This window comes from Centroberyx affinis, unplaced genomic scaffold (assembly GCF_046629955.1).
Source record: "Centroberyx affinis isolate AG114_WGS23_722 - 3 ecotype Tasmania unplaced genomic scaffold, CSIRO-AGI_Caff_v1 ptg000277l_1, whole genome shotgun sequence".
Taxonomy (NCBI): Eukaryota; Metazoa; Chordata; class Actinopteri; order Beryciformes; family Berycidae; genus Centroberyx; species Centroberyx affinis.
Genome location: NW_027278956.1, coordinates 481,776 through 625,170, shown reverse-complemented (window position 1 = coordinate 625,170; position 143,395 = coordinate 481,776). Strand labels below are relative to the sequence as shown.

Below are 143,395 nucleotides of genomic sequence, written 5' to 3'. Positions count from 1 at the left end.
TGCGAGTCTGGCTCCTGCTCTGCGGAAACAGAGGAAGGGGACCGGGGAGGCTTCTACAGGTATTCATAATGTTTCATTTCTGTCACTCTTTGTTCTCCCACCACCCTCCCTCCTCTCTCTCTCTCTCTCTCTCACTCCGCGGGGTGCGCGTTTCACCTGGGCTAGACAGGAAAGACACGCAACTCTGAGTCTCAGATCGCTCCCCGGGCACCTCTTAGCATTGTCTCCTGCAGAATCTGCAAATGACAGACGCTGCCTCCCATCACAGCAACCTGCTGCAGTCAGGGGGAAAAGCCTATCTCCCGGACCCAAGGTGGCTGCTCCGAATTGCAGATTTTAGCAGGGCAGATCATGCCCCCCTCCCCTCCCCCCTCCAGCCTAGAGATAGCCTCTTCTCTCAAGCCCTCTGATCTGGCTGCTGTGGCTTTACCTGCCATCCCCTGACACACACAGAAAACATGTACTGTACCCCTTCCTCCCCCCACTACACTGCAAAAAAACACATCCATCTTAACAAGTCAATCAGTCTCATATTCAACCTTCAAATCTTATTTTTCTTAAACCAAGAGAAAGAATCTGCCAATGATTGCTTCCAGTGCAGAAAATGATACTTGATTCTACAAAATTCTTGAAACAAGTTGATTTGCATTGGAAACAAGTGAAAGTATCTAACGCCACTGGCAGATTTTTTCACTTATTTTAAGAAAATGATGATTCTAGGACTCAGTAATAGACTAAATGAAATGATTTTTTGCAGTGTACCACCACCACCACTCGGCCTCTCCCCCCCCCAGTAACCCCTCTGCCTCCTGGAGCTTATCTCCCCACCGGCAGACACAGGGAATCACACCTCGCTCCGATAGCAGTGTCTCTCTCTCTCTCTTCTCTCTTCCCGGCTGTCTCAGTTCATCTTGGCCACTGTCATCGGTGCTCTGCTCTCTCTCTCTCTTTCCTTTTGGCCTCGGCTCTCACTCCCCCTCAGGCTGTCGCTATGAATCAACGCGTCCGGCCTTCATTAGAACTGATGCGCGCAGGTACACAGCGGCCGCACGCCTGGCTGCCAACCGCACGCTCGCGTTCCACTCGTATGCACACGTAAACATCTGCACCCGCAAACGACATGCAAAGGTATTTTAAGTATGTAAACCGCATATTCTACACCAATACATAATGCACACGTACATGCGTAACCAAGCGTGAAGATCGAAATTTATTAAAAAAAAGAAAATAAATGACAAGACCTTCCTCTGATTTTGCCGCCGAAATGCATGTGCATTTATTCCGTCTCTAATGGGATTTTAATTTTCCTTACATGTGACACCCTAATAGGCTTTTCTTGGCTTTTTTTATGCCATAGGATATAGTAACGGTGCAGATAATTACCAGTAGCAGCAGCAGGGTGCCTAGCTGTCAATTAAACGCGTTCATCAAATCTGGCCTAACTGTAACAGTTTCCGTACATTCGCGCTATTATACTCACGATACCAGCCAAGAAACGGAGAGCAAGGACAGAATGGTTTGTGTATCTGTACCTGTCATCGAGCCCTCGGTGTTTGTCACCCAAATAAGACCCTGACATCACAGCGTCAGTCGGCGCCGCAAATGCTGTTTGTCACACTCTCTGAAATGACAGATTACTGTCACTCAGCGGCACCTAAATCACCCCGATTTCTCCCCTCCTACTCTTTATCCAGCACCGCAAAAACCTACTCTCCAACACGCACAGATTGTTCAAAATGTTCCCATACGTACAGATGAGATGTATATATGTATACTGTAGGTTTTAACACTGGCATGTTGTATATCAGCTGAATAGCGGGGGGAATTAAAGATGGCAAGTGCAGTGAGCTGCTCATCGTACTTAAGGAACATCCTGTCAGAATGCATTAATGATGGGCTGGTGAGTGAAAAATTTAGCAGATTCCCCCCTTTGAAAGTCAAATGTAGTTTGGCATAAAATCTTAAAACAAACAGCAGAGCAGACAGGCGTGTTAGAGTTGCCAGCGCTACAGTAGACACACTGTAGTCACAGAAAGAGAGATGACTCGGGGAATACTGAAATTGAATATCGTCTTATCGCTCCAATTTGGGGTTTAATCTGACTGTGGCTTGTTTGATCAAGCGATAGAGAGGTTAAGCAAAGCTCGTGTGCATACATGTCGTCTGCTGCGTGTGATAAGAACACAGTTTACGACCACTGGCAGTAATTCTGCACTCTATATAATCCTGTTTGGACAATGGGACATTCGCAGTGAGTCAATTGGACCCTTGTTTGCAAAATTGACAGAGGGGGTTTGCTCACTTGAAATGAATCAGCGACTGTCTTATCACCAGCGAGTATTTTAAAGCGGTTTCAGCCACAAGCTGCACACCAATCTCTCCTAGCAGATGGTAGTATATTCACAATACTCCTATTTGTTCTTTAATATTCGCCCATTAGTTGTAATCAGGTGTCACCCCATGTGTTGTCATGACCTTTAACTGCCCATTTCGCAAAATGTGGCAAAAAAAAAAACCGACAACAACAACACTGAGTTCAGGGTCTTTGACATGATTGATGAAAGCCAAAAACATGCAATTACAGCTGAATAGTGAGTTAACCTGTTGACCTGCGCTTTCACACTGCACTCTCCACATCGTCTTAGCACTGACATTAAGTTAATTTCCACTGCATTGATGGTGGACTGAATATGAAGATGAATCACAGCCTGCAATACCAAAGATTAAATCATTTAAAAGGGTTTGATTCAGCGAGATGCAATCAGTCTGACATGTGGCAATGGACAAGAAAAATATCCACTTGAGTTACACTGTAATTTTTTACTATCAATGGATAAGAAGGGAATGATGATTGAAATGTGCGAAACAGGATCATTATAATTGAATTATTATTATTATCTGGAAGTCACAATGCTAACAAGCTAGAAAACTTCTGTTCAAGAGAGGAGTCATGTTAGCATTTTGAGAAGAAAAAATACATTTTCATGATTCTGCTGTTGTTTGACAATTGTGAAAAGGTAACAAAAAATTATTGATGCCATATACATTTCACATGACTTATTAGAGCACAGACAAAGCAGAAAATGATGATTTATTGTGTTACTCATAGAAATTGAATAGGGTTTCACACTTGTATCGCACTTTATAGGCAAATCACAGGGTAGAAAACGTTAACTGAAAAATACACCTTTTATTGTTGCTGTCATTTACACTCTATTTGTGTCCATGTCAGATTTTAACCTGTGTCTTATTTCTGGCTAAATAAACTGAAATTAAAAAAATTAACACCCTCAGAGATCCTTGCCTTTGATTTTCAGAAAAAAACAACACAAAATATAAAAACATGTTGGTTAGCAGGAAGATCAGTAATTCAACTAAAAAAACAGAAAGAAGATTATAAGCACCCAAGACGTAAACACCCCTTCAGCTACAATTAATTAAACAAACCAACTAATTTAACATTCCCTGTAACTGTTTACAATTATTTGACATTGCAAGGAGAAGTAGTGGACCGTTCCTCCTTATATCAGTGGTTTGCTTCTGAGCCAAACCAATATAATTTAATGTACTGTAACGGTTTGGAGTGTAAATGCAAACATTTCCAGCTATTAAACTGGTCCAAAATGGCCACCGAGCTGCACCAAGGGAGTGAGGCTGGTTTGTATTTCAACAAATCCAACGAGCTTACATTTGCAACAAAGTCCATGAGGAATTCAGGCAGCTAAAGGAGGTTTATAGGTTTGGGTGCAAATAGCCCTGTTGGGAGTTGGGACTGACACAACACTGCATGGGGTGTCAGTCCCGGGCCCCTCTATTAAAAACCTAGCATGTAGATGGAACAGAAAATTTCAGGCGTACCGGGCAAGGTTTACAAGTCAAATTTTGCCAAACAGACAAGCTTTCTGGATTCCTTGAACCTTTATCTGTTAAGCCGGTGGATCATATTGTGTGAAAGTATTTGCAATAAAGTATAAAATCTCACCTTTCTGTGGCTTGTCCTAGTTGTTTTCAAATGGATATCTATTATTAATTATGTTGTAATTATGTTAATTATGTTAATTATGTAAGATTGAAATCCACCAAGTTAGCAGCTTGTTCAATTCATTTTCCCATTAGCTAGCTTGCAGCCAATCTGTTTCTAGTACACAAAAATGATACATTGTCTGCATGAAATAAATATCTATGACATGGTTTGGTGTCACAAAAATGTAAACTTTGATGAAATTGCAAGGGAAGTTTGAGTTTTGTAGATGTTTCAAAATAATAGCGATCTCTGCTGAGCCTCTGCAGATCACGCAGAGCGGTTGCCACGGTAACGAGGGACTCGACTGCGTTGTCGACATCTCACTAAGCGTTACCTACCTGACTGACTGACTGACTGACTGCCTGCCTGACCCGAATTTGGCTTGTGATGCCCTCGGCTGGGCCGTGGGAAAAACAGCATTGTTGTACAATGCGTAGCGTCAAAATAATGGAGCTCTGACGGACATATTTTTGAAGACATGGTGGCTTATCAACAGAATTTCAGTGGATGTCACGAATTCTGACAGTCATATTTGACACAGTGATGATTTGTGGCTCCCAGCATACCTTGCAGCTTGGTCTTGGGGATCTTCCCACAGGGCTTGGTGGCTGTGACAGTGGTGGCACAGGTCGCGTCCATCAGCGCTCGCTTCAGCACGCCTGTCCTGTTCTTCTTGCCCGTCGCCAGATCGCACTCCCCCCAAGCCTGGAAGTCATACTTGCATTCCCCTAAAGCGAAAAAGATCCCAACGTGAACACACCGTAACAATTAATCAGCAGCTCAATTAGATGCTTTTGTTTAGCGCAGCTCTCCCCTAGTAGCACTGAAGGGCCGTAGCATGCGACTGAATACGACTGATCAAGCAGCAAATTACATAAAATGACACATTTCAGCTCGGATGAAGTTATTAAAACGGCCCACTGCAATCAGTCAGCGGAAAAAGCCCCCCGGAGCCTGTAGGGGAAAATAGTTGTGAGTCATCCACTTTGAATGGCTGTTTGATGAAAGGTTCTCATTTACGTGACTTTCATGTGTTTATTATCCATGGAGACTGTCAAAGATCAGTGGAGCAGGTAGAGAACAAGTTCTTCACTGCTAAACTCCCCTTTTCAGGTTGTGGATTCTTCATGACCGACATTAATGTGCACAGCTTTTACTAGCAGGCGCAGATGGCCCCTAACATGTTTTATCTCATGATCTCCTATATGCCGCAGCCCTCTAACAGATGATTCTAATCAAAACAGCTTTACGGCTGTCCACTCTGGAAATAATGGACAGATATAATCTTGGCGGAACGGTGGTGAAAATGTTTTCAGCGCCTCCTGAAATGAATTTCACATATTAAATTTAGCCCCCCCTTTACATTCGGCCCCAAAGGATGCAGGATCGCACTAGGAAAAGGCAGCAGTGGCTGGTGGAAGCTATAGAAATATGTTTGAACGAGTGTGTGCGTGAGTGTGTGTGTGTCTGTGTCTCTCATATCTCTCTCCATTATTTTGTTGCCACTCCAGCCCAGCTCCCTTGTGGCCGTGACACTCGTTACTCATTCGTTGGCTTCCTCTCACAAAAAAAAAAGAAAAAAAAAAAGCGTGGGACCCCTCCTGTCACCGCCTCCGAGATCCCGGGGTGCTCATCAGAGGAGGGGAGAGGGGAGAGACGGGTGAGGGAAGGAGGGATGGAGAGAGGAAGTGACAGGGCCATTGTTGCAGGAATCCTACAGGGACTTCCTAAACATCCAACGCTGCAACCATGTGCCTCCATACCTATAATTTGTCTCTGAGAGGGCTTTCATGCTGCCTGCTGGGAATTTGGCAGGCGGCCCACGCTCTCTTTGGCGATGTCACACACAAGTAAGCAAAAAAAACCCAACAATGCTATCATGGTTGTACACGTGCGCGCAGAGACTCATCAGCGACCCTGCAGCCAAATAAATACTCCAAAAATCCTGCCTGTCTTCTGATTAAGATTTCTGAATGACTGAAATAGGTAAAAAAAAAAAAAAAAAAAAAAACAGGGCCTCTATTTATCAAGGCTCTCATATCTATCCATATCTCTGATACCACACTAGGATCAGTGAGGAGGTCCTATCGTAAAGGGGAAATAAGTACGTTTTTTTTACTGCACAAACATGACCATAATATACTGTATCTGCAGGGGGGAGATAGAGTTGTTGATCGATATCAATGACTCAACAATTACTTTGCCAGGTGCTGAGATTCCTGGCTTTTAAAACTCTCTTACTTTTGGAACAGAAACTCCTCAGCCATAGACATTCAACCAGCCCAAAAAGCAAACACCAAAGCAGTATTATCATTACAGTATTTAGCATGGTGATAGGCTATATCACCTCTTCAGAGGATGTTTCTGCTGGATCTCTGCTCTAATTAGCTATAGCTCACTCGTGAAAACTGTTTGTGTGAATTACAGGCCACCGTAGCTCAAGGGGATGTGAAGGGTGAGTGGGGTGGGAGACTTATATAGGAGGAAACAACTTCTGTCAATTCCGACTCTAGATATACTGTATATGGAAGTAATAAATAACTTAATACCTGTTTAAAAGGCAGAATTTATAAATTCCAGCCCATTCAGCCCATTAGTTCTGTGTTTTTTGCCCAGCAAGGTCTACATCTGACCACTGTTCCCTCACCTCCGAACTTCTTCTTCCAGTTGCAGGGTATCTTGCAGCGCTGGGTCTTGATGGTCTGCTTGCAGTCGGTGCCGGTGCGCGTTCCCTCCCTGGTGCCCAGCCCACAGTCCCCTTCATTGGCCACACACACACTCCACTGCCACTCTCCGCAGTCCGACTTGCGCTCCTTCTTCCCTGTAGTGTCAAACACACACCGATATTGTAACCTGGTCAAATCTGTCGCCACAAGTAAAGTTAGGGCAAAGACAGAGCTGTGATTCATTTATTAAAAGTCAACACTGCAAAAAGTATCCATCTCAGCATGTTTTTCAATCAAATATTGAGTGATGTATTCTTCTGTGTCAACAGAGTTTCAAGGATTTTCTTGAATTAAATGCCATCTTCTTTACACTAGTGGAATGACCTGCCTTAGTTTGCCTTGTTTCAAGATATTGACACTTCTGGTGAATTCCCTGAAACAACTGGAAGTGCATATGAGACACATGGAATTATCTTTGAAGAAAAATATGATTTTAACTAAATATAAGACACAATTACTTGGTAAGATAGACATTTTTTGCAGTGTAATCCTGCCTGTCAATTTAGACAACTGGGGGTGTCAGCATGTAATTCCACTTAGTTGAGTTATAAATTATAAGAATCCCTTTTCCTAAACCGACAAACAAGTTGTGAAATGCTATGTCATTTGCTTGATACTAGTGGAGTGATCTGCTTTATTCTACCTCATTTCAAGATGACAATTCATATACCTTCACATGGTATGGTTATCCCGCTGAGTCAGTTTACAGTATGTGTAAGGACGCAGAGACTCACCTTGTTTCTCAGCCTTGCCTCCTTCGGCTGCCATCACTGTTAGCACCAGGAGCGCCATCACGGCCACCTGCGTCCACTGCTTTTGTCCATGCATTCTGAAGGAGAGAGAACACACTCTTTAAAGGAAAAAAAATATCCACCCCAGTTACTCTTACACTGTTAGATATCATCAATCTATGAAGTTCAGTGCATTCCAGGAGTTATTTTCTGATGAAATGTTGCAATTTACTTTTTTTGGTGAACCCACTTTTCCACAACCTGCCTTATCTTCTACTTCAGTTAGTGATTTCTTAGATTTCCAAGAAAGCCCTTTGAACCCCCAGAGGACGTGCCTGAACTTGCATTCAGCTGTGGGTTTCATCATGTGTAGGTGGAGAGAGCAATACGATAGCAGTAGCGATAGCAATAACAGGGCGAGAGTTTTTCTAGTTGAGGAAAAGCAAGAGTTGCACCGCTTACTCAAAACACATGTCTTGCACCTGCATTGCATACTACTGTGCTACTGTGGGTGCAGAAACTGGTGTTTCTGCCTCTTCTATGATGGATTTCTCCTGTATTTTTGTTGAACATTGGTGCAAAATGGCTAGAAAGAAGCGCTTGTGACACCAAAACCTGATGTTTACAGTTAGCCGGAAAATGTTCTGCTATTAAGCTCCATTGTGTGCTGGAAATATCTTGATGTCACATTGTCTACGTTTGGCCAGTTATCCAGGGAAATAAGAGAAATACACCACCAAACAACAAAATGGACCCAGAAATGCAAGGTACATCACCAATAGCTGTTTTCTAGCAGTGTTAGTGTTTTAAGTTGGATTTTTCCTTTTAAGAACAAGATTATACACTACAGATGTTACCAACCTTGAAGTCACATTTTTTTGAAGTGCAGCAAATGATGGCTACATTATAGTTTCCTTGTTGGTAAGAAATTAATTGGAACCAAAACTCTGTTCACTTTTCAGCTGCCAGAGGGTGCAAGCAATGGTCAGCTTGCAGCTTGTAGTTTGAGAGAGCTGAGTTTTGTGTCACAAAATGTTTTCTCCGCTCCAACATTTGCTAAACAACAAAATGCGCCGGTTGTTTGACAAATGAACTGCTTACTATTAACTTCCAGCAAATCGAACTTGTTTTGCACATTCTGCATCAAAAGCCTTCGTTTCCTTCATTGTTTGCTTCTGCATCTGGCTCTGGAGTGCGGAGCCTGTCACTATCACCGGCTTCACCGCACTCTGTAACTCTGGTGGGATTATTGCGCCAACTCAACCTCCACTTCTTTGCCTTCTCTTTCTCTGAGTAAAATCCTACAACGCACGCTACACTCTGAGGGGAGAGACAGCGTGAGACTCAAGCAATTACCAAGTGTCTTGATGCCAAAAATGCTCCTCTGTGCTCAAATTACTGAAGAAGGTAGAGCCTGGCAGGGAAATAATTTCCGTTTGTCGTTTTTAATTAATCATGAGCTGGCTCCGAGCCCCCATCCCATCGTGCAGTGAACTTGCATTCCTAAGTTTTCACTTCGCTTTACTTGAAACTTCAGTCTCAATCCATGTATGATATATGGAACGGTGAAAAGCTATTAAATTTAAAAGTGGTATTCAAACCTTATACTTCATTATAAAATGTTATCGTGTGTTTTATCTATGATTTAATTCCTTCCGGCACTCATTAGGAAGCCCATAATGAGCCTTATGCCAGCGACAGCACTCTGGCTGCCAGTAAAAGTCATATGAATCCTTCAGAAGATTGATTTCTTATTTCTCTGACTGCGGCAGAGCACAGACGAACCCTGTTTTGATTAAATACTTCAGACTCCATCCCACCAATTTTTATGTTGACTCACTTTAGAGAGATTCCAAACTATTCATCTCCCTAATCCGGAAAAAAAAGAAGAAGAAAGTCTTTGAATCCCAACTGTAAGAAGCGCACACAATGAGTTCTGAGCGAGGGGAGAGTTTCAGAGAGAAAACTCAGTGAAAGTCTCGATAAAGATCATTTTCTAAGAGAGGGCATTGTGGCCTTTTGAAAAGATAAGTAAGCCTTTTCCTCAGTGATTCATACGGAGAAGAGTGGACTCTCGGCATGGCAGAGGATGGAGTTGGTGACTTTGAATGAGAACTCTATACAGACGGGTTAAAGAACGAAATAAGTCTAGGAATTAAACTCCATTAACTGTTTCCTCTGTCCTGCAAGACTACAGGTTTCCCCTCTGGGGGCCAATAAATTAAATGGAAGTCTCTCACAACCAAGTGGCTCCTATTTCTGGAGCATGACAGCACTTGTAATGGATGACTGGACGGATTGGAGCATTTGACTATCATTTGGTCGGCATGTGTGCTGCCACTGTAACGCTTTGATAAGAAGCACTGCATGGGACTTCCACTTGTGCTTTCCCCATTAATGCTCTCTCTCTCTCTCTCTCTCTCTCTCTCTCTCTCCCTCTCTCTCTCTCTCTTTCTCACACACACCTACACCGACTGAGAAATAGAGCACAATGAAAATAACCAACCACCTTTTTTTTCCACCCTCCAAATCCCTGCCCCAGGCAACCGGACCATGACTCAGTCACTAATTCTCATGACTCAAACACCCCCCTTTAGTTTGACTAAAGCGGTGGGATTTTTCCATCAGCCACTATCAGAGAGCGTCAGCCAGGAGTGTCGTTGGGTGAGTCATCCCCCGATGTAGCCCACAAAGATGTGGGATTCCACCCTGCAGCGGAGGATCGCCCCGTTCGTTTGAAGGGAACGCTGTCGGATTTCGTAGAATCCTCAGAAATGCGTTTTTCCGGTGTTCTAGGAACGTTTGCCATGCGTTGAGCGAGTCAAGAGAGAAAGCTTGGCCATGGCCCGAACCTGGATGTCACAGTCATGTACAGCTCCACGAAGAATGAAATTAGAAAAGCTGTCATAGCACTCAAGATGATTTTTCTGGGTACGGCAAGGTGTGGGAACTTGCCATGCCTCGCCTAAGTGAGTTTGAATTTGATCTTGCATTTTTTATGACTATAATGGAGAGCAAAGATCAAGCGAAAATTGCCAGCTATCTTTTTGAGGCCATATCTAACAGAGTTCACACCAGGGGAGCGTTCAGGACCCGGTGTTCCCTCTGAGCTTGACCTACATCTATTAATTTATGACACTGATCAAATAATAATATCTTGTCAGTCATCAGCCATTGTTCCACTTGTCCTCAGAAATGTAGTCTTTCTAAGTGGGATATTAGATATTGCAGAGATATTGCCACACCTCAGGGTTTAGTGAAGCGCCCCTGGAATATAGGAATTTGTTTTCTGGCCTGGAGGTCGTTGTAATACTATAATATGAAGCTCATTTGGATATAAAGTTTCAGACAATCCTAGAGTTTGTGAATCTTAGACATGAGGTCTTTGGCTATGTGGTTTCTGGTTTAGAGAGAGAGTGCTGGACTTTCATAACGACTAATTGGACGGGGAGACTCTAGCTGTGTTCCCCCTTGAGCTATGCGAGCGGTTGCGAGCCTCACACCGAGACACGGGACGCATCCGGTGGTCAATGTGGCCCATGAGCCGGTGAGAATTAGTCCTATCAAACCCTCCATTTGCCCCATTGATCCAGGCGGGTTCCCGGCGAGGTGAGCGGAGCAGGAAAGCCGATACTGGGCCGCAAATCGATGGACCTTCGGTGACCCTGTGCGCGCTCCGGCAAATACGCACAAGACGCTTCTACACCCGACGCGAAACGCTCTCCGCCTCCCTTCGCTCTCTCATTAGGACTGACGTAATCCCTGCCGAGTACATAAAGGAGAGTCTATTTATACTATCAGATCCCTCGCTCGCGTTTGGTTCTAAGGCGGGAGGCGCTGGAGTCGACTGTGCTGGAATAAAGGAGAGAGCAGTTTAATGAATCAATTATAAGGCCCTAGAAAAGGAGAATCACTTTGGGTTATTAGCTATCTTGGCTGAGTGAAAAAGATTTCCACCATTATCCTTCTGTGAAGAATGGGTTTGGGTTCCTTTAATTTAAGCCATTAGCCCCTCAAAATCCAATTCTTCTCTTAATCGGAGAAGTTATCTAAATACATATGGGGAGCATGTAATTAAGCGACAGCCTCTCTTTGGTGTGTTAATGATGAAAACAAATATTATGCTAGGACGTGTGTGCTTTTACTGTCGGTTAGCCGCGTATGAATAATACATGTTTTTTAATATCTCTTTACCCCTAGAGGTAGCAAATCAAAAAGTGTAACCATCAGGCAACTCTTCCCCAACTCTCTCTGACTGCATCTCGCAAGACTTGGAGTTGTGCCAAATAAGAGATTATCATTGAAGCATAACTCTTTGCTCCAGCTAGAATTTTTCATTTTCTTTCATTCTTTTATTAGGATTTACTTTTAGCCCAAATGTGCCACTCTTCCAAGAATCCTATTATACATTAAAGTCACACTTTAATCAATGCAAAATGAAATACACTGATAGAAACGTACATATGTACATACACAATTTCAGTAGGTACTTCATGGACAAAGTCAACATTATACAGAAATTGTGTAATATGAAATTTAGACCCACTGACCTTTCTAAAGTCACCTTTGGATAAGCACTAAGTAGCTTTAGGATGCTTAATGCTCAATAAGAGAAAGTTCCCTTACCACACACACATGTTTGAATCTTGGGATAACGTTTTTTAAAACCTCAACCTCACTGGTGCAGATTAGTGTCTCCTCTTTACCAGTTTGAACCTGTTGCTTTGTAATCTTGGTTACTTTTCTGTTGTCTACTATAGACACAGATTAAGTGTGCTTCCGTCAATTATATTTCTAACAATTGAATAACAGATTGTAAGGGGAGATATGTTTCGCCTATAATAATTAGTTTTATTCTAAATCCTACTTAAGAGCTTTGGACACATCTAATCATAATTGAATCTTCCCTTCAAACCAGGAATCAGACGCCGGTTATTCAAAACTGCAAAATGAAGAATAACTCCTACACCGCTATAATACACTGATTATATGATTTGTAAAGCGGTCAGAACCTAAGTCAACCTATCATGAAATGTGAAGACACTCATATCTAATCCTAAATATCTAATGCTGAACATCATGACACGACACAGGCTGGAAACATTCAAACTAACACTGGTATGTAGTGAGGATTGTGGGATTTACACACTATTACTTACTTTAAAGCTCTCACTGATCATTGTATCTATTCATTGGTACAGTTTTATCTATAAGTGCATGCTGGCTCTGCTACTTTACGTTCTTAAATCTCTGAAAAACTTGGTGCAAAACTATTGTTTCTGATTTCTGGAATTGTTTTCTGCTATCTGTCCCTGAGGTCAGAACTAAATCAGGCAGAAGTGCCTTCATGTACTCCGCTCCATGGGAATCACTGCACAATGATTTAAAGCTGAAAGAGGTGGCGGGTTCAAACTGTTAATGAAGGATCTTGTGGCAGATTAAATAAGGAGCTTGTTTAGTCAAGACTGAAATAGGTTTTGGCCCCATGAGCCTGCTGGTATTGGACTATTGTATTTTGTATTTTGTACAAAAGATTTCACTTTGCTCCCTCGTTTATGTGATTTTGATTGCATTTTGATATCGTTCATTGTTTTACCTTGCTCTTTCTTTTCTATTTTGACTGTATTCTGACTACTGATGTGGTTGTAAATTGTTGGTCTGCAACTTTTTTTTTTTTATTCTAAAGCCCAATTTGACTCTCTAAATGTTAAATAAAGGTTAAATAAACAAAGAGAAAACAGCAACGTCTTTCCTTGGATGATCATTTTTGGCCGGTTATTTCGACTATTTTTTAAGGGAAGAAAACATATTGACTGTGTTGTTTGCTGTTTGTTTACCTTGAGGTACATAAAGAGAATAGAGCTGTGTGTCCTTGGGAAAAGTCAGCCAAAGAAATCCACTTCTGAGTGGCTTTGCCATCGCAGTGTTTGAGTTGTGATTCAGAGTGGGGGAGAATGCCTCACCTAGACACACGGCATATTGAAAGGATTTATTTAAGAGTTTCTCCGTCTGCGCGCTCCTTCGGCTGAGCTTTGGAGAGATTCCCGCAGAGATGAAATGAAAAGTGTATTGACTACAGAGCGGAGAGAAAGGCCTTTCAAAGCGACAGGCGGCATGTAAAGTGAAGCATATAGCCCCACAATACGCTCACAAAGACCGCCGGATTACAAACGATAAAAAATGTAAACAGTCCTGAAAAGGGCTTCGCCGGAACGAAATAGATAAATACATGGCAAATGACAGAAAATAGAAAGCTGAAGGAAACATCGCCTCAACGCACCAATGCACGGGGGGCGATAACGGCCGCCACCTTGAAGAAGAGTCATTTCTCCTGGGGGGCCGCGGGACGCCTTGATCGAGGAACGCCATCATTTTTCATGTGTTTAGGTGCAGATGATTAGAGGAAAATGCCACAGATTTTCTGACTTGAGTTTTGTAAAGGTCAGACAGTGGGGGAGAGAGTGTGTGGAGAGGGTCCCCGCTATCTCTCAGAACAGCCTGGAGGAGCCCCCAGGGAAGCCCGCTCCGCCACGAAAACAGCATGTGTGGTAGTCTTCTCGGAGCTCGGGCGCTGAATGACGGGCTTGTTTAATGATAAAAACACAATAATAAGGATGACAAACAATGGCTCGGCGAGTGCATCGGAGCTGAAACAGCCGAAATTGAAGACATCAAACTATGCGTGAATGCCTCCATTACTTCCGACGCATTATACCCAGCTTCCAAACACCCACTCACTCGCTTATCCTCCCTCTCATCTCCTCTGTGCCCCGTTTCTTTTTTATTTGGCACCCATACGAGGACGTTACATTTAACCCTGGCATTATGGGGCCACTACTGTCATTGGTAAGCGAAACTTGTATAGTTATACTTATAGTAATTGCCTTCCTGGAAAGTGCCAGACCACAAACAAAGACCATATTTGAATAAATTTTGTGTATTTGCAGACTCTTGTTTGTTTTTTCTCTTTCCTTTGCAAATGCTCCCCCTCTCTCTCTCTTTCCCTCTCTCTCTCTCTCTCTCTCTCTCACCGTCTTTCACTCTCGCTCTATTCAGCTTCCTATGATTTCGCCCCTGTGTTTTCACATGGAAAAAGGCCACACGCAGAGAGCCAGGGGGCCACACAAGTGGATTAAACCTCGTCCTGCACTAAACAGTTCTTTTCAGTGGAAGCAGGGTTATGAAACGCCCATATAAAAGAAATCGTGTTTGTGGCACTGGCTCATAGGGTAAAATCCCATCATAAACATTGGGAAAAGTGTTAAAATTGGAGTTGCTGTGAATAAATACAATGAAGTTTGATGAAAGAAGACCATTGTCTGCTTTACAAAGCCATTTTGGAAGCCTCCTCTCCTGCCTCACTAAATCAGTGGGCTCGTCTTCATTTGCATACTGAAGTGTACCACTGTTGTCATGTTGAAACCTTGTAAGTCCAGTTTTGGAGATTTTCATGTTTTCATTTCAGTTGAAGGATTACATGGTTTTCTGTGGGTTGGGAGAATTCTACAGGCCTTGGTCTTATGAAACCCTTTTAAACCCTCATTGGATAAAGTCATAAATGCAAGGTGGTCAAGGTATTTACATATATATCCATACCACAGTTTCTCATATCATGTGTCAGAAACTAAAAGGGGTCACAGGTAGGCCAACACCATGAGAGAATACTGAAAAAATCTACACAATGTGAATATTTTTAGTCAACGGGGTTTTATCATCTGAGATTGTGCCGATATGGATGTACTGTATCCATTTTGCTATTTTCATGCCCGCCTCTAATCTCCATTCCTCGGTGAAGTGGCTGAAAAGCTCCAGCTGAATCACCTGTGTAAAGCCCCCGGAGGCTGCAGGGGAACGTCTTGTCACAACCTTATCCTTGTCCTTTTGCCTTTCTCTCCGTTCGGGTGCCTTTTGATTGCTAGAAATAGCATGCTTTCTTGTTCCCCTCAGATCCTGGCTGTCTGGCTGCTGGACTCGTGCAGCCTGATCCCCCCTGGCAGCCGCTGACAGCCCAGAAACAAGCGCTCCCCGCCCCTCCAGCGCCACACTGTTAGCATCAACAGTCTCCACCCTCCCTCCTCTCACACACTTTCTCCTGTCTGCTCTCCAGAGGCGCCAATTTAGAGGTGTCTGTCTAATTGAATAGACCACATATATATCTATATACTGTATGTCTGTGTGTGTTTTTTCCTCTCAAAAACCCCACTGAAAGCATCTTGAGACACTTGTTCATTAAAGTATGGCAGGTGAGAAAGCCTTTGCTTGCAGCGTGGGCAGTTTTGTCTGCCTTTTGATTAAGCCATGCTCTCTCCTCTCTCTTTTTCCCACTCTCTCTGCCTCGCTCCCACTATCTGTCCCTTCCTCCACTTCTTACTAAAGTGAATTTAGCCGAGCGATAGCCAGAGAATTTGTATTTTTCGTGCACTTGAGCTCTACCGCGCACGTCTCTGTGGCTTTTGTTTGTAAACGGACGGTGGAATTTCATTTCTAGGAGCATTGACAGCTTATTAAAGAGTACGGAAATCACAGTCTTCGCATAAGTGAGAATGTGCTTAATGTGCTGGGGATTGAGGTAAAAAAAAAAATGCAGTCTCAGCTATGCATGCCAATCATGACTAACCCATGAATAATACAGGAATTCTGACTCGTATGAATCACATTTCACATAATGATGCTCAGCATAATCTGCAAGGTCATTTTCAAAGTTCTGTTTGTCTGATTTAACTGCGGGAATGTCTCATTGTCTATTTCATATAACATTTCTGCAAGGCTATATATTGTAGGCTAAATATTAATGCCAATCAATGCTGTTCTTCACATGAAATCAGAAGCTCTCCGAGTCCCAAAGGTTCATATTCAATCAAGGTCAAGAAGCTATTGACATAACTGCCACTCACTCCTGAATGTAAAGATTTCTGTAACTTTTATTCTTATTCCCTTTTGAGTTTGAATACACCTTCACCTCAGCAGGTCAGGTGGCCCTCTGCATGGGTTCAAACAGCCTTAAGGTGAGAGTTTAAGTTTTGGTCATGGTTACATAAGGAAAACTTTCACTGAAGATTCACTCAAAGTAGAAAAGTCGGTTCACATGAGAAGTGAACTGAACCCAGGTCATTGGAGTTGAAATGAAGAGTAGACATCCATCCACCACCCTGAACTCCACAGCCTTAACTTTCCACTGTGCTATTTCACTGTCAGACTACCACCTGCTTCTCCTTCATATAATCCAATTCATGGTGGGAAAACACATTTCTCTCTCATTTCTCTTATGAATGCTCATTTAAAGCTGCAATAAGCGAAATGTTCTGACCACTAGAGGGCGACAGAAACCGCAACACATTTGTAAATAAGACACAGCAAAGCCACTGCACTATGGAGGCCTACGAAGGACATACATTGCAAAGCACCGTGCATAAGGCTAATAGCTAAGCTAACCGTAGGTATGGAGAAGCGTCGCACAATGACAAGTGAAGAGGTAGGTAGCAAGTTTACTAGTTTAAAAAGTTTACTCACTTCATTGATTCTGCCATTATGAGAGTTTTTTTTCAGGAATGGGAGGTGGATAGCACCGCTTTTAAACAGCGAGGGAGGAGACAAGCTAGTTTTAAAAAAATGAAAAGCTACTGAATGGAGCAGGAGGAACTTTGTTCCGGAACGGAATTTGACAACAAGCTTTAGAAAACAGGTGAAAACAGCATGTGTTGATAGTGGTTTATATCATTATGTCTCAATGAAATCTCCACATAGCACACATTAGTTTCAGGATTGGTTATAAGGTCTGATATCGCTTATTGCAGGTTTAAAAAAAAAAAAAAAAATCATGAGACCAAGACCAAAGACAAGGTACATTACAACACAGAGCCTCACATTCAGTGCAAAACTTGTCATCGTACACCACACACCAAAGCTATTGCTCACTCTCTAGATGTAATCTAACCATTCTAGTCACACATAACCTACATCCACCACCTACATATACACCAACATTTCCCCACAGAGGCTTCCCACCCACTTCCCCCACAGCAGGCGTCACATGGCGAGGTTGAGAGGAGTTACAGGCTGCAGCTGCTGGTGGAGAGATAAAGCCTCCAGTTACCTGTAATCCCACACCGGGTTCTCACACACAGCATTACGGTCGTAGCAACCCCTCCAACACCTGAGCAGGACCACAGCTGCATACCAAGCTGAGACAATACAGTATGTATCACAGCAACATACATAACATGCCAACACTATCATGCTAACTACCCAGTAACAGCAAATGTAAAAGCTTTCATGAACTGGCTGTAGGTTGAATCACTACTGAGTTACAGTTAGCAATAGAGAGCAGCAAAACAGAAATGTATTTATATGAAAATGTCACAGATTACTACTTTAATATACACACACACGCATGGGGGAGTTTTGTTTATTTCACCCACTGAGCTTATAATACCCAGTTTAGGGTAATAATTTGCATATGTTCTTATTCAGAAGTAAGACAGTGTTACACAAATTATACATGAGTGTTTGGTGCCAAATGAAAGCACAGGCTTGAAATGTGCGCTCACCACTTGTGAATAACACTCAGAAGATGAAGACTGGAAACATGTACATATACTGTATATGTATCACTATTGGTGCAATTCAGCCCATCACTCAGTTTCAATGCATACAGGGGGAAAAAAACATCCTCCATTAAGTAGATCACATGGTTTGGAGATCTATGTAAACGATGAAGGACGGCCACCATTCATAGCTGACATCACCAATAGAACACAAAGGAGCTTCAAGGTCAGTGGTTGGAAATTTACAAGTGGCGGGAAGTCATGAATAGCGTTTATGTGCTGCACTCAGTGGCATTATGGAGAATAGACATGACATAACATATGCCATTTGGTGGATGCTTTTATCCAAAACACAAGTACGTACATTCTAGCTTCTACTAGACAGGCCGATTAGGTAAATGTATTATGTCTTTATAGTACAATGTTGAATGTACATATGATTGAGGACACGACTTGCCTTGCAAGGTGTAAAATATGTGAGGAAAGGTTATTTTAATAACTTCATGCATCCCTCAGAGAAAGCTGCACATTGATGTTCATCTCCCTTCATGTTTTATTCTGTTTTTATCGAGCCTAGGTTGTTGACTGTAGCAAATTCAACTATAGAATCATCTACTTTTACACATTTGATTTCCTTTGGTATGACTTTAAACTCTGTGTGCTATCGTCTAGAGTATTGTAATGTATGTGAGTTGAGGTATGGAACGGGGAGAGAGAGAGAGAGAGAGAAAGTGAACAGCGAGTGGAGACTGTGTTGTCAAAGGATTCATTCATATTCATCTGTCTTTTCTCACATACTGTGGGTGCAGACCCAGTAGATCTCGGGGATCTTGGGGAAAAGTCGTAGTGACAATGGTGGCAACATCAACTTGCAAAGCGTGCTACCACGTGACATGTTCAATATGAGAAGTTGTGATAGTCTGCCGTCACACAAAACAATTACTGAAAAAGTGTGGGTGGATCCTGTTTATTCACTTGTGCGAAGCAAATAGTCTTGGACAGTTCTGACAGCTCTTGCCAGCATTTTACAGTAAGCAGATGCAAAAAAATGTAATGCCATGTTTGCAGTATCAGTGTCATCGTAGTTACATGAATGTAACTGGAGAATAAACATATATTTACCTGTCACATTTCATACAGTGTTTGCTCATATACTATGCATCAGACGTTTGCCGTTATGCTTTTGTGTATGCTTCTTTATGCTCACATGCACAATATAGGTGTTATGTGCACAGGTCATAGTCTGTGCTGTTGAATAACAAAGATACACTGAGGTTTTCGTTATTGTGCTGAAGCGTCAGCACTACTGGTTGGCTTGTAGCCTTGTAGCTATACTGTGGCAGTATCCGGGCAGGGAACAAAGCTTGGCTGCAGATTATGAAAGGCTCACAAAGGCAAACAGTAGTAAATTTCCCTCCAGGCCGAGGCTCACCTCAGATCACACGGCGGCAGAGAGAAATAGCCACAGTTCAACATCTATGAGACAGATGTCACCAACCTCGACCGTATTTATACTCTCAGTCAAGTCCCCCGCAAGCGATGTGCGGAGGCCTAAAAAGCCTATTGATTTTAAAATAACAATAACAGTCCGTCTCCACAGCCCTTTCAGTCACAGCATTACCTCGATATCCGTCCAATTTCAGGGATGACTGCAACTGAGTGAGTTTCGGTCTTTTAATCACTAACCTGTGTGGTTTGGTACGAGGCAATCATCACTGGTCATTTTCAACTATTTTCTCCCAAGGACACCAGTTGATGACCCTTCAGTTTGCGCCCACACACTGGACGCAGGTGTGTGTTGAGAATTAATTAGCACACACATTCAAACCTCTTTTTGATTGCCACCTCGAAGTTGGAAAAGTGGGTTGATTGATATTCGCTGGTGCGCCGGTCCCAGGAGAGATGGGAGTTTTCAGGTGCAATGTTCAATAACACGATTTCTCCGTTGCGTTGGTCAGGGATTTGTTCTGTCTTGCAGTGTGTGTTTTTTTTCTCCTCAAACACACCTGACAGCCTGTCTGAGGCTGAGCGAACGCAGCCGAGGTGTTCTTGGTGTGTGACGCAACAAGCGCTCACCACTGGTCTGAAGTTTCTTACCCGGCACTCGTTCACAAAGTGTGTGGCGGAATTAGGAGAGTGTCAAAATGTCACGCTTCTCAATCTGCCAGGAGGGTGCAGCGAGACGGTTGTGGGTGTTCTCCAGATGATGTAAGGAATGTGAAAAATCTATTTACTATACACAAATGTATTATCATGTGATGTTTGCCTTTTGCTTCTGAAATTATTTGCAGCCTCTAGGCGCCTTCCATAAATTAATCACGTAAAATAGCCTGGAATGGGAAATTGCACAGAAAAAAATAACAAGGTTTAACAAGTTATTTCATCCAGTCTTGAGTCTTAAAATCGTATTTTTCTTAAATGAAGCAGAAAAAAAAATGTGGTGAGAAAATGTCACTTGTTGCCAATGCAAATTAACTTCTTCTAACAGTTTTCTTGAAGTGTAATTTTCTTGTCTTTATTTATTTATTGTGCCTTGGTTCAAGATATGGACTCTTTCTGAAATTAGTGAATATGCATTGGAAACAAGTGATATTATCTCACCCTACTGGTAGAATTTTTCACTTGTTCTAAGGAAATAGGATTTTAAGACCGAATATGAGACTAAATGACTTGTTTTGCAGAATAAAAATCATTTGGTGTTAGTGTTCATTATTCTGCAGGTTCACTGCAACAGCAGGTTGTGAACTGGCATCGCTTCAATTATAGGAGTCATAACCCAAAAATAAATCACTGGTCACTGCTGTGTGTCCATTACCAATGTGAAAGAGCATATTAACTTTGCCTTTTGGAATCTGACTCATATGTCTTGCCTTAGATGACTAAATCATTGCTTCATTTCTCTAATAGCTGTAGGTGGGCGTTTCAAATTAGATTTCAGCTCTAAATGATTATTAGAACTTTCTCATGAGTCCCAGTGCGATTCCCTCCATGAAGGGATAGAGGTGGGGGAAAAAAGGCAGTTTATATTTGATGACTCAACCATAGAAGATAAGCTCAGTTATTCAGTGTTTCTTTATAACATGCAGTGGAAATGATGATGGTGATACTGGTTTCTCTTTCTTGGCAGAGACCGGCTTTAACTGTCAGCAGAGGGCTCCCATGATCTACCCATAATGGCCCTGACCTCTCATTGCATTCTGCTGCAATAACCGCAGTTAATGGTACCCACCATCAACATCCTTTCACAGCAATATTGAACAGGGCTTCCTTTTATTTTTTCCCTAACCGCTCTGCTTTTCTACCTCGAACAATAACGGAGATAGTGTTTATCACGGCCTCGCCTTGTCGTCAAACATCATCACCGTGTGTCTTTGTTTCCCGCAGCCCGGCGAGCCATTGATTTCTTCCCAGCAATCCTGGTGCTTAGACAGGACTAAATGATATCCATGGGTCTCCCACTTCACTGTGACCTCTGAGTGAAGGTGTTTCTTCTCCCCTCTGTTCAAAGCCTCTGTATTGTAGCTGTAGTATTGAGCGGATGACCTCATCAACTACACACTGGCCTCTACTGGGTGAAATAAGTTACTGCCTGAGGAAAACAAATAGAGAAAGGATGGGGAGGGGGGAGATAGGATCATTTCAAAACACTTTTGTGGATAAAAGATGTCAGCCACATTAGGGGTTCATTTAAGAATATCTTCCATGCTGAAGAGTGGTTTTTGGAATATGCAGCAAGCACCGAAATGGGGCAAGATGAGTTTCTCGCTATTCCTCATGAAGCCGAGTCTTTTCTTGTCTTTTCATCTCTCCAAAACACACTTTTTCGGCAGGCTTTGAATTACCTGCGCTCATCTCTGCCTAAATTGTTCAAATATGTTAGAAGTTGATCAAACAGAAAGGCTTTGGGAGTGCGCGGCCCGACAGAGCTTCCCCCTGTGGGCTGTTGGGGATCAGACATGAAAACGGGGAGAGAACAAAGGCTTGTCGGGACTGTTAAAGACACTTGGACCACGGCGGCCCATCAAAATTCATTCAGAGAAACAGGCATGAAATACCCTCCGACTGCAAGCTCTTCTCCAACATGTCAAAAACTCCCCCGTAGCGCCTTTCAGAAACTACGGTGTCAAAACAAGGAGATACTTACATGTGAGACATGAATCCTTCACTTCACTGCTCTCTTCGCCTTTCCTCTGCCTTCCATCAGTAAACAAAGTCTCGACTCTGATGTAAATTAGGATGATCACTTCCAAGTTAGTTGTTCAGACATGCATCGGTTCAGATACAAATATTGGCTCTTTTTAATCATTTGCTGATGCAGAGAAAGTTATTTGTGCTTGCGTATCTTCTTGATTAGACAATGATTGATTATTGTAATTCTTGGTGTATTCTTGCCTCAGCCAGGAGACAGAAGCTAGACTGTTTTTTTTTTTTTGTCTCAGTCTCTCACAAAAATCAATTTTCACAAACTTCACAGCAACTCTTCCATGTTCTGTAGTTGTATTAGTTCCTAGAATTTGCTTCTTTTTTGTTTTATGCCCATTTGCAATAGTTTTCTTTTGAGGCCTGCTAATTAATATTTCTTATATTATATATAAGAAATATTATATATATATTATATTATTATTATATATTATATATAATATTGCTTCAAACTTCTTTGTTGTTTTTGAACTTAACTTGATTCACGTTTTGTCAAATATATTTGTAAAAATCTCTAAAAAATATATATATATTATACACAGAATGTACAAAATATTAGTAACACTTACTCTTCATGAAGTGCACTGATGAGGTGAATCCAGGTAAAAGCTATTATCCATTATTGATTTCCCTTATTAAATCTGTACCAATCACAAAGGAGGAGATGTAGATAAAGAGCAGAGCAGATGAGTTGGAGAAGGATTTTGAAGCTTTGAGACAACTGATATGTGGATTGTGCAACTCAATATCAGGAAGAGGTCCTGAATATTATGTACATTCAGCGTATGTTGTTGTTTTAATTACTATTAATAATACATGTATCTACTTGCTCCACGCTGAATGTGAAAGCAAAACAGTCGTTTCTTGAAGAACTCTTAAAAGACACAGAAGGACTGCTATTTTTAACTTGTTTACTCCAGTTTGCAATGATAGTGTCACTCAGCTCCCAATGAATCAAACGTTGGTCGTGACAGGCCAGATGCACTATATCCCGGGTCCCAGTGACAGTCTTATTTCCAGCCATCGAGGACGCAGGGGGAAGGTTATTTATTGAGAGTGGTGGACAGAAGGAGATTGGACGTTCCTGATCTGTCAAGGACGTGACTTTTGGTCAAAGCAAATCCTTCACTTTTATTGCATTGTCTTTGGGGCCATTTGGCGTGAGGAGATGGAATTGGGAGGCTAACGTGGCGCGGCGCCTCCATCTAGCACTGTCCTCCAAGTTTCCTGGACACAGAGGGAAAGTCTGGTCCTGGTAACCTGCAGAGTCAGAGTTTGGCCTCGATTTTTTTTCGAGTGTGAACTGCTGATCTGAGGCTAACATTAGCTTAGGAGAGAGCAACTGGCATCGCCGGCACGCCGTCTGGGTGTCTGTCACAACTTTGAAGCTCGTAATGCCGAGCAAATAACCGAGCTTTAAAACATCCCAGATACCAGCTGGCTGCAAGTTAATTGAGCACCTGTTTTCACAACAAACCCTCAAAAAAAAAAATCCTGCCTTAACAGCAAACTTAATGAACTTGTGAACAAACTTTTAATATGTGATGTCCTTGATAAGAGAAAAACAACAACAACAAAAAAAAAAAACGATAATATTAATTGGCATGTAATTGGCATCCAGTTCCCAGAAGGTAACCAAGTCGTTTGTGTGTGTGCATGCCGGGTGGTGCATGTATGTGTGTATAGGCCTGCGTGTGTGTGTGTGTGTGAGAGAGAGAGAGAGGGACAGAGAGTTTTAAGTGGAGAGCAGTCACCCAGGAGGCACGTGCAGCACCGCAGAGATCCGCCGCCTGCGGTCCTCTGACGTCAGCTGGAGCGGCTGATGGGAATTCAATACACAGCAACCGCACCGCCTAATTTATTCCACAATAAAACCGGGCCCCCACGCTTGTTTTGTCTGCAGTCACGTTTAGGGTTTGGGCCGGTGCCACGGGGACGACGCACTTCACTGAACTTCAGCGCAGTCGCTCTTTAGCTGAAGAGGTTTCGGTAAACCTGCGGTAATCTCTCGGAAATCGTCTGCCTGTTTCCGCAAGTTCTGCTTATTTGTTTGGGTGCATCCTCCAACTGTTGCTAAAAACAAACACACTATGACAGAATATCCTCTCCACAGCTAAAATTAACTTGACATACAGTAGGGCCAGCTCATTTACGGTGTTATCTGCTGCGGGAGAAAATAGGATTTAGGAATAGGAATCCGACATTTCAGGGAGGCATGTGCTCTAAAGGGTGTTAACTTCACTATAAAGTTAGCCACTGTAGATGATAGTCAGGAGGAAAAAATTTTCAAATTGTTACTCCTATCAAAGTATACTCCTTTCTCAAGCCAAACTCATTTGGTCTTGCTGCCAAGGAGCACAATGTACTGTTCGCTAAAGTCCGCTGGACTGATCTGTCCTTTTCACAATCAGCATCTGCAGTAAGCTATTTCCATCCGGCTGGAATACACAGCACACGGCATCTTCCGTGCCCGCTGCTGTCATTGTCATCTCCGCGAAAAACTGCATTTGCTCCGGTTTATTTACCAAAACCATGAATGCAGATACTCTGTGCGGCGCAATTTACAAATAAATAGGGGGAGCCCATTTTGCTGCGCTGTGGGAACCAATCATTCCCCTGGGAAATGAAAACACACGACTCGCCGCCGCTGTGCGGACACCGGCACCCCCTCCGTCGAATCGCGGCCTTTCTGTGTCGGCTATGAATATGTTTTTTCCTCACGCTGTTTGTGCTCGTTCCAGCTGTGGGGGGATGGGGTTGATGTAGGCAGGGGGGGGGGTGGTGCGGGCACAGCATTGGCACCCGGGGCATTAACTATGCCCTTTCAACTTGCCACTGAGCATTAGGCCGGCCAGAGGAGAGATCCAAGGCTTATGTACGAACCGTACAGAGCGCGGTGGCACCTCTGCTTCCGCTGACCACCTCTGTCACTTTCACGCGTGTCAACACACACTGCAGCGTCAGTGCGCCAAACTGACACCGCATGGCAAGTGGAACGCAGACGCTCGCTTCTTCGGAGGTGGTCGCCCGGACGTCCGAAAACATCGGCGTCAAAGCTGCTGAGGCGGTTTCCCCCCCCCCGCCCCCGTTTCTTGGCGTGCAAATGTTTGAGGTTTGTGTGACAGTTCCTTCTGGGAGTCAGATGAGAAACTGGCGAGGACGGAAGGCGGAAAGGAGTGTGAAGAGCGGCTTGTCTCATGGGTGCAACGCCGCCTCTCCAACCAGACAACGCATGACAGCAAGCTGAAGACACACACACACACACACACACACACCGCACATACAAACAGCCGCATTCCATCTCGTGTTCTCGTCTTCCTCGCTCTCCCCGGAGACTGCGCTGTTCTGTTCTGTTCTGTTCTGTTCTGTTCTGTACTGTACTGTACCGCGGCACTCCTGTAGTGAACAGCATGTGAAATGTTGCTCTGCCAGCCCCGCTAACATCTCTAAACTCCAGCGGAGACAGAGGGCAAGGCCGCGGCCCTGGCCTGGTGTTTGTGGTCAGATGGAATGTGAACTCCGGGTGAGAAAAAAGGGGGCGAAGTTATAATGAGGCATCCCCCCTCTGCTGGTTGTTTGTTTAGACAGACCGGCTGTCTCACAGAACAAGCTGTGGATGGAATACTAATGGATATGACTAATGACTCTCTCTTGCTTCACTCTCTCTCTCTCTCTCTCTCTGTTTCTCCCGATTCCTTCCCACTCGACTCTCTCCTCTCACTCCTCCTTCTCCTTCTGCGTTCTGCATCCTTGAACGCTGCATGTGGACAAAACTTTCACATCTCAACTCTGGGGTTCAAAAGACATGAGTCAGTTACAGCCGAAGGGATTGCTGCGACATGCACACATGTGAGAGACGATACACTATTTAAAAAGGAGAGGAAGAAAGTTTACCCCCTTTAGGCATTGTTGAACGCGCCCCCACCCTCACTCTTAGAGCTCAGTGATCCTGGTTTCTAATCACCTATTGGTGGGTGGACACAAAACAAGCTCTGCCTCTGTCTGTCTTTGCAGCCACAGAGTGGGCCTATCTAATCCTCTCTCCATCCATCTTAGGTGTTTAAGTTTCCAAATCACACTTTCTCCAGGATGCGGTCGCCCCGAGGGAGGAGCAGGAAGACATCCCAGAGCCTCCGAAACTCTCCACTGGGCCAGATTAAAACCTGCTGAGATTTATCCAAGGATTAGACGCCCCCTTTGGCATTAGCGGGCTTTATAAACTGTTTAAAAATAATTTTGGCATTAAGTGTTGAAGATGTGGAAAGATCCGGCCTAATAGTATGAGCCTCGTGCAAGAAGGAAAAGGCAGAAGTGGTGAATATTTCATTGATAGACAGATTCACAGTATTTCTATAGCTAAATATATAATTTCATTAAGTCAGTTGAATAGACGAATGTTACTGCCATTGCACATACAATTATTTTCCATATCTGTGATCACTGCACTTGAAAACCTGGTTGAACATGGAGCTGAACCATACAAAGGCTTACAATCACACAATTCTGCCACCCCCCTTGCAGCATTACCATTAGCAATCCAATTAGCGGTGAGATTAGAATACCGACACTAAGTGGTAGGGAGAGAGCCACAACGATGCTCACGATCAATTTAACTTTCCATTCAACATCAGTGGCCACATCACAGCAAATCCCTGTGTTTTCAAGTTCTGATGGGGTAAAAAAAAAAAGACCTGCTACCACAGTTCCCCGAATGTCTGCTGTTTTCCTCTGTTTTCCCCCCTTCTTCTTTTATAACCTACACAGTTTATGCCCTGCAAGAATCTAATTTTCTCTCGAGAAATGGTTATAATATTTGTTAATAACTCTACCGGTTGGATCGAATTCACTCTGAGCTACAAAGCAGCCGAAGAGTGGCGATAAATAAAACGAGATTGCATTGATTGAGCCAATAGATTACAGCATTTACTGTAGGTGGAGCTTTGGCAGCGCCTTGGCTGTATGTTATTTTATATCGCCCCCTCTGGGTTTACCCCCCAGGCCATTTAGCAAGGTTCTGCATTGGCAAGAAAGTTTTCCGAACCATTAATTAAGCTGCTTGTGTTCCTGCCGCACCTGTTATCATAAAGAGAAGCGTTTGTGGAAGAATGCGGTTGAATACTCAAAGTGAGGCTAGGTGTAGATGTGCGCGGATGTCTCCTGTGCTCTCATATTAAAAAAGATAAACACAACGTCGATAGCGTTGCTCCAGCACTCACAGTGGAGCTTACTGATATGCAGATGTCTCTAATGTGCTCTCCTTCTCCTCTCAATGGTAAACACAACCAGGATCACCTGGCTCATCGTCTTCCCACTCTGCACTTTGTCAGTTCAATTCAATTGAATTCAAGGTGCTTTATTGGTATGAGAGTTCACAAACAATATTGCCAAAGCATGTAACAAGAGATTAATCATCAATTAAATTATTACAATAACAAAAAAATAATTCCATCCCCTCCAATGTATTCTTGTGTGCGTGTGTGCGTGTGTGTTGCTGTGCCTCCACTGTCTACTGACTATCATTGTTTCTGTGTTTGTCACTTGTGTTTCTGAGGAAACATAAACCAGCAAAATATCACCTTAGCCAATTAAAAAACAGAACTTTTCACATACATTCATATATTATTCTTCACATTTCTCATTCAACTGTGTGTCCCTCTTCCCTTAAAGTGTGACAGCAATCTACAAATTTAGCAGCTAATGCTGCACACTGAGTTTTCTCCCCACACAGGTAGGGCAATTTGAGAGGATCAGGCAGATGGTTGAACTCTGGGTTAATTCTACCTATCCTCTCAAAATAAGTCTCTCTCACATCTTTGTATCTGTCACAGTGTAACAGGAAGTGACTTTCTGTCTCTGTCTCTACCTGACAGTAGAATAAACACAACCTGTTCTCCCTGGGTTGCCAGGTCTACCTGTGGCAGCCTGTTTCTACAGCCAGTTTGTGAGCACAGAGCCTGGACCTCGTTAGGGATTTCCTCAGTTTGCTGTTGGTCACAGTGGTCAGATATTCTGCCACTGTGTACTCTCTGTCTAGGGTCAGATAGAGTTCTAATTTGCTTTGTATTTTTGTCTTTTCCTTCCAATAGGTGATATATTTTTCTTTCTGTATTGAAATTATTTGGTTGGTCCAGAGAGACTGAGGATTGTCCTGAATCCATGGTGTTTGTGTCCGGAAGGAACTCTTCTTGTCCTTGTTCGACTCTTGGCACTGAAGAGCTTTATACTGATAGGAGTGGGGGTCGCTGGATCAGAGATGTTTGTAAAATGTGATGGCTCCTTTCTGAATGTTGATGATGATGATCGGATACTGGCCGAGTTCTGCCCTGCATGCGTTACTGACTGTGTTCCTCTGGACTCCCAGGATGATTTTACACAGCTCTGCATGCAGGACTTCCAGTGGGTGTTTTTCCCATTTTGAGAAATCTTGATTGACTAGAGGACCTCACACTTCACTACCATATAGCATAATTGGATGTATTACAGAATTTAGAATTTTGAGCCAGGTCCTAATTGGGATGTCAATTGGAATTTTTCTTTTGATGGCGTAGAAAGCTCTTCTTGCTTTCTCTTTCAGTTCATTCACAGCCAAGTTAAAACCCTCTACACCCCATAGCACCCAAGAGTGCCCGTTCTATATTTCACTATAGCACCCAAGAGCGCCCGTTATTTTTAGATCATTTAAAATGTACCAAAAACTGAAAATCAAGTTATCAGCTTTGTTTTATATATACTTCAAGTTGTCATCGATGAACCGGAACCGGAAAATTTATCTGGTGACACTGACACGTTTGATTTCCCCCGGGTTTAGTCGTCCTCCACTGGTAAATCTAAAAATGGCTTCGCCGGCTAAGCGTTACACTTTTAAAACCTTCTGGAAGCTGTCAGATTGTGCTGTGAGACAGAACCTGACCCGCCGTGTGTAGTGGAAAGTTCCGAAGACACTGTGAGTTGAAGTATTTTGATCGAAATCGCTTGTTCTTGTTCGATAAAACAAGACACAAGATCACCTTCACTAAACAGCGGGACCTACCTGGCTCTCACCGCCGCAGACGGACGCTGTTTTCCGGGAGGCAGTGCGCCGAAGAGTCGGTAGGAGGACTGGCCGGGTTGTGGTGACTTTTATCCATATTTGTTTGTCAACTATTACTGTCTGATCTTATTACTGTGTGGGTTGAGGCGCTGGAGGTTTTGTATGGATTTTGAAAGCTTATCGTTAGCCAAGATAGGAAGGATCTGTTTTGTTGTCATACTGTGAAAGTAAGAAGACACCCTGAATCGCCTTGCCATGTATTTGGTACCAAATTAAACGGAAAGTTGTGGGTTTTTTTTAAATGGAAACATTTGTGATTGTCATTTTTTTTTTTTTTTTTTGAGATATAGCTGTTTGTTTGGAATAAGCAAGAAAATGTTGATTTAAGTGAGAATTCCCAGTGAACTGCAGCAACATTCTAGAATTCTACTGGGGTCTAGAGGGTTAAAACGTCCTGTGGAATTGATAATCAAACCTAAATAGTTAGTTAGTTAGTAAATAATTTTTTGTGTGTTCAATATCTGTATTTCCTAGTGTAAATCTGTGCTTCTGAGAACTGGAACGTCTTTGGAACGTCAGGATTTTGGTCTTTTTCAAATTTACAGTCAATGCTCATATTTCATTGACCCTGGAGAACCTGCAGCCAGTTGCACCAGCTGAACTTAAGTTCAAACATAGGCTAGTTTGAACGTAAAGTCTCACTAAGTCCGAGTTTACGCATTACTAAAATTTTAACGGTTGCACCAACTGAAATAGTAGACTTAGGTTACAACTTAAAACTTACACCTACCTCCTACTAGGTGTAAAGTCCTCTGTAAAATAACAGTTGGCACGGCGCATCAATTTGACAGACATTTTTAACTTGCTGGAGGAGCAGGAGGGACAAATCCAGGGCGGTTTATGTCGGCAACGCGTCCTCTGTGACGGATCACATCCTTTTGAACAGTATGATGATTTTGATTTATACTCGTGCTTTCGTTTTCCCCGAGCAGAGATACGCACCAGTATCAGAGCCTAAATTAGGCTACGTTTTATAGGCTTCCCCAGTGGTGCGTTCAGACTTGGGTGTTAGCCAGTATTATAGACACTTGGGGTGATTATTTGTATTCATCTATGCAGAATACGTACTTTATACAGCGATTTCATTAAGTTTCACGTGTCTGTCATGCATATTTCAATAATCCGAACATTTCAGTCTCCCAGATGATGTAACAAGCTACATTCCCGATGTGAATATTGCTCCACTTCACTTGCTAAGGAGAGATGCTCCAGACATTCAGGTGGTATGGAGAGCGACAACACTGCGGGGGACAGGGGGAACCACTGACATATCTTGGACATGAGTTTAGATCACTGAACTGACAAATAACAAATCTACAACTTTCTTTAGCCATCAATAACGGTTACTGAGGGGGAAATGCCTAACTTTGCTCCGTTGAAAATAACGGTTAAACCGCTTGATGTCACTTGTTGTCTATATTAATTCTAGCCTAGTTGTAGGCTACTATCTAGGCTAGACTGGTATACGAGGCAAACTAACTTGAATCCTTACAGCCTACGTTGATAACGTACCTATTTGTTGATGTGTTTGTAGAGGTTTGCAAATTTCCAAGGTTTCTAATCTTTTTCTGTTGCTATCGCGTAGCCATGGTTAGATGATAGTCATTGATTTTAGCACTAGGTGCGGCCCAAAGAGGTTCTATCAAGGAGGTTCTATAGTAACATGTTCTATATTAACGGTGCGGCAGGGGAAAACGTCACTGTCTGCGACAATGTTTTGGTTAGTGGTCCGTTTACGCTCTACTAGTTAAGATGTACCTTAAGTCTCATGGTGCAACTAAACAAAGACACAACTTTAGTGTCAAACTAACTAGTTTCAACGTAACAATTAGTGTAGACTTTACACCCTAACTTACGATAGAGCTTACGGTCAGCTGGTGCAACTGGCTGCTGGAGTCCAGGCTCTGCTGTAAACCCTCTTTGGAGGGAGAAAGAAGAATGAGGTCATCTGCATACATCAGATATTTGACCTCTGACCCCAGGGGCTGAGGACTTTTGTAGTTGCTCTGCTAGTTCATTTATATAATGTTAAAAAGCGTTGGGCTCAAACTGCAGCCCTGTCTCAGTCCATGCCACTGTTTGAAATAGTTGGTTCTGTTACTTCCAATTTTAATTGCATATTTGTTATTCATGTACATTGTTTTAATTAAATCATTTATCTTACCTCCTATGCCAATTGTCAATAATTTGTAGAAAAGCCCCTCGTGCCAAATAGAGTCAAAGGCCTTCTTGAAATCTATAAAGCATGAATACATTTTGCTTTTGTTTTGGTGTACATGAGTGTTGATCAGAGTGGCAAGGGTGAAAATATGGTCAGTTGTGCGATGTTTGGGCATGAATCCAGTTTGGCTTTTATGAAGAACATTGTGTTCTGTGAGGAATTTCACAATTTCCTATAACACTATTGACACACAGCCCTCTGTAATTTTGAGGGTCAAATTTGTCTCCACTTTTGAATATAGGTGTAATCAATCCAATGTTCCAGTTCTCAGGGAAATATTAGAATAAAATTGAATAATTTGAGAATAGCCAATTAGAATTTTTCTGTGCTGTGCTTTAGCATTTCATTTAATATGCCATCGGGGCCACATGCTTTTTTGGTTTTCAGGTCCTTCAATTTTGTTTTCAATTCATCTATAGTAATGTGGAAATGTAACGGGCTTTGGTTATCTTTGATGATCAATTCCATTTGCTCTAATTTTTTCACAATTTGTGTGGTGTCTGAGTCATCACTTGGTGGTGTTGGTCCGAATAAGGTCTGGAAGTGTTTACTCCATACTTCTCCATCTTGAATAACCAGCTCCTCAGGCTCTGACTTACAGAGAGACTTCCACTGTTCCCTTGAGTTTGATTCTATGCTTTCTTCAATTATACTGAGTTTATCTTTTTGTTTCTAATTGTACTTTTGTATTGTTTTAGTGTCTCACAGTACTGAAGGCGTATCTTTTCATGTCTCTCTGTGTTTCTCGCACTCTCTCTCTGGTGACACAGTGCGTGAGAGAGGCAGGATCATCCCTCAGTTCATTAGAGGGATACAAACAGTACCCTCTCCCCTGTGGCTTGCTAACTGCAGCTAGTACACAGAAACTGGGGTGAGGGGGGGTAAAGGGGCACCCCGGGGACCCATATTCCCTGTCTGACTTTTTCTAAACATGCGCAACTCTGGACTCTCTGTCCAAAAACCCTGTGCGTTGTACACTGGAGGAAATATTGGAGCTGTTTGTGTGATAACCGCATACTGATGTGCCACAGGCCGATACGGATATGAAATAGAATCAAATGGACCCAATTAAATTAAACAGTCCTTTAGTCTTAGGTCACGCTGTATGTTTACTTCTTCAATATACCTTAGATCCTGCCCTTTGACCTTTGCCCTCTCTATCTACAGTCACCCACTGACAGGCCTGGGGACAGCGTGTGGGGTAAACAGCCTGGTGTGAGTGTGTGTGATCGAGTGGGAGACTAATGAGCTGATTGATTGCGGTGGAAAGCCTCGGGTTATCATTAGTTCTCTGATCAAACACCACCATCGAGCAAATAGGAGGGCAGCGAGGTACAAGCCTGGCCCTAGACTTTAATGTCACAATTAGGGGTTTATTTTTCCACTGGAAAACTACCTCCGTTCAAATCTAGGGGAGGAGATGAAGACGTTTTTTTTGTGTGTGTGCAAAGTTGGTGGAAGTTTGATTCCAATCAAAGAGCGATTGAGAGTATCACGGATGTACTTTCTCAGAGGCAACATGCTCACAAACCCCAGCCCATCTATTCCAGTCCCACCACAAAAGGCATTAGCAGCACCGTCAATGGGCTCCTTCACACAATGGGGACCAACCACACACAAGAGGAACATTCTCTCATCGCCGGCTTAGAGCTTTTCCAGACAGCCTTGATTGTCTGGTCTTGTCTGTAACGAGAGAGCCGCTTGCTTGACGTCTCTATGAGAACCCTCGCATTTCCACACATGACTGTTAACCCAACAGCCCCGGGAGCCGGCCCTCTCGCAGCGGCTCCTCATCACCGCAGCCTCTGAGTGGGCTGAATAAAACATAGAGCGGGCTCTCGGTGTCGAGCCTTCGCCTCTCTCAGGCTGTGATTGTGAGCGGGCGCCGAACCTGCTGAAGGACTGGGAGTTAAGGGTTGCATAATCAACTTTCCTGTTCTACGTTACTGCAAGTTCTCCAATATGACGGCTAAAACTGGAAGCAGTGGAAGAACATTCTTTGACAGGCCTCTCTCCTCCTGGCATCCCTCCCCTACTCTTTTCTTCCATCCCACTCTTTATCCTCTCCTCCCTTTCTTCGGAGGCCCTCTGGACCCCATCAAGGCTCACTCTGTTCATCCCACATGTGAGGGGTCAATGCGTACCCCACAAGAATAAACCAGCCACTCAATGTGAGGATCTTTGTGTATGTCCTCATCCCCCTACCCTCTCTCCCTCTCTCCCCTCTCTCTCTCTCCCCCCCTCTCTCTCTCACTCACTTGTGCCCTATAGACCAGAATTGGCTCCATTCAGAGTGCTTCCCTCCCCCCTGGAGCGGTCTTCTCAGGACCCTCATAGTGCAATTCTATGCCTTATTGCTCGGGCTCCTCCGCGGAGAGGAGTCTCGTGAAAGCATTTGCGAGGACACAGAGGGAAATGCACTGGCTTTGTGCGTCGTCTTGACATATAGGCGAGATCACGTGGTGAAGTGTGTGGGGCAAGTGTTTAACAAGAGAAAAGGGCAGAATGTGTAAAATGTCTGCTAAAGGAAGCCAAATGGCCATCTTGGAAGGAAAATGCCAGGAGCTGTTTAGAAACAGAGCAGTTTTATGAGTTGGGCCCTGCTGGCTGTCCTCCAGCTTAATCCACATTGTGCTCTGACTTCCTACGGACCAAAGCTGGTTTCTCAAGCTCATCTCCACCTCATGTTTAATCTCCCCAGCGCTTTCATTAGGAACACACCATGTGTTGATTCTAAAGAAATGAAGCGGACACCTAATTTCGAGCGAGAATGAGCTCGAGGAAGCTTTTGTCCACAGCAGGAATGTCCATAGCACAGAGAGGAACACTGTTTGGTCTGACTTGGGTTGCTATACCAGGGCTGAAGATAGCCATGGCAACGCAAGCATAAGGTCTGCTGGACCACATAGCGCTGATACAATACGGCTTCTCGGGGTTTGTCATTCCAGTCAGGCCTGACCCAAATTACGACATCCTGGGAAAAAACTGGCCCACTTTGACCAGCTACACATACACATCAACACAGAAATACTTAATCAGGCTCGCATACGTTTGGCTGATAGCGATAATAAAAGAAACATATGGATGTTTGAAGTCTAATTGCTGAAGAAACGGCCCTGTTAATGTTTTAGCACAACAGTCTACAGCCTATGGGTAGTGGATTATTGGAGCTTTACAATTGTTTACCCACGGCACACAGAAAACACAGCGTAAATATGAGCACAAGCCAGCTTTCCATCTGTGTTTATATTTTTTCAGCATTTCAAGCTTAATATTCTTTTATGTTTTCCTATGTTTATTAGGCTATCTCATATCGACAGCCTCCGGGAGAAATTCTGTTTAAAATTGGATAACCAACAAAGAAGAGGCGATTACGGCCAGTGTCTACAGAAGCCTTTCAGATTTACTATTTCATATTTCACTGAAACGGGAAACATCATAATAAAACAAATGCACAACAGTATTTTGATCACTAATAGTCCTTAAGGGGAACTTTAACTGAGTTTCTTGAGCAATTTTACTCCGTCTTTTTTTTTTTTATTGTGAGATTTAAAAACAATGGGAACACAAAGGGGCTTGCCAACTCAGAAACAGTTCAAGAAATCACATTAACACCCCCCCCACACACACACCACACACACTACACACAATACACACCAAAAGATTGCCTTCATACCATCTGTTACACCGAGTCTATCTGCCCAGAATACAGTTTGACTCAGACTTCACTCTTTTACAGGCTCCAAAACTTTTCGGTCCCTGTCCGCTTGCCTCGGTGCTGAAACCACCACTCCACCCTCGCCGTTACATCACCCTTTACCCCCCAAAAACCACACACTACTATGTGTGTACCCAGAAAAACATCCACTTACTTTACACTGGAGGTCTGGTAGTTGTATATCAGCGCTGAAAGTAGTTTCTCTAGTCTCTTTTCATCTGCACCTCTGCCCTGTTGCCCTGCCTCTCCAACACTATTTCTCTTTGTGTGTGTGTGTGTGTGTGTGTGTGTCTCTCTCTCTCTCTCTCTCTCTCTCTCTCCCTTCACTTGTCCCAGCACAGGGCTGAGCATACGATAGCTGTGTAGTGTTTTTTCTTTCTTTTTTTTTTGTTGCATGGGGTGGGGTGGGTTGGGGGGTGGGGGGCGTGTTGAATGCTTGGTTTCCTGACTCGTGATCAGGAGCTCATTACCCCAAGGTCACTCCAGGGACGGCCCGCCTGGCACTCACCGGAGACAACGAGAAGGAGGAGATGTGAGATGAGAGAGAGAGAGAAGAGAGGGGAGGAGAGGAGAGGAGAGGAGAGGAGAGGAGAGAGAGAGCACTTAAGAGCCAAAGTGCTTGGGAGATCCATAGGGACAAAGAGCTAAGAGAGAGAGAGAGACAAAGACAGAAACAGATACAGCTACAAATAAAAAGAGAGAGCAGACAGACAATGTGAGTGGCTGATCCGAATGCCAACAGAGAGTCGGATAGACAGAAGGACGGACAAATAAATGCTGCTGTAGGAGACTTGGATTAGCCCACAGAGTGAGCAAGCTGGGAGCAGCAGCCCAGTCAAAAGACAGAGAGTTAAATAAAATATCATGTTGATCCATGGAAAAGTGAGTCCAACTATGGCAATCAATACGCTATTGACAAATACTGGTTGGCTCAGTCTTTGTTATGAAAGTTTTTATACAGGCCAGCACTGTAAACCACATTTACTGTATGAACAGCATCTCTGCATAGAGCATTTACAGTATACAAGGTGTCTCCAAGTTTCATCAAGACTTAGCTGGATCTAAGACTTTTTAAGACCATTTTAAGTGAAATGTAAGACCAGTTTTGCCACTGAAGTGCACATGATAATGAAAAATAAAGTAATCCTATCAGAATATAGGTTTGAGTGACTGGGTTAATTTATCACCAGCACCAGTCAGAAACTGCAACATTTTTAAGACCTCCACAATTACATTTAAGGCTGTATTTAAGAGTAGTCAAGGACTTTTCAGGCATTGAAGTTAAATAATCAAATTCAAGGTATTATAAGACTTTTTTCATGAGCTACAGACACCCTATCTCAATGTCGTTCTGTATCTCTCTCTCTCACTCAGTTCTCTTGTTAGATCAATGCCAGTTCTCATTTGCGGCGAGGTATCCTCTTAGAGGCAGTGTGGTAATAAGTTGTTGGTATAATCAGGGTGTTTGGAGCGGCAGATGGCTGTAGATGACCTTATAGCACAGCTCCAGGTCCTCTGCCGCAGCTGGACAAGACCGGATTGACAGATTACACCACACACAATCAATAGCCCGCACCATTAGTACTGTCCACAAACCCCGTGTACAATACCGATGTCAGGCTGCCTCTGTAAACTCTCTCCACTCCACACACAGAGAAATGGCCTTATGTTTCATCTCATAAGCCTGTCTTCCCTGGCTTGGTTTATTGAGTGAGTCTCTGGCACTGATTCATTCTACAAAGGGAAAGGGCTTCATAGTGCCAAGTAGTGGCTCTTTGGCTTATAATTATCAGGAACATCCTTTTAGTGCTAGAGCCTATTGTTAAGGTGCTATTCAGACCCATTCAAAATGGGATTATAATGCACTATTTCAGAACTTTAATGGTAATTGATAGGCTGGAACACATTCAAGAGCTATTAGACAGTGTGGTGGAGACTCAGCATTATGAATTCAAGTAGAGTACAAAAAAGAAAAGCAGTCATCAGTGACCAGCTTGGTGCTAACGACTGATGCTTATACCCATTCTCCACCATACTGTGCAGCTTCTTTCAGTCTGATCTGAAAGAGGGTACCAGAGGGGTGGAGGGGAGCTAATGTTACCGAGTTTCGAGAAGCCTCCAGTCAATCGCACATATTAAAACCTGAAGTCCAAACAGGGAGAAGGGGCATGCACCCTCAACACCCTCTGCCTAGCAACCGAAAGCTGTTTTGAAAGACATCAAAGAGGCGCTAGGTGGGGAAAAATGTGGAAGTCGGCTAGCAATTACACCTCATATTCTGCCCAGACAGACAGCAGGATAACGTATTAGTATGGTGCTTTAAGACATCAACTTTGCGTCTCTGTTGTCAGTGTGTTTGTCATGTCTACACAAGCATATTTGCCTGTTGCTGTTGAGCGCTGACTGCAAAACATGCAGAATTAATCATGTGAGACAGCAAGCAAGGCTAGCAATGCTATCATTCTCTTCTAATCAGAAATGACAAACTACATATCTTGCAGTCAGTATTCAGCAGTGACGGCAAAGCAGCCTCGTGTTGACACTCCAAAGACACTGACAGAGCAACAAAATTTAAGAAATCAATGCATGGTTTAGATGCTCAGATGCAATGGTGTAAAAGCACAATATGTTTACCTGGCTTCTATGATCAGGGTGTGAAAGTGTGCCTGGCTTCCACTTTTACCCCCACCAAGAGATTTAGTGTTCATTCATGCGACCCAAACCTTTAGTAGTAGTAGTAGTAGTAGTAATAGCTGTGCATGTGACAGAGCCATTGCTGCAGTTCTGTTCAGCATCATGTTGCAGTGTCTGGGGTTTCACCTCCATGGACAGCATCACCCCTTGCGCTGGTCAATCATTAGTATGACTCATGCTCCCCAGTGATGGCGATACGCCATTCCACCGCTGCCTCCTCATATTCCCCTCATTAATAATACACTTCATCCATTTGCTCGCCCCCCCAGCCCTCCTCTAAGTGTGTGATATGCTTTAGCATGATCCACAAGGAGCTTCTCCAATGATACCATTTCCCTCACTTGATTAAATGAGATATGGCAAACAATGAAAAAATGATGAAAAAAGGCCATTGCTGTCTGAAAGTTAATTTTCTGTTGTGTTGAAAGCACAAAGGGGAGCTCCAGAAAACAATTTACACCGATATAAAGCAGCTGGAGTGGAAAAAATGTTCTTTATATTGAGTCCTCGTTATTTTTCATTAGTTTAAACCGGCTGCTGTCATCGTGAGCCTGCACAGAGCGTGGGATGATGTTGCTGTTCAGCCCCACTAACCCCATTCCTCGTGTATTTGGCCATCGGCAGGCCCTTAAGAGGATGGCAGTGACTGGGCCCCGTCTGCACCGGGAGTCTGATGAAACCAAACGAAATCAGCCTGTCGAAGTCAGTGGCATTTGTTACCGCGGCTCCACCACTCCATCCTTCCCTGACACAAGCACCACAAAGAAGCTGCTAAGATGAGAGCGACATGGAAACAGCAGAGCAGCCATTTTTCCCCCAACACCTTTTTTTTTAAGTATTCAATTTGTGCTGCACGTCTGGGATGGAATGGAGATTGAACTTATGGCTGAGTGAGAAGGAGGGAGAGAGGAGGGAGATAGAAAATAAGTGTCTCAGGGTTAGTCGACTGCTCCAATACATAAGATCATCTCAAATCACTCAAAAACATTTTGGATATAAGATAATAACAGACAGCAAAGGAGTGTCTTCCTCAGTCAAGGGCAGTTTTGAAGCAAGAGAGATGTACTTTCTTCAATGTTATACATGCATTACATTACCTTGGCAGACTGACAGTCAAATCACCACACACACACACACACACACACATGCATTGAGTATCTGTGGGGCCACGGCCGACATTCAAATCTGTCTACACCTACAGTATGTAATGAAACAGCTCAGTAACAGTCCCCTCTGATCCTGATCATTTATCACTGGACCTGCTCAGTACAGGTGACAGCCACTTTCTTAACTTCATATTTTCTTTGCGGGCTCATGTCACTCTATACACACACCGCCTCGCTCCCCAGGCCGGCAAGTGGAGAATCCCCCCACCGCAAAAACAAACACGTCAGTAAAAGTCCATGATCCAATCCTTTTGAAAGCAGAACCTATCTCCTGATGTTTATGGATCTCATCTATTCAGCGTGAAGTAATGAACGGAATCCCATTATGCCGATTTAATTTCACAAGAAGCTCGGTTTCATTAATAAAGCATGAGCTCTCGGTTGAATATTAATATTAATATTTATACGTCTGTGCCCTAGCTAATAAAAGTAAAGAGATTTTCGCTCGCCCAAGATCATCCTTAGCGTTCCCCGAGGAGAGAGGATGTGTTTTTTTTCTAATGGAACAGTTGTTCAGTGGCTAGCAACTTTAGGCAATACTTTTTATTTTTTCATTTTTATTGTAGATAAAGCAATATCACGACCAAAGGCTTACCTCTGATGCTACCATCTCCGCAGCTGCATTTGTTATTCTGGTCTTAATACAACGTTTAATCCCCATTTAAAATCCATTTGATAGCGATTACTCATCATGCACTTTTCACATCCGCAGAGCAAAGGTGAAAATGTATCGATTAAGGAAACAATCAGACTGAAAATGAATGAATGTTGAACTATTGGACTGCTGCATTTGTATGATAATGCAGCTCTAGCAGGTATTTGAATCTGGGCGCCCCACATTTGGAAATCAAATGCCTGCCAGTGAGCCCAAGGGATAAAAAACAAAAAAGTTTTAGAGTGGGGAAGCGTACTGCCAGTCGACCAAATGGAAATCCAATACAGCACAATGTAGATTCTGCTGTGTGCGAAGCCTCAGAACTTTCTCAGCTGAATTTCAATGTGATTCGAACCAAGGCTGTCACCTCATGTAAAACCAATGCACCCCCCCACTCCCCCATTCCCCTCCTACTGAACTGATTCCTGACTCCATATGGGCAGGGCAAACCTGACAGCTCCTGATGTTCCAACCTACAATCTCTCATCTCTCCAACATGTCAGAGAGAGGGAGAGGGAGAGGGAGAGAGAGAAGGGGGGGTGGGGGGAGGAGCGTCTGTTTCCAGCCCCTGCATTTTGGATGGAGAGGAACTTCATTTACGACTGACAATTAATCTGCGGGAGCCGAACACCCCGGCGTGGCCGTCAGAGCGTGACAGCGTTGGCGCAAAAAAAAACAACATCCCAACTCTCGTCCCGATTCGTCTCCCAGCCGACAGTCTGGCCCCGGTCGCACCCGTCGTTTATCCGCCTCCATATGCCCCCCCCACACCCCCCACCCCCAACCCCCCACCCCGAAAACTCATTAATCTCTAATGGCATAGTTCTGTGTTGCCAGTATGGCCTGTGTATGTTCTCATTAATGGCTTTTCAATCTTATGCGATACAGCAGAAGCATGTCTTGAAGCAGCAAGCGTATGTGATTCTTCTTGTAGTTATTTGATATCGGCGGTAGCAGATAATCAAGGTGGAGATCTGGTGTAGGAGGGATGATGACTGAAAAGGAGTGTGTGTGTGTGTGTGTGTGTGTGTGTGAGAGAGAGAGGGAGAGAGTCTAGTAAACCCAACCCATATGGTACTTCAACAAACACTAAAAATTATTAGACACCCAGGTCTGGTGTCTGTCTGTGTGTGTATGTGTGTGTGTGTGTGTGTGTGTGTGCTACAAGGGAAATAGAGATGGAGAGAGTGAGGGAACTACACATCAAGTTTAGGGGGGGCGAGGGATTCTTCAGCGCAGTATTGGGTCAGTGTTGATCAAATAAATCCCCCCGGGTGGAACCAAGAACAACCTTCAACTCTTGACGTGTTCCAGTGATGCTTGCGCTCCTGCAGACTCACTTTCTCAACTTCATAAGAGCGCATCACTGTTCCAACCGCAGCGGCTGAATTAATGGCTTTGGAACCTCCACATGTGGTGATCAAAATGCCAAAAAGGATGGTCCGGTAGTCTATCTGCCTGAAAAACATATTAAATATTTAAAACAAGAGGCACAGTCCCGCTTTGTTCTTCGCCTTTGTCGGCATTATGGATTCTCACTTTCCCCTTTGGCTATTTGCTCTGTGGTGAAATAAACATAGTTTTCCATATTTTAACTCCAACAAACACCGCGCATCCACGCCTTCCTGCTTCCGAGCAGAAAATAGATTTCTCTAGTGTTCAAAGTTCTCAAAGACAAGTCAAAACAATTCAATTTCTCCAAAAGAAGTGTACTCTTTACTGCATCGTACAGGCCCAAGCAATACAGCCAATTAGTGAGGGGATTGCTATGGAAGAAGCACAGAGGAACGTGAGAGCCAGCAGGAGGGCTGAAGACTCAAACAACTGACATGTCATCTGCCCGCTTCTGTAAAACGAACCTCATGTCAGCATCAAAAAAACACAGAGTTCTGTATTTCAGCCTGGAGTGTTCCGGTGTTCCTGGCACTCACCTTTAACAATAGGATTAGTAGCAAAAAAAAAAAAAAAGGAGGGAGGGAAAAGAGGATAAAAACTGACTGGGATCAGTGCTATCGCTGATGGAGCCTGAAGCCCTGAGGGAGCACTCCTCCTCTGCGTCTTTCTGTTTGATTTGTTCTCTGTCATCTAGTCTGCAGCCAGTGGGCTGAGGGCTGTTTGCTTGGCACTGCGCCGCCCTTTTATCTGTCAATTGAGAGAGAGAGAGAGAGAGAACGAGGGGGAAATGGTACCGCGACCGAACGCTGAACCCGCCTCCTCTTCCTCTTCCTCCTCAAAGGGAAGGCTCCGGGAAAGGGGAAAGAGGAAAGCGGCGGTGACCCCGAAGACTTCGGGAAGTTCAGTCGCTACAGTGGCGTCCTCCGACCGCAGCCTTATGCATCGACGCACTTTAGAAAGATGGCCTATCCGCCAGTACTTAAGTGAATTTAGATAGACATCGATATCCTCATAATAAAACACCTCTGTCTCACTCCAGCTGATCACTGGCTGTCAGTGTCTGGAAGGGCCTGCAGTCCCAATCGATTAGAAAATAAATTACCGCCGGCTGCCCGGAGCCCTCGCCACAGGGCTGAGCGAGGTTGAGCCTCAGCTGCAGTTCCGCCACAGTCAAAAATGATTGAGCAATACTTGCAATAATGAAGCAGGCGTACAAAATCTGGGCGCCGGAGAGCGTATGCAAAAGCGATGGATTTGTCTCGATTTTTTTCGACTCTCTCTTATGGGGATTTAGTGAGACAGCTAAGTGTTTGTGATTGGCACCGGGGGCCCGCGGCCTCATTTCTCCAGTCGCGGGCTCCTCTCCGAGTCGGCCGAGCGTGTAAACACACATCAGCTTAGCGGGCGCCCGGTCCTGCCCTTTGCAGGTGCTCGCTGTCAATCCGGGGAGGTGGTAAAGTAAATAAAAGTCCATCGCTCTGACAACACAAGCAGCTCGGACCATCTGGAGGGCGGATGTTATCACAGCCACTCGCACTGCAGCGCTCGCTCTCATCAGATGAAGCACATTAGTGGAATAAACGGCGAGGAAATGAAGCGAGCTGTCAAATCTTTTAATTAATCTTGAGCGTTTGCTCGATCGCCTACCTGCAGTGTCAGGCTTGCTGAGTCCACACAATTCGATTCCCTTGAGTCGGGCAACTTTAATCAATCTACTGTCTTTTCCAGATTGAGCGCGAGTGGCTTGTTTGTAAATGAGAGGCGTATTTAAGAACATATGACACTTGATGATGGGGAATCTAGGGAAGAACTGAGAGGAGAGTTAGAGCAGCTTGAAAGAAACATGAATGGCCTGGTGAAATTATAGACAAGGAAAAGTAGAGTCTGTTTAAATAGGGACTTAACTTTGATCACAATATTCTGAGCTCATTTTGATTAACATCCATTTTTAATGAAACCATATGCAGCCGCCTCAGTGGGAATGTGCTTCTGCAGTGAGCAATTTGCTACGGATGGAAATGGACATTCTGAGAGAGATAAAGTGTAAAGACTAGACTCTTAATTTATAGTGTATATTCTACACATTTCTATATTGTTATTTTATCCAAAAATAAGTCATCCTCTGAGTTAATTCCAGTACTGTGCACATACCTAACTAAAGAGTCCGTGCAATAAACCGCATTGCAGTGAGCCACGTTTAATGCCTGCTGATGAGTTTTCATCCATTATCAGGCAATACCATGCTGTATCCTCATCAGCAAGCAGCGGCGTCGTTAGGCCTGGGCGTCCGAGGCTACAGCCCTGAATGTTTTATGAATAGCCCCGGATCAAAAAAAAAAAAGTTTTTTGTTTTTTTTTACAAAAATAAGAATAATTTAAAAAAAATTGCCCCGGATCTATTCATCTGTCATTCCGATCATGCATTAAAGCCCTCGAAAATAATATGATATCGTTGATCAAAAACGCAAGTACGTTTTGGGTCCTCTGTGTGTCATTCAAGCAGCAGATCTACTTCACACTATTTGCACGCGTGCATTTTGTGTGAGCACGAGAGAGAGAAAGAGAGAGAGAGAGAGAGCACACCGGTTACAGGGCTTGTCATTGTTGGCATCTGGCGGTAGCTAGCTAGCTAATTCACTAAGGCAAGACTTGAAGGCTATGCTACGGATATAAGAAGCTTTTTCAAAAAGAAAAAGGCGAGGCTAGAGGAGGTGGAGGAAGATTTATCTCCTGTTGCTGTAGCAGCAGATGAGCTCAGGTTGGTGAAGAGGGCTCTTTAGCTAGCTAGCTAGTCTAGCTCAGTGGTTATCAAACGGTTTTTTTCACAAGGCACACGTTTACATATAATTATAGCTATGTAAATCATCATAAATAAGACCTGGCCAGCTCCCAAAGCACGCCAGTGTGCGACGGCACACAGTTTAAGAACCACTGGTCTAGCTAGCCTGCACTCACTGTGATATTGATGTGGAACATGGGCTAAGCATAGAAAGAAAGTGGGATGACCTTACTTTGCCTTTGTAGAATCCAATTAATAAGTCTTCAAGCCATAATTTGTTTCCCCTGAAGCATATGTATGAAGCATATATGAAGAGAACAGGAGGAGAGAGCAGAGGAGATGAGGAGTGCGACAGACAGATGAGACACCAAAGCTACTGGAGAGGTGAAGAAGAGGAGAGTATCAGATAGACAAGACACAGAGTTAACACAGCACAGTTCAAATTTGTCACAGTTCAAAAGGAGCCCTTGTCACACAATAGAAGCAGAAGCTATGAGACCAGGGTTGGTCAATTTTCAAAATTAAACAAAGCATTGGCAACATACAATCTAGCATATGACTGCTTCATCAACGTCAAGGCTCTTATTTTTTTCTTAGGGTTTTACTCCTGCTGCTGAAAATAAAAATAATAACGAAGTTGAATGAGAACTCAGATTGCACTCATTTTGTTTATTCTGATTTCATGTTGTGAAAGCCAGCCTACGCACCTGACCGGAACCTTTTGGTAGAGCAGTGTCTCACATCTTATATTCATTTTGCTCTGAAATAACTTGAAAATGGTGCAATTATCAGGTGAAAATCTAAAGATTTCTGGACTGGGCTAAGCCCCCAATGTTTTAAGATCCTAACAATGCCTCTGTCAGCAAGCATTGAACGTTGGAGCATTGCAATGCGGTCTGCTGCATGGTCTCCCTTTTTGTAATTAGATGAGTGGGTATATGTAAGTAGGACTACAAAACCAGCATATTGTATGGGCTCTGAAGCTCTCCTAAGACTCGGAATATTGAATATTGTAAGATAAGTCTTTAGATTAATACTGGCTTGGGTCAGGCGTATTTAAATATTGAATCATAGTATTATAAACGGAGCATTTTGAGCTGTGGCATTTGCATTCACAACTTACATTTTGCAGAATTCAGTCGCCCAAACAGCTGTGTGGATGCGTGTTTTCATTTGTGTTTTATGTGGGTCAATGTGAGCCAACCAGACACAGCAGCGCGCCAGCCACATTGATGTCTGTATTAGTGTCTTCTGGCATACAGATGAGGGTGCGTCTGGTGCAAGAGGAGCTCTGCGATTTCCACTAATGAGGTTGAGACAGAGCCCCGCTCTGAGCAGGTGAGGCCAGACTGCGTTGACCTTTAGCACCCCCGTAACCATCAGTCACCGGGGCCTGACAGATTGCAAACAACTGGCCGAAGCGGCGGCCGCATCTTGCATATCACTCACCGCGGTGCGGCTCTCCGTCGAATCTGTCAGAGTGGCAGAGAGGCCATCAGCAAGCAGACAGTCAATTCTGAGGCAGAGTTAATCTCACTCTCTCTCTGTCTGTCTCCTTCTCTCTAGGGATATACAGTATATGCACACATACATACATATATACTGTATGTGTTTGTATGTACAGTATGTACGTAGAGACATATTAGAATTAGGCAAACTTAGGTATATATACAATATCTATATCTTCTCTAATATACATATTGTTGCTGTCCAGTGAAAACCTTTTATCTCCAAAATGTACGAAGAAAAGCAGCCTTGTTTTCAGCTTGACCACCATGTACTTTTGAGTTTATCCAATGGGTTTTGAAAGAGTTTCATAAACCAGCAGAGGAGCATGTAATCCTTCAGTTGAAGTTAAAACACAAAATTGGACTTACGAGGTTTCCACAGGACAACAGTGTGCATTACATGTCTCCAGACACCGGCCTCTCTGTCTGTCTTGTTATGACAGTGTCGTCCTTGTTAATCCCCTGTAGGATACAGTCTCCTCTAGTCTTGTACCGAACTGGACTCCCACTCCACCAGTCTGGCAGCATCATGCTAATCAGTCTTTACAAGCCACATTATAAGCTGCTCCCTGATGCTGCATTGGAACATTCCCCTTGGCTATTGGATTAGCTTTTGAGACACCTCAACTTTTTTGGAGAGATTTCTGTAAAACTTGGGCTGTACATTTTACGGGCGATTTCTGAAGGTTGTAAAGTATACTATTTGGAAGCCGTGGCTTTGATCAATAACACTATTACCCATAACAGCATGGTTATGGTCACAAGTGCTGCCAAACACTCAATAAAGCATGACCTTCACCGAGGGCCCGGCGTGATCAGGGAGCGAACACCAACAAAACAATTATCCTGGCTCGTTTCCCCTACTGCTCACCCACCATACATCATTGTTTTATCAAAATCGAAGGGCCCGGCTGAATAGCGCTGCAGCTACCCAGGGCTCCTCTGCCCGCGGATCGATGGCTGATTACAGCACCTCCTGTGTTTTAAGCACCTCTCATCGCAGGGCAAGTCCAGTCCTGTACTGCAGCACAAGTCAATACAGACAGTAGCCACATTACAGGCCACATTATAGCCCTCGTATTAACGCTGCGGAGGCTTAAGTACGAGTTACCGCCTATTAAAATTATGTAAAACAAGCGCTGTTGTTTTATGAACTTCAGAGAAAATCCAAAGCTGCTCCTCTGTTGTTGGGCTGTGACATTTTGGGGAAGCAAACGAAAACGTACGAACAGAGGAACCTGCCTCCCTCAAACCCGTGGTGACAGTTATTCGATAGTTATGAAATTTTGAAAAGAATAAAGACGGACCCCAAACAAAGGCTTCAAAACATGACACCGCTCCGCCTCGCCCATGTCGAACCTGTGATTTTTTCGCGTTGAGAACTTCAGCCAGGCCTCAGGATAGTCTCATTATACAATTGCTATCACCAAATACACTCAGTCAGGGTTTCACTCGAGGAGTTTGCTGGGTCTCATCTTCTTGAAAGGAGCTGCAGTGATAATAAAGGAGGTCTCTTATCTGTTTCTCTGCTCCCTCCACATTCTTCCACTTTATGGACTAGTTTTCTCCACTTTTATGGGTGTATTAAAACATGTCAAGGCATAAAAATCATTAGGCCTTGTAGTCTGACATTTCAATGCAGCCGTCCCCGGAGTCATCTGGGGACACCGTCTTCTTCCAGTAGAAATGTCAGACTAATAAGGTACAAACAGCCACCATAATCCAATTCAGTGTACATCTTTAAGTGTTAAGGCGCAATCAATGTATTCAGCCCTCTGGTATCCAAGCAACGTGTGTGTGTGTGTGTGTGTGTGTGTGTGTGTGTGTGTGTGTGTCTCCTCCCAACCCTCTAAATCCTCCCCTCAAACCCCATACCTAAGGGAGTAGCAGGGAACCGGCTGCTTACTGGGAGGAATGGGTGCTCAGTTCCACCTTCAACAAACAAGATGTCGATGCTGATAAGCTCCCACACATTCAAATAACTCATTTTTAATAGGTCATAAACAGACAATGTGTCACTGCATCTCCACTTATAGTCATGGAAAAGGTTTATAATCGTGATGGAAGCCAGATCTGAGTCAAATAGTGTTTTTCATGATATTTCAGCTTCTGTTTTATCCTGCTTGGAATACCAGATGGGTGGGGTTTGCCATATAGGATGATACAGTGGAAACTTGTATATGATTGGCAGCTTATCTGACTCGTCTCCCATGTGACGGCACCAGCAGATAGCTACTGAGCTCTCACAGTAGCCGGGTGATTTCACCAGAGGGACAGAAAGGTTGCTGGGATAACGTGGAGCAATGCAAGGTGGGATGCGATGACAGAAGAGATGTGGGCGGTGGTGGCGGCGGTGGTGTTGTTGGTGGCAGCTGTGGCATTAATGGTGTTGGTGTGTGTGAGTGTGTGTGTGTGTGTGTGTGTGTGTTAGCGCTTGTGTATACTGTAGTAAGGACCTTTGCAGTGCTGCTGACTGCCCAGATTAAAGGATTACTGCATTTCGCGGCTGCTTTGACACCTTCCAGTCAGATGACGGCTCCGATGCCTTTTCCGCCAATGGGGATTTATAGAAATCAAATCCACCCCATGGCTAAGATAGAAAAAATATGAATATAATCTTACAGTATTACTGCTGTCACACCACCTACTGGCAGAGATCACACTGATGTGTGCAGCCTCTTTTAGGAATGTTAATTAAAGGCGCCAATATCCCCTACCAGGCTAAGCAGCGAGGGCAAATATTTGAACTAGTGGAGGTGCGCTTGATTTATCCTCCCAGACACACGGCCTCAAAAGTGGATGCCTCCGCACAAGATAAGATACACCAAGTCGTCCTCCTGTATCTTGCTCTGTATTCAACCACTGCTTTGTCCAGGTCACAGCTATCAGGTCATTTATCAAGCGAATTAAGAGCATCACACACTTCTTAATGTGCTGTCCTGTCTCTTTATCACCCCCGGTACACACACACACACACACACACACACACACACACACACACACACATAGAGGACTTGTAGGGGTCAATGGGGGATTGTGCAGCCCCATACCGCCATCCACTTCCTCTATATGCTTGACCACACAGCCAATGAGGGCAGGGTATCTGTCTCCCACAGCAGCTCTTAATGCTCCCGATCACGTGACGGAGGCCCTTTGGGTGTCATACGGCGGGAGCGAGCGCATCCATCTGAGCCCTAAAGAGACTCCTGGCCTCCCCTTCCGGAGATGAAATGCAGGGGAAGCTGTGGGCCAATTTATTCCTGGAGAGCAACACCGCGGACGGGCTTTTCGCTCCACTCCAGAAAGTGGATTTTGACGCACCAGATTGGGTTTGCCGTGACGCAGGTGATGAGCAGAATCAAATTTTGGTCGAAGCCCCGCACACTCTGCAGGCCTGGAGCTCCCGCTAATGTCATTCTGCCTCTTGATCTTCCATTTTGAGATCTACAGCTTCCCACCCCCACCCCCACCCCCGCAGCCTATCGTGTTATGCCACAGTGGATTTGACACATCGATGGTGACAAGCCTGACCCGTCTCCACCACAGGCCAGATGACCCACATGGAGACGGTCAATGCGTGACCCCGGTCCGACCACACTCACCACAAAGACCCGACTCGCCTCATCTGCAGCCGAGGCGTCTGATCTGAATCAGGCCTCGCAATGCAGGAAAAAAAAAGACAGAATTACGACGCCCGCAGAAGGGGAGCGACACCATTAATATCCCCGTTCGCCACTTCAGGATGACACGAAAAGCTGAGGAGGTAAAAGAAAAAAACACAAGCAACACGCAACTCAATTCCGCCGGAAAATGATTGCGAGCAATTCCCTGACACCGGGACTATTTCCTGACTCTCTATAGCGTTTTGGTAGCGTAGAGCGGTGCAAAAACCTAATAAAGATTTGGGTCATCACAGACAGCGGATTCATCCGGCTAAAACAAAATTGTCATCACTCTCCGTTGCTGAGCTAGAGTTTAAAGAGGAGGGGAAGCTGGGGGGGGAAATGGGTTAGCAGAGAGAGAGAGAGAGAGCAGCTGTGTTGTGGTGTATTGCGCTGTCCCTGTCAGGCCTGGCTTATTGAATTGATGTCACTCCTTTAAACTCCATTGGGGTGCGTGACTGGGGTTGGGTGACTGTGTGTGTATGTGCATGTGTGTGTGTTTACGAGAGAGAGAGAGAGCGAGAGAGAGAAAAAGAGAGAGAGGGAGGGAGCAACACTGATAACTATGGTTTCCCTGTGAATCTGGCGACCTTCCAGAGACTCAAGGAGGTTTCTGAGCCCCAGGCTTTGCACCAGCCACTCCAATAAGATCGAATTCAACTCCAGTACGGCACACATGTGTGTTTGTGGACATGTCTGAGTGTTTATGTGTAGGCCCGCACTGTGTACACGTGTGTGTGGGTGTGTGTGTGCAACATGTATGTGTGCATGTGTGGCATTTCAGTCTACCCCTCCCACACACCTCCAAATCTAAAATGGCTGCCAGGGAAATTACTTGAAATGCCCTTACTCGGAATAACTTTTCTTTTTTTTTTCTTTTTCTTACTGCTCTGGGCCTCACGGTATGTCTGTGTGAGATTGTTGTCAAAGGTTGCTCAACCATCACCAAGGGGAAAAATCAATATGTGAGTGAAAAAAGTCTGGTCTTTGGTGAGAGCCCCTCGCAGCAGGCCCCGGTGAAATTGTGCATTTAATCCAATTTATATGGAGGCCTCAATTCATGTGTGAAAGAGCCGAAATGAAAGCATCCTCTGATGAAATGGATGTGCTATTTCCCTTTGACGACGGCTGGATCTCGCTGCTCATGAGTCACGATGTGAAGAGCATGAAAATGATTTGTCGACACGTCACAACTATTTTACTCTGAAAAGATCAAATATTGATATGGCGTGAAGTGTAATTCAGTCCTGGTGCCCCTGTCCCTCTCCTTTTCTCTCGTCTTATCAGGGTATCAATTACAGTTATGACTCAACTTGGAGATTAATCTTGTAATATCCTCTCCACCCTACACACGGACTCAGCTGCTGCCTACTTATTGTAATATTTTCACTGCAGCAAATGCAATATTCAATGGAACATTTAATATCATTACCTTTCCAAGTATTACTCCATGCAGGTAGGGTTACAGTTACAAGGGGGAAGATTGCGGTGCAGATCAGCATGTTGCAAAATTAGCTCGACAAATCTGTGCTGTTTCTCCAGGCACACTGGGGCATGACGCAGCAAAATGCAAAAACACCTTGAGTGCAATCCGCCACTATTGATGGCGCTTTAATGACATGGAAGCCAACAGTATTTTTGTGCGTTGACGAGGCAGCGTGTGTGCGCACACAGCCAACAGTGATGTGAAGAGGAGACTCTGGGGAGATGCATCTGCTAACACCTTCTGTCCATATAATAAAACAATCTCTTTCTCCATCTCTCTCTCTTTACCTCCTCTCTCATTCCTTCCTCATATGATCCACCATAACGAATGGCCCTCTGTTCACTAGTTGCCTGCCTAACTGCGTAGTACAGCAGACTAATGGATGGACTATTGACTTTTTGTCATATGTTTGCAAGTTTATATGAGGGTGAAATAAATATGACACCGTTATGCTCCTCTGACATTTTTTTAATATGTCCTCGAGGCCACAGTCGTCGATTCATTCCTCTATGTACAAGAAGAAGGCGTCCCATCCACAGAGAGCGTCTGCAGGTGAGACATTCACGTCGCGCCACTTCTCCCTCACAGCTCTGTCAGGCTGATGTCAGGCCGGTGCTGATGCTCTCTGTAAGGTATCAGTCGGTGAGACAGGTCTGACTGGGATTGTTTCTGCTGTCTGTTCGCCTGCCCGTGCTCATTAGATCCTGAGAGCTTGACAGCCAAACCCCCCCCCCCTCCCCTCCCTTCCCTCCGGCCCCAATGAAGCTCTGTGAACACTAGCAGGGTGTGAGCAATAATGAATCACCATTAGCCCGGGTCACACCGGCTGACAACCAATTTACGGGAGAGGAGAGGCTGCAGACAATCACATCCAGGTAAATGTATGCGTTTAACTGCTTCATCCTGAAGGAACGCTGCCATTTCCAAAGGACATATACAAGGCAGATAAGACAGATTATATCTCACATCTCCTGGTGTTCGTCTCTTTATAGAGTCATTTTGATGTAAAGCATAAAGGACACTTCAGATCCCCTTGGATGTTTCAGCAGAAGTTCAGTATCTTATGTGGCTGAACTCACCATTACTTTTCCATAACTGGGTACATTCTGACATCTAGTGGTGATGCATATTTACAACACCGGGGAAATGGGCTTACTGATTTCATTTCATGGCAAAAGGTGTGGTCAGCTTTTACTCCAGGAGTCCAGGATGTACAGAAAAGATGAGTAACATGCTCATGCTACTGGTGTTCCTGCTTTCTGCCAGTTCCCTGCAATTGGAATGAAGCAGGACAGCTGCTGGAGGAAGAAGCTGAAGTTCTACCCAATAAAACACTAATAGTCGAAGTTCAGTTCTGCCATTTTAACGGACTGTAGCAATTGAGTGTAGGAAAGAATGTTGGGTAAATGTTTATTTAATCATAAAACATTATGTGGCAGAATAAGCATATTATGAGTGCATTATATAACACACAATGTGCAAAAACCTCAAGCATTGAATACCTTGTATACCAATTCCATAACAGTTGCACCATAATCATGTGTTAAAATGCATCATAAAGCACAAGAATTCATGTAATTTTCTGATGTGGCGATAATGTGGGACTAGTGTATAACAGGCTTGCAGTAAGTTTAAAGTGTGTTTATGATGCCTTGCAATAAACGTCAAATAAAGTAAACACTTTATTGATGAACCTAGCCTTAAAAAAAACCTCTGTGAGTCATTCCAGGAGGGAAGTGAAACAATTAACAACCAGAGCATCTGCTGGAAAACTCAAACACTCCTTTATGGATGACAAACAGCCCATCTGTGTTGCCAGTTCTCAAAAAAGCAAAGGGGCCATGAGTGCCATCCGGCTGAAGAGAATGAGGCTCAATTAAAAGTAACTTTAGTAGTAAGAGAGACTATCCCATAAAGTTTGCTTCTCTGGATAAGTTGCGTCGGACAAATGCCTAAAACATAAATGTAAAATGTAAACATTATAAAAGCATCAAATTTTGATGAACCACTGCTAATGTGTAGTTGGGGTGGAAGTGAGGCTGTGGTTTCAACCCTGAAGACCAAATGTGGAAAAAGCATATTAGGCCAGTGAGACTATTCTGTGTTCTGTTTTTCTGAGTTTCCATGTATTTGTGACTTGTCTAGCCAGTTAAACTCTACTCACACCAAATCCAAGCAACAAACTGTAGACCATGACTCACACCAAGAATGACTCATACAAATACAGTATGACCTCTATGAAGAAGTTAAATTTCCCCCACTGCCCACTGCATATAGATAGTTGACTAGTTCTCTTTTCTTTCTTTTGTTTCTGAAAATAGCTCTAATGTTTATCCTTACCACAGGGTCCTGGGACCCTTCAGAAGCTATGCAGGCCACAGGAGCCTTCTGTGACATTGGCCTTCAAGTGCAAAGTTGGCGGGAACTCTGCCGAGATGCCTGAATGTGTTGACTGCAGCAAGGTTTTTGTTTCTTTCCAAGAAGGCTACGGTAACTCAAGTGATTTGAGTGCTGCGCTCAGGAAGCAGTGCAGAGTACAGAACTCTCCAATCACAGACCAGAGAGGGACCACAGACCTGAACACAGCATGTATCAAGCTTCAGCTCATTGATGACCTAACTACCGTGGCATGCTGTGAAGAGGAGCAGCATCTTCCATACAATCAAGAGAGGTTTCTACTTAATGTGTTGGATTCTGAGAGCTACAATCAAGGAGGACAGCTGGACTCCAAGTGGCCAAATTGAGAAATAGAGTCTGCATGCTGGTGGTCTGACGTCATGCAATAAATCTGAAAAATTAATTGTTTTTGGATGTGTGTTTGTTCTACTTTTTCTGTCAAAATAGACTTTGGAGCATAACAGTAGTGGCAAATACAGGATATGTGCACTGTACAATCACAGCATGTGATACAAGTAGATGGGAATCCTGAAAGTAATACGAGAAATGCTTGACTGGCTGAGGAGAGGTGAAATGGTTGACCTTTCTCACGAAAACAGCCCTATAAATATTTAAGGATAAAGTGTTCCCATTTACTTTAACAGTAGCAGTCTCATTTGCCCTCTGCACCTTCATGAAACACCCATCACTCTCAAAAAACCTGAGCTTTGAGAGGTGGCATGATACAAATTGTTGTTGTATTTTGCTGGTAAATGAGAAATGAAAATACTAGATGATAGCAAAAAGATAGTGGAATGGCTAATGGAATATTCCAACAGACCCTTTGCTGCCAATGGCCACTAGATGGTGTCATATGTTTAGCAGTTCTCAATACTCAATACAAACCATCTTGGACACACTGAGAACAGTCAGCAGTGCAATACTTGCACTATAGGGTGCAAGTATTGCACCCTAGAGTATGTGATTAATTCACATTTCATAATAAGCATATTTTCATATTTGCTTTAGATGTATTGCATTACTTGCATCTTTAATGTTCTGTAGTGTTCTGTAACGTTTATAGTTCTATACAGCATTGTTAAATTTGGTATTAATTTGAGCATGAGGTAAATGCTTTCATTATTGCTGAGTGTAGATCATGGATCAGCACGCCCTTAGACAATATTTGCACAGTAAAATGAGCTGTTGGAGTGGGTTAAGGGTTAAAACTGCCTGCCTGCTTGGCTCCGCCTTGTTTGGGTGACTCAGCAAAACAGGAAGCAGGAAGTCTACACATTTCATTACTTCTGAGAGACGCAGCTCTGCTACTGGAATTGGGTGTCAGGTAAGTTTCACTGTAACTTTTCTTCTATTAAATGTACTATAAATAAATTTGCATTTGAAGGTGGTTATGAATTCCAGCAGCCTTGATAAGGTAAAGTAAATAGACTAAAATGTATAAGCAATAAGCAATGATTCTGGATGTAAACAAGGGCTGTCTCTGTTTGTCCGGTGCCTGCACCCTGCCTCTGCCCTTTGCCCTACTTTCCATTTCAGAGGGAAACACGAGCGCAGTGAGGGTGGCAGAATGGCTGGCAGGCTTTCGCTCCCAGAAGTGGACCTCTCCTGTCCCATATGCTGCGATATCTTCAAGGACCCGGTGGTCCTCAAGTGCAGCCACAGTTTCTGTGCGGCCTGCCTGCAGCAGTACTGGGCTCCGCGGGGACAGAGCCACGACTGCCCTCTCTGCAGGACGGAGTCTCTGGACGAACCTGTGGCCAGTCTCACCCTGAAGAACCTGTGCGACTCTTACGTCCAGGACGGCGGAGGTCTGCAGGTCCCGGCAGAGACGGGAGAGCTGTACTGTGATCCTGGGGAGATGTGCCCACTCCATGGGGAGAAGCTGAAGCTCTTTTGCCTGCTGGACAAGGAGCCCATCTGTGTGGTTTGCCACACCTCCAGGAAGCACAAACAGCATGATTGCTGCCCTGTCAGCGAGGCCATTGTGGATGTGAAGGTAAAGATCTAGGCTTCTTAGGGGAAATAATGAAAATGTGCTTTTCTGTTAACGACTGTTAGCGACAGGCTGACAAGTTCAGAGCATCAATGATGAGCTGTTGTCTTTGAAGGATGTTATTAGTCTAAAGATTGGATAATCTGTTTCTAAGCAACAGGCTTTTAAATTAGTTTTTTCTTCCCTGAATTATCTGCACAGGAGGAAATGAAGTCTGCCCTCAGCTCTTTGCAGACAAGGAGAGAGGCTTATGATAAAATTAAGAAAAACTACGAGGATACTGTGGCACACATTCAGGTGTAGTGCTGTTCTTGCCAGTGGATGATATAAGAAATCACACCGTAGCCCGTGCCGGTCGTTTACAGGCCACACTAACGCAGGTTTCATTTCAGGTCCAGGCACGATTCGTGGAAAGACGGACCCGCGAGGAGTTCGAGAAGCTTCAGCGTTTCCTAAAAGCTGAGGAAGAGGCCCGGATGGAGGCCCTGAAGAAGGAGGAAGAGCAGAAGAGTCGAACGATGAGGCAGATGATTGAACAAATTAGCAGAAACATAACCTCTGTGTCTGACTCCATCAGAGCCATAGAAGAGGAGATGGCTTTGGAGGACATCTCGCTCCTTCACGTACGTTTGAGCACGTTTGGATTAGCAGAATGCATGAACACTATGTTGAGCATGTAGGAAGATAGGAGTTCTCTTATTAATTTGCAATCATTTTGTCTTTCAGAAATGCAAGAAGACGATGACAAGGTAAGAAGCTTGTTATGTCTTTCTCTCTTTCTCTTACTTGCATTATCAAGTGTGTGATAAACAGAGAGTTTGCCTAATTCTGTTTCCTGCAGAAATAAGCATCCAGACATGGTTCCAGTTATGGCTCCAGGAGCGCTCATAGATGTGGCCAAATACCTGGGCTCGCTCAAGTACACTGTGTGGGCGAGGATGCAGAAGATCATCACATACAGTGAGTACATACTGTTCAGGCCATAAGAAGAAATCTCATGGCGAGGTTTACTCTGCTTGATGGATTCAGGAGGATGGCAGAAGGTCATGATGTTGACTGAACTGCAGTCAGACTCCAGCCGTTGCAGATAGCTAATAATCTGCTTTGTTGTCTTCAGCCCCGGTGACTCTGGACCCCAACACTGCCGCCCCGTGGCTCCAGCTGTCGGAGGATCTCACCAGCGTCAGCGACAGCGATGAGAAGCAGAAGCTGCCCGACAACCCGGAGAGGTTCGACCCTGACACCGGCGTACTGGCCCACCAGGGCTTCACCTCAGGCAAGCACGTCTGGGATGTGGAAGTGGGAGAAAACACCGCCTGGGTTCTCGGTGTGGCCAAAGAATCCGTCCAGAGGAAAGAGAAAGTGTCTTCCGTGCTGAAGAATGGCTACTTGTCCGTGTACTTTTACCACAAAATGTACTTTGCGGGCACTTCTCCTTTGACGAGGCTGAACTTGAAGAGGCAGCCCCAGAGAATCAGAGTGCAGCTGGATTGCGACAAGGGGAGGATTTCTTTCTATGATCCGCTTGACAACACACACATCTACACCTTCAAGCATGCCTTCACTGAGAAGGTCTTCCCTTATTTCTGGTTGGGTTGTAAGCAGTGTCCTTTGAAGATTGAACCACTGGAGTTTTCTGTGAAAGCTGCTGATTATTTTTGAGCATGTAGCTAATGGAGCTAAGAATTTACCTGTGTGAATGTTGAAACTTTGCCTTTTGATTTTATGATAAAAATCATACTCTATCATGTGTTGTAGACAGTTGTCTACCATTTATTTTGAAGAATTAATTGCACAAACCTTTGCCTATGGTATCACTGAATAAAACTTAAGAAAAAACTTGTATGTGCATGCATGTGAATGATTTAACTGCATGTTATTGGACTTTGGAAACAACACAATTTAATTCCTCACATTCACATCTCTGCTGCTTAGTTTTCTTCTGCCCAAAAGGAATGGGAGCTGTTCCAAATTTCATATCACTAGGTATACAAAGAAGCCCCAGAATCTGAAATCATACTGTGATTAGACTTGCTGGGCTATAAAACTTTTAGTACTGCACCCATAGGCCTTCATTGTACCTTTCTCTCTTTTTTTTTCTTCATTACTCAATACAGTGCTCTCTCATCTTTTCAGTTTTTCAACTTCATTTTTCATCAAAACATACTCACTACTCCTCCTATGCCAAAGCTCACTCAACTTGACAGCCCTACACTATTTGAACTACTACAAAAGGTCCTGCCACACTGCATCTTTCAGAAAATGTACTTGGTGTACTTGTGCCTGGTTTCTGCTTTGAAATGTATTGTCTGAGATGTTGATACAAAACAGAAAGTGACAGCTTAGCAAGAGTTGTACTTGTATTTTAATCCAACCCAAAGCAAACACTGAAGAAAAAAAAAGTGTATTTTGAGTTATGGGTTAACAAAGTTCCAAAAAATGATTCTCCATCCTGCAAGTCAAACTGTCTAGTGGTCACATTAGTGTTGTGACTGTGGTACGATGCAGTTTCTGAGCTGCTGTGCAGGCCAGAATACTAGAGGCTATGAGGATCAGTCTTCCCATGTAGTGTATGTGGGTATGCGTCTAATTAGCGTTGAGAGTGGGTGTGGAGGGAATTGGGTATAATTGACTGTTGGGCCCTCTGGTTGTTGCATGTCTGGATTATCCCCCTTGAGGCCCCAGGGCAAGCATATATTATGTATTGGCCCTGTCACGTTAGGAAATCAGTACTAAAAATGCTTGATGTACAGCTATTAAAGATAGCATGCAATTTGCAATTCAATTACAAATTTATCTACATGCAAACCCGGGGTTTTTGGTACACTTTTGGTGGTGTGTGCCCTGCAAGCCCTGTTGGTACAGGTTTAGTTGCTGGCCTAATTCAATGAAACATCTCTGATGAGGGGCTGCACATTTGATAATAACCCCAATGACACACCATCTATTCCCCTTTCTTCTAACATCCAAGCCAGGTTTCGCCATAGGAATGGTTACTTTAAGTTTAGGCCTAAAGATTAGGACTGTGAGAAAGTGAAAAAGGGATTATAATACATAAAACAATATACAAAACACAATACAATATCATATGTAGGCTAACTCACTTTATTAGACTTTATTCAGGTGATATCTATTCAAAAAACAAACTAGCCTATACTTTGGTAAATTTCATGAAGTTAGTAAGGGATTATTTTGTGTCTGTTAATGGTAAAATAAACTATTTTTCAGAATATGTCAAGAAAGAAAGAAAGAAAGAAAGTGTAGCCTACTTCCAGTGTCCAAAATGTATTTTGAATAACTATTCTGAAGTATATGTGAAATGTATTTATTTATTTTTTTAATTGAAACTTTATTGCATTTAATTACAGATGTCTTTATTTATTTTTGCAGTGTTGGTCACTTCATTTCCTCTCCGCACCTCCGCACCCACTAATTAGACGGTCACCTAACTAAATAGTCCGGCTGAAGTAGTTTTAAGCTAGCTGCACCTCATGTCGACCTTGTCAGCCTTTGCTTCAGCGAAAGTTTTTGCTTTATTGTGTTAGACCTTAGGTTGAATATTTGAAAACACACCTTAAGAGTTACTTTCATCATTTGTGTGAAGCTGTCATACTCCACGGCAAGGTGAAGTACCAATTACTGGCCTATGACTAACGGTAGCGTTAGCCAATGCATTAAAACCTGCGTAAAGTTAAGCTTTCATATCGGCCCATTAGCTGTTTGTAGCTATAGGTTAGTACATTTATGTGTAGCTAAGTAGCCGATAGCTAGGGATTTTGAAGTTATATTCTTACATAGTTTTATGTAAATAAAAAGGCGGGTAAACTATATGACCTGTAGTCGATTATCTTCATGAGACAACCACCGTTATGAACAAAAATCAACTTTAGAAAAGCATTAATTTATGCGTTTTTCCCTTACATTGCATATAAATTACAAACTGCTTGCTATGATACATACTCAGAATTTTATATCTTAATTGTGTCACCATAAGAAAGTGGGTAAATTACTCTACAAATCAAAAGGTTAAAGTGGGCTGAGGCTCCGCTACATCCCTGATGCAGACATTAAAAGTGAATTGATAATCAATCAACCACTCCTCTATAGGATGCCCAAGATGACTGACAGCAAAGGGAGGAAGAGAAAGAAGGCAGCAGCAGTTGTTTCAACTCCTGAGTCCCCGTCCATGTCGTCCAAGGTCACCTTGCCAAGCCCTTCTCTCCTCCTCCTGGAAATCCCAGCTGACGCCAACACCACCCTCCCAGTGTGGGACGCCATGAGATCCCAGCAGGTCGACATCTCCTGGGCTGTCAACCCATACAGCATCAATGTTCACTTGACCCCTGTGCCCTCTAAGCCAGGTAAGACTGCAAGTCCCAGCAAGAGTGAAAGCGCTTCCAACCTGGCACAGACTTCAGCTCCTCCTCCCAGCATCCTCCAGCCTCAAATGGTCATCCAGCCCATAGCTCAGCAGGATGACGCCTCCAGGATCCTCTTCACCTTCTCCCAAAACACCCCCCAGCCGCTGCCCAGCCCCGGCCCTCCTAGTCAGCTACAGAAGGTAGCCCCAAGCCCGGTGATGTCCACCTCGCTCATCGTCCCCCTGCCTCTCATCATCACCCAGTCCCAGCCTGCGCTCCAGCCCAGCACCCCTGCCAAGAAAGGGGTCCTGTCCGTCACCCAGACCCCGACAGGCACCCCCACCAAGCCGCCGGCCCCGCCCAAAGCACCTGTCTCCCAGCCCTTCCACACCAAGAGCTCCTACGACATCCAGATCTGTGACAATTTCCTCTTGAATCTGTGTTGTGAAGGGGCGAAGTGTAAGATGCACCACACCCCCTACCCCTTCCACTGGCAGCTGTGGTGTGTGTCCACCCACCAGTGGGTCGACTTCCCCCCTCGCTCCCAGCTCCTGCTGGAGAGGATCTACTGCGATGTCAACCAGGAGGTGATTGGCATCAAGGATGGGTGAGTAAGAGGGCGGGACTGGAGGCTTATTTGTGATGTCAGCTAGGGCTGCAACTAACCATTTTATTATTGATTAATCTATCGATTATTTTTTCAATTAACCGATTAATCATTTAGTCTATAAAATGTCAAAAACAATGACAAATGGCCATCACAAGTTACCAGAGCCCAAAATGGTGCCTTTAAAGTGCTTATGTAGTCCGAAGTATTCATTTTATAATGATATGAAACGGAGAAAAGCATGCAAATTGTAGCATTTGTAAAGCAAATGTTTGGTAGCCTGGTGTCCATCTCCTATGAATCGCAGTTCTCATAACTCTTCAAATTTGCATGGTGATTCATGCAAATTCATGCAAATGCAAAAGTGATTGCGATTCATAGGGGCTGGACACCAGGCTAAATGTTTGGTATTTTTACTTGATAAATGACTAAAAGGAGTAATCAATTATAAAAATTATAATAGATTAATTGACTAATCGTTTCAGCACTAATTTGATCTTGTGTTGTTATTAGATGACGTTCTCTGTTGACAATCGCATATTTGCAAAAAGTATATTTTTCAAGACCGAAGAAAAGAATGGCTGCTATCTCATCGATGCTCATGTTTCAATTTCATTTCAAGGGCCCATGTGTCATAGAACCCATTTAACACATATATGAAATATAAAATAAGAAAAAATAAAACACCAAAAGTGATGTGTGGTGTTTAGATAACCAAAATGAAAATATAATCAAATACTCTGGATTTACTACATGTGTGTATGGCAATTGAACATCCAGGTCAGGATTTTTATTGTATTGATGATGGTAAATGTGGGAGCTCTCCTTCAGACAAAAACAAATACAAGTCACTGGATTTGACCCATAATCCCGCAATGCTTCTGTGTCCTACCTTCCTTTTAGAAACGACTGCTACAGCCTGAATTTTGAATCAATGGATTTGGACAACCCCTCCAAGTATGACGGGATTAGACGACTGTCTAACACTGACGACCCAGCCAAGAACCCTTACTTCCCTGGCAAGTGGCAAATCTACTGGTGGAACAACCTCAACTGGCAAGAGTACAAGGAGGTAAAGGCCTCTACTTCTCCCCCTCTCTTGCTTTCACAGCCTTTTTGTCTCTCTCTCCTTTTCCCTCCTCACTGTCTCTTTGTCTCCCTCTTATCTATTTCTACTCTCCACAGCCCTCTCTTGCTCTAGTCCCCATTCTCATTTTGAACTTAAGTTGGATTCCGCCATTGAGTGCATTTTTCAGTGACCGATTCCCATTAAAAAAACGTGCTTCTTGCACATTGATATTGATATGTCTCTTCAAAGGACATGTCCAAGTTGCTGCTGGAGAAGATGAACAACATGGAGCCGGAGTGTTCCTTCTATATCGGTACACAGGAGTACAAGGTGGACTTCACCAGTATGACCCAGACCAACATCACCTCAGGATACCAGAGAGAAATTCGCCGCAGGCCTGCCTACCGCTCCCTTCCTTCCATGGAGCCATATCTGAAGTAAGTGTCCTGCCTCTTTTCTCTCTCTCTCTCTGCGTCACTCACATACATACTAGGGTTCGACCGATACATTGGTTTGATATCAGGCCAATATTGTCCTGTTCTTAAAAATGCACTCTTTAAATTTAATATAAACACACTTTAAATATAATGGATACAATGCAGTTTGATTACATCTTTATTGTAAAATTGGTCAGTATTTCACTGGTTTTCTATGGGAAGCCCTTGACCTGGAAAGATTCTAATGTAACATATCCCTCACAAATATGCATGAATATGCTATTATTATAATCATTATTGCTATTATTATTTTTTTTTTTCCAGGATGTCAATGGAGGGTTTTAATGTTCCATAATACTGTGTCAGATGTTTCCATGCTGCCAAGAATAAAATTCTGGGTAAACACTTGCAGCACTGCATAGTTAATCGTGTATAACCGTGTATCACAGCTGTTGTTGAAAATAGTCAAGATGGTGATATAAGATCCTAAAAGTCATCAGGACTAATAATAATGTGATTAAAAACTGTGATCACAATATCTAGTAAAATAATCGGGATTATCATTTCAGCCACAATCATTTGGCCCTAGAAACACTGAACACTTTTTTTTTGCATGAAAGTGGCTAAATAAAATGTTGAATATTACCAGAAAATGTTGGGTATTAGTAGCTTCCATTAGAAAAATATCACTATTGGTTGAACCCAAATACAAACACGCACACTCATCACCTGCTCTAACTTGTCTATGGGTTTCAGATGCATAGTCAGTTGGTGAGATGTTGCCTTTGGAATGGTCCCATATCTCGTTATTGCCAAGTTAATAGCCCTAACCCTTTCTTTGGTCTTTCCCTTCCTCTTCCTCCTCTAACCCCCCACACCCAGGACAGGAATCCAGAGTGGGCCTGCCCAGCCCCTCGGTGAGCCTCCTGCGGCCAACTTCAGCGTGGACCCTCTGGAGGAGTTCAGCTGCTGGTACCCCCCGGTGTGGAGCCTGGTCTCAGAGCAGGAGTACAGCCTGGTGGACGTCCCGCTAGGCACGCAGGCCTACCTGAAGGTCTACAACCTGTTCCACGAAAGCCTGCCCGAGACCAAGGTGGAGATCCTCGGCATCCAGCAAATCCAGAACCACCTCCACTGGGACAAGTTCCAAAGGTTCGGCTGCTGTTTGTGTCTTTTCCTGTGTGTGTTAACATGGATGGAGAGGTATTAGTGGAATGACTGGGAAGTCATGCTTTATACTTAACGCTTCAAGTTCAAGTTCAAGTTTCTTTTATTACCACACGGCTAGGCTGGTGGAATTAATCACAGTACAGATGGAATAGCTGTAACAATACACCACATACAACACCAGTGCAACCATAGGGACCTAAGTGCAACACGAAAAAACATATAATACACAACTCCACATATCATACAATTAGACCGACTTTTGTGTATTTATCAATTGTATGGCTTTGATAAATACACAAAAGTTGGTCTAATTGTATTGTAACGCTTGCTTACTCTGTTATAGAAGAGAATTGTAGGCCAGTGAATTAAGTAATTCGGGTTCAACTGTTTTTGTATTTTTTATGTCTGATGCCAATAGAAATTTTAGATTTAAACTGCCGATAGCCGATATCTTGTGCCAATGTTCAACATCTTAAAATCGGACAATTTTCATGTCAAAAAATTTCAAGTGTTTTGTGTTTCCCCAACAATTTTATTGTTTAGAAAGTGGAAAATCCTCTGAAATAGCATTTAAACCATGGGGACACTAATATTACTACTACCACTATACCTACTACTACTAATACGAATATGCTACTACTAGCAGCATATTCATGCATACGTTTGTGTTGGCATGATACTTGCACAATAGATATGTGTTACATCAAAACGCTTGAACTTGCAGCACAAATACATTTCCATTGCAGGTACAAGTCCCACATGCTGAAGCGCCACACCAAGATGAAGGAGCCTCTGGAGAGACATCTGTTCCACGGCACGACCGCAGAGGCCGTGGACGACATCTGCCACAACAACTTCGACCCGCGGATGGCCGGAGTCAACGGCGTGTCCTACGGTCACGGCTCCTACTTCGCCTGCATCGCCTCCTTCTCCAACTCCTATTCAGCCAAGGTGGGGATGGATGAGGTTCGCCACATGTTCCTGGCCAAGGTGCTGGTGGGGAAGGTGAGCTTGGGAAGGAACGGGTACCGCCGCCCCCCGCCCCTCACCAGGGCGAAGAAGTACTGTCTCTACGACACCTGCGTAGACAGCTTGGAGAATCCCTCCATGTTTGTAGTTTTTGATAGCTGTCAGTGCTACCCGTACTACCTCATCAAGTACAGAGAGATGCCCAAAGTGATTGATATGGAAGCGTGAAAAAGAGGATGCCGTTAGTTGGTTGTTGTTTATTGTTCAGATAGATCTTGAAGTTGTCCAAACGTAAGATGGCCAAAACTGTTGTTAAATCAGTTGAGGTTGCAGCTGTTCTCCCAGGCCAGACAAACGTTAGCTTAGTTACTGTCCTCAGCTTAGTTACTGTCCTCAGCTTAGCTAAATATAAAATATATAGATTAAGTGCAGTTACTTCACAATAATGAAGACATGTAAGCAGAGGAGTTGAAATGTTGTAATGTATCTCCAAAGTTACGAAGGCGAGCACTTTGTTTTTCAAAAGTTTATTTTGGTTACCGAACAAACATTTTACACTGATGGAAATTATTAAATTTGTTTTGCTGTCAAAGATGTTCTGGATCAAATTGAAATCTGCCATGTTTATGAAAATAAACTGTTACAAACTGAATACATTCATCTTTCAGTATATTAAAGTGATAAGCAAGTCTGATCATCCATTGATATTATTTTCATTTATTGAAATAACAGCCATATTTCTGAATTCATATCTCCAAAATGTCAGAATGGAATGTGATTTACCAAAGTCTCTTGTAGTAAAAGCATATCTGATATTTCAAAATATTTTATATAAACCTTTTTCCTCTTCAAAACATTGCACTCTTTCTTCATCATTCTAATTACATGACAAAATATGACTTCCATAAAATGCTGGCACACAGTTGTTTTTTTTTTTATTTGAAACATGATTAATTCTTTTAAAAATAAGCAGGTATTTGTAATTTGCATGTTAAAGAGAATGGTAATTGATCTAGGGGTCTGACAGACCATCATGAAAGGGAAACCCCCTGCTCAAATAGCATGAAGTCAAACCCTGAACAGCATTAAGAGTGGGATGCCCCATTGAAAACCCTTTTTCTTTAAAGGGCCGAGGTTGGACTGCCACTATACATGATTTACCCATTGGCTCTGTAGCAACAATGACCCTCAAGATACGTTTGTATAATATACAGAAATGTTCAGTTCTGTTTCCAGGTTCACAGACATGCACTGAATGTACAAAATATTAAAGACACTTACTCTTCATGAAGCACACTGAGGTGAATCCAGGTAAAAGCCATTATACCTTATTGATTTCCCTTATTACATCTATACCAATCACAAAGGAGGTAAAGAGAAGCAGATGAGTTAGAGGAGAACTTCTAAGCTTGAGAAGTGGATTGTGCAAAAGAGGCTGCAACTTAATATCAGGAAGATGTCCCTATTTTGTACATTAAGTGAAGATGAAATTTTGTCTTAGATTACAGAGTTCCTCTTTGTGGAAATGTCTACAGAAAGCCTAGTCTAGAACCAGGCCTCTACGTGTAGCCATGAACGGATTAGGCTTTGTTTGGCATATCAACAGCCATTATTTTAAAATTCCATGTCTTGAAATGACATTTAGTCCTTATTTTATTTTGTTTAAAGACCACTGGAAGAGATCAAACAATAAGGCATGAACTTACAGTATATAAGAATATAATAAATCCCTTTTTTCTATTTCACTGTGCAACTCCGCTTTTACGCTTGCTTTTCTGTGAGAATCCAACTTGGTAAGACACAAAGAAAATCACAACATCACGTGATAAAAAATGACACTGTTCACTAAAACACAAAAACATTAAGACATATACTTCTCTGAATAATGCACTTTCCACACAGGCAAACAGGAGATGGATGACAACATGTAACTGGATGAATATGACTTGAAAATCAGCAATAAGTGGATGCCAGATAAAACCAGACGGCCACATTTAAGATGGGTAAAAAAGACTGAGTGAAGTCATATTTGAAGGCAACACAAGCAACAGAAAAGGTATCCTTAGTACATATGTCACCACTCGTCAAACATAATGGCTAGGGCTATAAATCATAAGATGAAAGGGTCTTTTTGCACCATAAGAGCGCCTGTCTCTAGCACAGATGAAATACATAAGAGAGCGGTCTGTTTTGCTTTGTGTCTTTATTCCCTTTTTGTTTGTATGCATGTGCGCACACACAGATATGTAGTGGCTAGACTCACATTAAAACATCAACCCCTTTCAAATAGCATGAAAGAGTAAAAAAAACATTTATGACAAAGGAGCTATGATGATAAAGTTTTTAGGGGGTGGGTATTTTACTTTTCCAACAGGGAGCACCAACATCCCTACCCAGTATCCTCTTATCTCAGGATCATATCCAATTCGTGTCATCAGTGTGATCGGAGTCCAGTGATGAGCTGTCATACTGATGTTGAGAGAAGACATCAAGGGTCACCGGCAGCTACTGTACATGGTTTTCCTCCGAGGCAGATTTGCTGGTGACTATGACCATACAAATGTCCGGGTACAACAATGTAAATGTGTTCAGTCCTTTGCAAAGGAGTGTTTTGACTGTTGGGGAATGTGTGAGTGTGTGTGCAGTGATCCCAAGTGGTCCTGTGAGGAGAGATTTGAGGGGAGACAGCAAAGTGGGGCTGGTGGTGAGGGAGTTAGTCATGGTAGAACTGGTGGTGGTTCACTCGCAGGCCAACTTGCTGTCAAAGCTTGACAGGCCTATGGCGAAGGCTTGGAGAGCGCACATGGGATAGTTATAGTCCAGGGTGAAGATGTCTTCTGCCACTCTGCCAAACTGCATGACGATGTAGTCAGCTGGAGTTGGGGGCAACAGAGAGATACTCATGTTAATAATGTAATGTAAGCATGAGCAGTGGAGGAAAAGTGTAACATAGGGAATAGAGAGGAAGAGCGTAAATAATGGAGCGAATACATATATTAGGAAAAAGTACCTTTATGCACTCTGCTCCCTCTTCATGGAACTTAGTGCAAAATGATTTGAAGCGCTGTGAGTTCAAACTGTTAATGAAGGATCTTGTGGCAGACTGAATAAGGAGTTGTCTTGGTTCAGTCAAGATTAAAATAGGTTTGGCCTATGAGCATGCTGGTTTGTTAATAGGCTATTCCCTTTTGGAGCATACAGAAGATTACTTTGTTCTCTCTTTTATGTGATTGTGACTGTATTTTGATATAAAAACTGTCATGAGAACTAGGGACTGCACCCATTCCCACATAGAGGCAAGTGGAATGACGTCACTGACGGGCAGCACTATCCAACTGATTAAAGTGAAATTCCAGGACATTCTAATTTAAAAACATGTCCGTTTTGCTACACTATCACTGATTGATATAACACAATAGTAATTTAATCCGTACCCAGATTTTTTCCCAGGAATAAAAAGCTTGCCGTACAGGAGGTGAGGTGTTATAGAGTTTCCAGCATCAGCAATAGCAATTTGTTTGGAATAAACAGAAGAAGAACTGGGTAGCGTGAGCAGCGATAGCCACCATGGCTGAACAGACAAAGAAGAGAGAGAGAGAGAGAGAGAGAGAGAGGGAGAGAGAGAGAGAGAGAGAGAGAGAGAGAGAGAGAGAGAGACTTACGGTCATTGTCGTGAACGATCTGAAAGTTCTTGACCGAAGCTTGAGTAACTCGACCATGGAAGTTCAGCACATATGACTGTGTATCATCGTTCCACACGGGGGCCTTGTTGTGCAGCTCGATCAGGTTGTCCAGTGAATGGTTCTGCCACTTACTCAGCAGGCTCTCCTGCTCCTGTAATAGAGACAGAGTCACTTACAGTACATATCAAACACATTTATATGCATATACATACACTTATATGTCACATATATGTCATGTTGAATTGCCATTTAATTAATTTGAATTTATTAAAGAGGCACATTTAACAACAACTGGAGTTGATCAATGTGCTGCACAAAGCCAATAAATATATAAAATCACACTAAACATAAAACATCAACACTGCCCTGTTTTAGACAGTGAGTGGACAGATGCTTTCACAGGGAGAGTGCCGCTTGAATCCAGGAACATCAGACTCACATTGTTGGGCCGTACTGGGACTCTCTCAAAGTTCATGTTCATGCCAGGGATGATGACAGTCATCTTCCGGGGACCTTTGAATCCCAGCACGTTGGTTTCCTGCCAAATGGAACAGAGACGGCAACAATTTCACATAAATTTTATGAATGAACAGGGGACCAAGCAAACACATTGCTTGTGTGTGTCTGTCTTTAACTCACGTAGCAGATGGCGGCCAGTTCCTGCCGTGTGTTGCTCTCTTCCAGCAGTGTCCCAGGGTTTTTGCAGGGGTTGGTGCCGTTGTCGTACACCGTGAATTTGGTGCCCATCAGGTTGGACCTGTTAGAACACACAATAGCAGTGGCATGTTCACACTTTTCTGCTTTTTTCCAACTCGGCACCTTATTTACAATTAAGACAACGGGGGCAGCATACGTTATACATAAGTACTGTTTGCTCATAGTGGCAGCTAATGCAGCTAGGTGTTATGGAAACAAAGGGTGTGTTGTGTGAACCGTTTTTTATTATCAGCACTGAATGCAATTTTGCAGCTTTTTTCCACAAAAAAAGTGCCAAAGTGTAAACACGCCCTTAATCCAGCTTCAGACCCCAGAGGGGTGGCAGGATGCATGGAAGGCTCAAAACAATTTTCTTAGGACTTAGCCAGATGTCAGTGTGACCTTTTAGAAGATAAGCCACATATACTATCAACCAGTGACATTTTGAGACTGACATGAAGTCCTCCTTCGTGGGCACAGGTGGATCAAAGAGGAAAAGTGTTTTTACCTTAGTTTACCCATGAAGCTCTCTCCCTCTCGCGACAGATCAGTGGCGTCCACTGAAATAAGGTAGTTGGACGTCTTGCTCTTCTTCCTCTTTCTTCCTGCCAGCAGAAATACCTGGAAAGAGAGAGAGAGAAAGAGACAAATGTATTTCATCATCATGCATGTGGTTGCACCGCTGAGAGGTAATTAATTCTTTGGCCTGACTATGTTGTGGCTTACATGCTTGCCTACATATAAACACAGGTCATCCCTGCAATTGAAAACACAATTTGAAAGAAGTGTGCCAGCCCCACTAAATCCATGATAAAACAATGAGAAAAGTTGGTCATGGTGATGCAGTGCTTAATCGCACAGAATGCCTCATAATGTTGTTTCCTTGGACATCAGTTATCCAGTTTTGCTATATTCTATGTTGATGAAACATAAAAGGCAAACCGACTATTTGGGTTGACTGATTTCCCTTTAAATTTATAGCAAAGCAAATTACGAAAGAAAACGTTGAGGACCCCGTTCCATTTTTTTTTTATATGTCTCAAAAAACACACTACTTCACATGTACAATTCCTTTCAACTCTAACTTAAAGGCCTATGGCCCCTCCTCTCACCCTCCTGCCGTCCTCTCTCTCCATGTGCATGAAGTAGGTGGGGTAGAGGCCGCGGTCCATGCCCTTCTTGTCCCGGGTGATGCGGCACTTGACAGTGACGCCGCGTGGAGCGGGACGCAACACAAACTCCTCCAGGTTGTCCACATCTATTAGAGAGCTCTCCCCTGTGGGCGACCCGGGGGTTACCAGCTCCTTGATAGAATGAACACACATACATCTGTAAGATAACTGTTAATATATACAATATTTAGTGATGAGTGGGGAGTTGAGGAGTGTGCTGGCACAGATTGAATTACCTTCCATTGACTTGACCTAAACACAGATTGGTTAGAAGGGTGTTGGCAAGTGAATTCATTAGGATACGTACTGAATTTAACTTGCCGCTGGCGGCGGAGGCGGGCCTGGTGGTGTCCGTGTTGGGGGACAGAGAACGTGTCCGTTCTTCCTCCACATCTTCCTCATCCTCACTGGCTTCATCAAACTTCATACTGCCAGACAGACCTGGTGAGGGAGAAGAGGCAGCGGTGTGAGAGAGCTTTAATGATTCATGAATGCCTTCACTGTTTTCATGCTTGGAATCTTATTCACGATAGGCAGGACAGGAAAACTGATCCCAGAGGCTCTATGCATACCGCCAACTCCAAATCTCTACAGACTTTATTTGATTTCTTCCCAAGAGTTTCTTTAATTTTCATGAAAAAAAGATTTGTCTCCGAGGAGTAAGAGTATCTTACTTTACAGTTTTTGTGTCTTATCTAATGGTCTTTGATGTGCAACAACTAATTTCTCAAGAACTGATGCAACAGCTCAGCAATGGTAAAGGCGAAATGGTCCATTATGCAGTTAAAATCACTCTTTTTTATGTTTCTCTGAAATATTCAAAGGTGTATTTCTTTTTCATGGGCCAGACAGCTTTCAGATCTATTACAGCAAAAGAAGCAAGAGGAGAAATGAAAGGATGCGGCTAACTAACTAACTGAACCACCAACAGTCTGCTGTACAACTTTTTCCATGTCAATTCCTGAAAAGGTGAGGCTGACGTCAAGAGATGGATGCAAGTCCGTGGCTTGCATCCATGGACTTGTGAACAGAGAGCTCTGTGCGGTCATGCAGTCATGCAGACGGTAAAATAGGCCGAGCTGACTGAAGCCAGTCTGGACAGCCAGAGACATCTCTGTCTCTTCACTGATAATTGGATTTATCAGCCAGGACCTAACTCTTGGCTGTCGCTACAGCACATTTTAATGCGCTGTCAAAAAATGACAGTGGTCTCTCGGTGTGGAAAGATTTCTGTGAGCAGGCGAAATTTTCTTTCCTCAGGCCTTTGCTAATTATGGACTGTTAGAATATTGTTTTTTTTTGGTTTTTAACTGCAAAGAAAGTATGCCTTGGAATTGCTTGACTTCAAACGACTTGGATAATAATAATGTTGTTGCTGCTGTTGGTATATTTATATGTTGCACAATAAATACATCTTTTTTTATGTTATTAACCAGTGTTTTTATCACGTACATACAGTACATGATGAATACATATATAAAAGGGTAAAATAACAATAATAATAATGATAATAATAATTGGCTGATAATTGGTTTTTCAGGGCTTTTCCAAAGCATAGCAATTGTATGTTTGACTTGAAGTAAACAGAAATATACCAAGCTCTATTTGGCAGTTTACATAGTTTAGGACAGAGACATTTTCCATTACCTTCTTCCATCCTTCTGTGCCCTTATCGTCATTGTATTTAATTAGTCTGGGATATTTGGGTTAAAACGATGTTGTGCATAAGGAGTCCTCATTAACCATTTGTGTGGTAAAAGTTTGAATCTTGTGTTAATAGTTAGGACTTGGGATTTAAAACAAATATCCTTCCAATCTACTTCACATATTTCCTCATGTCATGACTCCAGGCAAACCTTTTATCGTCAGATGATTACTGGGAGTTTGAAAGCAGCAAAGAGTAAATTACGGACACTTTCTTCCATAGAAACAGGTCTTTACTGCCTTTTCAAGAGCAGAGAGGGACGGTTTACCGAGAAAATTGTTTTGCGTGTTAGGAATATAATATTTCTGCTTTAATTCCACAAACGTAAGAAGCTTGTCATCATTGTATATTGTCCTATAATCCTACTAACACCTCTCTCTGGCCACTTTTTGAACCCAGGGTGGTAAGTGTCAGGTTTGAAGAACATATTTCCCCACATTGGAGAAAATGAGGAAAAATAATATTGTTTTTCCTGCCTAATAATTTCTAATCTGACAAGACTAAGAGTCTAACCCTGCGACATTGAATTTTATGGAAGCGTCTCAGCCGGGAATCAAACTCGCAACCGACCAGCCGACAAAGCAATCCATAGAGCCCCTGCTGTCGCAGGGCTAAAAACTATCATTAGCATTGAAGAGAAACAACCAGAATAATTCTGTCCCACCACTGCGAAAGCTGCTCTCTTTTCTCCTTGGCAGACAAGGGAGTTCTGACCTCTGACCTCTCTGGCACCTCCTCCTCTGTGCCAGTCACCTGGACTAACCTATCCTGGGCAGGCTCAACCAGGGAGTGGGAGGGGTTGGTTGGGAGAGCAATGTCCTATGCCATGGTGGGCAAGATGAATAATGAGAGAGAAACACAGCCAAACATAATATTTATACTGGGGTATTCACAAGAGATGAGCCCTGGAGATGTAGCTCTCCCAATGCCAACGTAAGAGCCATCATGAAATACAGATTGCAAATGTTAGCTTCTCTCTAACTGTGACTCCAGGGCTCCAATTAAAACACCCAAACAAAGTTGTGTAGGCCAGTAGCTTATTAAAATCAGCCATCTGGAAATGTCAGAGAGGACTCATAATAGGCTAACCAGAAACCTTTTCAACACCCAGACTCAAAGCTACTAAATCAAACCAAAAAGACACTCGTCTGCATGATAATTACCACACAGCATGTGAAGAATATTAAATTTTGCAGTCAGCCAAAAATACGTATTTTGATTGAATGGGATTATCAAATATGAATGTACCTCAAAACTTCCTATTTCTGTCTCCTTGGTTTCCTGAGGGGCTGGGGTAATATGCAAGGACGGGGAGCCAAAAATACCTGCTGGAACTCCTGAGGACATGTCCCTGTGCTAAACTGGGCTGACTTAACAATGAGGCCTTGCATTATTGAGAAGGAGAGTGACGTCTGTTACCATGGCATGTCACACTGTAGCCCAGGAAACAGATAAGGTAATTAAAAATGCTGCACTTTGATCATTCAAGCCAAGATTCAAATCAAACTCAACTAAATGTCTAGGAATTTCATATCATCAACTGTTGGATACAAGTCAATAGCCAACATTACATGACATGTGTACAGTTTCAACCTCTTAGACCCTTTCCTTGCTTTAAATGAAAGTGAATATGTTTATGTTCAGGGTGGGGAAACTATTTTTGCTCTACCTGCTCTACAGTTGCAGGTTAATCCAAATGTTCCTGTCTCTTTTCTCTATCTCTATTTTAGGAGTTCCACAACTCACTCTGGGTTTTACCCCATTCAAAATGTGGGCTTGAATACAATGGATCTTCCATAAACTTCAAAAACACCTGCCAAGTGGCTGGTGCTATCAGCCAAAATTTAACAGCATATTTCTCAGAGTGTAGGTGGCAGCAGCTGTGATGATGCCATAGATAAGCACTGCAGTATGAACGATGCCCTGGCCTATGATTAAATGACCCATTTCTCACTGCGTCACTATCAATCTCGCCACTGTCTGCGTTCCTGCTGCATACTGCAGCAGCAGAGTGCTTCAGCTTCTAGGGATGAGAAAAGATTGTTTTTTTTGTTGTTGCTTTTTTACAATGACTGCTAATTTGGAGCAATTTAAAAGGACTGTCATGACATAAACGCAAAGTGGATAAATAAACCTTCGAGCTCTCAGACTTCAGTTGAATCACACTGCACTCAACCTCCTCCTCCATCACCACTCTTCTCACCTCATACTTTTTTCTGTCTATTTTTACCTCTTTTCTCTCTGTTTCTCTACTTCTTTCACTCTCACTTTCCTTTTCCACCCGATGTCATACAGACCTCCTGCTATACTCCAAGGTGTTGTTTTTAAAGCCCGGGGATGTGAATCAGATACTCAGGCCAAGCAACAGCGCACTGGATAGGATCTCTGATGCTACTTTGTATTTGTGTTTGTAGAGTGGCATCAGGGGACTCACAGAGTCAATGATCTAGGCAAATAACCGAACGGTGTGCAAATGAAGCCGCAACGGCTGTTACATTTGCTTGACCTTCTCAGCTCCAAGAGGTACAGTATCTTCCCTGTCCATTGGGTAAACTTGATAGAGAGTTCCATGGGTTTTAAATGTTTTAGAAAACAGTGTCTCACCAACCCTCTGCTTAAAGTAAAATGTATTTAAAATTACATTAAAGGTGCTAGGCTCCGCCAGGATTCACCTCGTTTCTGTAGCAACTCATGGATGTCCGTCTTGGGCTCCAGCAGCGTCTCAGTGTCCCCGTCCCTTTCAGGCTCCTCAGCAGCAGGGGACTGGGGTTGGGACTGGGGTTGGGACTGAGGTTGGGACTGAGGTTGGGACTGGGACTGGTTCACCGAGAGTATTTGGATTTTCGTACCCAGATCAGGGGCATCTGTACCCAAGAAAGCTGCCGGACCATCAATACCTATGGCAGGGGGAAACAGTCAGTTGTAACCTTAGCTTGTAAGTTGCAAATTTTGTGCTACTGATCTGGCCCTGCTTGTCTGAGTGTGTCAGCTCATCTGTTTTTGCTGGATCTGAGAGTCAGCCTGTTTGCTGCAAAATTACTAGTTTGCCAAAGGCTTGACTGGGATGTTGTTGAGTAAAAGCCATCAACAGTTTCTTTTAAATGTCTGATATATGATTGGGTAGTGTTTGATCTCAAAATGTTTTAACCGTGGGATCCTTGCCTAGAACTCTGCACACAGTTTGTACCAACATAAATACATTATGGATGCAGCGTGATCCCGGGTTTAACTTTACTCTAATTCATTCTGCTAATGTAGAGTAAAGCCCTTCTCCTGATTATGCCTCCCTTTGTTTCTAGCTCTAACCGAAGTCTTGTCAAAGCTATGTCGTCCATCACGGGATCCCTGATTGCCTCTTTCATGGGCTTGCCAGGGTCCATCTGCATCACCTGCTGCCAGCTTTCACTCCTCTCCATCCTCCCTGATTGTTAGAACATGTCTCCCTCACCGTCAATGATGACGTCGCTAGTGATGCTGAGGCGGGACTCCACCAGCGGGGCCTGCTCCTCACTACGCCGTGGCCTGGAGCGCCGGGGCCGGGCTTCTGGGTTGGGCTGGACCATCAGAGGCTCCTGGCGCTTTCTCCGCTGCTTCTGTTCGAGCAGCGCCCTCTGTGGACCGAGCAGGGCAAAAGCAATGGTGAGGAACTTCATTCTACTCCAGTGGTCTCCAGTCATGTGCTATCAAGGGCCAAGAGTATGCAGGTTTTCATTCCAACCAAACACTACACCAGCTGATTTCATTAGATGGCAGAACTTCAATCAGAAAGGAGGGGGAGGGTATAACTAGCAAATAGTGTAGTGTTTGAATGGAATGAAAACTTGCATACTTTTCCCGTGATGGCACATGATTGGAAACCATTGTTCTATGGCAAACATCTATAACAGGCTGCAATCTTTTAAATGTCATAAGAAGGTCAAGGATCATTTAGCCAGGCTTGAGAACACTGCCTCTTCACTTTGGTCAAGGAAGAGCAAGTACCAGGTTATGCTTAGATCAGACTAGGCATAACAAATGCATAGAAAGTTACATTGTTTCAATCCGCATTTCTCACTATATAATAAATAAACCGGTGCAAGATCAGCTACATCAGGCATGAGTTACAGCACTGCATATTTGTCCTGTCCTCGGAGAAGTTCGTCACCCTGTACCATCTACTATCAATAGGTATCTCAACTGGCCAGCAAGATAACACTGGAGATGCAGTCTCCGGAAAAGCCACAGCTGACAGCTGTACACACACACACAAACACACAGAAAGAGTGTGACAGGGTATTAATGATATTCTTTGGCCAGTATGTATATTGCTTTAACTCTCCCCTAAAACCCTATGACTATCACAAATATTCCCAAGAGGGAGCTCTTTGTTGCAGATATAGGTATGATGGTGATGCCACAGTGATAAGTACCTTCAGCATCAGAGTATCCACAATAACAGTAAAGAGCACCCTCTACAGTATAATGGCTTTTATATAGTGGTTACGAGTATGGGAATCATCAGCATGGTTATAAAGCCTCTTTGACCAATCAGATGGCTTGGTTGAAGCTACCTGTTGTTAAAGTGCTAATGAGCCACTCATCAGTCATCAAAACCACATTAAGCTGTCCTCTCTGCTCCTGGACATTGGTGACGGAGGCCTAATAACTCAAACAGCCAGAAAGATACACTGACAGACAGGTTTAAGGACAGTGCTCCACATTCAACCCTCAAGCCCAGATGGACAGTTCAAACAGACAGGTTAGGATATCATTCAGAGTTACGTATGACCATGGCTAGACTGTTAAAAATCAGCGTGTCCTTACTCTTCCCTCATCAGACATAGGAAGGTCATGACATAACCTGTGTTGCACCTTTGATGACTGTACCTTTGCCAACAAAAAGACTATTGGCTGTCATACTGACTGGCTCTGTGTCGTCAGTGCCCCACGGCAAAGGAGCGTTTCCATGGCAACAGACTACATTCCGATGTCAATGGAAAGTGGCTATTGTGCTTGAATTTTCCTCCTTTCTTTCCATCTTTGTCCTTTTGCTGTCACCTCACTGTCATCTTCCCTGGTTTCCTTCCCTCTTTCCTTAGCTCCCTCCCCCTGTCCTATAGACCACTGAAGCGTGACGTACATTTTCCGCCCAAATAAGGAATTCCGGTTCCATCGCCTTGTCAGACTAATGGGAAAATTAATAAGGGGTGTAAAATGATTGCCTCTAACTACGTCACACTGATTATTTTGCTTAAGATCTTTGGATTTAATATTGATTTCTTTGTTTGTTAAGATGGGTATGAACCAGTTTTGAAGCTGCAATAAAATTGTTGTTTTTTGAAAATCATTCTCTGTGACACAACATCCATTTTTGTTAACAAATATTTAAAAAACAATAGTCAATAACACATATAATAACTTAGTCCTGTGATATTTTTAATGTCATGGTTTCACATAGGCTATTTAACAAATAGTAAATGGGAAACAGAAATCCTATTCACTTTTGACATAGGTGAAAAATAAAGGGAACCGGACATGATCTGGGAGCCTCGAAATTACGACACTTCGGTGGACTATTTGTTTATTTGTTTATTTGTTTATTGTTGAGGTATAGTGGGGCCGTGATAGTCTCTTGGAGCTTCAGATGGTCTCAGCAGAGTGAAACAATCAGTCTGACCTGGACAAGTCATTTAGTCATACGACAACATGTTTTTTAACCGCCTGGGTCTACGGGGAAAATGGCCAACAGCCTGTCAATGTTAGCCAGCAGAATGGATGGCTACATGATGGAATAAACAAATCGAGGTTTTGCATAATAAAAAAGGTAAGGGCATCATTTAGATATTCTTACAAAAAATGGGACATTGAAAAATGCTCTGTTCAAATAATGCAGTGATGAATTGCCACACTACACTGACAACGCAGAAGTACAGCACAGGTAATGGTTTGCAGATATCGGATGACATGCGCAACAGCAAAAATAACCTGAAGGATAAAGCCTATATAGAGATAACAAAATAACCTCAAACTGTTGAATAAAGCCAACACAATACCCTATAATCATGACCACATCCCACTGAGTGCTTTGAATGGGTTAATTGAATAGCTCAAATCTGCAATCCCGAGTGCTGTGAGAGTCTTGTTTGGTGTCATGCTGCATTCTGTTTCAAAGAATGGCTGAACTCTCCACAGCATGAAGATTTGGGACAGCAATGAGCCAGTGGGCATATCGGAGTTGACAGTTGCACTCTCAGATCCATCACAAACAGACGAGTGATGTGAGGGAGAGCTTTTTTACTCCTTTTGCTTAACTAGTTTTTGTGCCCAAGGACTATGCAGACTTGGTGTGTAGTGCGGTATACAGTTTAGTGACTTTGTGTTGAGGCTCCACTAAGGATAGAAAATCCACCCTGGTCATGTTTTGTCAACTGCCCCTCAAGCCTCCGTCTCTGTGGTCAAAGCAGCCGGTGGATTACGTAAGTGCATTAATTAGCGCGCCGAACGCACAACAACAAGTCCTGTTTAGTGATGCTGTTTAGTGAGCTGGAAAGGAGACCAGGAGGTCTTGTCTCATATATGCCAGCACACAAAGCTTTCATAACTCATCTGTCATTGTGCCAGCACTGAGAAAATGTCTGAGAAATAAATACAGCAGCCAGAGCCATAGAGTCCTGACAATAGATGGGACAATATATTCCTATGAGCCTCGGACGATCATGAACAACACAGAACAGCTAAGAAAAAGAAATAACATAAATAAGAGCCAAAATAAAGGGGTCTTTTTAAGGAAAACAAAGGGTATTATTGAATACATTAGTTCTTTAATACCCAAGTACGCAGAGGTCTGGGAGCTTTATTATCTGGACCTAGATTCGTTATCATTTCAAAAGACTTTGTTATAAGAGGACCAGGATTTGCATGTGGCTCTCTTTATGGCTATAAATAAAAGCGACAACTGAATAAAACATCGAGCAGGATTATCATAATGAACATCATTAGTGTTAATGTGCTAGGTGAATTTGGAAATATTGCCAAACTTCAGGATGTACAACAATGGCGATGAAAAAATAGACAAGGGCTTTGCTGATGATCAAGTTTTAAAACTGGCCTTCATTTTGAAGATGGATCTGGCCCTAAACTCTTCTCAAACTCTTATTTTTTTCTCCTTTGGATTTTGGCTACAGATGGCTACAGGATTGTAGCTACAGCAAAAAAAAAAATCATTAACTTGGTCGAGCATTGTGTCTTAAAATCTTGCTCTAAGATATGTATTTTCTTGACAACAATAGAGTGGTCTGATTTATTCTGCCTTGTTTCAAGGTACTGAAAATTTGAAAGTGCATTGGAAGCAACTAAGAATTACATCACACACTGTCATAATTTTTAGAATGAAAATGAGACTTGGACTTGAAGACTAAATGAGGTATTAAGATGGACATTTTTTCCAGTGTAGGCTTACAGACTTGGCTAATTCTTCATACCGGCAAAGTCAGACTAGTATGTTTTGTCTTCCCTATGTAATTGTGAGCACACTGTGCTATTTTAAGCCAATCCATTGTAATTCCATTCCTTTGTAAAGACTGGGTACTTGGCATTTTCAGACCAGGATGTGACTCCATTCAGGCTTTCATGCACCTTCCTGTCTGAGCCAAAACATGGACTTAAAAAACAAGAAAAGTGGTCTAATGTAAATAGCATACATTGATTTGAGGAGATATTCAAATACGAGGAAGTGTGTGCTTGCCAAAGGAACTGATAACAATGATATGACCTGGATGGACTGAGAAGAGCTGATACACAACATACACTGAGAAGTTAAAAGAAGAAGCACACACAAGCATCGCATGAACGTCCGGCCAACTTAACAAACTCTCAAGACAAAAACACATGTGCAAAGTGTCTGAGTGTCTGAAATGCTGTCCGGATTTCTTGCTCCTTCCATCTCACAAAGACAGACAGGAACAGACAGACAGAAAGATGGGGGGAAAAACAAACAGACACCTGTATCATGCGCATAAGTTGTTACCCTCAAACAGATTAAAAAAATACACTGAAACTATCAGAAACAGACAGACAGGAACAGACAGACAGGAAGACAGAGGGAAAAAACAGACAGACACCTGTATAATGCGCACCCAAGTCGTTACCCTCAAACAGATAAAAAAATACACTGAAAATATCAGAAACAGAAACATTAGAAATTACTAACCCGTTCCATTGACATCCTGAACAAGCGTGGGGCCAAAGTGTACAAGTTTCTCTATGGAACAAACAAAATGGAACAAACACTCCAGGTCCCATTCCCCTCAAGCCCATGCGAAGCTACACTGTCCCCCGCGGAGCGGCACTCCTGCTGGGCATAGCTCCGTCTCCCTGTCCCTCTTTCCTCTTCTGGAACAGAGTCTGAGGATCAATAAACTAACAGCCTCCTCTGCACTATATGGTCCTCCAACAGAAAAGGAGTCCGTCTCAGCCAAAGACTGAGTGACAGTGTGCGTGTGTGTGTGTGTATGCGCGGTCACCGTTGCTAACTGAATCAGCAGTCATTAGCGCTCCAGCTCCAGAACAGAGAGGGAGGGCAGGGAGGGCGGGGGGGGGGCAGAGAGAGAGAGAGAGAGGGAGAGAGAGGGAAAGAGAGAGGTGAAGTGCTTAAAGAGGGATACGGTCACAGTCACAGTGCTCCCAGTATTACTGTTTAAATGGTTTTCATTGGGCTATTTAATATGGGGGTAGACAAACCTTTAATATAAAAAAAACACTCTGTGAAGGTGGGTACTGTTTTTTCATTGTTTTGTTTCTGTTTTTTGTTCTTTTAAAAAAGAAAAAACCATAGCAGCCAATGTCTGATCACCCTCTGGGCATAAGTTTGTGTGTGTGTGTGTGTGTGTGTGTGTGTTTGTGTGTGTGTGTGTGTGTGTGTTTGCACGTGTTATGTAAGGACAGAGAACACTTGAGTGAGGCTGTTTGGACTCAGCTGAATCAGTGCATGGCACAGCTGAGCCACAGTGGGACACATCATCACACACACACACACACACACACACACACACACACACACACACACACACACACACACACACACGCACAAAGCTAGGCTCCCTGCACTAAATCCTTCTCTCTCTTTGAACTCACCAATCTGGTCCTCCCTTTCTCTCAGCCTAATGTCTGAGAGATAGCGGAATATGGCTCCCGGCTTAAATCAAAGCTACGTGCGCCGCAGCGCTACAGCGAGGTTGGGGATGGGATAAGGCGTCTCACAGACTCTCTGGAGGAAGGGTTGACAAGAGAACAATCGCCTGACAGAGGAAGGGCTATGTCAGGTAATGGGTGGAATAAAAGGAAACAACTCAGCTGAAGGACAAAAAAAGGCATTAAAGTTCCAAGACAGGGCAGGTGAAAAACTCAAGATTTTAGAACCAGCGCATTAATCATTCAATTGCACGCCATTGCATTCATGTTGAAGCTAGTCTTGCCAACAGTGGGCTCCCCTTGGCGGCACCAGAGTGGCAGAACACGAGGTCGTCTTAGCCCTTTCTCTCTGTCGGCCTCATGCCAAATCTTGGCAGTAGCTCACAACTAGAACAGAGGCGAGCCCTCAACCCAGTAAACATTTTGCTATGTCCCGGATTAATAACCCCTGTACAACCTTTGTGAATCCTACAATATCATATCCTATGGTAAAGTGCCATCTACATGTGAGGAAGAAAGCTTAATTAGACAAACGCAGCAGCACAATAGCTGAGTGGTCATGAACTACATGTACTACATCAGCTGTCCTTTGAAAGCACCATGACATGGACGAAACTGTATGGAATCTGTATAAAAGAGTAGACATGCCAAAGTCTTAATGAGAATATGATCACAAAGAAATGTGCGAATTCTCAGAGTTCATAGGGTGTGTTGTTATTCCTATGCAAATGAAATTTGGCTTCTTACCTGTTTTTCCAGCTTCTGCTGCATAAGACTGCTGCTGTCATCTTCGAGGCCACTGGGGAGAGAAAAGGAGAAACCTTTCTTATAAAAAGTCAACCTGACTGACTGGAGAGGGTCCTTTGATCTATGTCGGCAAACCCATGATAATGAGGTGACTTTGTCGTCACAGAATTTATGAAAACTGAATATCCAAGATCTCAATTCAATGAATCGTGACCCTTGTCCTTCTAAAGCTCCGCCCTGCCCTCACGTGGGGCACAGTAACATGTCAAAACACAACTTTACGCTGCAAGCTTGGTTGCACCTAGCTAGCATAGTTTCCCCTTGCTCTCAGCTAGCAGTTAAGGATACGGTAGACTTGAGCATTGTAAGACGAACTTGAGAATACAGCTGCATCAAAACAAATTGGTGTACTACCAGTAGCCACCATTTTCTCTACTTCTCGTAGGGCAGGTAAGCCTAAAGTGAGAGGTTTTATGAAGTGAGTTGTGAGCGTGACAAATACTCACAAGGGTTTAAATTATTTTTGAAGTGGCAGCCAATCATTGTTGTATTGAGGTACAGTTGGCAACCAGAGTAGTCAGCAAAGGGGAGGGGCACTTGGTGCTGATGCATAAGCCAGGGTAATAAAAGCTGGGAATTTCACACACATGAATCTCTTAGGGTGCTTTCACACCAGCCTTGTTTAGTCCGTTTGAATCGAACCCCGGAGCGTTTACCCCCTTGGTTCGGATCGTTTGGGGTGGGCCTAATCGAACCCTGGTGCGGACCAAATAACAAACAAAAAACGAATAATAATATGATGCCCCATTGTTATTGCCATACAATGACACACAGCATCAATAAGTTCTACTATCTACTATGGAAATTTGCACTTTACGTCATTCCTGACATGTGTGCCATATGCTGTCACCATTATACGATGCCAAATGCCAAAAACTATGTGTCCCTTTCATCATTACGCAATGCCAAATGCGCAACGTGCATGTCCCGTTAATCGTCATCACACATTGCCAGTTTCTAAATACGTAACCTACAACCAAGAAAACCAACACAGAAAATATGTAAAAAGCACAGCCCAGCAAACAAAAAGTCATGAAAATAACCTTCATCCAGCGCAGTGGACACACACGACGGACCCGACGTACAACATACCCAACGCACACACACATTCTTATAATTTCAGCCGTCAAAAAATCTCTGGGAGGCTAATTACCGGAGTCTCTTGGCTAATCCGGGAGGGTTGGCAACCCTATCTGGACCATATCTGATTTTTGACTTTGTGAAAGCGAACCAAACCAGCTGAAAAACGAAACAATGTATCATTCTCGTATCAGGTGCGAACCAAGGAAGGGAACTATCAGGTGTGAAAACGCCCTTAGAGCATCTGCACTGAGTGTGATTTCCCAGATCACACCACCAGAGGGCATTACTGCTGTTAATAAACAGTCTACAACGATTTTGGATCCTGTATGGCCTTCTATTAAAAAAACATAGATAAGTCATTAATAGGGTTTAGTAATGGTATTAGCATTTTCAAGCTGAAAAGCTTATGAAAACTTTGATAAGCATAGATCAGCAATGTAAAGAGACTAAATGCAACCTATATTTAAATAAACAGTGATCCTGTTGCCTAGTGGTTCACCACACAATGGAAAATCAATGGGCCAAATTGGCAGAGTGACTTTCTGAACTTGTAGATGAAACATGACATCTAGATAGACTCTCTGAAAGTGAGAGAAAGACTAAGAGAGAGCAAGAGCAAGACAACGAGGGAAAGAGCAAGCGAAAGAGAAAAAGGAGAAAGCTCCAGCTGAGAGAGTGCCTTGTTGTCTGGGTCCAATGGGCATTGGTCCTGGACACCTATGTAAAGGGACTGTGGGCCCATGTTGCTTAGCTACAGTGAAGAGAGAGAAGGGCAACAGCAGGAGTCTATTCAGACAGAGTCAGAGACCCACCTCTCCACCTCACACACATACACACACACACACACACAAGTCAAGCACATAGACTGACGTAGTATGTGTGGGTCACTGGTCCTATTTCTCGTCATACATCTCTCATCTTTTTCTGTTGAATAAATCTTATATCACATATCCTGCTAGGCTTCAATGATTTTCTGATAGAATGGATTAGAGATATAGGATGAGAACTCTTCAAATCGCGCTGCCTATCTAAACAGCAATTACTCCATCAAGGAAGCTCATTAGATCTCTACTCACTCCTCTTTCCATCTCTCTCACTAAATCTCATAGCCTTTCCATGAGTTCCAGTGCGTGAAATAATGTTGGTGATGACACACATGGCTTAAGGGCAGCAAGCTTGAGGCTGGCTGACATCACAGCTCATCTCTGAAGGACAGCTACCAAATGCCAAGAGGCGACAAGTGCCGGAAATCCATTTGCGCCCAGAAGCACACATGTGCATCAGTGATGCTGTTCCACTCTCATTAAGTCCACACTGTCTGGGCTTAAGGCATGATCTGTTCATTCAATGTCAACATTAGTCATCTGGCACCAAGCTGGCTATAGAGCACAGATTAGAAGTGTGTCATGTCATGACTGGTAGACCCTTCTCCAAGTATCCCTCGCTGTTGATAGTGGCAAAACAGATGGGTCCCCTGGGAAGCCATTACAGCACCTCAGAGCAGGTGCTGGTGACAGGGAGAAGGGCTGAAGAGTGGAGGAAGATAGTAGGTTTTAATTACACATCCGGGACTGTCATTAAAGACAGGTGAGGAAAGGAATAGGTGAAAGGTGCGCAGGTAGACTGAACAGCAAGACCTGGGAGAAGTTGCTATGGTCTACTCTGCTAGGGTGTGTGTGTGTGTGTGTGTGTGTGTGTGTGCGTGTGTGTGTGTGTGTGTGTGTGGAGGCTAGGGACTGGTGGATTAGGTTACTGCTGCCAGTGGGGGCTTTACTTTAGGACTGCCAGATTTACCAACAGTCTGTTTACAACTAGAGCTCAGTCAATCTTGTAGTTGCCGCAGCTCCACAGCAAAACAATGAAGCCTAGTGTGTTCAGCAAGCAGAACATCAATCACTGATGAAACACTCCAAACCATGACGCCTGATTTCACACGTACACCAATGTTGCAGGTCATTCTATCAATCGATAATATCAACAGTTTTGCAACACAGAATTTACCAACACAGCCCTTCTGCGTGTCCAAAATCTTCTCTCAGCCAAATCAAGTGCATGGTAACCGATGGTCACACTGTGAAAGGAGATGGTGTGTGTCTGTGTGTGTGTGTGTGTGTGTGTGTGTGTGTGTGTGTGTGTGTGTGTGTGTGTGTGTGTGCATGTGTGAGGGGAGGGGGTATTGCTGCCTACCTTGCTGTTGAGTTCGATGAGAAGCTGGCAGAACTGGAGGGTCTTCAGGGACCACAGTAATTTGGCACCAGGGCAGACAGCAGCACAGGACATGTGGATAATAAGAGAGTAAAATGAGTTAGAACAAGTTAGAAAACAAACAAGAAATGGTTTGGGGCATGAGTAAGTCTCCATTATGCTCCTATACTACTAATTCATGTGTAGTAGTAGTATATCGATGAAGAAAAGGTTATGCTATAGGCTAGAGTAATCCTCCAATATAATCAAACAAGCTGATAATTTTTGTCCAAGGACAGCACCAGGTGCTATGTAAAATAACAGACAAGGTCCTTCATGGAGTATTATCCTGAACACTTCAATCTGTTGGGGGGGGGGGCAAGAGAATGTCCTCTACCACACCTGTTCTTGGAAACACACACACACACACACACACACAGAATGCCTAGTCACAGCTGTGAGTGATCAATGTTTCATTAGTCCATCACAGCTTAGGTGACAAGAGAAGGACATGGCGCTCGTCCCTTCCCTGTGTGTCACACCAAGGTAACCATGGAGATTTGTGCTCCGTCAGCAGCGCACCTCCACCGACATTGATTAAAAAACTGCAGCCAATTGGCCGGCTCCAGTGTAATTGGAGGCCATTCTTAACACTGTGCTGTAAAGATTTACAGACTGACAAGCAATGGAGAGTCCATCAAGATGTGGACATCTGTGCTTTGTGTTGAGCATTATGAGTATTATGAGTATTATGATATGCGTAGTATAATATTATGCATATGCCTGAAGATGTAGGGCCTGATATGTTTGTAATGATGCAATATTTACCAACACACAGATTAAGATTATTAATGTACACACAAAGGCAGTGTGTCTCTCCTTTTCTCTGTTGTATGTTTCTCATATGCACTTGTCACAAAGACAAGTACAGTACTCAGGTGGGGCAAAGGCCTTCTAATCCATCAAAGAGCAGAAAATTACAAAAGCAGATGTGCTAGGCTGTAACATAGACTATATTACTAGAAAAAGCGTTAGAATACCCTGTCTAGCAGACCATTGGTTGATTCAAGGTTGAAAAGAGGACAGGCTGACTAATGACTTCCTTTCAGATGACAATATCAAAGCTATTTTAAAAATTAGCATAGCATTAACCAGAGGGATCTCTTTATCAGAACACAGCCCATTTTGTCCATTGTTCGTTTTAATGAATGGCCTCCATAAAAATAGACCTTCACCACTTCAAAAAGGAATTTGAAAGTTGAATGAGCGTGACTTAATTTCTGCCACAGGCAACTGACTTTCTGACTTTTAGAGGGGACATAATAAAAGGATGTCTGATTGAACTTAATTTCCTGGGGGAGAGTGAATGGTTACTAGCAAGAGATATTTTACTAGCAATATATTTTAAAAAATCAAACAAGTGAATGAGTTGGACCATATTTTAAAGGGGGTGGTTGTCCTAAACATTTGCAAATGCATTGACTAAATTGACTAAATAAAAAGTCTTACTTTACCAAACAAGGTCTGTGATAAAGGAAAAGGTTGAGGTTTTAGGAGTTAGGCTGTTAACATTAGTCTAGACATTCCTGGACCTTAACTAAGAAAATGCAAAGAAGAGGCAGTCATTTCAGCTATCTAACTCTTTCATGTCAGTAATCCTGCGATGAATATTCTGAGCACATCCTTGGTTACAGCGTTCCAATTGAGCCGCCAACAGCATACAAAAAAAAGAAAACGGGGCGCACACACACACACACACACACACACACACAAATCACCAACTCTTGTTACAGCACAGTCACAGGCTGATGCTCTGAATAAGTAACGACATGGCTGCAGAAACATGAGCAAGCGGCAGATCCTTGACAGCAGGTTAGCCATACAGCTGGCCACATGGGATAGAGCAGAGACTGGAGGAAATGTTACAGTAGAGCTGACCTCTCCTGGCACAGGCCACTCCGCAATTCTGTCCCAAAAACCCAATACAGCTACGAGAGATCAAGCAAAAATGTGTGTACATCTCTTTGTCTCCATCCTGCAGGAGCCAGTTCAGCCCTCTAACTCCAGAGAGCTAAAGTCACGACAAGTCATGGAAGACACACAAAACAAAGGACATTCTTTCACAACTGCTTTTTGGCACTAAGATTAGCATGTATGTATGTACCTGTACGACCAGCGACTGTAGACAGGCTGAGATCCTCCATTCTTTACAGTGTCCATGGATGCTGCTTCAGGAATGCTAGTCCAGGGCTCGGCTATCTACAGTATCACAACGATATTCATTCACAACAGAGCCCAGAGTCACTGTGCAGTCCTACCTAGCAGTCAGCCCTGCAGGCTCCAAGTCCTCTGCTATTATGTCACTGAGAAAGAGTAGCTATGTTCCACCCAGGGGAGTGACAGCCACCACTCCTGAGGCGGACTGAGGTCGGAGGGTAGGAGTTGTTGCCATGACTCCTCACTTGAGGCAACGCACAAGGATGCAGCTAGGGGTAGGTATGAAAGTGACAGGTCTTAACACTCTGCAGTGGGGATGAAACAAGCTCTGAGCGTTACACATATTTCAATAAAGCTACTTGAACGGGATTGACACCACAAGTGAAGACGTAGGCTGTTTGAACACATATATGTTTAAGTTATTGGGGCACAGACTCCTCTTTGGCTGGCAGTGTTTCTCAAAAGTTCAGTTAGTCTAGCTACTGTCGCCTATGTTCCATTATTAGACTGACTACTTCCCAGTGACTTTCTGAGAAACTCAGCCATCAGCCACAACTCATTTCCTCTGACTCATAGGTGGGGCATTGCATATCAAACCAGAGGCCAGACATGATGTTCACCTCCGTCATATGTAATAGTGGGAATTCAATAAGCTTTAAATAGCCTAAATCTCTACTGCAAAATCATGCCCAGTCAATATTACAGCATTACGGTATGAGTGTCAGCATATGAATAACATATTCCAGTCTGTGTTCCTCTCAATAATGCTGAGAAGGAGGTTTTGGGTTTTTTTTTGAGGTAGATAACTCAATACACGGAAACTTATAGATTACCCTTTCTAAATACAGGCAAAGCGTGGGGGACCTTAGTCCAGTTGCTAGGAGACCAGAGCCTCCTGTTCTTTTTCTGTGCTTATTCGCAGGAGTGCAAGAAAGAAAGGACAGAGAAAGTGAAGTGTGTGTTTGTGTGTATGTGGTTGTCCTGTGGGATAGGGGTAAAATGGTATGAAAGTCAACTGATGTTAAGCATGGGAATCATTCACCTGAGGGAGTAATTATCGAGCTCAAAACAAATGATGGAAATAAGCTACAAGTGTTGATAATACCGCTTCAGTTAGGGTCCCAGATGAATGCTTTCCACCCACAACTCTCTTGTAATGAAAGCTTTACTTTGTTTAGAGTCAGATTTAATGAAATGTACGCTAATGTCCACGAAGTGCAAACACAGAATGTGTCATGCTGCAACGTTAACTCATAACAAACAAGCAGAGCAGAAATAATAGCTTCAGTAAATTGTATTCAATATTGCAGCATTCAATGTGGTGAAAGAGCGAGGCCATTACAAATACCAGGGATGTTTTCTCAGTCTCTCAGTGCATGAGCAACAGAGTGGATTACTCAAGCCAACTGGGCCATATGTGTTTGGAATGCACTGGGCAGCCACAGTACATTTCACCTCAGTCATCCTCTCTGTTGCAGAGGCCAACCCACTAGACTTGTGGAGAATTGGATTTAATTTGACTGATTAAGATGATTAAGGATACTCACTCATTCTTGGAATAGAATAATGATGGTGTTGGGATGCTGAGCTAGGAGATAAGCTACTGAATTCTAGTTTATAGCCAACCTATTCCTTTTTGGGGGCTAAGACACGTTATACAATGTGGTAATTTCAGCCAAACACTGCTTGGTCAACTACATGTTCCAAATGTGCGGATAATTCCAACAAACCAAAGATGAATTTTCTGAAAAACTGGAATTGCTTGCTGTCTCTTGTGGCAGCCAGGGGGCTTATTAGTGATCTTTCTGGCTTTCTCCATTATTTTATTCTGTAAAGAAGATTGTACACTCTTTAGGATACTTACAGTGACAATGGATACTGATGCTGACCATACTCAGTTGCACCTTGTACTTAGCCGCATCACTGTTGTACCCATAATCACAGCAAAGAAAACACTCTTGGATACCATTACTATAGTATCAAAGAGCCAATGCAGACCTAGCTGATGTTGTGAGCAACAACAACCTAAGCATGTGTTGGTTATTATTGCCTTATAACTGCAAAGTATATACAGGAGTTCTTTACATGCCACCACAGTATAATCATAATTTTTCTCAGTTAACACAGGATATGCACACTTTCATCCATAGCAACTTACAATATGAGTGGCCTCCGAGGGAACTGAACCACTAACCCTGGCAGTGTTAGTGCCATACTCTCCCCACTGAACTACACAGGTACCAGAAAACCTTCAACTCCCCTTTCACTCTCCTGTAAGCAATCATCTGTGTAACACCTGGGTTGTAATGCTGTTATGATAAAGGTCACTCCTCGGGTGTGTTCATCTCTCAAAGCAGACTCGGCCATTTGAAGCTGCCACACTGCCAAGTGATTCATCACCAGTCCACAACATCACTGATAACCAGTTAAGAGAGAGAGAAAGACAGTCAGTCAGAAGTCCCTGTGCTTTGGGGAGAATAAAGAATTGCAAGGAGAGACAGAGCTAGTGTACAAGATTGCAAAAGATAACGAGACAGCGAGAAGTATAGAAAAAGTCCCTTATTGCATCTTCCAAGGCAGGTTACAATTGCTGAGCCAGCTATCTATGAAATTCTGGACTTTTACACTAACTGTCTGGGTGGGTTTAGCCTACAAAAGCAGTATGCATCATAGCTGGTGTGCTGTTCAAGAATTAGTCCATTACTGCAGCCAACATTACCTAAACTGACACACTGACACACACAACTGGCACAGTCACAAAGCTAAGGCTTTTCCTTGCAAAAAAGATTTTTATGAGCTGTCTGAGATTGACTGGCACCACTCAGTCCACTATGTTGTACAAAGACAATTAAGAAAAATCCTGAAGAACATTTCTTCAAATGGCAAGCCATATTCTTGGTATTTAGTTCAAGTTAAAGAACGTAACTTCTGAATTTCACGAAACATTGTTTTCCCTTATTTGGCTGTTCCTTTCAGGGGTAGACTGCAAACAGATAAAATCAAATAATCAGAGTGGGACTGTAACAGCAGAACAGGAAAGGGTGGGAGCTACTTATGATTTTTATCTCATAGCACGATGAAAGCAGACCTATGCCTTAACCAGTGCTTCGAATAGTGTAGCCTACGGTAGCTTCTACGATGCACTCTGTCCCCCCCCCCCCCCACACACACACACACAAACATATATATATATATATATATAAAGATCACATGAACCCTAGGCCCAGCACCTGTTCTCGTGACCAGCAGAGTGGGCTTCAAAAGACAGCTGTAGGAAGCACCATGGTGCAGTGTGCTACAGTGAATTCCAAGGACTCACAGTGTGATTAGTTTGAATCTGGCTACCGAGTTTTGTCATGTTTTCCATTCTCTATATTCTCTCCTTCCACTCACTTTGTATTGTGAACTCAAAAGTAAGAAGTAAAAATGTAAAAAATATAGAGTGCTTTTATTTACTCATGTATTCAATAGGAGTAGTAGGGAGGTGGGTATCAGCAGTGTCTTAACGGAATGCTCTGACACAGAAAAGGCACATTTTATAGCCCTCAAAAGCCCCGCAACTGCTGGAGGTAGAAAGGCAAAGGAAAGGCATGCTCCAACACGACATGCAAACCTTCCCTTTTCTTATGCCCCTTGCTTTACTATGAGCAAAGCTTAGTCTAAATGTCTAAAAGTCTTTAGTGGATTAGTGTCAGAGAGAGGCTGACTATGGCTACTATATCTGACTGTTGAGTTTGATACAGATAATTTGATACAGCATGTTAATTACACAGAGAGCGTTAGCTTCCAGCTAGTCATCCTACATTCCAAAACTCAATGCGATATTCCATATTTAAGGGGGGTGGGGTGTCATTATTTTTGACCCGGAATGTGTGGGAAGAAAAAAATCCCTCGAATAGAATAGAAACTGTAAAGCCCTCAAACTAAATCATTCAAGCTGACAAAAACAGAGTGAGAAAATTGGTCGGCAAAAAACGCAAGGGCTTCCATTTCTAACATCTGGAGGCAAGAAATGTTGATTCCCTAATAGCATGTCAGATGAGTCTAGATACACACTCGCATCAGGTTCCATTTTATCATATATCGTTACTTTCTCTTAAAAATAAATTACCTGCTTTTGCTGAAGTTCATTGCGTAATGATTGTTCTTACTTCGGAAAGCTGGATAATTTGTTCATCAGCTAGCTAACTAACATTACAGCAACCCGTAGCAGCAGCGTCACAACTGAGCAATAATATACTTCAGGGACAACGGTAACGTTAGCCACTTATGGTCATGAAGAATTTCTCTCCATTTCTATTGTTCAGCTAGTTATAACGTTAAGTAATTTATGGAGCTATGTTGTTCTGTGATATTAAGCTCGTTCCTTAGTTCACTGGGCTTGGCATTGAAAGAATAATATATATGGATAAAGTGAGAAAATAAATCTACTATCTACCAATTACTATCTGTGCTTAGCTTCCTAAGTGTAGCTATGTAACATTGTAGCTAGCTTGTTACCGTTAGAAGCTAACGTTAGCTGTTCCAGCTGTAAGCAACAGTGCCTTTAAAAAAAGTTGGTGGGCGAGCGACAGTTAGTTTCCCATAAAATAACGTTAGCCACGTCGGTTAGCGTCTCATTCAATAATGGCCCAAACAGAACAAATACTAACACGTCGTGCAGTCAATGCATCGGTTTTAGCTCACCTTATGCTGTAGTAACTCATGTTTATCCACGGTTGCTATGGAAGGTTCCCCAGCTGGCGGCCTCCCGTGGCAGTATATTTTTCGTAGACGCGGTTAAGTAAAAAATGTGTTTCTCGGTCCATAGTTACCAAGCACGCTAACAACAGGCCTTGCTATTGGTCGTCGACGTATGTAGCAGAATGCTGATTGGTGGACATTCCGAGAGGTGTGGGGAGGGTACGTTCTTCGCCATATAGATGTTTCTTGATTTTACATTGAAATCAGCTATCAATTCAGATCAAACGTTGTTTAGTGGGTTGGAATACCAAAATACTACAATAAATATAAACGGATTCAGTCAGCCACCGTGACAATGTGACCATAACAACAAACGGTTCAAGAAAGTCAATCGATGAATGGACAAATTCATCAATAGACATATTCTGCTTCTCTTTTTCATTTGTTGTCTGAAATTGGGACAGATTAATTCATATTTTGCTGAAGGTGCGGCACATCTTTTCTACTAGAATATACTGTAATTTTTCTATTTGGGGAAATAGAAAAATTTTGAATTTAGCAAGATATGTTTCTCTTGCTTTTACATCTTTATAGATTATTACAAGGCATTACAATGCAATATACATTACAATGCAGGAGGAATTGCTGCTGTTTCAACCTCTGGGGCCTTCAAGCAGTTGCCATCATGTCACCCACCAGTTTTAACCCAAGATAATCTTTAATAAACTGAGAATTGAGTTTGTTCTTTTCATTTCAGCTCATTTCATTTATGTAATTTATTTCATGTCTTTTATGCAATACATTTGATAAACAACATTTTTTGAGATAAACAGAGCACTGCACACAATCATCAACAGTTGTGTTTGAATCATCTCTCAGCAGCATATTGGTTGTCTCTGTTGTGCCATACTGATATCTTTCACAATACTGACAACAATGATAAAGTATTTTATTTACTGGATATTAGTATTGTGATATCAGTTACAGTACATGGAGACACAGCTTTCTCCACATGATCGCCAGCACTTTTAAATGCAGAAGCATAAGAATAACAGCAATAATAGGAATAATAGGCTTGGGTTGCTAAAGATTAGGATTTGGTTTGCATTTAATGATTCTCTCTAATGTGCAACTTGATATTTAGAGTCAGGAATTCTGTAACAACAGAACACCATGTTTTGGAATTTGTCTAAACATATCCCCCTCTATGAAAGAAATGCTTGCAACTCAGATACTGCAGTAGTCTATTTTTTTTTGTTAGTTATGCAGCCCTAATCCTGACTCATAAATAGATCTGACAACCATTATAACATCCAGAGCTGTGTGTGCGGAGAGGGTGGGGTGGGACACGTTCATAACATCCCAGGCCTACTATTATAAGGTCGAATCAAAAAATAAACTTGATGAACTGAAATGTGACCAGCGCTTCAGAATGCAGAAGTTCCATCCAATGCGTCAGCGTTGCGCTTTCGCCTGTTTGAATGAAAATAGTTCAGAGAAAGAATTCTGGTCGCAGCAGTGGTCCATTGAATAATGAATTCTCCACAACATCAGCTGTTAATCAGTGCATCTGAATTGGAGAGACAACCTCTCTCTGTCAGCATCATCATCAAACCTCTCCTCCTCCTCCATGTCACCTTCACCCCGTAGTCCCTCTCTGGAGTGTCTGCCACCAAAATGTTCGGTGCCTGATTATGTGGTGGGGTAGATGGCTGGGGCAACAGCAAGTGTAGAAAGGGGGAGGAGGGACGACTACTCTCTTCTTGCAGTACTTCTGGAGTGTCCACATCGGGCGGTGTGAAGACACTGCTTACATTGGGGGTGCGGAACTCTGTGGAGGGAGGCGTGGAAGCAGAGGGTGCTGGGATTCTGCGTCTCCCTGTCCCTAATGGAGCTTCAGGCTGATCCAAACACCTGCTGGAGGATGCGGCACCATCAGATAACCCCGAGTCCCCCACATTCCTTTTTCTGACCGAGGACGACTGTCTCTTTGGGGTGTCCAGGTACTGTGCACTCGGGTGAGAAACTGTGCTACTGATTTGGCGTGATCCCTGCGGCTGATCTCCCGGGCCGGACGCAACAGAAGACTCTGTAGCTTTCTTTCCGCGCGTACGCTTAGGTTGATGAGACTGGTCTCTTGGCCTCCTCTCGAATGATAATGAGGGGAACTTGCAGACGCTGTTTTTCCTGGACAGCTGACTGCATCTGTCAAGAATGCTTGTGGCAGACTGGCATTTCCTCCTCCCTCGTCTCACTGGAGGTGCAGCTACAACTGACTGGTCAAACTGTGGACTTACCTGAAAAGGGAAAGAGTAAATAATAAATGAGATGACAGGTATGAGAATGCTCAGTCAGTGCATAAACAATTCCATTAAAACCTGAGTTTAGTGATTATTATGGCTTTAAATACTACTACTACTACTACTACTAATAATAATAATAATAATAATGGGATACTTTATTGATCTCCATAGTAAAAATTTTTGCTCTCTCCCCTCCACTGGTATGGGTTCAGTCTCTTGCTCAGGGACACTTCAGCAGGGCAAATGTTTCCCAACACGGGCCTTGAACTCAGATTCTCTGGTTGAATAACAGTGTTTTCAACCACTAGGCCACCCTGCCACCCATACTAGGTGTCGAAGCACGGGGAGAAATTCTGTAAACAACTTACCCAAGAATGAAGAGCTGATTGCCCCTCTGTGGTAAATGATTTGGGATTGAGCGCTGCCCGGACATCGGGCACATTTTGGAGTCTGGCTCCACGCAATGGTGGCTCCAGGAACAGCAGAGGAGGCTTCTGTGTCTTACTGGCTTTACGGGGCATTAGTAGAAATCATGACTGAAGACCTAGTGGAATAAAGTAGGTGAAAATATCTTTCAGGCAATTCCTGTCCCAGACTAATGTTCAGTCAGATGTTATCCAAAATGTCTGATAACGATAGTGCCGAACAGGAAAGGCCAACCAGCTGTAGAGATACCTTTGGATCTTATATTCTCACGCACAGTATAGCTAATATTTGCCTCATATTGTACCTACCTTGATGTGTATACTTCACGTCAGACATCTCACAATAAATTATATAGCATTACTGCCAAGGAGGTTTCATATTGACGATTACCGCTCGTTGTTTGAACTTCAATATTTCTGTTTTCCGTCTTGTTAGTCTTATTTCCCGGTTTCCACCATTGTCGTCCCCGATTGGTCCCATCTTGACCTTTTCTCCAGCTGCCATTGGTCCATTTTTATATCACGTGATCTTAGTGAAGAGGGCAACACCCACAGCGCCAAAATTCAAAAACGTTTCTGAATCGACCAAGACATCTTGTGAACTGTACCGAAAGAAATTATAGATAACATGGACGCTTTACTTTGCAATCGGATATGAAACAAGTATTTGAACTACTAGTAGGAGTCCAGCCAAGCGGGATTGCTTGAAACGTCACTGTAATATGAAGGTTTGGCTTTATTTGCTGTTTGTATCATTAGCAAGCGTGATGACTTGCTAGCTAACTTAGCTTAGCTTCCCACTTCACTCGCTAGATAGAAAGCTATAAGCTAGCCATATTAGATAGCGAACGCTTTATTTTTTCAGGTGATAACGTTACATGACAGAAATAGTGAATGCTCCTCATGACAGTGCTCAACCAAGGAACTGTAACGGCTAAACCATCCATGTCATTTCATGGGTATGGAAAGAACGTCACGCTCTATTGGAAAAAACAGACAGTTTTGTGTTGCATTTCGTATCGGCAAATGTACATAATATGTAGAAAATTATTTAAGACATTTTATTAAAAATTCGGAGCCACTCGGCATGCATCAAATACAACAAGTAGCGCTCATTTAAGTGAAATTTCAACTTTTAGCATTACTCCGCCTCTTATTGTCACACATCTTATGGGCGGTAGTGAGCAGGGTGAATCAGTTTTAAATTTGAGATTGTATTGAGATGAAGATCTGCTTGGTGCATTATCTAATGGCCGAATTTACCAGAAGACCCGTTTTATAAAGTGCTGGGTAACGTTCGACCAGGTGTGTGTGTTTCCCGATAAGCGAGGCAACGTAAAGGAGTTTGGCGAGAAGTCAAGAGAACGACTTGTGTTCTAGAAGGCAGTCGCCAGGGAACATAGCCAGCTGACATTTGAAAGCAGGGCTGAACTCTACGGTAACAAAGCTAGCTGTCTGTCACACGGCTAATGTGGAGCTAAATTTCACCTGGAGGCCCATGGGAAACTTCTTGGCATGTTGTCCGTCCCGTCGGTGTATGTTGTGATCAGTATTTGATGTGAATTGACTTCTACGTGCCTCTTTAGCTCCGTCAGTTAGCATACGATAGGCTACTCAAAGAACAAAAGAACGTTTTTGAATCAAAACCATAGACTTACTTAGCAACAGCCTCAACGTTTCTGCCAGGTAAACGGTAATATTAACGTTAGCCAACTTTAGCTAGGTAACAAGATTTCCTGGTATGATCAACACACTGGGCAGTGTTAAAGGCTGAATCGTTTTCATGTTAAGAGTAATGTATGTTGTCTTTTGTGTTATTTCTGTGTAGACAACCAGTGAAGGGGAATTTTCTGTGATTTGATCACCATGAGACGGAGCCCAAGGAGACCCCTGATCCTCAAGAGGAGGAAGTTGCCTTTTCAGCAAAATGATCCGCCAGCATCTGCCTCACAAAATGAATCTGATGGATCAAGACCCAAGGAGCCTTCAGAATCACCCGCCAGTCAGTGCTTCCCCGATGGCATCCGCGTCATGGATCACCCTACCATGCCTGATACACAAGTGGTTGTCATCCCCAAAACAGCAGATCTTCAAAGTGTTATTGGGGCTCTCACTGCCAAGGGCAAGGAGTGTGGTCCACATGGACCAAACAAGTTTATCCTTTTGAGTGGGAGTGGCAACACAGACAATGGGTCTTTTTGTCAGCCTAGCTTTGAAGATGACACCTCTGCGAGGAGCAGTGTGGGACAACCAGAGAAAACAGAAACTATGCACAGCCCACCAGATACTAAACCTCTCACTGGAGTTAAACCATGTATGGAAATCTGTGATTTTGTAGGATGTTTTTACTGAAGTACCTGTGGATTTTTATTGTAAACAACAGCTTGTAATTTTTGGATAGCACTGGTGGATTGGTAAGCTATCTTTACTCACTCATTTGTTTCAGCATTAATGTTTATTTTTGCTTCTCTGTTACTAGTGAATAAGGATCTTGATTGCAGTCCTCTAGATGACAGCCTTACCAATATCCAGTGGTTGGGCAGAATGAACACATGTGCCCTCGGACCAGATTCTGCCAAGAAAGAAGCCAACAAGGAGAACCATGACTCCTGCCCACAGACTTTCCAGGTCAGCCGCTTTTTTTTCTTGTCACCTCAGTGTGACTGTCACTGTGGGTGTGTAAACAGGGTCCTGTGTGGAGGGATCACTGATGTGTTAAAGTACTCTGGTGCATGTCCCAACATGTCCCCTAAACACCCCCTTTATCCAGTCTGTCTCGCTAGAATCACACCTTAGTGTGACTTGCAGTGCAATCAGTATTAGTAGTTCCAGCACACTGTTTTGATCGTTTGCCTCCATACTGTTATTACTTTGGATGTGAAATGATTCGGTCAGTAACTTGTCTGAAACCTATAAATATCGCCAAACTCTTGATATCCTATTTTCACGTTCCCTTACCAGTATTTTAGCATTTGAAAGTATTATTAGAAGAGTTTGTGTGTGAAGCAGCTTGGCTCTAAATTACTGAGGCAATATGCCATACATTGTTGGGGGTCAATTCAGTCCCAAATCATCATGCTTCCTCATAAATGGAATCTATGTAGCATTTTTTTCCATGTTAATTTCCTTGTTAAACTTTAAACTAAAACTACTATTGATCTCTGTGGAATTCTGTACTTTCTGAATGTCATTCCATATCCAAGATAAGAGTAGAACATGGAGCCAAAACATCACGGGGTACATTGACATCCATACAATGTCATAGTTAATGTAATGCAATGAGATCCACCTCATGCCCTTGATATCTTGACATCTTTTACCCATGTAAAAGGTTAAGGATGGTAATTTCTTTCATTTGGCATGAAAAGTGTTGCTCCAAAAACTGCTGCCTTTTGCCACCACCTTTTGTCACAAACACACCGCTGCTGCATCCAGTCAGCATTTTTGGTAACCTTTTTGACGTAATATGTACATTTACAAAACTGAGCGAAATCAGACATCACCAAATACAAGTAAAGATTCAGTAGAAATCTGGGCATGTTAAACAGGCTATGCTTACACAGATCATCTTATTCTGATTCAGACCAGCATGGCAATGACAGTATTACCGTAATCAAGTTACGATGGGAATATTTAGTGTGCATCTCAGCATACCCAGTGTATCACTGACCAAATGCTTTCACTGTAGCAGCATAAAGCCACATGTAATTGATGTATGACTGACCGATGCGTGACTATGTAAATGTTCATTTATGCCTCTGTTTGATTTTCCTCTCTTCTTCCACAGGAACACAGCACAGAAATGGATGTGGACGCTGTTCTAAAACAACCCATGTCAGAGAGGCCGCCCTACTCCTACATGGCCATGATCCAGTTTGCTATTAACAGCAGGAAGAACAAGAGGATGACGCTGAAAGAGATTTACACGTGGATCGAGGACCATTTCCCTTTCTTCCGAGAGGTGGCCAAGCCAGGCTGGAAGGTACATGGGAACTGTAAAAGAAAACAATCGTGGTCACATGGACTACAGCAGCATTAGATGAAACCTAAACTTTTCTTTGTTCATTTATCATGGCAGAATTCCATCCGCCACAACCTCTCTCTGCATGACATGTTCATCCGTGCGACGACACCGGACGGCAAGGTGTCTTACTGGACCATCCGGCCCGAGGCCAATCGATGCCTCACTCTAGATCAGATATACAAGGTGGGCACAATGGAACTGTTGTTATCACAATTTAAGTTGATGCAGTTTGTTTGATTACATATCTTTTGTATAGTTGGTTATTCTTACAGTGATTGCCTATGGGAAGCCCTTAACCTAAATTGGCTCTACCCTACCCTAACCCTGAATACTTGTACTTAAAAAAAAAAAAAGCCATGATTGTGATCCAATTTAAAGATATTGAAATCGGCACAAAATAGCCCCAATGGAGACCTTCAATCCAAAACAAAAAACAGTGCAATTTGTATCAGCTTTAAAAAACAAAAAAAACAACAACCTAGATTTAACATGTTTCACTGTTACTGAATAGAATCCCTCTCATATAAACAAACAAACATTTTACACTTTGAGTGTCTGTCCTCGTCATTTCCTTGTACTGTCTTATCATTTCCAGATTTATCAAGTATGCCTGATAAATCTGTCATAAGGAGCGTTTTCAGGTTCCATTTTGGATTTTTGTATTCTTTCTTCCGATCTTTCTTCATGGTTTTCTTCCCTCTCATTCCACGACCTTCTCCACAGCCCGGTTGCGACCCAACTTCCGCTCCCATTCCAGTGCCAGTGCTGTTATTTCCCAACCAAGTAAGATGGTTTTACCACTTTCGTTTTCTTGTAGAACAGTCTGCAGCTCCATAGTCAGGCAGGAGACAGCACAAGCAGGACGAGAAAATCAGAAGATGCACTCTTTTACTTGCCTGGTCCTAACCACACTCTTTGACCCGAAGAGTACAGCTTCTGCTGGACGGGAGGTCTAGTTCTTTCACACAAGGCAAATCTTTTTTGCAGGGGCAGATGATGTGAGCTGCAGGGAAGGAGAGAGGCTCGTGTCACACTGAAAGACTTGTCTACTTTATTGAGGCTATTTTCCTTTCCCACTGAAGAAACCACATCTTGCCTTTTTTGTAGCCTATGCTCCTAAAAGAGTAATTTCGCAATACCAAGAGCATTGAAAAAAGTCTGCAACTTGAGATTCAAAGTGGCAATGGGTCTTTTGATTATTTTCATAGATTATGCTCCAAGTTTCTCTCCTGTACTGTGTGAGTATAAATTATCAGGACTTATTAAGTCGTTATAAACCTAACTTTTACTTTTATCATTTCTAGCTTGTGTCAGTGCAGAACCCAAGAGCAGGTAAAGCTTGTGATGTTTTTACAGGTTGTCAGTAAGTGTAGTTAGGAGCGATAAGAATATTAACTATATAAATAGCTGTCAACATCTCAACTTATTTTTTGCACAGCGACAGAAGAGAATGCTTCCCGATGCAAAGAAAACACCAAGTGGCTCTGGTGAGTAAAGGGAGACTGCATGACTTAGAGGAGTTATAGGGGGATAAAAGCTGCTGGGAGACAGCAAAATCTTTTTTTGGACAGAAAATATCAACAGTTGGACTTTCACCAACTTTTTAGAATTAAAATAATTTGTGAAGATGCCCTGTTATTTTTGTTTTTCTCTTCCTCCTCCCCATGTTCAGAGAGAAAGATGAAGCCTCTTCTCCCTCGTACCGATTCCTACTTGGTCCCTATCCAACTCCCCGTCGCCTCCTCTGTCTACCTGCCTTCCTCCTCCTCATCGGCCCAGTTTCCCCCCTCTGGCTCCCAGCAGAAACGGAACATCTCGCGAGGAGGCAAGAGGGTCCGGATAGCTCCTAAGGTAGAAACTCTGTCACGCATTGCAGAACTGTGGCCAAATCCGAACACACACTCTTTGATGTGGTTTCTGGTCTTTTGAGGTCCCATATTTCAGAAGCTAAGTATATAATTTCATTAATGCATTATAGATATTGAGACAACTAAAGACAATTAGTTATGAACTGATGCACAAAAAATATATGCAGCCCTTTGGATTACATTTTGGGCAACAGTGCCATTGATTTAGAGTTGTTGTTGTTTTTTTTTATCTTTTTGTTGGCTAGTCAAGGATGTGTAAGGCTGATCTGAAGTGGGAGAGGCAGGCTACATGAAGACATTAGTGCCCAATGCAGTCTAAGGGGTCATATGTTTGTATATCGAAGAAGTGAGCACAATCTGCAATCCCTACTGCTATTTGTCATATTGTGAAAGTACAGGAAAATGAACTATAAAAAAAAAAAAGATAAAATGGAAGCTGACATGAACCGAGTAAAGTGCTGAGAATTGTCCAAGCCTTTTGCATTGCAAAACTACATGCTTTTATCTATTTATGGATACTGCATCAAAAGTCACTCACAAGTTAAGGTAAAAATGATCTTTAACTTACAGACAGAGCATGATTAATTTATGTGATACTTCTAAGAATCATTGTAAAACAATGTTCGAATTTGGCCTATCAACACTGATTGAATGTGAGTGTCAAGGGCAGAGATGCTGCTAGAATTGTAAAGCGTGCATGGTTGTCTGTCTGACAGGTGACGCACAACGACGCCCCCACTGTGGTGCTGTACCCTCCCACCCCCGAGGAACTGAAGGAGCAGGTGAAGGACGAGCAGGTGTGTGTTCCGATAAGACCCGAGACTCCTCGAGCCCCGCTGAGGAGAGACGCCAGCACCTCGAGGCGTAAACAGCGCCTGGTTCGCCCTTCGCAGGAGGAGCCCGTCCTCCTCTTCCCCGACAGTACTTTCTTCGACTCGGGCGTGGTCTCCGACGCCTCGACCTTCCAGGAGGCGTGGGACAAGCTGGACCACCAGCAGGAGCAGTGCAGCCCCGGCCGGGAATACTCCTTCAAGACGCCCATCAAAAGCAGCAGCCACCTGGCCTCCTCCACCCCCAGCAAGCCCCCCACTAATGTACTGCCTGAGCCCTGGAGGGTGACGCCCCTGGGCAAAGGGAGCCAGGGCGTGCTGGACTTCAGCCCCATTCGCACCCCCGGCGGTCCCGCTTTCACCCCGCAGGGCCACGACTACACCACCTTCAGCTTCAGTAGCACTCCCTTCAAAGAGTTGCCTCTCTTCAGCTCGCCAAGAGAGCTGCTGACCACCAGCCGCTCCAGGCTGGAGGGAGCCACGGACTCTCCCGGCGCGGATCGCTTCCAAGGCAGCTGCTCCAGAGAGCTGCTGCAGGCGGGAGGCAACACGCCGGCCAACCGCTCCCTCGCCGAGGGCCTGGTCCTGGACACCATGAACGACAGCCTGAGCAAGATCCTAGTGGACGTTAGCTTCTCCGGCCTGGACGATGAGGACTTGGACATGGCGAACATCAGCTGGTCAGAGTTCCTCCCTCTACTCAAGTAGCCTGGAGTTCCAAGTCGTGTTTGCTTTATTCACACGGCAGGAATATTTGATTTACGATACACTCTGGGTGGGGAAACTCTACCCAGTAGACACCATTGCAGTTGGAAATTATTGAAAACTCCACTGGCCTTTGGATAAAAAAATAAATTATACACCAAATTTAACTTTGGATGTGGTGGAGAATGAGCAGAGCTGGAGAAGGTCTAAATCAAAGGCTACAACAACTGGACTGAAGGGAACATCCATGATTTTGATCCATAATTTTAGCTCATGTAAACCCATAATGTTAGCTAATGTTACAGTAGCAGTTTTAAGTAGTTAAAGTCACCTAACTCTAGCAGACAGCTAACTTAAATAATCAGATGCTTCAAATCCTAAGGATTTGAAACATACTGTTAGCACATTGTTAATACTGAGGATAAGGCTGTTAGTGCTGACAATTAATACAAAATTGATCTAGTCGGTTTGTAGGTAAATATAGAGTTAACAATATGAAAGAGCTGACTGCTAACAATAGCTAACATGATGGATTAACATCATAGATGTACACTTCAATCCAGTTGCTGTAGTCTTTGACTTTCTCTAATTTAGACACTGATGAGTGCCAAAACATACAAGCATCTTAAATACTGCTTAAACATATCCTTGCTGTTGAATGTGCTTTGTCTTCTGGATAGTTTTTCCCACCCTGAGTATGACAGAAAACAAATGTGGCTACCAAGGGAATAAAGCAAATTCTCTTCCCTTTTACGAATGAGAACTCAAATTTAGTTACCAAGTCAATATTACCAAGCTGCTCACTTGTCGTCTCTGTTTTTACATGTGGGATGTTGTTGTCGTTGGTTGCTTCTCTCACTAATTGCCTCTTTTTTTATTGCGTTCCAACTGTTTTCTATCTGTGAACTTTACACAACTCTTTACACAAGCTGCCCCTATTTTCTTTTAACCTGTCACATCCCTCTGTACTCTTGAAGGAATCGCTAGAAAAGAGAAATGTCTAAGTGTATATATATGTTGATTTGCACATTTTTAATGTATATTTAGCTTTTAAAGATGTAAATGGAAAGGACGTATATTATCTAATCACCCAGCGAGATGCTACCATGCTGAAATGGAAAAGGCCATTTGGTTCAGCCTCCTGGAAATGACTAGATGTAGATTGATATACAGCAATAAACAATGGTAATGTAATACAAATAGCACTAACAGCAGTAGATGTCGGTAAACCGTATAACTCACTTCATAAATCCATGCAAAAATAGTTTGATCAAAGTGCACTTTGTACCTACAGTGAGGGACATTTTGCATGCAGTGATTTTTCATATCGGCGCCACATTTTAGGCCCACTTTGGGAACAAAACAGAATATTTTGTAGATCATCTATGTAGCAGAGGTTGTAGGTGTGATGTGATGTTTGTTCTTGTGTCCTACTCTGTAGATGATAATCTATTTCAATAAAAATGTATATTGTCACTTGTGACTTTGTCAGGAAGAGTGGAGTGGGAATAGGGCAAAAAGTGTGTTAGTTCCAAGCAGAGCATTTTGTTGCACCGCTGTCTTTGGAAGATGGTAATAGAGCATAGCCTGAGGAATGGACCCATTTCTACAAAAGCCATAAAAAATAATGTATGGCTTTGGTCATTTCTTCAGGTGTGTGTTAGCATGTATGTTGTCTATGAGAAGCTTTACATTGTAGCGACTTGACTGGAACAACTGCCACTGAATATCATGCCATGGTATGTGTTGGCGTGGTGTGTTGTCTTGATTTGTAAGGTGTATGACGATGTCGTGGTATCTTGTTGAAAATGTTTGGATTTACTTTCTGGCAAACATGTGCCTTTTCCTGTTTTAAGTTGCTGTTTCTGTTGCCGTACAATAAACAGTCTGTTGGTCTTGGTGCCATATGCAGTATGTAAGGGTTTTATTCAGTTTTTAATCATAACTGTGTTCTGCTTTGCTCCACTCTCATTTGAATTCATTCAATTTCAACAACCTGGCACACACTAATACTACAAAAGTCTTCATCACAAGAACTGCACAGCAAGGATAGCTATTTTAATTTATGTCATTTGAATAAAGGCTGAAACATTTATAGATTGTCTCTGTGATTTAAAAAAAAAAAAAAAAACCATTCATTGTTTCATACAGTAATGCAAAAATAAGTCTATCTTGAGCAGAGCTATAGAAAATGTCCATGATGAATCATTACATTACATTACATTATTACACTGCAAAATTGTCCATCTTATTTAGTCTCGTGTTCAGTCTTGAAATCCTATTTTTTTCATGCTAAAAACTATTTCAGAAATTTATTAGAAATGGGTATTAATATCTTAAAACTCCACTAGTATCAATGAAATAACATCAGATCCAAGGAAACTGTTGAAACAAGTTGGCTTGCATTGGACACAAGTAAGACCAATAGGATTCTAAGACTCAATATTAGATGAAAAAGTGGATATTTTTGCAGTGTAGCAGGATGTCCTCGGGGTCTTCAGTATGTCTGGACCTCCTGTTGAGCCACTTCTAGTAGGATCTGCAGCTGCGTACTACAGTAGTCTGGGAATATGGGGGAGAGTCAGAATGATCAAGAGTCAAGGCTTCTTCTATCTCCACATGATTAATAGCACACTGCTAAACAACCATGTCGATGTTCTACAAGGGACTGACCTTAAAGAATCTGTTTCTGATGAATATTTGAGGAGAATTCATTAAATCCTAAGCATTAGCAAAGTCCCTGCATCTCATATCATTGGCTGCCAAAACTTCCAAACTTGATTTTTTTGGATATGGCTTCCCAGTAAATTTATCTCTCTATTGAATTTTGCTTGAAATTTGCTCTCCATTATGATGAAAACTACACAATCAAATTTGGACTCACTTAGTCTAAGGTTTGGTGAGTGCCACACCTTGCAAATTGACCACCATAATAATGAGATGTATCCATTTGATAAAAGAGACAACTATTCTCACAAAGTGGATTCTTAAAAACTATTCTTACTATTCTCAAATTGTTAGCACAAAATTATTACAAATGAAGGATAGAAGGTACTATTTAAGATATTTAAGAGATAGTAAATGTTGAACTTGGATACATAGAGACTTCCGACTTTGTTCAACACATTTTCTATGTGAGGAATCTCAGTAATGTCAAGTTGGCATGACTCACTGAAGATGCGTCTCAATCTCAGAGGCAGGCGGAAGCGGTGGATGGTCAGGTAGTAAACTGGGACCCCGGTCAGTGTGAGGGCGCAGCTCCGCCCCGTGTTCCAGGGGTCCGAGTACAGAGACAGACCCACGATGAAGAAGCACACTACAGTGAAGATGACTGCAATGGCCAGAGGCACCTGGGGGTCAAACAGAGCAAGCGAACAGTGGCCAATCAGTCGTTTTCGGGTAAGATAGGATGGAAAATGCTTTATAATTTGGCATAATAACGGCAGATATGGTAACCTTGAAAGGTCTGGGGTGGAGGGGGAAGCGATAGCGATGGATGAGCATCCCCAAGGTTGCCAAGGCGATGAAGAACCAACGAGCGAAGGAGGCAAAGTTGATGAGTTGGAAGATCTCTCCGGTGGCTAGCATCACCACCACCAAGGGGTACTGGAGACACACAGGCAAGGCTACAATGAAGACACTCTACTCAGTCCAACAATGATAGACAATGACTGATATAGGTTTTTGAAGGCTGATTCAGATATCATATTTCATAATATTAAAAAATATTCCTGGTGGTGTAGAAAAGCCTCCCAAGGCCCAAGGACTGATGTGTTTTGCCTGCTTTTTCTTGTAATGTGCTCAGTCTTTTCCTGTAAAGTTATCTCTTTTAACCTTGTGAAGTGCTTTGTAACAGTGTTTTGTTCTATATAAATAAAGCTGACATGACATGGTATTAGAGTCAGTTCAGGTTAAGGGCTTCCCATAAACAACCAGTGTAGTTTTGAGTAATTCCACAATAAATATGTAATCATATCAGAGGTGAACGACACTAACTGAGTTTTAATAAAAGACCAATATTGCACCAATAACCCTAGTATTCATCATATTAAGTAATGCTAAAGTGATGCAAGTTATATGAAAATAGGAGAAAAGGCTTGAACTATTGCTGTTCTGAAAGCATAATTGATTTTTGGATTTTTTTTTTCCTTATGATGATCACCAACTGGAGGTCATAATTTACCCACCCTTTTATTTGCCACTACACTGACATTATTTCACCGGAGATATGTCACCTCTGTCATCAACATGTACTGACACTGATCAAATTCAATGAGTTCTAATCTCTGTCAGCTTGCATTGCCGATCCCCAGAGTGTGGAAAGCACATCACCAGTAGCAGCACAGCCGGCAGAGGCGTGTGTCTGCGGATGTGGATCATGGAGAAGAGCGATGGCCAGTGGCCCTCCCTGGCTCCCACGAACAGCATCCTGCAGCGTGGACAGAAACACAGATAATCAGTCAGCCTGGGTCGAGTTCAGGCGCTGAGTCTGGTTCCTTCCTGTAACTAGATTACCTGGGTGATCCAAAGAAGCCGCCGTTCAGCGCCCCCAGGCAGGACACGGCCACTAGAATGGGAATCACAGACGCCAGGCCCTGGAGAGCGCGGTTAGCAAACGTCTGCGGAGGCACAGACACCGGATGAGACTCACAGTCGAAACAGTGGATGTATTTCCTTATGTTTTCCAGCAAACAAATGCAGTATACAGTATGGCACCGACCACAGCCACAGCATCAGACACCAGCAGCTCAGCAGGAGTCATCACGGTGTAGTAGGCCACATTAACAAGCACATAGAAGATCGTCACTGTCACCATGGAGCAGATGATTGCCAGGGGGATGTTTCTGACAAGACAGGGCACACACACATAATAGTAGTATCTGCAAGGTAACATGGCTTTTAGAAATGCATTGATGGGAGAGTAGATATCAAATGTGAAATACCTATTTGGGTTAATGACCTCTTCTGTGACAAAATTCAGATAAAACCTGAAGAGAAAAGGAAAAGCATGTCCATATAGGCATACAGTTCTGATTGTCAGGTGTTTAATACAGCATATTGTGTGTCATTATCACGATATTGTCTGACTTTATTGCAATTTTTGTATGCATTGTATGCAAGGTTTATAATATTATAGATCAATATTTTGTGTCATTCTGTGAAAAAGTTCCACTTATATGGTTAAACTGCACAGGAAAGTTTTTTGAACATGAACTAGTGCTCATACTGTATGCTTACCATCCACCATAGGCATATAAACCATTATAGAAGGCCAGCGGCAGCCTATCCAGTGTTAATGAGTCCATCTCGAAACCATTCTGGAAATTCTCTGTCTTTCCTGCATGGAAGGAGATACAGAGATAAAATAACTGAGCATTACTGACAGATATATGTCGATTGAATAGACCTTAAAAATGCTAAATCAAGTCTCTCTATTGAATTCATTCATGCCTTTATCTCGATCAAGCCCTGCCTCCCACCTTTGGCCAGTGCGATGACACCGGGGACGATGATGAGGACCAGGGCGAACATCTTGATGAAGGTCAGAGTGACCTGAGTTCGAGAGGCCATGGTCACGCTCCAGCAGTTGACCACTACTACAAACGCTACAGGGGGCACAAAGAGAAACAGTTCATCAAAGAGAGGTTCCAGCATATGGAAATCGTTCAGTATATGGGAAATGCAGAGAGAGAGCCACTCACTCACTCCAAGGATGCTGACCAGTTTGATAAGCACCGTGGGAGCAGCACAGGGCGCGAAGAACGGCTCCACCACATAGCGACCAAACGCCAGGGACACATAGGACGCCACTGCCGGCCTGTACAGGGGAAACAGGTTTAGTATGTGCTGTGATTTGACTTCATTTTATTTCTATAGAGCCCAAAACAAAATGGACCGACCTGATGAATAAGAACTCAACCCAGAGTCGTAAGAAGGCAGGCAGAGGTCCCAGTGTCTCCAGCAGGTAAGTGTAGTGGCCCCCTGACTTTGTAAAACTGGTGCCCAGTTCAGCATAGCACAGGGCCCCTGATGGAATACATTTTTTATTTATTTATTTATACAGTTTAAAGTTACAGGGACAGTGCACATTCATAGACATTTCTGTAAATGTGCCAATTTAGACATCCTGGCTAATTTTCAACTGCAGTCCCTGGGCAGGTGTAATGACAGCTACAAAAGACACATAAAATACATTAAATCAGGAACAGCAATACCGTACATATAGCAGAGCACACTTCATAAGAACACATAAAATACTTTAAAACAAGGACAACAATACATAAAACAAAGCACGCTTCAGGTTATTTGAATAAGTTACAGAGTGTGGTCACACACTTGATTGTCTTTAACATGATTTTAAATTAACTTTAAATGAACGATATGTGTCACAGTCTCTGATAAGTGTTGGCAGACTGTTCCATGCGTGAGCTGCTCTCACTGAAAAAGCTGGCTGTCCAGAGGCAGTCCTCCTCATAGGTATTATACAATCCCCTCTTGCCACAGACCTAGTATGTCTACCATCAGTTGTTGCATCAGTTGTTACATCATGCACATATCAAGTTGCATTCATGTAAACTCATGTCCTCACGGGTTCAAGTATTCGGACACATCAACGCTTCACTTATGAACATAAATATTTCACCTTCATGTTAACAAAAGACCAGCTGATGACTGAATGTAAATGTTTGTATGCAATTGGTATTGTCAGACAAAAAACATACATCTGCATAAAGTAAGGAATACTAGTAAGGAATGAGTATACATGCATATCCAGGGTTTCAATAGCGTTATTATATCAGTTTTGCAATATACTGCACTGGTATTTGCCTTTTATTAAAACTTGGATATCGGTCAATCACTGTCATCCACCTCCAATATGATGAATATGATGCAGTTTGATTACATATTTATTGAATAACTGATCAATACTACAGTGGTTGTCTATGGGATTGACTCTGACATTTTGATCGTATTCCACACAAGTATGCATGTTTTACTATTATTGTCCTCCTGGGTTTCAATGGAGAGTTTTAGTGTCCCATGGTCTAAATGCTGTTTTCCACTGCCAAGAATAAAAATCTGGAGGAAACACTGAATAGTTATAATTTTGGGAATTCTTGGCATGAAAATTGTCAAATTTAAAGATAGGTACAGATTCTCACCAATCTGAGGCTTCAATCCAAACACTCAAACCCTAGTTTCGAGGTGTCTTACCGAACGTGGAGAGCACCCCACTCAGCACCCACACCAACAGAGAGAGCCCCACACTGCCACTGTTCATCAGGACTCCCTTGGGCGCGATGAAGATGCCGCTGCCCACCACCGTCCCGATGATGAAGGACACGGCAGGCACCAGGCCTATCGTCCGCCGAAGGTGCACCACCTCCTCTCCCTTCTTCTCCTTCGCCTCTCCCCCCTCTCCCTTCACCTCTGTCCCGCTCATGTCTCTGTGGGTGAGCTGTGTGTTGCAGGTTCCTCTCTGAGGCAGAGAACTGACCACACACACACTGCAGTGAGATGACTTAATCCTGCTATAGTTTGAAGTTTGCATCTGCATTTTTACATTTGAACAGCAAACTTAAGTGCTTACCTCTTTTTTGTATGCTTTTCAGAATGTTGAACAGCAAAACAGCAGCAGCCAGAATCCTTTTCCCTTTGACCCTTTTCCAAAAACAGCAATCAAGGTCCTCTTTGTGCTTACTGTTATCCCTTCTGGACATAAATGTGCAGCAGACCAGTAAACATGCATGGAGCTGTTGGGGGAAGAAAGTTCCTAAACCGGTTGACTCGACCAAACATGGCCCTCTCTCCCCTCTCCCCCCCTATTCTAACCCGCATGTGTTTTTCTCCCCTCATTGGCTCGCAAATCAGTGCAGTAACCAGGGTGACCCACCCATCCCGTCTGAGCAGGGAACAAAGCCAGCAGTCTTCCAAGCTTCAGCAAGTAATTATGGCAGTTTAGAGGCTCAACGCTATGCTGCACTACACTGTTTGCATGTGAGTGTGTTCCTGCATGTGTGTGTGTGTGTGTGTGTGTGCAGCTTGACCCAGGCCTTTCTAGCCCGGGGAAAGGAGCCCCAGGGTCGTGTAGAGGCAGCTGCACAAACTGCAGGAGGGCTGCTCTCCACAACAACAGGCCCAAAGGAGAAAGTAAACCCTGTCTGAGTCTCACGAAGCCAGTTCAACCACGTCCCAAAAGCTAACATTGGTGATCCCAGATAACCGGTCTCATGTAGCTGGTTACCAACTGGCTCTGTCAACTCAGGATTTACCTTTCCAGCTATCAGCGTGTTCACATGACAGAGGCGGGGTTTGTAACAAATACCCAATCACATGCGACATGGACAGATCCAGAGCAGCTATTTAACATGAGATAAGATGAAACAACTGATCCCTGTGGGGAAATTTGGTCGTTGCAGCAGCAAAAGTAATATGATTCAATGGGGAAAATGACATATCATAAGCACACAACTAGAATATAAAAAGAAAAAAGAAAAACAATACACTGTAAATAGTTGTGGCATGATTTACTGTATACATATGCTGCCTACAATTTCAACACAGTAGATTGTAAAAGTGGGTAACGGAAAGAAATTGATAACATTTATGTTCTTCTTTCAAGAACAAACTAATAAATAAATATGAGCAAGAAAATCAGCTTGAGAGACATCTGACTTGTTGGTCCCTTCAGCCAAATTTGAAATATTTCTGCAATGTCTCTGCCAAGAGCAAACAAGCCTGCAAATTGTGCAACACGAGGGGCATGGCTGGTGGCTAATCTTGTTTTCCATTGTTTTTACTTGGCTGGCCACTGTATAGCTGTCAGTTTTACTTCATCAGTGCCTACCACTGCTTATTAAAATTCCTCCAACCAACAAGTTCCTTTGGTCATAATTAGTTGCATCTGTGGTTTGAGCCCCTATATTATTGCCAGACTATGACATTCTATTTCAGCGATTATATGGGAGACACGTGTCCAGCTTTCGGCATGACAGGATCACAGACAGTACAGACAGTTTCTGTTGTTGTTTGGCTGAGGAGCTCTGTGTTGATGCAGCTGAGAGGATGTGGAAATGAGGATGTTTGTGGGGAATTCCCACTGTCAAAGCAAAGAAACACTTGAAATACCCCTTCAAGTTAAACCCTTGAATTTACAGCCTTGATTAGCATTTAGAATCATTTTTTGTAAGCCTTGTCAGTTTTGTTCTCCTATCAGGAAAATGTAGGTCATCTGAAGAGAGATACAGCATGATGGAAGGGAGAACAGAGAAGATGGGATCACAGCTGTACTTTGTCTGTTTTTGTCTCTCTCCTTTTGGCCAGCAGATGGCGTTAAACTCTTTTACTTACTGAATAATGCCTATTCTCAAGGCTGAATGGACTTCCACCCTTCAACTGCAGTTCTCTGTTTGTCCAGAAGATGGCGAGCTCATCCCACACTAGACACCGAGAGCCACTTCAAAGTTTACACCTTTACCAGGATTGCAACAGTGCAGCACTGCCATCAACAAAGAGCGAGCATTCAAGCCTTATGAATAAAATATGAATGACACTTTATCACACCGACGGTTCCTCACTTACTCTCTGTTTCCGCTGAGCTGCAGGTACTTGTGCAGTTAAAGGTAGAGGCTGTAACTCTCTCCCAGCGTAAGGCCATGGGACACGTTGAGCATCGCAGTGTGAAATCCCAGGGCGGCTCCACATTTAGCCCCCCCCCTCTCCAAGCGCTTCCCCGCCACAGGCTCACCACCCGCCCCGGGGGAAGCGAGCTGAGCCCCCCCCTGCTGTTTTCCAGCTGACCTCCCCAGATCCCTGCCCAGTCAAGTGGAGGCCAAACCAGCCTCCAAACCAGTTCTCCCCAAAGACGCCCAGCTCATCCCCGACCAACTCCTGGAGCTTCCAGGGAAAGGGAATGTACAGGAGGGTCCCCACGGTCTTCCATTCAGCAAATCAGCGGGTGTCAAAGCAGGGTCCAGGGACCCCCAGGGGGCCTCAAGGGAGTTCTAGACGGTCCCCAGCAAAATGAGGAACAGTTTCTTTTCTGCTCCCCGGGACAAAATCTGATCAAATCGGGGTCTTCGGGGCCTAATCTGTGTTCGTTTGGTGAGCTGTGACCTGAAAACATTTTGGAACCCCTGTAGGAAATACATGATAAAAGAAAACACACACTGAAGGATTGACCTCGGCCTCTTTCTCTCCGTCTCTCTCCTTGCATCCACATGGATTATCCTTCACAAGGAGAAGAAAAGAGAAAAAAAAAAATAGTCATCCTCCACGCTGTCCTCATGGAGACATCGCCCTTGGCAACCAGCTGAGGTCTTTGCACCCATGGAACAAGTCCTGGTGCTCCGAATCCCCCAATTAGAGGCCCTATTATCACATGTAACGTATGTGTGTGTATGTGTGCATGTCCTGGGACTTAATTACCGCTCACACACACACACACACACACAGCAGAATGACACAAAACCACACTTCTACATGCATGAAAACACAAGCAGCATTCATGAGCGTTCCATGGTATGTGGAGACATGAAAACACCCCTCACACACACACACACACACACACACACACACACACACACACACAGAGCAGGTGTTGCTGTCTTAGCAGGACTGAGTAAACAAGGCCAGTCCTTTTGTGGAAGAACAAAAGAAGTGTTTCATTTGTGGATGAGTGCAAAAAGGCCAGTTCAATCAATCACATCAACTGATGGACATTACTGGATCTTACAGCAAATGTCACATCTGACGTATCTGAACAAGACAGAAGAGTGCAATTTAGAGTATTTCCACATCTTGTGTACAGAGGGGAATGGGAAGGATCAAATTTACGAAAGGCGAGTGTCTTTTTGCCTTCTTCCAGATAGATTCGGCAAGGTCAATCCTCATAATGAGCCATAAAAACAGGTTTTCATGACTTAAAATCCGTCTTCCAAAGCCACAATGAGAGATGTGAATTGGTAATCAGCACACACAGACACGGACGCTGCTTTTAGCATTCAGGTCATGCCTGACAGACCATCTGTTATTGCTCTGACTCTGGCACACCTCACACACACACACACACACACACCTCATCTCACAGAGTGTTTCCGACATGAACTGTGCATGCTGTGCGGAATGGGATCATTACATTAGATGGCATACATGACGTATGACGGACAAGGCGGGTGATACATGGATAAAGACGCCATGGACAGGTAACAGCAGGTTACTGTAGCGTCTGTACTGGGCAGTTTGATTAAACCGCACTCTGAAATGACAGAATGAGAGATGCAGACAGTGACAGAAACGTGGAAAATGTCATGTTGGCGCTGGTGTGTTTCGTTTGTGCTGCGCGTCGCTGCAAATCTGACGCCGTGGAGACTTTAGCCTCTGGACGCACAGGAAAGGCTGGGATTCAAAGCCTTGTTGGGGATGCTGAGGTCTTCCCAGTGTCTGAAGTGTAAATCTATATCACCGGCTCTGCAGCATGATGATCTGGACCCCCACCGTCCAGAAGCCAAGGCGCTGAGAACCCAGGTTTACAAAAAAAGAGAAAGACAGAACAATACATCATCCTTGTCTGACTCAGTGGCTCCCGAAAGGCAATCTCTCTCTCTCTCTCTCTCTCTCTCTCTAATCTCTTTCTCTTTCTTTATCTCTCTTTCTCTCTGCTCTCTCACAGACACACAAACACACACACACACTGGTTGCTGGGGTGTCAGAGTCCTAGACAGACGTTCCCAGCTGTCTGCAGGGTGTGTGACGTGGAAATTATCTTGGGATCTGCCCCTGTTGCGAGACAGAGTGTGTGTGTGTGAGTGAGTGTGTGTGTGTGTGTGTCCTCTGGTTAACTTGCCGTTGTGTTCCCCGTGCCTGTGGCTGTCGCACGGCCAGCTGAGTATTTCCTTGAAGGAATACACGTTTTTTTGGGGGAGATCGGCCTGTTGACCAGCCGACACACACACACACACACACACACACACCCTTTACCCACCCTCTTTCTAATGAATTTAACTTTTTGACCTTTTAAACTGAAGCAGCACATGCATTTTCCCACGCCAATCTAAGCTTTCCTAGTTTATACATATTCACCACTAAAAATGTAATAATGAAATCTGGGTTGGGTGGAAAACTCTACTCCATCAGTCACCAGGGAAAACAGGATTCAAGTGCATTGGAGTCCATGTTCATTATGAATAATGAACACAATTAATAATTCATCACTTTCATTACGCATTGGCTGGCATTGACTGCAATCATGTGTTGTGAATGTACTGCTGTCATGGATGGCGCGATGAATTATGGATGTAATTGTCTATTGTCTAAATGTTTGCGCTAGTTTCAATCATATCAGCCTGTATCAGCGCCATCAGTCATTACACAACCTAAGAAGAACCTAACCGTGACATTAATACATAATAAGTGTTCTCCATAGAGTGATACTGGCCTTAATGCATCTGTTATTCAATGTGACGCCATATGCATCTTCACAATAGTCTCACAGTGTGGATTATAGTCAAACTTGGCAATAGGAAATAATGTGGTTCTAAGTCTTACTAGTACTTATTAGGCTATAATATGGATGAATTAGAAATGTTAAGGATTATCAAGGATTCAGAGACAGACATTACTTTTAAATCAGAGACAGCCACAACTTTTAAATCCATAAAACATACAGAAATTAATTATTAGTTATTCAGCCTTCTTAGCAGCCCTTCTAAGCCTTTGTTTTTCCCTCTTTCTACATCACTTAGAGTACAATAAAGAACCCTAGTAACTTTATACAAAACTTAATTAACCCTTTGATGCACAAGCTATGCAAACCCCTTCTAATGCACAACATGGGTCAAAAATGACCCGTATTAATTTCCTATGTTATTTCATGCATGGCTGAGTGTTTCTTTGCTATATCTTTTGAAATCAATGTATTTCATCATTTAATATTCCAAGTATTCATTAAATATCTTGTTTTTGACTACCACAAATCATTATTTTCATTTTTCCTTTCTTACTTTATGAACAAAGATAGTTTTTGTATGACTACATCAAGTTTACACACATGGGTCAAAAATGACCCGTATTCATTTCCTATGTTATTTCATGCATGGCTGAGTGTTTCATTGCTATATCTTTTGAAATCAATTTATTTCATCATTTAATAATCAAAGTAGTCATTAAATATCTTGTTTTTGATTACCACAAATCATTATTTTCATTTTTCCTTTCTTACTTTATGAACAAAAATAGTTTTTGTATGACTACATCAAGTTTACATACATGGGTCATTTGACCCATGTATGCAAGTGTGATTTAAAAAACCCCATAAAGACATACTATAATAATAATTTTGTTAAAATAATTATTTTAGCAGTGATTTGGACCAAACAATAATACATTTAATATTTTAAATATGTATATTTGTCACTTTGTCACACATAACATTCAGATATCACTGATAACCGATAACACTGATATTGAACTATAGTGTAACTGTAGTGAACTGTAGTGAACTGTGGTGAACTGTGGTGAATGTGACCAAATGTATGCCTCACAAATGTCACAAATGACAACTACATGTTTGTGCTACTTGCACACAGGCCTGGTGCACTGGGAACACCAGCTGACTTTTCTGGCAGCTGGGCAGATCTTGCACCTCTTCCTCTTCACTTGGCCCTCCTGTCTGATGTCCACCTGTGGCTGGGTGGTGGCTGGGTGGTGGCTGTGTTTTTTTTTTTTTTTTATCCCACATCTTCCCATTGCCTCTGTAATATGCTTTTGGAGGTGGAGTGTGCCCTCCATGTGCCTCTTCATATGTGGCATGACAAGCTCTTTGCCCAGCTCCTTGATGAAGAGCCGCCGTGCACTGGTCACACCACCCATGTAATCAGGGTGTTGTGCAGTGAAGTTGGTGTAGGCATTGAGGGTGGCAACATCCAGCACATTGTGCCAGAGCACCATGAGCCACCAATGGGAAGATGTGGGATAAACAAACAAAACGCAGCCACCACGCAGCCACAGGTGGACATCAGACAGGAGGGCCAAGTGAAGAGGAAGAGGTGCAAGATCTGCCTAGCTGCCAAAGACAGAAAAGTCAGCTGGTGTTCCCAGTGCACCAGGCCTGTGTGCAAGGAGCACAAACATGTAGTTGTCATTTGTGACATTTGTGAGGCATGTAAGCACTGAGATGGCAATTTTGTGCTTCACTACAGTACATTTTTGACCCATGTATGTAAACTTGATGCAGTCATACAAAAACTTTGTTCATAAAGTAAGAAAGGAAAAATGAAAATAATGATTTGTGGTAATCAAAAACAAGATATTTAATGAATACTTGGAATATTAAATGATGAAATACATTGATTTCAAAAGATATAGCAAAGAAACACTCAGCCATGCATGAAATAACATAGGAAATGAATACGGGTCATTTTTGACCCATGTGTGTAAACTTGATGTAGTCATACAAAAACTATCTTTGTTCATAAAGTAAGAAAGGAAAAATGAAAATAATGATTTGTGGTAGTCAAAAACAAGATATTTAATGAATACTTGGAATATTAAATGATGAAATACATTGATTTCAAAAGATATAGCAAAGAAACACTCAGCCATGCATGAAATAACATAGGAAATGAATACGGGTCATTTTTGACCCATGTTGTGCATTAGAAGGGTAGTGATACAAAAATGATTTTTATTCAAAAACTAAGAAAGGAAAAATTAAAATAAGGATTTGTGATGATTAAAAACAAGTTAATTGAGGAATACCTGGAGTACTGAATGATGAAATTAATTTATTGCAAAGATATAGACAATTAAAACTCATCCGGGTCACTTTTGACCCATGTTGTGCATCAAAGGGTTAAGAGGGATATTTTCCAAATTTCACAGCAAAACTATAAATTATTTATTATATCCTATAGGGATATTAAAGGAATATTATAGTGATACCTTGGGAGATTAAAAAGACCCACCACAAATTATTGCAAGGTCACTACATCACAATAAAAGCCCCTATAGGAATATTATATTGATTTTTTGTTAGGAATGTCCTACATCCCACCAATTGTACAGATCTATTTTATCACTGGACTATATGAACTTTGGACTTTTTTCAACCTATTGATAACGTTTTGGACAATTTACTATCTCACACCCACTGTTAACCGGAATACATTGACCATTTACTTATTATTTTTAGTCTTTACTTTTGTTATGGTGCACACAAAGTTGCTAGTGTTAGTATTTCTCTGTGAGGTGTGACACTCTGTGAAATAAACTTGACATAATCTTGATTTCATTTCATTCTGGTGCCTCTATATGTGAAGTTAATGCTCCCCTCATGCATTGTATTCCTCAGTGGGCTCCTTTATGAATTTATGAGAACATTAAAGCAGCGATAAAGCCATCGTCTCCATTTCATCTCAACACATTAAATTGCTCATTAAAGCTAATTCTCATTCAACAGATATTGATTGGGTCTAAGTAAAACTGTAATTAGAAAAATGAAGTCGCATTAGTTACGATGGACAACAGGGCGACGGACTCGTGTCGCCCATGCGAGCCGTGCTGATGAACTAAAAGTCATTAAATGAAGTTATCTAGTAAGATTTGGAGGTTTAGCATTCTCTCTCACTGGTAGTAAAGTGCTGTAATAAAAATCGACTCAAAGCACTGTGATATGCTGTTTGTTAAAGTGGAGGGATAAAATCTTGTCGACGAAACAAACTTACTTTAACCAAATCAATAGGCATTTTTTATAAGGTAAAAGGCATTTTTATAAGTGTATGTGTATATAAGCATAATGCAAGACTCAAGACTCTCAAATCTGTTCTTCCAGAGGCATTTTCCATTCCCAGCTACTAGTATATAATTGTACTTACCTAATAAACTGTGCTTCAAAAGTGGGCTAATTCACTGCAGGAACTCAAAGCTGACATCAAGTAGGGTGAGTGTTATTTTCTGTTTACTGCCAGAAGAAAAGAAAGCCAACTATTAATCCAGTAATCCACGAAATCCTCTTTCTGGGACCAACACCAAAATCTGACATTTACTGTTGATATCTTGACGTGACGTTACATCATCTATGTTTGGCCAGTTATCCACAGGAATAAGAAAAATATACCACCAAACATCAAAATGGGCCCAGAAATGCCAGATACATAGTTGTTTTTTACAACAGTGTGAATGTTTTAAGCTGGATTTTTCCTTTAAAGGATGATACCAATTTTTGACATATACAGCTCATGTCAATCCTGCCTTGATAAGAGTCAAAACCAGACAAAATCATAAAAAAAACACGCCAAGCAACAGTCTCAGGTAATAACTATTAATATTATGTCAAAAATGGTGGCATCATGCTTTACCATGAGGGTTTTATAATCACTCTACATGACTTCCCTTGAGGTATGTCCTGTTCCTGTACCTTCACCGACACACACAACCACTTACATAAGAGCAAGACCAAGTATGTGTGTGTGTGTGTGTGTGTGTGTGTCTATCCCCTGGAGCCACCACACACACTCAAAGATAGACACATACACATGCACAGGTTCACACACACATACATGGAGCCACCATCACTCATTCATCACATCACATTCAAACAGAGCCCCAATGTAACAATGTATATGATATTATGGTAAGATTCACATTTTATTCCTGTCATGCACTCTAGCTGCTCACAAGACAAATCCATACATCACTGCAGTTGCACATAGCATAAATATATTCCTGAACAAACTCAGGTATCATCCAACCAAGGAGAATTTGTTTTTTCCCTGGCTTTACAGATAGAGTATGCCACATATATATATATTTTTTTTTTCAACTTTTACTTAAAAATATTTGAAATTCAGCAGAGGATTTATGAGCTTTTCCAGCACTGGCCTGCTTTACATTCATACAGTTACACACATTCACACCAGGAAGCTACAACAACATTTAAGTAGTGGTTGTACTGGGTCGTATAACCAGTATAACCTCATATCTAGCAATATTTTTATTGTTAGATATGATTTTGTCCAGAATTCCATGACTGTATTGTAGGTAGAGAGATAACAGTGAAACTATGATCAAAACCGTCATTCTTCTACATTTTCTAATTGTGTTAGCTTCTTGTAAATGAAATAATGCTGAAGTTTAACAATTCATCAATTTGCTGTGGATCTCCTGGAACCCCCTCAAGGACCCCTGGTGGTCCCCCGGACCCCACGTTGAGAACCACTCCTCTAAACTACTGCCGCCCCATAGCATCCACCTTGTCTGAGGCATAATCCCAAGTCTTTCATAATCATCTAACCGAGAAAAATGAACAGACAGTGAAGTCTTTTAATTTAATTTCAAGTCTGAGCACGCCTCTCATCTAAAGGACAATAGAACCAAATCACATAACAAATTCTGTCCCCCTCTGCTGTACGACTGAACCTTCCTGTTGCATATTTTAAATAACCATAGTGATGCACTCAAATAGGCCATTTATCACCCATTTACAGGAATACAATATATGCTGCGGCCCAGTGTGGGACCCAGTGATAAACGAGTACTTGTGGGAACGCAGGGGAAGCCACACATCATATATATGTCAGGAAACACCGCGGCTTTGGGGCTGTAACACTCCTCCTCATAATATATGTACACTGTGATTCACAACATGGATTGATTCTTTCACTGGGCTGTAAAGCAAGATATTGGGATCCCTCTAACCTTGTAAATACTTTGCAGTGTAAGTCGCACATGTGACACAAGATTAGAGACAGAGCTGTTTTCATTTAGACTTCACAGCTCAAAAACAGGGAAAAAAACATGTAAATCTCAAATGGGGTCACAAAATGTCACACATAGAGTATGTGCACACACATAATACATGTTCAAGATACATTTCAGCAAAACGAGACCAACTTTCATCTGTTGGGAAACTTGCTATGCATCAGGATGTTATGGTGTCAGTTACACAGAGGGCAGGAGAAACATCTTTCAAACTCAGAAAGCATTTAACTGTCAAGAAATTCTTACAAATTAGGGCAAGCGGTGAAAACCAGGCCATATTAGCATTTCACAGAAATGTGTTAGGACAAACTGGGATATCTGGTTAGACACCCTGTGTCAGCAATAATCAAGAGTGGTGAGGCCTTCGCTAAAGAAGAGAATCCACACGTTTAATGCAATGTTATACAACCGAGGGCTGTGAGAGCAACAGATTACATGTAGCAGGATTACAGTAATCTGATTACAGATAGGTAAAGGAAACAGACTTTTGAAAAATATAGTTAAAATGGGTTCAAAGGGGAGAAAAGACATTTTGATTGTGAGATTATAGACACAGACATCATTTTGGACATCTTAAATCGTAGTGGTTGTAAATGACGAGTATAGAAATGATGCAGTATATTGGATAATTTGGGTAAAACTTCATATTCTGTTGAGTCAAAGCAGTATAATCAGTATCACATCACTTAACATTGAGTAACCTGTTGAATTATGCCACTGACTACAATTTTAAGCACGTAATCCGTAACTGCTCGATCACATTTTGAGAGTGAGCATGCATACGACTCACATGCATTGATGACCTTTGGATAAATGTCAGGAAGGCAGCACAGAACTTAAGGATGACATCAAACTGTCAAAGATAAACATATACAGTAAAGATTATCTTGTTTCTTTCAGAGGTGGTTAATTAATGTCTCACTCTCAGACCCTCCTGAAAAGTTGGCTGAGAACTCCAGGAGTCGACATGGCGATATGTCGAGGGAGCTGTGATTTTTATCAGCTGGAGTGGTGCAGCTCGTTGTCAGGGATTATAACGTTGCTCACTCCCTTTCTTTTATTTTTCTATTCTATTATCTGTTTCCCGATAATCAGCCTCTGCCACCCGCAGCCGCACAACAATACATTACCCAAGGAGGGGGAGACAAACTAATCTGTGATCTGCCTTCTGAAGAGGGTTTATTGAAGTGTTGCGGAGCAGACGGATGCATGAGAGCGCTCCTATTCTGTTCATTTGGACGGCGGCTTGACCCAGCGGATCCCCGGGACGTCCGGAATGGCGGGACGTCTCTCATAGAGTCCGTGGAATCGCCAAGCTCAAAGCTACAAGAGATGGACCGCTGAGGGAGAGAGAGAGAGAGAGAGAGAGAGAGTCCATTTGGGCTCTTGTGAATGGCCCTCTGAAGGACAGGCTTGTTCTTTCAGCCTGGATTAGACCCAAATAACACTCCATTTTAAAGCAGGGCTGCGTCCAGAATCCCAATAAGATAGCCACCACATCCGCTCTCTAACACCTTATTCCCAAAATCCACCCTAGACCCTCTGATGAAAGTAGATTCAACACACACTTAAAGGGACAATCCACATAAAACACCTAATGGTAATGTACCTTGCATTCCGGGCCCATTTTGTTGCTTGGTGGTGTATTTTTCTGGTTCCTGTGGATTGGAACTGACCAAACGTAAATGACGTGACATCATGTCAAGATATATCCAGCAGCTACAACGGAGTTTGATAGCAGAAAATGTGTCAGCGATCTAAAACATCAACAGTAAATGTGTTTTGTTGTCAGTCCCTTCAAAGAGCAAGGGCTTCTTTCTAGACTCATGATTTGGCACTGATGTTCAACAATCATACAGGGAGAAATCCATCATAAAAGAGGCAGAGATACCACTGACAACAGCCTCAATAGACCAGAATGCAATGCAGCCACAAGACATGTTGTGTTTTGAATAAGGAGCGCGGCTCTCACTTTTTCTCGACTGGAAAAGCTTTCACTTTTTGCTCTTGCTATCACTATCGCTCTCTCTCTCCACCTGCACAGTTGAATGCAACAGGTTCAGAAACATTCTCTGTAGGTTGTCAAAAGGCATTCTGGGAAATGTAGGAAAGCAAGAACTGAAGTAGAAGTAGACGAGGCAGGTTGAGGGAAAGCGGGTTCACCAGAAAAGTAAATTACAACACTTCATCACAAAAACAACTCCAGGACTGCAGTGAACATCGCAGACTGATGATACAGAACGGTGTAAGATGGATTTTTTCTTTCACCAATGAGGCCAAACACGACTGTTACCGGCCTCAAATTGAATCCATCCCTCAAAGCTTTGCCAGGCCCCCCCTTCTGTTGAACCCAGCACTCTCCCCACCCACGTGAGCCCTCTTGGTGTCTGAAAATACCGGACCCCCACCCCCTCTCGGTCTGCATTCCTCTGAGAGCGCAGCGTCGCCCCATATTGCCGGACAGCTTGCACAGAAACCTGCAAGATGGCCCGGGACGGCGGCGATGCAGCTGTGATGAGAGCCTGATGGGTGATTGACTGTGGCACTTTATTACCTAAAGGGGCGTGTTCGGCTCATCTCGCCGCGCTCAATCAATGTAAATCTGTCCGGCTCCGGGATTTACGTCCGAGAAGATGAAGTGCTTCGCTTTACTGTGTTGCATTAATTTGACGGGGCCGCGATGTAGCCGACGACACAATGTCCGCCCAGTAATGCCAAGAGTAATCATTGAGACATAATTCTCCCAATAAGCTATCATTTCGTCTAGACCTGCAATGCTTTTGTACTCCGAGCGCTCTGAGTTATGATTTACGTCGCTTCCGCTGAAGTTTTTTTTCCTCCAAACAGTTTTTAATTGATTTCCGTCCGTGTGTCAGTGTATCAGACCCGCCACAGCGCTGTGCCAGTGTGCTCCGCTCTGGAAAGTGCCGGGCTGACCAAATGCCTAAGCTGAGAACCAGTTGCTAGGAGACGCCTCCTCCCTGGCCAGCGGATGTCTGGGTAGCCCATTGTAAAAGTGTGTGTGTGTGTGTGTGAGAGAGAGAGAGAGAGAGACAGAGAGAAAGAGAAAGAGAGAGTGACAGTTCTGATTCAGAATTCTGCAGTTCTGATGACAGCGACTGACCATGAAATGCCAATAGTTTGTCAGGGGCAAAGAAAAGAGGTGGAGAAGGCAGATTTGCAGTATATTTAAACATCATTGTATCACTGACAAATTAATTGGGATGCCTTGGGATAATTACCAGAAATCAATGAAACCATAGTTGATGTCTCCATCTCTCACCAGTGGTATTATTAGTGTCAAGCCATTGCCAGAAACTCTGAAAGCTTTAGCTCCATTTGCTCTGGAAGAACAGCGCCCTCTTCTTGTTTCATGCTGTAAAGCAATCCAGCAGATTCCCCACGAAATCCGACCTGGTTGGCACACAATGTAAAATTAAGTGTAGAGGCCGCCACTCTTTGGCGGTTAATGTGGTAATGATTTATTGATGGTAAATACTACTGGCTTAATGAAGAACAGTATAATTCATTTAATGGTTCCTGTAGCACAAGATGATGATTTTATCAAAACCTGAAAAGGCCTACATTGTGCCTGAGTCATGCTGTATTGTATGGGGCTGATGTGTGTGTGCATGTAAGTGTATGATGTCAATATTCGGATATTATAAAAAAAAATAGAAAATTTTTTGTCATAGTCATGCGCTCACACACATCTGTCTTGGCTCTGTGCGATCCTATTGAATTTGATATCTATCCCCTGCGCAGTGTGTGTGTGCATGTGTGTGTGCTTTGCATCAATTTCTTCAGTTGCCCTACTATGAGAAATAGTGGTTTCCTCTAACAAATGGTCTTTGCTGGATAACTACAGTCAAAGCTTTCCTGTAGTGTGTGTGGTTTGAAGTCATTTTTCCCACGGCGCAGCCAAGGGCTTCACAGGGCAAATTCAGGTCAGTCAGGCAGTCAGTCAGTTTGTCAGGCAGTCAGTCAGTCAGTCAACGCTTCGTGAGATGTTGCTTTGTGAGATGGCCAATCACAGTGCTTAAAAACGTAAAACTCCACTCTACTGGGAAGCCGGGACACATTAAACAAACGCACCATCAAATGACAGACACAGACGTTGAAGCTGAGCCACGGAACTGACAGGTTGTGTTGTGAAAATGGCGAGAAATAAGAAACTAGACAATCTTTACTATTTTCAACCAAATGTGAGTGATAAAATGTATTGAAGTGAATTTAAAAAGGTTGAAGAAAGAGAAGACGAGGAAAATGGCGGAATGAGTAGAAAGCTCAGTTTTCTGTGCCGCGGTGAAATTAATAATTGCCTTCAAATAGAGACATCAAAACGGGAAGCTATGCTGAGGATGTGTGGACTATTTGATGTTTTTACGGACAAGTTTAAGTGGCAAAGGATTCGCTTCGTAGCTGTTGTGGATAATTTGCCGGTGGAACAATGGTGGATTCATGTTTTGGAAATAGTCATGGACTGAAAGCAACAGAGGCTTGAGAGTGGGTTCTAAAAATAACCAAAAGTTCAAAGAATTAATGCACAGGAAAACTGTTTTCCCACACGTGTTTCATTTTCCACTAAACATGCTAGCTGTGTTTTTTGTTCCCCACTTCTTATTTACAAGTACGAAAACCAGAAAAATCTAGAAAAATACGCAATGTAGCCTCAATCTCAACAGTTTAGAATGCAAAGGGTAAAAGCATAACACGTCTTTGCAAATACATTTGCATTTTAAATCGAAGTGCCTTTCGTTAACTTACCTGACCAACTTGCATCCCCTGTCGAACTCCACATCTTCAAACTCCAAGTGACTGATCTCACTGGTGGCGCATGCGTTGGAGGCTGAAGGGATTACTTGTCGTGTTGATGCGCAAGGATAAATAGTTCCTATAAAGGCAACTCGAGGAAATGCTGGAATAAAAGATAAACCTATTTTAGCCCCTATATTGGCCATATACACGATAGCATACTGCGTTTAGAATAATAACCTTTGCGATTCATGCGTAAACACTACTGTTCGCGCTCATGTTACAAAGTTATATTGTTGTTATTTTATACAGTGGTTATTTGGTTACAACACTGTAAAACAAGTTTTCCTCAAAATCACCATTCCCCTAAGATTATATGTTGCCATGTCAGCAAATGGTTGAAATAAAGTCACGTTGCGACTCGACGTCTATTAGACTTGTTGGTCTCGATGCAGGTTGAGAAAATGTTTGCTGGGTAGGAGCGGTGATGGGGTTTTTGGAGGAAGCTGACTGAGCACTGTTCGGGATTGAAGAGGATTCTGCGGTGGTTTCTTGGTCCAGTGCGCGGATTTCGGCAGTGATAGCAGCGAGAGTTGCCGCCTCCACACTTCCACTCTGGTTTGCATGTAATTAAACAGATATACTATTTTAGAGAGTTTATTTCGATGTTTCCCTTGAATGCCTGACCACACTCATGTTCACGTGGGACCTGCAGTGTAGATCAAATGACCACCACCCACTGTACCATTCCCTATCTCACATATCAGAGCCAAACAAGGCAAATAACTGTTCTTGGAGCAGAGTCCGCAGCACGGTTCACACTTATTCCCTCTGCAGCCCCTTATCTTGATTACATCGACTGGCAGCGGGGGTTGAATTATCTATCGTTTTTGAGGCCGCGGCCGTGAGAGATTGTTTATGAAATATGTTTGGGACCGAGTTCACAAAAGGCCAGAGAGCGGGGTAATCAAACACACACTTCATAACCGAGATTAAATCGCGGCCTCTAAGGTGGAGCGCAGCAGCAAAACACTGATTACGCTCACTTGAAGTCGGCCACCTCGCCGATACAGCGCTCATATTGTTGGCGAGAGGATCGCTATCAATTCATCGACAGGAAAAGAGCATTCAGTTGGACTTTATGAACATTATGCTAGTTGTGGCTATCGAATGGGACATGATTGATTCAGATTTTGACTGGGAGATCTGTTTCTTACGCTAGGTGAATGCTTGAGTGGGAAAACTGAGTTGTGTGTGTTTGTGTGTCTACATGCATGCTTATGTGTGTGCATATCACGAGTAAAAGTGACTTCTCTGGATCCGCCCCTCCTTTGCAGCTCCAGAGATGAAATCTTTTCAGACTGGTAGTGATCTGGCCAAATGAAGCCCTGAAGAGAAAGAGCTCACACTCGTGTCTCTCCATTTCTCTTTCTGCCTTCTCCTCGGCCAAACACTGATTAAAATCTACTTTCTCAACCCGACCCTGTGTGCTGGCGACTCATTTTTTAACAGAGCCTCTTTGTTACAAAATTGCCACTTTTTCCATATAAAAAATGCGGTATGAAATTGAAAATTAGCCAAGATAGAGGAAGAAATAGTGCACTGTATATGTCAACCAGGTTCTGCATAAACACATGAAGATAATAGTATGCAATCTATTACAAGGTAGAAATTCTATATAGAAAGCTTGCACAGCTGGATACCTCAATATACTGCATTTGTCCTTCAATTTCCCAAAACAGGACTTTAGAGCGTGGCTCACTGAAAAAAAGGGGCATTGCCAGTAGCAAAAGAACTGGTTTGTGGCTACTGGTGCCTTTTGGTTCTGAGACACAAGACATTTTTTCGGGGAACTGGATGAAAATGTAGAACATTTTCCTGGCGTGGTGACAAGTAAAAACTGAAAATGTCACGGTTTTTTTCAGCGAACTGGGATGCAAGGGCGCAAGACAGGGGGTCAGATAGAGTCTTTCTACAATGTGTGAGGTCGTGTGTGTGTGTGTGTGTGTGTGTGTGTGTGTGTGTGTGTGTGTGTGCTGCAGTAGTAGGAGTAGTACACCATTGCAAGCAACCGATAACATGGAGTACAAGGCACTGGATGTAACAAACTCATACTCCGACCCTAAAGTCATGTGGGATAGAAGTGCTTGGAAAGTGCTTGGGAAAAAAAAAACATAAGAGGACTAAGAGCTGAAGGGAGAGGTAGAAAGGATATTTTTAAATTGCCACAGCCTCCTAGAAGCTCCCTGCCACCACACACACACAAACACACACACACACACACACACAAGCCTCGGATTCTGAAACGCAGCGTAGCATCCTGGCTGCCCATCTCACATTCTCCCTCACAAGTTGACAAGCTGTCACCAAGCCCATAGTCTCAGATCAATAACGCAGCTGTTTGAACTTCATCTCTGTCTGCTCTGCCTCGCTTGACGGACGCTCTGTCTCTCTACCTGTCCGTCCCTCACGGCGCGGGAGGCTGTCAGTCAATCTGGGGAAATAAAGCGGGCGTGCTCTCGCAGACAGAAGGCGAGAAGCATCCGTAATCAATACTTAATGTGAGGTAGAGGTAGTTAGATTGCATCATGTTGCCTGGTGAATCAGCTGACTTTCGACAACTTTTTGAAAACCTAAATATTATTTTCCAGGGGAGTTCATCACATATTACAGCTTTTTTTTTTTTTTTTTGCACAATTTCTGAAAAGCCTCTTGCTGATCATACAACCAATGTTTGTACTTTTTCTACTGTAGACCCTTTGTCTTTGTCTAATAGCCCAACAGACTGTATGTTTAATTACGAGAGAAATTATCAGCATGTTCAGGGCGGTTCGCTATATTCCCTTTTTCCCTCAAGTCAGTCCGTCATGAATGCAACACCTTTCTTAACTGGCTTTCCTCCAGGTTTCTGTGAAAAAGCAGATTATGTTTAAGCCTCAAATGATCGCTATGAATGCACATTGACAGCAACTGTTCCCAGAGCAGTGCGCTGTGAATGCCTAAACAGTTAGTAGCTCACATTCACCTAAATCCTGTTTGGGGATGCCACAGAGAATTCATTATGTCAGAAACTATGTCAGTAACTACACTACAGTTTTTATTAGTTATTAAAGCACAGTTTAGTATTGAAGCTCAGATTACTCCCACAGTGCAAACTCTGTGATTTTTGACAATTTTCCGCACCACCTTCAAAGTCTATCACTTTAAAACTCATAATCACATAATCCTCCATGATAGCTGTATTGGAATGCCTTTTAGTTGATACACTCGAAACATAAGGGTTATTAGGCAACCGGCATAATAGCTCTCCCAGGTAAGGAACGGGAAATTCTGCATCTGATAGCTGACATAATAGAATAAGTCATCCACTGACAAGAGAGAAGAATACATTTGGAGAGAAAAAGAGGGCTTTTCTTCTTGCCAGCCTCTATTGATTCACCTCCAGGCCTTCCTGTGAGGATGGTCCAACCAGAGAGGAGCCATGAATAAATCATGGAGCAGCAAAGCATGAAAGAAAAATTGAAATGAGGACTCCAGTGTCTAAGGTGAACAAGCGGTGCGAGATCTGCTAAGTTCTCTTCCTCTACTGTACACACTTACAAGATTTCGAGTTGCGGATACACGCATTTCCCAGCAGGCCGCTCTAGGTTTTTGTTCTCCCCGATTCCGTGGGATAGCCTGGTTAGCTCTGCTTATGAAGCCAGCTCGTATCGATGGCTTGATTGAGCTGGGTTGCCTTTAAAGAGATGCTTTTGAGCCACAGTTGGCTGAACCCTTCCTTCTGAGGCAGTCCCACCAGGCTGTGTTCAACAGGCTTCACTGGGGGCATCAATGAGCATGTGTGGCCGCAGTGTATCGGTTGCCGGCGAGCTATTGACATTCAGCTCGGCCGCTGCAGCTGACCTTTGCTTCTCCATACGTTATTCTGCTGTTAATGAGGAGGAAGTCGATCTCATCCAGTCCCCAAAGCTCCGTATTTTCGCTCGCTGAGCCGCGATGCCTCCATGAAGTTGGCCCAAAAGCATGAAGCGCAGCCAAGTGTTTTGTCTCAGTGTACAGTGGGGGATCTCCATCAGCCACAATAAGAGATCAGGAGGTCAATAGTTTTGCTTTATATTTGGCTCCGAACTGAACAATTTGGTCTCGAAAAAGTTAGGTCAGACAAGTTTTTGTAACACTTCTCGTTTGCTGAAATAAAATCCAATAGTGATGATATTAACTGTCTTTTAAAATCATTACAACAAAACAAGGCATCCAGCCAGGAGCACAACTCCTTTATCAACGCCAATCACTATCTAATTATATAAATAGTCTGGTAAATGCGGGAGGGGGATGGGAGGCACAAGCCAATAGCCCAGGGTGTAAATCCACTGGAATGATCCCGACCCTGGTCAAACGCCTCCATGGGTCGATGGAGTCTGACCCGCCATGATTAAGTGGGAAATGTTCAGGGCCTTTATAATGCATCTATTCTCTTTCTGCCGTGTCCCTGGATGCTCTCTGGGGAGGCACCGCAGAAAGACCCTCCACCTCTGGAAGAAACGTCCCTGAAGCTCCCGGCCGGTATTGTCCTGAAGATTCAATACCGGGCTGCGATTTGGAATTGCAAATCAACTGCTCGGAATTCATAGTATTCCTGACTGAGGTGGGAAATGAGATGCGTTTGGGAAGCACATCAGCCATCGCCAATTACTCAAATGGCAGCAACCCATTTTCTAATTTGCTTTCTCTTGCCCCTCTGTGGATTAGCTTGGCATTTAGTGGGTATTAGCATAAACTCTGCAGTGACTTAAGAGGGAATGTTAATTGTTTGTTGAAGAAAATTGTCTTTTTCTGGATCTTCAAAGCCACTGTACTGTATTAGTGAAGCAACTATAGCCTCCTCAATGCACAACAAAGCCTGCAGTCAGTAATGGGCTTCTCCTTTCCTCCTAATCCAACAGAAACCTGAAGGCTTGGTCTTTAAATCTTGCTTCTCGCCCCTTCCACCCCGTCCTTTTAATCACACAGGTGCAAGAAAGGCAAGGAAGAGAGTGTCTCCTGTGGTAGGGAGACCAAATGAAATGTGAGGAATTGAAGTGTCGGTGTATGTGTGTGCGTATGTGTGTGTGTGTGTGTGTGTGTGAGGGAGGTGAGGTCGGGTGGGGGTTGGGGGTCGTGACCACAAGGATAAGGGGCGAGATTAAAAAAAGTGTTGCAGGGATGAACGTGTCGATGGGCAAATGATAAAACTGCAAGGAGGGAATGAGAGGGGGGGAAAGGGAGCTGCTTGCTCATTACTGGGTATGCTCTGGAACTGTGTGTGTGTGTCACATAAACACACACACACACACAAAGGCAGTTTCATCACTGTTGTGAGAGAGAGAGCCTGGCTTAGTGTTTGCTTGTTGCACGCCTGTGTGTGTGTGTGTGTGTGTGTGTGTGTGTGTGATGGCAGTGTGTGATCATGGCTCATAATGCTGTATGTTCACATCACATCAAATTGCCTGCATTCATCCTGCCATTACAGCGAGCAAATCAGATGCCGGCTGCTGTCGCTGTCATCCTCCCCCTAATTGTATTTTTCATCTGAATTATCATGCCCATTGGGAGCGCATGATGTGTGATGTGCTTCTCTCTCTTGCAACACTGCTGAATATGTTCAGCGCAACGGGGTGCACACAGTGAAAGATTTACACCATCTTTTTTTTTTTTTGCCTGTTTGGAAGGGCTTAAAATCATCTAGACTAGACTGTGAATGGCAAGACGGTATCGATTTCCCTCATCGCGTCAAAAAAAACCCAAAAGCCCTTCCGTGGAGTCGGGCCAGGCCGGCGGCAGAGGGAGGCTGGGGTTTAGACTGGGAAGTGACTGATAGCGCGGAGAGAGACTCCTCGACAGTAATCTAAGCCCAGGGTATCTGTCAGATTCTTGGCACAGACAGCGAGGAGAGCCCCGGATTTGTCTGGAGACGGAGCGGCGCAGCAGCGGGCCGAGTCGGGCGGCTATATGATGAGGCTTGCACAAACAACGGAGAGATAAAAACGGCGTGCACTGATTTGTATTGTTGTAAAGATGGTGCATGGTTCAGATTTCTGATGAATTAATTGATTCACCTCTGTCCAAGTAATGTGAAGAGGATATTGTCATGTCATGTTACTCCATCATTGCAATTGATAATCGGTTTGTACTGTTTTAATCCAGAAACCTTATATGGATGGTTCTCCCCCCTGAATACCATATGCACAATAAAACAGAATCAAAAAATCTAAAAACCGTTTAATCACATATCAGAATATTATTGAATTACTGAACAAAATGAATGAAAGTTAAACCTATATTTTGCTGCCTTGTACTCTTTCTGATTGTTAATGCTGTAGAAAATATACCTTTTTAACTCTTTATCCTTAGGAACTCCCTCAGAAAATGGTTTTCCAGAATGTTCAAAATGTTCAAAGCAAAACCTTACCATCTAACAGAGAGAACTCTTTCTGACATTTGGCCTGTATGTTCTAGACTGTATGTGCTTATTTTTTCACTCCTGTCCCTCTATAAAAAAAAAAAGATAGCTGCATTACTCACGGCATGTTGAGATAACCCATGTCCCACTAGTCCATAGCTCCATTTCATACCTTACATTATTGTGATGAACTGTGCTTGAGGTACCATGGTGTATAGTAGGATTAGACTGATATATTGGTTTGCCAAGACATTGTCAATGTTGTCCACCTCTGATGTCATTTGATTGATTATTTATTGTATAATATATCAATACTACACCGGTTATCTATGCAAAGTCCTGAACTAGAACTGATTCTAATTTTGATTTTTTTAGTGTCCCATGGTCTAAATCATCCAGAAGCTTATCCAACAAGCTTTTTTCAACAACCCATGGCGGTTGAACCCTAGTGTATAACAATTCAATATATATTCCCCTGTAATTCAACGTTTCACAGTGTAAGTACAGAGCATATATTTTAGTACATATTGGTCAGATTATTAAAACCTCTCACACTCCATGATTTACTCAAACGAGTGAAACCAAGTGAAAGTGAAAACGGGCATTATATTCACCCTGAAGGCCAGAGGTATCTACAGACTTAATGTCAATAGCGCTGACTTGCTTGTTTGCCTGCTGCCAGCGCTGATCACCCTCTGCAGTGATATCTCTTGATTACATGTCTACAGCCGTTTTGTATGCATGCATGTACTGAGTCACAGATTGTGCGGGGCTTCACTCTCATTTCATGCCTGAAGGCTCCGGCTAATTAGCCTTTCCGTTTAATTCTAAACTTTTCCAATCTTCAGAAGACTTAATCAGCCGGCCTGGGTGTGTTATTTATACTTCCGCAGAGAGAGCTAAATATAGAGTGGCCGGCGCTGATGCTGGAGGAGGGATGTGCTTTTAGGTCCAGTGGAGGGGAATGGAAGTTCCTTGGCAGCGGATTCGAGGAATGTTTGCAGATGACTCATAATTAACAGCCCGTTAATTAATTTTCTAATTCGTTCATCGGTTCATCAGTTTATCCATTTGCTTCTTTATTTGTTCCTTCTCAGTTGCACACTTGACTGTATTGATAACTTGAGTCGCCATCCTTTGAAACTATTTCCATCGATCCCTCGGGACAGAGGGAGTAGTCTCCAGTTCATTTCAGCCAACCAGCCCGCAGCGAAGGAAAGCGTCTCATCAGAAACTTGCTCCTCATTTCCCTCCAGCAGCCCTCTCGCTCACATCGGTAATCACCACTCTGCAAGCTCCTCTCTCTGTTTGTAGTACCCAGCCTATAACCCCCACCCAGGTCTTTAACCCCAGCCAATTACAGTCTCAGATGTAGCCGCATCCCTTATTCCATTAATAAACCCCAGAGATTCTTCTCAACCGGCATCCCACATCCAGCTTCTTCCCCCAAGCTTATAACCAGTCTAGCACTGGTGTGATTTGCTGGTTCCCAGTCTCTCAGGGCCCTGTTGTGTATCCTGCCCTTGCTGCCACCTGAATTATTTATCCCCGCTGCCTATCTGGCCTCTCGGCAGGCCCAAGACACTTTACCTTTGAAATAGAGTGCGTATCAAATACAGGGGGGAAATGATGCATTGTTGCCAGAGACAGCAGGAGGGAACTGCTCAGGCTTTTCATACATACCGCCTAGTGAATCTTTGTCGTTTTCTGGTGTTAAGGAAAACATTGCAGGGGAATCATAAGCAGTTTATGAAGCCATTTAGTAGTGATGTATAGCAATATGCTGAATCAAGTCATTATTGAAAGGGAATCAGTGGGGAAATTTTGTTTGTTGCATTGCAACATGTTGCATGTATTTTTTTAATGTCTCTGCGTGAGAGAAGAAATGCAAAAAGAGGGAAAAACAGGGAAACAAATAGCAAATACGCCCAATTAAAATGCATGTGACTTCCATGGATAACTATTCATTCCCCCACTGCATATTCCCATGCTACAACAGACAGGCGGTACATCATTCCTCTAACATAGAATCGCTGCAGGTGAGAGTACAAGGCCCTTTGACATTGGCCTCATAAAACCTTTATAGGACCCCATCAGTCAACTGTCGCCTGTAGAGAGTGGTGAGAGACCTTGAGGGGAGGCCCTTATCTGTTGGGAGGGCCGGCGATCCTGTTTATCCCACATAACAAGATTCATTGCATATGGAAGATGTCAGACGTATCCATGGCACACATTTTAAAGTAGGGAATTGGATCGATCAGATAGACTGACAGACACAAAGACAGATAGAGAGAAAGAGAGAGACTGATAGATACTGCCACACACACACTGAAGAGGAAGGACGCATTTTTTATAGGATTATTGTTTTGCCTCTATTAGACAGTTCAAGGTGGAAATCAAGAAAGATAGGGAGAGAGAGAGGGGAATGACAGGAGTCCCTTGGCCGGATTTGAACCATGTTGCGGTTACCAGAGTTAAAATGAATGAACCGAGGTAAAATTTTATTTCATTACAGTTACTATAATGTTGAATTGTAATCAGTAACATAACTCAGCAATGTGTTCTGATTACTGAAAGTCAAAATTACAAAGTTCAGGAAATTTGTTTAAGGTTTGAATAAGCAAAATGTGTGTTTGCAAATACAAATTATCTCCTGTGCCACATATAAAGACATACATATAAACACCCGTCACTATGGCCTTCTGAGTTTCTCGCTTTCACTTTAAAAGTATTCCCAGAAGTAATCCTCTAAATTAAAAGTATTTGTAATCAATTATCATTATTTTTAAGGTCACATAACTGAATCCAGTTACATTTTTTTGTATTCCATTACACCCTGGTGGTTACATGGTATGCATCATAGCCAACGGAGCCACCAGGAGGCCCAAGGGATAATGCATTTCATCTCCACGTCTAGACACAGGTACAGCCCAGTGCTTGACTAACTGCCAGACATCTTCTCTGCCGGTCCACCATTGAGATTATATTAGAAAATGCCCCAGCTGACCAGGAAAAGGAGAAAAATCTGTCTGGCGAAACGGCTTGTCGCCTGTGCTCCATTTGCGCCCTGAGCGGGCGGGGCGGCGAGTCACTGGGGGCCCGGCCGCCCGGCGCTCCTGCTCCAGCGGCAGTGCGGAGTGGCTGCTAAAGTGCTCTGCAGAGGGACACCGCCGGGCTGCGTTAAGTGCACACGAATGGACCATTTTGTCAGGCGTCCCTGAAATGTGTGACAGGCCAATGTCTAGGGTGCTGTCAGCGCAAGTGTGCATCCTCAGTCTGCACGCACGTCAGTAAAGTACAATATTGCATGTTGCGACATGAAATGCATGAAATGTCACAAAGCTCAAAGCACAGTTTGTGGAGTGAGAGGCCGGTTGTTGAAATCCTGGATTTGCCTCACAGACACCAGTCTGCTCAAAAACACTTGCTCACACACTAATAGTCCGTCGTAAACATCACACTTGGCCCGTATTTGTGATTTGGCATCACTGTAACCTGAAAAAAAGAAATAGAAATATTCCTCCCTATAGCTTACATTCGTGAACTGCATGTGCTTAATATTGACTTTCCAGTGTGTCTAAGCGGTTAGCAGGGAGCTAGCTGTGCAGGATCTGTATGTGTGACCTGAGCGTGACTCATGCACAGCAATCAACACTCCGCTCTGTGGTTGTGATGTTTGCGTGGACACCATCTGTGTCTTTACACCTCTGATTCCTCCATTTCCAAAACAAAAAACGGATATTCTGTGAGGAAAAACACGCTATGCTCTTTGATGCGTATAAATCCAGGGCCGACGTTGCTGAACTGTAAGTCTCAGATGCCCTTAATTGATAAGAGGTTTCACTGCAATGCACTCAGAGCCTGCATGGTGTGCCAGAGATGCATTAAAGCACCGTGTTTGGAAACTGCCAATCTCCTCCAAAGGTTCGTTACCCCCGTCGCGAGAGGGAAAACATATGGAGCGATTACGCATGCAGTTCCTGCCGTCACTGTGTAAATATTAGTCAATGGGTGATGAGGGGGATGGTGATGGTGATGGTGGTGAATGGAAGGGGGGGGGGGGGACTATCTAAGAAATGATTGCATTCAAGCAGCTGACACTGGCCCCTGCGGGAAGACTTCTCACACACACACACACACACACACAGTGTTCATTTGTCTCCTCATGTGTGCAATTGTGTGTAAAGCAAGAGAAAGGGACTGAATGAGTGTGTATGCATGCGTGGGTGTGCACTGGTGTGTGTGTGTGTGTATAACTGTGCATCCGTGTACCTGTATGTTGCAGGACCCGGGACGTGTGAGGCATGAGAAAGGAGGCCGGGCAGCCCCTTTTTCTGCAGCGCGCTCCCTCTGCCCACCGCCCCGGCTTCATTAGCAGCTGCCTGTCAGCAAGGCCCCATGCACCGCTGGATGGTTGCCTGGCAACTGGGACCCTGCTCGGCCAATCAGGACCGGATGCAACAGGAGTTCTCTCCTTGACACATAAAAGAGAGAGACCGAGTTCTCCTCCGATTCGATTGATTTTGCTTCAGTGTCATTCACTTCAAGGGCGAAGCACACGGGCGCGCCGCCACGGAGCAGGGGGAGCGAGGGAACGAGGCTCGCCGCGCCGCGTTCCAGGACCAAAGTTGTGTTAACCGGGGCCGTTTGGGGGAATTCCGCGTTATCGGCCCCGTCACAAGCAGTCGTGTAAACCTCCACAAACAAATCTCCAGCAACAGCCCCCGTATATGCTAAAAGGCAGGGAGGGAAAAGCTGCAAATCCCTCTGCTCCTCTTCCCACCACGAGGATATGAGCCATAAGCAGCCCAGGACTTCATCACTGATGTCGTGCACAGCGGCAGGAGCAAAGCGAGGCAGAGAGCGAAGCAGCCCCGCAGTATTCATTGGTGACTTACGGCAATAAATAAGCGCCCGAGGCCGTTTGCTTCAGATAATGCACCTGTAGATAAGACAGTAAAGACGGCCATTAGAGAGAAACAGTCCCCGTGTTCAGTGAATCATCTCTAAACATGGCCACCACATAATGGCCAAGGTGGAAGAATACAGCTAATGTATTATTGGTCTGAAGAGCAACATCATGAAGTGTTCTTTTTTTACCTTTTTATTGCTCTTTCATACTCTCACTCTCGCACTCCCTCTGTCCCCATCCATCTATCTTCATACCCTTTCTTTGCCACTCCATTTAATTCTCCACATCCCTATCGTCTTTACTATTCCATTATAAGAATGCAAAATCATCTGTTCTCAGCCATATTCTTTCTGTCTCTGTCATGCTGTGCTTAGGTCAAATCACGGTAGATTTTGATATGTTACACTTACATGCAGCAGGCACATGGATCTTCATTTTTGTGAAAGGTCTACATGTGCTGATGTTGCTAAGAGACGGTAGGGTTTTCATTAGGTCCCATTAGCTGCATGTCTGAAATGCCCGTGGTAGTGCTGTGCAGTGCAGGTGCATTGGGAGATTGCTTTTCCATTTCACAGTTCTCTACGATTCAGACTGCTTGCAGAAGCGTTTTGCTATAGCTAGTAGAAAATAAATTTCAAGTTCCTTGGTTTCCTGATGAGGTAAGTCATGTCATCTTACCACATTAGACTGGTTGAGCTCTTTATTGTCTGTTGGACTTTGCTGTACGTGGGCTTAATCCTCTGTTAAGGATGTAACATTACCATAGCAGGCCTTACTGACTGTATTTTAGCAGTAACTTTAGTTACGTTGTACTCGTGTGCTATTAGTGGTGATTTGATTTTGATTTGATTGTAGGCCAATACTATCATTGTAATATTTTCTCTTGTCAAGACATTCACAGGTACCAAGCATGCAACTAGCACTACGCTAGTTTTTAGTCGCTTTTAAACAGATTTGATTTGATTATTCTCCAAAGTCATGAAGTGTGAGAACCTGCTTGCTCAATAGATTGATGTTATTGTTTGTACATACCTAAATACAATTCTTGCCATAATAGTGTTGTTTCTTCTGCTATCCCTTGAACAATGGTAGTGTCTTCTGTAATTAAATCATACTAATCCAGAAACTCTACCCCATGGGTACTACATCTCCATCAATTGTTAACCTTTTGGCCAAGAGCACCTCTCTTATTGCCATCCACCTGCTAAACTAAACTAATCATGCAGATTAATGATGCATCTCCTTAGTTCAGGCAGGACACGGAAGTCACACGTTGCTCGTCATCTATCAGCTGATCACCACGCTCACAATCCATTCTCATAACAAAGGGGTCTATTTAAATGACCTCCTCCTACACTGATTCTTGCTGCACTAATTGCTGCACCCGCTCTGCTGCTTGGTAAAGCTTTACCTCCACCTCCAGCCTCCACATTGAGTCTACGGTGGCTCTTAAAGTGATAACACCGTCTGGCTCTGCTCTGTGTCACCCATGGGGGGGATTTGAATGGCGCTCCTGCTCTACCTTCAGCATGCTTGCTGGGTAAGCAGGGAGCAGCTAGTGCAGAGCCATAACCGCCAAACACAACTGAGCTACATTCAAACAAGTCAATGAGGCGGTCTTTATAATCTGACAGTTCACATTGCTGATCGTTCATGCCACTGCTGCTATAGACCAGGTTGCTGCAAAACTCCCTCCACCACCCCAACCTCCTTCTGCTAGTATCTGTACACAGGACGGTTGTGCCAGCTATCTCTGAATTATGTCTGGTTTTATGTTGGTTTTCATATTATTGAATATCAACCATGCCTTGGGGGTTTTATTGTGCTACCCGCAGAATCAAAATTCAGTTGGGGAGCATCCTCAAGAGCAGAGGCTTTTCCACCAAATACCATTTGTTGCAATAATTAGTCCAAACTCCTTTGACATTAAGTGTTTCTGACTGAACTATTTAGTTATTCATCAGAATGAAACAGGAAAATGCCCTCTGACTCTATCCACTGAGAATAAAGGTGTTCTAATTGATATGCACATTTTAACAGTTTAATGAAACATTAGCTAATTTCAGTATGTTCCTGTTCACCTGTGGTGCCTCAACTTAACTAGTCTACAGAGTTGGGAAAGAATGAGCTACTGTGGGGTATAGAGATCAGGAATGGTGAAGAATGAATGAAAAATGGAGAGCAAAAGATGAAAAGGAAGAATGATCAGGGGAATAAGTCATATGCAGTCCCACAGATGACAATCAAATCACCTGGACGGGAGTGAGCCCATAGCAAGACTACTGCGTGTGCTATAAGCCTGCTGCTTTTACTGCTGTGCTGCTTTGAACTCCTCTTCCGCCCAACACTCTGTTCCTCAGTATCAAACCATTTCCAGCCCGGTTTACACTGTCTCCTTCGACACATGAGATATGAGCGGTAGCTTCATTGTATCAACACTATGCATCAGCGGCAAAAAGCCCGGCAGCATTAAAAATAGATAAGAGAGTTTGAACACAAATGTGGCGGCATATGAGACTGTAATTGCTCCTGGCGAACACTACATCACGCCAGGGGTTGCTGTCGCCTTGGAGCTCCACTGATCTCTGCTGCAGTTCAAGGCAGCGCTATCTCTCCTAACGGTTCCCTCCGTCTCTCTCTCCCTCTCCCCACCGCCCTGCTGCAAAAAGTCAATTGGATTTCAAATTGTGGCAGAGCACACTCGATTAATATTTTAACGGCTACACCGGCCACGCTTGTCTCTCTCTCTCCGTGTGTGAGGTACGATGAGGGCGGCGCACCTGGCCCCGGACCCCCGGAGCCGACCCCCCCCCAGACGCACGGCTTCACCGAGCTGAGCGCAATGTTTTCCGCCGCTGTCATTTCCAAGCCATCGGGCCGGGGCTGGATTACGTATCTTTCTATGAAAAGACGGAGAGAAGATTAAGTAGATGTCATAAAATCGAAGAAAGGGGAATGAATCATACTGGGATGAAAGGATGTTAAAGTGTCGGGCGGGTATACAGTGCAGTTTTGGACAGTATTGATGCATAAATCTCTACCCGAGAGAAGTTTCCTTAATTTTCCTGCTAGATTTTTATTCTTTCTCATTTCTGACCCGTCTGAACCTCTGCATCGGCCCACATTCTTTACTCAAGTTACAAATTCGCACTTTGGCAGCCCCAAGTGGCAGCGAGAGATAATGGTTGTAATTTTTGAAAGTTTGAAGGACTTCATTACCCAGAAATCATGTAACATGACGTCAGTAAACTGCACACTCCTCGGACTCGGAGGTGCAATTCGATTTTTACCGTCCCGTAGCACAAACGCACCATAATAAATACCAATGATTCAACGATTACTTCACTAGGCGCTGAGATTTCTGGCTTTCAAAACTCACTTGCCAGCTTGTACTCTGTTTTGGAACAAAAACCCTCTCTCAACTCTCCTGACACACATATAGTCCTGAGAATCGGTGACATTTTCCATCCTGGAAAGGCTTTGTTGGGAGGATGGAGGTCTTTCAGTGTTAAGGTCATGAGGGGTGGAGGTAGATCGACAGAGAAAGACAGAGAGAGGGAGGGAATATCTTTGTCGGGGCCCAGTCCCTCTATGTAAAATGTGCGAGCTCCATCAGCGGGCCTTGTCTGACGCTGCCGTCTCCTGACAGAGGTGTCGCTTCAATTAACTCCTTCCCGACAGAAACACAAGGCGATCTGATTCGGGCTGCCAGCTCTTTGTCTGCATTCGTTTTCCCTCTCTCCTCCTGTCTCTCTTTCTCTTTCCACGGAGAGGGAAAGGTGCGGCGCTTGTCACAGTCTGCCCGGATCCAGTTCAGGCTTAGTTTCCTGCAATTTCTCAAATTTATAAGCATCTTTGCAAGAACAAACTTCTACAGACTCAGTCATATGCATGCAAATAGTATATAAACACTCACACATGGACACACACTCATGCATACACACACACACACACCTCATTTATATTTCAGCTAAGAGTAGTGCGATAATCACTAGCCGGGAGAGGCTGTTACTATTTCAGTGATCTTTCAGAGAATATTTTTCTGTTTGAAGTGCTTTCACTCGCTTAGTCAGCAGGTCATTTTATGCATAGCTACACTCTAATTCTGGCGAATAAGCCCATCCAGCCTGTCTGCTCTTTATTCAAACAATTAAACATCGTAGTTAGGCACAGACATTTTTGAACACATTCCTGCTGCATTGTCCCCAGCACCAAGAGTGTTTGCAGTTTAAAAAAAATAAATAAAACGCCACTCATGAGGAGTAGTTACTAATGTGATTCTGTAGCCGCAGGGCTGTAAATGTGAACAAGGCCATAATCGTAACTTCGGTCTCTCTTATTTAATGAGGTTAGCAGTGAATGCTAATGAAGACGAATCAATTAGTCTGTCAAGAAATGTCGGCATACGGTTGTGTTGTAATAATTGTTATGGTGTGACAGTTGCCATGCACCCATGCACACAGGTCAAGTCCTAATGCTGCACAACTCACTGGCTGTGGCAAGGTGTCATTCTTGAGGGACATGATTGCAATCTTGATTAAAGGGGCGATAAGTATGTTTTTTATTCTCCCATAGCACAAAATGACCATAATATATCAAGGTTGCTGATCAATTCCAAGATTATTTTGCCAGGTGTTGAGCTGTCTGGCTTTCAAAACTCACTTTCCGGCCCCAAAAAAAACTCCCACTGGCGTTTCAAGTCAAAATTTGACTTCATTGTTTGTGTCAATTAGAGGCCACCGTAGCCACAAGTGGACAGGTGGTGGGTGTGGTGGGTTTACGTGTGTGTGTGTGTGTGTGTGTGTGTGTGTGTGTGTGTGGAGGAGGAAGAGTTGTAAGAGACAAGCTCTATCAAATCTCCTTTAAATCTCTCAAGATCAAATGATTTATCTACACTCAAAAATATGCGACGCTTTGAATTGAACTTCTTGATTCTAGATAAATGATTTCCCATGATATCTCTTCAGTCATGTTAAAGCCTCCTTTCACTGCTGCTGTGTGGGGATTATCAGTGGGCGGAATGATATACATTAAAGAGCAGTAAGACGGTTAAACCTGATGGCCTGTCTTCCCCCTTAAGAGCTTACTGGGCCCACACAGTAATATTCTCGGATGAATCAAACTGTTACGTGCCTTATATTTATCAGATTTACAGATTTAATGCCTCCTCCTAAGCTGTTACATGTACATATAATTCTAGAAAAGGCTAAACATGAAATCTAATTTCAATGGAGTGTATTTCTACCTCTATAAGCCTACCTTATTGGTGTAAAATCTATCTAATTTTCCTGATTTAAGCTTCTCTGTCTTGTCTGTGGCTGTAGCACGTACACACACACACACACACACACACACACAGAGATAGATGGAGAGAGACAGAGAGAGCACAGTTCACTCAACCACCAGGCACCCCAAACTAAATCCTGCTGATTCTGACAATTCTGTCAGCTTTACAGATATTTCACACAGCGAAGGCTTTGATTCCCGTCTCAAGACTGCGAGATAAATATATACTGTAACTAAAACGAATCAAAGAAGTGGCTCCAAATTCCAACATTGGTTTTGTGCCTTTTTAAACAAGCATTACAAATCATTTAAGAATCAGATCCCAGAGAAAAAAAAGCACACATCACATTGCATGCAAATAGACTCTTACTGTCAGTAAGACATCTACGATTTGGTTTTTGACATGAAACACGATGACGGATTGTTTTGTCTAAGCGTTCCAGCTTCATTCTTCAGAGATGTATTTTGAAAACAGAGAAACAGAAAATATATGCATTTATAATTATACACTTTCGGATTAAAGTTGATTTCGTTATATTTTTCAAGGACTATCTGCAACATTTGGATGCATCAATTCACCATGTCTCCTGACAGCTCATTAACCTGAGAAATGACTCTTACTCTCTCATCATAGTGCTGTCTATCTTCCCTGCACTGCTATGAAACACTAAATAGTGAATGGAAAGAGGGTGGACGGGCCTTTCTAAAGCCTTTACGTTGACTGATGGACTGTTTGCACCTGACATTGCTAGAAGAAGGTCTTCGGGTTTACAGCCAGGATAAATTCCTGCAGGCACTTTCTCTACATTTAAGAGAACCACTCAGGCACTCCTCTACAGGGTCCCAGAGTTTTTAAAAGCAGTGCTAAAAACTGTCTTGTGTCTGTGTTTTGCGTGCTGCCACGCTGACAAGGCGGAGGAGATGTGTAATAATGTTGCTTCCTCACGGGGGGTGGGGCGGGCAGATAAAAAGATTTAGGGGAGTTCAGACACCTGTAATCCCTTTTTCAGCCGAACGTATCTCACACCCCGACCCGAGCTCATCTCCGTTATCACTGTATCAAGCCCCCCCCCCTCCGTTTGTGATCCCAGGCCCTAAAACATAGGTTCAAGAAAGTAATAAAGATAGCAGACCTCCGGCAGCTCCGGCTTTGTGCGGCCTGCTGCTGATATATGCCGATTTGGTGTTTTATTAACCCTGATAGTGGGGGTAAATCATGGGAGGATTCGCCAGGCTGTACAGGAGGGATGGAGAAGGAGATGGAGATGGAGGCGCTCGTGATGGACTTCCAAATGGGGGGGGGGGGAGCCTGGAAAAAAAAACCCATCGTAACAGGTGTGGAAAATGTCAGGCTTGATAATATACATTTTCTTTGATCTTCTCAGAAACAACCTGGAAGAGGCAGGGAGCGCTGCCAGGCATCTCTCCCTCGGGTTCGCGGGTGAATTCTCTCAGCTGTCACATTATATGGACGGCTGTTTACATTAACGCTTTATTCATTAATATTAACCGGCGCCCCAAACTCACTCCCATCATGCCTCGGCAAACATTTACATCAGCATTTCTGCTGAACGGAAGCCGGCGAGTGAGTGAGCGAGTGTGTGTGTGTGTGTCTTCTTAATTGGCCGCGAGGAGCTCAACCGCCGAGCCTTCTTCCAGTGGCAGCGAGATCATTGAGATTTCGATGATATGAGATGATATGAGATTTGCACGCACAAACCCCCGTGTATGAAAGGGGGGCCATTTGCATGACGAAAGGTGTGTGGGGGGGGGGGAGTAGCTTAATGACATTCACACGTTTAATGTGTGAAGCTCCGAGGAGGAGGAGGGGGATTAGGTTTGAGCAGCGTCACAGGTCTCTTTTTATAGGTCTCTTTTTATAGCATCCTCTTGATTCCTTTATCGCTTTGATCACTGCCATTTAGCTGGCATCCATTTTTATTATTCCCGCCGCTGATAGCGCTCGGGCTTTTGGAAAATGTTATCAGTAGAAGGAGCGGAGTGGTAAAAGAACCGTCTCGCAAATCCCAGGTTTAAGCCTTTCCCTGCGCCACTGTCTGCATGACAAACCTCTGACTTTTGAGCTGTAAGGCGTTCAGACAGGGTTTTCGTCACCTGGCTGCATTCCCAGCATTCCTAGGGAGAGGCCTATACTATCTCCTCCAGGGAAATTAATATGGGATGACACTGTAGTGAGGAAACCAGGGCCACAGTAGGTCAATACTGTAGGTGGGATCCTATAGGAACAGTCAAGTGTGTTATGAAAAGACTATTGTAATGAAGTTATCTTGGTCATGCAAAGGGGACTGATCAGAGTGCACCGTTCCACCGTGGATAACCTTTCCATATGTTGTTCTACCAATACACAGAGTGTGTGTGTGTGTGTGGGTGGGTGTGGCAAATGTCTGGGCGACAAATCTAACACTCCATTTGTTCCCACACACACACAAGGATTCACTGTTCTTCTAGAGATATTGTTGAGTGTAATGAAAAATGAGGTCTTTCCTGCTGATTTGTCCATAGCTCCTTACCATTAGCATCACGTTCTGAACGTGCCAGTACCTACCCAATCTCTTCACATGGACTTCATGACCCCGCAAGCCTGGTATATGTTTTTCACCTCAGTGGAAAGCCGGCGCTCCGGCACTTTGCGCCGTGTGTTGTTTAGGCAATTTATCAGACAACAGAAAAAAAGGGGGAGGGGGAGGGGGAGCATGCTGGGATCGCAGTGGAGAATGAGGTACCTGAATGCATTTTCCCAGGTGGGATTCAATCTCTGCTAAAGAGAGGAGAAGTGTGACAGGAAACGGCAAACTTGGTGCATAATGTCTGCCGGTTTCTAAATATCTGAGCCGCTGACAGGCAGCAGAAACATGAATCCTCTAGAATGGATTTTTTTCCCATGTTCTAGGAGACTGATACAGCTGCATGGAGACACCAATCTTCTTTTTGTAGCCGTTTTGTCCCAAGGTGCATTGATCTTAGACCTTTTTATTGTGTCTATTGAGACAATTTTGAGACAATTTTCATCTAAGAGATATACCTGTCTCTACCTACACCTGACTTTCATTGGTTCGTCTCTCAGCTAAGT

At 43.2% G+C, this 143,395-nt stretch overlaps 7 protein-coding genes across 9 annotated transcripts in view; 3 read left to right on the top strand and 4 right to left on the bottom strand.

The window, feature by feature from the left end:
* The window catches only part of ptn (pleiotrophin), a 10,423-nt gene extending 2,845 nt beyond the window's left edge, over nt 1-7,578 (bottom strand). The window contains exons 1-3 of the mRNA XM_071512473.1: nt 7,485-7,578; nt 6,672-6,845; nt 4,591-4,752 (exon numbers count right to left, since the gene is read on the bottom strand). Coding sequence (XP_071368574.1) covers nt 4,591-4,752; nt 6,672-6,845; nt 7,485-7,578 — 430 coding nt within the window. The remainder of the gene's footprint in view (nt 1-4,590; nt 4,753-6,671; nt 6,846-7,484) is intronic.
* Nucleotides 7,579-54,292: 46,714 nt separating this feature from the next.
* On the top strand, nt 54,293-56,828 carry LOC139638337 (nuclear factor 7, ovary-like). 2 transcript variants are annotated; one of them, XM_071512453.1, is made up of 7 exons: nt 54,293-54,320; nt 54,533-54,992; nt 55,191-55,286; nt 55,382-55,612; nt 55,716-55,738; nt 55,831-55,949; nt 56,107-56,828. In XM_071512453.1, the coding sequence occupies exons 2-7, from the start codon at nt 54,564-54,566 to the stop codon at nt 56,649-56,651; spliced, it is 1,443 nt and encodes a 480-aa protein (XP_071368554.1). In that variant the 5' UTR covers nt 54,293-54,320; nt 54,533-54,563; the 3' UTR covers nt 56,652-56,828. The 2 variants fall into 2 exon arrangements, with proteins under 2 accessions (XP_071368554.1, XP_071368561.1); XM_071512460.1 differs by lacking the exon at nt 55,191-55,286.
* A 2,278-nt stretch (nt 56,829-59,106) lies between these two features.
* Nucleotides 59,107-64,156, top strand: LOC139638187 (protein mono-ADP-ribosyltransferase TIPARP-like). Its single transcript, XM_071512235.1, has 5 exons — nt 59,107-59,957; nt 60,861-61,029; nt 61,276-61,463; nt 62,361-62,615; nt 63,380-64,156. Exons 1-5 carry the CDS (start codon nt 59,107-59,109, stop codon nt 63,828-63,830), a joined length of 1,914 nt encoding a protein of 637 aa, XP_071368336.1. The 3' UTR covers nt 63,831-64,156.
* Nucleotides 64,157-64,167: 11 nt separating this feature from the next.
* tulp3 (TUB like protein 3) lies at nt 64,168-91,088 on the bottom strand. The gene is made up of 12 exons (XM_071512350.1): nt 91,004-91,088; nt 84,104-84,145; nt 80,774-80,825; nt 74,307-74,469; nt 73,531-73,755; nt 69,461-69,594; nt 69,094-69,285; nt 68,490-68,602; nt 67,925-68,042; nt 67,725-67,823; nt 67,265-67,436; nt 64,168-66,475 (listed from the first exon to the last, which is right to left on the bottom strand). The coding sequence occupies exons 1-12, from the start codon at nt 91,021-91,023 to the stop codon at nt 66,342-66,344; spliced, it is 1,464 nt and encodes a 487-aa protein (XP_071368451.1). The 5' UTR covers nt 91,024-91,088; the 3' UTR covers nt 64,168-66,341.
* Nucleotides 91,089-91,790: 702 nt separating this feature from the next.
* On the bottom strand, nt 91,791-94,152 carry rhno1 (RAD9-HUS1-RAD1 interacting nuclear orphan 1). The gene is made up of 3 exons (XM_071512481.1): nt 94,038-94,152; nt 93,672-93,847; nt 91,791-93,297 (listed from the first exon to the last, which is right to left on the bottom strand). The coding sequence occupies exons 2-3, from the start codon at nt 93,822-93,824 to the stop codon at nt 92,551-92,553; spliced, it is 900 nt and encodes a 299-aa protein (XP_071368582.1). The 5' UTR covers nt 93,825-93,847; nt 94,038-94,152; the 3' UTR covers nt 91,791-92,550.
* Nucleotides 94,153-94,411: 259 nt separating this feature from the next.
* Nucleotides 94,412-103,015, top strand: foxm1 (forkhead box M1). 2 transcript variants are annotated; one of them, XM_071512321.1, is made up of 9 exons: nt 94,412-94,456; nt 95,557-96,042; nt 96,208-96,356; nt 97,516-97,710; nt 97,807-97,935; nt 98,476-98,535; nt 99,191-99,239; nt 99,425-99,603; nt 100,337-103,015. In XM_071512321.1, the coding sequence occupies exons 2-9, from the start codon at nt 95,595-95,597 to the stop codon at nt 101,156-101,158; spliced, it is 2,031 nt and encodes a 676-aa protein (XP_071368422.1). In that variant the 5' UTR covers nt 94,412-94,456; nt 95,557-95,594; the 3' UTR covers nt 101,159-103,015. The 2 variants fall into 2 exon arrangements, with proteins under 2 accessions (XP_071368422.1, XP_071368430.1); XM_071512329.1 differs by lacking the exon at nt 94,412-94,456 and adding an exon at nt 94,945-95,033.
* A 597-nt stretch (nt 103,016-103,612) lies between these two features.
* Nucleotides 103,613-108,868, bottom strand: LOC139638264 (cystine/glutamate transporter). The gene is made up of 13 exons (XM_071512340.1): nt 108,747-108,868; nt 108,371-108,648; nt 107,056-107,182; nt 106,858-106,973; nt 106,636-106,761; nt 106,394-106,493; nt 106,099-106,143; nt 105,876-105,999; nt 105,671-105,774; nt 105,488-105,584; nt 104,612-104,761; nt 104,328-104,505; nt 103,613-103,717 (listed from the first exon to the last, which is right to left on the bottom strand). Exons 2-13 carry the CDS (start codon nt 108,597-108,599, stop codon nt 103,653-103,655), a joined length of 1,461 nt encoding a protein of 486 aa, XP_071368441.1. The 5' UTR covers nt 108,600-108,648; nt 108,747-108,868; the 3' UTR covers nt 103,613-103,652.
* Nucleotides 108,869-143,395: the final 34,527 nt, after the last annotated feature.

What these genes read in the sequence shown, in the direction of transcription:
- LOC139638337 (XM_071512453.1), top strand. Translation starts at nt 54,564, where the DNA reads ATGGCTGGCAGGCTTTCGCTCCCAGAAGTGGACCTCTCCTGTCCCATA. An exon ending in ATACTGTGGCACACATTCAG is followed by an intron (nt 55,287 to 55,381) that starts GTGTAGTGCTGT and finishes GTTTCATTTCAG; the next exon opens with GTCCAGGCACGATTCGTGGA. An exon ending in GCAGAAGATCATCACATACA is followed by an intron (nt 55,950 to 56,106) that starts GTGAGTACATAC and finishes TGTTGTCTTCAG; the next exon opens with CCCCGGTGACTCTGGACCCC.
- LOC139638187 (XM_071512235.1), top strand. Translation starts at nt 59,107, where the DNA reads ATGACTGACAGCAAAGGGAGGAAGAGAAAGAAGGCAGCAGCAGTTGTT. An exon ending in GTGATTGGCATCAAGGATGG is followed by an intron (nt 59,958 to 60,860) that starts GTGAGTAAGAGG and finishes CCTTCCTTTTAG; the next exon opens with AAACGACTGCTACAGCCTGA. An exon ending in ACTGGCAAGAGTACAAGGAG is followed by an intron (nt 61,030 to 61,275) that starts GTAAAGGCCTCT and finishes GTCTCTTCAAAG; the next exon opens with GACATGTCCAAGTTGCTGCT.
- tulp3 (XM_071512350.1), bottom strand. Translation starts at nt 91,023, where the DNA reads ATGAGTTACTACAGCATAAG. An exon ending in TAGCGACGTCATCATTGACG is followed by an intron (nt 73,756 to 74,306) that starts GTGAGGGAGACA and finishes CCCCTGCCATAG; the next exon opens with GTATTGATGGTCCGGCAGCT. An exon ending in AGAGAGAGGACGGCAGGAGG is followed by an intron (nt 68,603 to 69,093) that starts GTGAGAGGAGGG and finishes CTCTCTTTCCAG; the next exon opens with GTATTTCTGCTGGCAGGAAG.
- rhno1 (XM_071512481.1), bottom strand. Translation starts at nt 93,824, where the DNA reads ATGCCCCGTAAAGCCAGTAAGACACAGAAGCCTCCTCTGCTGTTCCTG. An exon ending in AATCAGCTCTTCATTCTTGG is followed by an intron (nt 93,298 to 93,671) that starts GTAAGTTGTTTA and finishes TTCCCTTTTCAG; the next exon opens with GTAAGTCCACAGTTTGACCA.
- foxm1 (XM_071512321.1), top strand. Translation starts at nt 95,595, where the DNA reads ATGAGACGGAGCCCAAGGAGACCCCTGATCCTCAAGAGGAGGAAGTTG. An exon ending in CCTGCCCACAGACTTTCCAG is followed by an intron (nt 96,357 to 97,515) that starts GTCAGCCGCTTT and finishes CTTCTTCCACAG; the next exon opens with GAACACAGCACAGAAATGGA. An exon ending in GAAAACACCAAGTGGCTCTG is followed by an intron (nt 99,240 to 99,424) that starts GTGAGTAAAGGG and finishes CCCCATGTTCAG; the next exon opens with AGAGAAAGATGAAGCCTCTT.
- LOC139638264 (XM_071512340.1), bottom strand. Translation starts at nt 108,599, where the DNA reads ATGAGCGGGACAGAGGTGAAGGGAGAGGGGGGAGAGGCGAAGGAGAAG. An exon ending in GGTCAGCATCCTTGGAGTGA is followed by an intron (nt 106,762 to 106,857) that starts GTGAGTGGCTCT and finishes TGCCCCCTGTAG; the next exon opens with CGTTTGTAGTAGTGGTCAAC. An exon ending in TCCACCCCAGACCTTTCAAG is followed by an intron (nt 104,506 to 104,611) that starts GTTACCATATCT and finishes TTTGACCCCCAG; the next exon opens with GTGCCTCTGGCCATTGCAGT.